General features: G+C 41.3%; 8 protein-coding genes across 9 annotated transcripts in view; 5 read left to right on the top strand and 3 right to left on the bottom strand.

Annotated features, from left to right (window-relative positions):
- The window catches only part of mark4a (MAP/microtubule affinity-regulating kinase 4a), a 31,328-nt gene extending 11,444 nt beyond the window's left edge, over positions 1–19,884 (top strand). Inside the window, exons 6-18 of one of the 2 annotated variants that reach the window (XM_078266492.1) lie at positions 2,843–2,913; positions 3,013–3,069; positions 3,867–4,103; positions 8,550–8,669; positions 8,757–8,856; positions 10,250–10,359; positions 12,426–12,612; positions 13,207–13,418; positions 14,725–14,828; positions 15,474–15,758; positions 16,867–16,949; positions 19,163–19,207; positions 19,360–19,525. In XM_078266492.1, the coding sequence (XP_078122618.1) occupies positions 2,843–2,913; positions 3,013–3,069; positions 3,867–4,103; positions 8,550–8,669; positions 8,757–8,856; positions 10,250–10,359; positions 12,426–12,612; positions 13,207–13,418; positions 14,725–14,828; positions 15,474–15,758; positions 16,867–16,949; positions 19,163–19,207; positions 19,360–19,424 (1,676 nt within the window). In that variant the 3' untranslated portion in view covers positions 19,425–19,525. Of the gene's footprint in view, positions 1–2,842; positions 2,914–3,012; positions 3,070–3,866; positions 4,104–8,549; positions 8,670–8,756; positions 8,857–10,249; positions 10,360–12,425; positions 12,613–13,206; positions 13,419–14,724; positions 14,829–15,473; positions 15,759–16,866; positions 16,950–19,162; positions 19,208–19,359 lie in introns of both variants that reach the window. The other variant, XM_078266491.1, reaches the window with a different exon arrangement.
- A 3,884-nt stretch (positions 19,885–23,768) lies between these two features.
- ckma (creatine kinase, muscle a) lies at positions 23,769–27,885 on the bottom strand. Its single transcript, XM_078265762.1, has 7 exons — positions 27,693–27,885; positions 27,348–27,502; positions 27,017–27,149; positions 25,926–26,097; positions 25,607–25,730; positions 24,966–25,155; positions 23,769–24,046 (listed from the first exon to the last, which is right to left on the bottom strand). Exons 1-7 carry the CDS (start codon positions 27,883–27,885, stop codon positions 23,868–23,870), a joined length of 1,146 nt encoding a protein of 381 aa, XP_078121888.1. The 3' UTR covers positions 23,769–23,867.
- Positions 27,886–50,718: 22,833 nt separating this feature from the next.
- On the top strand, positions 50,719–58,383 carry nccrp1 (P1, F-box associated domain containing). Its single transcript, XM_078266169.1, has 6 exons — positions 50,719–50,935; positions 52,087–52,167; positions 52,624–52,720; positions 53,256–53,351; positions 55,671–55,809; positions 58,131–58,383. Exons 1-6 carry the CDS (start codon positions 50,794–50,796, stop codon positions 58,275–58,277), a joined length of 702 nt encoding a protein of 233 aa, XP_078122295.1. The 5' UTR covers positions 50,719–50,793; the 3' UTR covers positions 58,278–58,383.
- A 2,979-nt stretch (positions 58,384–61,362) lies between these two features.
- slc8a2a (solute carrier family 8 member 2a) lies at positions 61,363–96,295 on the top strand. Its single transcript, XM_078266598.1, has 12 exons — positions 61,363–61,494; positions 82,809–83,217; positions 83,580–83,717; positions 84,518–84,745; positions 84,833–85,111; positions 85,795–86,229; positions 86,879–87,240; positions 88,206–88,309; positions 90,637–90,749; positions 92,555–92,654; positions 93,807–94,079; positions 94,268–96,295. Exons 2-12 carry the CDS (start codon positions 82,873–82,875, stop codon positions 94,642–94,644), a joined length of 2,754 nt encoding a protein of 917 aa, XP_078122724.1. The 5' UTR covers positions 61,363–61,494; positions 82,809–82,872; the 3' UTR covers positions 94,645–96,295.
- Positions 96,296–98,788: 2,493 nt separating this feature from the next.
- On the top strand, positions 98,789–109,189 carry hnrnpl (heterogeneous nuclear ribonucleoprotein L). The gene is made up of 14 exons (XM_078266280.1): positions 98,789–98,907; positions 99,418–99,536; positions 99,988–100,225; positions 100,413–100,500; positions 100,650–100,744; positions 100,852–100,924; positions 105,405–105,440; positions 105,722–105,790; positions 105,894–106,144; positions 107,453–107,574; positions 107,681–107,882; positions 107,963–108,020; positions 108,553–108,648; positions 108,800–109,189. Exons 1-14 carry the CDS (start codon positions 98,824–98,826, stop codon positions 108,856–108,858), a joined length of 1,590 nt encoding a protein of 529 aa, XP_078122406.1. The 5' UTR covers positions 98,789–98,823; the 3' UTR covers positions 108,859–109,189.
- A 1,876-nt stretch (positions 109,190–111,065) lies between these two features.
- LOC144527925 (interferon regulatory factor 2-binding protein 1-like) lies at positions 111,066–116,170 on the top strand. Its single transcript, XM_078266279.1, has 2 exons — positions 111,066–113,118; positions 115,302–116,170. The coding sequence occupies exon 1, from the start codon at positions 111,312–111,314 to the stop codon at positions 113,091–113,093; it is 1,782 nt and encodes a 593-aa protein (XP_078122405.1). The 5' UTR covers positions 111,066–111,311; the 3' UTR covers positions 113,094–113,118; positions 115,302–116,170.
- A 56-nt stretch (positions 116,171–116,226) lies between these two features.
- On the bottom strand, positions 116,227–125,220 carry micu2 (mitochondrial calcium uptake 2). Its single transcript, XM_078266281.1, has 12 exons — positions 124,981–125,220; positions 124,098–124,227; positions 123,335–123,366; positions 123,153–123,228; positions 122,830–122,877; positions 122,075–122,157; positions 120,544–120,597; positions 120,315–120,412; positions 118,973–119,144; positions 118,780–118,888; positions 117,590–117,747; positions 116,227–116,779 (listed from the first exon to the last, which is right to left on the bottom strand). Exons 1-12 carry the CDS (start codon positions 125,176–125,178, stop codon positions 116,678–116,680), a joined length of 1,260 nt encoding a protein of 419 aa, XP_078122407.1. The 5' UTR covers positions 125,179–125,220; the 3' UTR covers positions 116,227–116,677.
- Positions 125,221–131,429: 6,209 nt separating this feature from the next.
- On the bottom strand, positions 131,430–142,385 carry LOC144527433 (uncharacterized). The gene is made up of 8 exons (XM_078265441.1): positions 142,274–142,385; positions 141,785–141,996; positions 140,029–141,416; positions 139,815–139,875; positions 139,452–139,720; positions 137,935–138,105; positions 137,663–137,705; positions 131,430–131,770 (listed from the first exon to the last, which is right to left on the bottom strand). Exons 1-8 carry the CDS (start codon positions 142,383–142,385, stop codon positions 131,471–131,473), a joined length of 2,556 nt encoding a protein of 851 aa, XP_078121567.1. The 3' UTR covers positions 131,430–131,470.
- Between the last annotated feature and the right edge of the window lie 1,794 nt (positions 142,386–144,179).

Raw genomic sequence — 144,179 nt, 5'->3', positions numbered from 1 at the left:
TGTGCTTTCACCAGATAATAATTTTACTCGATACCCATCCGAACATATGATGTTCAGGCACTCTGAGATAGTGTAGTCACCGTAAGCTGGCTTTGGACTCTCCCCTAATAGGTGTTGTACGATTCTACATTCAAACTTAATAGAGTATGAAACCACAACATAAATAAGTAAGCAGCCTCTGTACAGTAATGGTGCTTCTCTTTAAACTGACTTTAAACACAATTTCAGGAGTAATGCCAGCACATTGAATCTAATGCTGCTCTCCTTTTTCTTTTGCTTCCATTAGTCTTTTTTATGGTTCTATTTGTGTCAGTTTCTTGTCACCAATCCCGTTTTCCTGAGTTCTGGCCCAAACTGTATCGTTTGCTCACTGTGACCTTGGAGAATGTAACAGACGCAGTTTCCAATGTGGCTTCATTTCAAGCCCAGATTACTTTAAGTTAGATAAAAAAAAAAAGACCATACGGTGGCATTAGGGAGTTGTAGTGGTGCCCAAATGCCTATGAAGACTAAAATGTATTATCTATCTTCATATTCAGTATATTTAACAACAGTTCGCTCTGTTAATCTAAATCTAGCAGCCTCTCAAACACAGTGGTATTTAAACAACATCTAAGGGACTGTACAAAATGATTGTGAGAAGCTGGTGGGTCAGAAAGGGAGCAGGGTTATGTAGTTGTTGCTTTTTTAAAGGAAAGAAAGGGAGGGCCTTTCATCTCTTTGTCATCCCAGATTCATATTTTATTTAATTCTTCTCTTTTTTTAATAAGATGTTTTCAAAAACAAATCCCAAACAAATACATTCTTATTATTTAGAATTGAGGGTGGGGCAAATACATCACACTGTTTAAAACCAAGCAGCCTGAACATAACCATTCAGATTAGAGAGAGGTACTAATACCATATATCCATTATTTTGAGACATTGTGGGTAGTTTATTGCGGTTTCTTTTTCTGGAGGGTCAAATGAAACTATTAAGAACATAGGAGATGGATTTGCTTTCAAAGTGAAATATTAACCCCCCTCACCCCACCTCAGTCACCTGGGCCTATTATGCCCAAGCATGGGCCACGTAGAGGTGTGTCTTAAAGTGGTAGCCACATCAACTGCCCCAGTGGGTCAGTCCCCTGTACATATGGAATATGTTACTCTGTGGAGATACGATAGAGAACAGTGGAGATGGATTTGCTTATTTCTAAAATAAAAATATAACGCTCAATGATGTTTTAAGCCCCCCACGTCGACTTCAAGGCAGCGCTGCCACCGTTGACTTCAAGGCACCTAACCCTAAGCTTAACCCTAACCATTGCCTAATCCTGGTGCCTTCCAGGCAGAGCTGCCTGGAAGACGGCATTGGGGGCTTAAAACACCAAACACCAAATATAACATGTAACCCTACCCACCCCACCTCAGTCATTTTGTACAGTCCCTAAGGCATTCTTCTTCTTCTTCTTCTTCTTCTTCTTCTTCTTCTTCTTCTTCTTCTTCTTCTTCTTCCTCTTCAGAAAAGCTTTTCAGTCATTGGAAAGATGTATTTCTATCTATTTCGTCGTCTGCGAAAGCCTGTGTGGTAGTGATGAAAAAGATGGTGTGAATAATCAATCTCAATCTAAGGCCGATGCCATATTTGTGTAAGCTGATTAATGCTATACTGTATGGGAGTTTAACAGTAGTGCATACACATACTCACATTTGGTGTAGTCAGAAGTTTTGGTTTCAAATCGATACAGCATAGTATCGCGATACAGCATAGTATCGCGATACTTTCGTGGCAATACTGTATCGAAACACAGACGGCAAGCATTGATCTAATATTTATTATATATGTGTTGGTCAGTTTGTCTGCTTGACAATCCCATTTTGCAGCAACACAATTGAAGTGAGATAAACAAACAGAGAAATGTATCTTTTTAGATAAAACAGATGTTGACAAAGTTTCCTTTTGGGGACATCATTTGAAATTGGGAACAATATGAAGTAGGAAAAAAGCCAATAAATTGCAATATATCGCAGAATATTGCAATATGTTTAAAACCGCAATAATATCGTATCGTGACATAAGTATTGTGATGATATGGTATCATGAGGCCTCTGGTGATTCCCACCCAGTATTTGTCTGATATGTTTTTTGTGTTTTTCTACAGTTCAACATTTTGGGAAATACAGTTATTCGCTTTTGCAATATTTATACCACTGTTGTGGTTAGGTTAGCTTAGCATTAACACTGGAAATGTTTGTTTTTTTCTTTCTTGGTGGTCATACCAGACCAAGTACAACTGTAGCAGCACAACCCCATGTTGAGCAAGGCTGCATTTTATTGCTCCGTGAATTCAACGAGGAAGTTTCATTTTTAAGAGGAAGAAGGTTATTTCTTCCTTCCAAAGTAACATTGTCTCACCTAAATAAAGCAAAATATAACATGTTAAGTAGAGCTTTAGAGGGGCTTTTAGGTAGTTGGATTTTGAGTCAAGCACTCTGTTTCCCCCCTGTTTCCAGTCTTTATGCTAAAATAAGATAACCAGCTGCAGTTTAACATTGAATCGGCAGTTATGAGAATGCTATTGATTTTTTCATTAAGCGAATAAGCGCGTTTCCCCCAAAAGTCAAAGTGTTCCTTTAAGTCTGTGTGCATTCTCTGTTTCCCGTAGCTACGCGGGAAATTCCCCCCCCCCGAGGACAATAAAGTTGAAGTTGACGTCTTGAGAGCACTTATAAATATTAATTAAACTGAATTGACGTGATTGAAATGGATTGTGTACATCAGCAGTATATAATCAAATTAAAGTATGGCTATAGTGCTCCTGGCTTTATGAGCTGACGGATGTGTTTCTGCTGCTCTCAGGTGAAGTGTTCGACTACCTCGTGTCTCATGGGAGAATGAAGGAGGTGGAAGCCAGAGCCAAATTCCGACAGGTACTGTAGGAATACATCGCCCTCTCGATGCCCACATTGTGCCAATCCTCACATGTAATGGTCAGTGCTTGAGCTGTGTCTGTCTCCCTGTGTCCACAGATTGTTTCCGCTGTCCACTACTGCCACACAAAGAACATTGTCCACAGAGATTTGAAGGTGAGAAGATGTTTTGGGCTGCTTTGAGAGATGGCGGATTAAGGCTAGTCCAAGACTAGGAAAATGTCTTCCATTGACAGATTACACTGAACAGAAAATTCTAATCCGGGACTAGTCTTAATCTGTGTCTGTGAAGAGGGGACCCGAGCATCTTAATCGCACAGTAACGCACTGATGAGTGGAGAAGATGAAGAAGGGTAGAAAGCAGCCAGAGCCTCCTCCTGTTCTAATAGATTATCACATTCCTAAACACACACACAGCGACATACTGTATACACATGACATAGACATGCACAGTAATAGTGCGTTCCATTTGTACTCGGAAGTCCGATTTTCCGAGGTCGGATTTCCCATAACCTCCGGGTACACCGAGCTCAAAATAGTGAAAGCTGTAGTAACAATACAGTCGTACACACAGTCCTGTCTATCTTCTATCTGTAGACATGTTGTTAAGCTGTTTGTATGCACATAAAACAGCGTAATGCGTTGTTATGAACTGGCATTGCTAACAATGGCTAACCTGGCTAGAGCTAATGAAAACAATGAAAATCCGACTTGTAAATGGAACGCATTCAACTCGGATGTGACGTCATCTGTCTCTCCTTCGCGCTGTCTTTTTTTCTTCACCACAACTCCCGTTCTTGTATCCTCCCATTCCTCTTTCTCCTCCCCCATCCCAATATTTTCTCCACTGCTCCCCCAACGTGTCATTCTCTGTCCCTTATTCGGTACTCTCTCCCTCCTTCTGTCCATCCTTGCCTCCCCCTCCGCTGCATCAATACATGGATATGACTCAGGCGGAGAACCTTCTGCTGGATGCCGACGCCAACATCAAGATTGCCGACTTTGGCTTCAGCAATGAGTTCACGCTGGGCAACAAGCTGGACACGTTCTGTGGCTCGCCGCCCTACGCTGCCCCTGAGCTTTTCCAGGGGAAGAAGTATGACGGGCCCGAGGTGGACGTCTGGAGCCTCGGAGTCATCCTCTACACGCTGGTCAGCGGCTCGCTGCCCTTTGATGGGCAGAACCTGAAGGCAAGTGGATGGGAGGGAGGAAGGACTGTCTGTCTGTCTGGGTACATTCAGGGCCAGGAGTTTACTCTGGGGGGTTATGGTAACAGTTGTCTCGCATTGCCAGACCTATCTCTGCAGCGCTGTGGAGTAAGGTCTGGCTAGTCCACACAGCATTCCTGGATAGGAGAATAAACCGTCATTTTTAACAAATACAGTATGAGAGATGCACAAGTTTATAGTATCAAACAAAGTAATTTATTCAACAAAGTAATTAAGTTGCAAAGCATAACAAAGGAACACATACCGTGGGATGTGAATGTCAGTACGATCAACAATGTGGCGTGTGTGCATGTTGCAAAGAAAACCAAGGATAAACTTAGGGCCTTTTCACACCTGAAAGTAAGTGTTGTTGTGACATTGTATACATTTGATCCAGTTAGTTTTGGTTTCACACTGCAGTTATGCAAGCGCAATAAAGAACTATAAATGACAAAACTACGTCCTGTCCTCATCACATACGTGAGCCGCGTCTCCCGATACTTGTAGTTGATTGGTTTGTAGGCAGGCTTCCCTGTCCTCTCGTATCTCTGTCTGAGTTTTTTCAACTGACTGCTGCGGCTCTTTTTTTGGTTTGTTGATCCAAGCCCCCCAAAGATGCCACATCATCAGTGAGGCTGACTGGCGGAGAGTGAGAGGAGAATAAGTAACAGAGCCTAAATGAATAATCTTGGAGTACTGGGCCCTGATAACTAGCCCATCCCACAATCACACAATCACCTAATTTACCACGCTGACACTGCTGACTAATAGCAGCCAGGGTCATCACCCCCTTAAGATGGGCTCCTCACAGGATCACAGGAAACTTAGAAGAAAAAAAATAAGAACTTCCATTTTACCTTACCCACTCTGCCCCCACACCCCAATGTGCGGTTCTTAAAATCTTAAATAAATATCTGCATGAAAAATGTAACCCCAGATACACAGTGCAATGTGCTTTCTGTGTCTGGAATGCCAGTGCACCCCAGAATGAATTTGTGACAAGGGTTGTAATTTGCCGTTTTCAGTATTCCCACTTTTCTCCAGTTTGTGTCAAAAAAACAACAACAAAATGATTGCTGTTTGTAACAGTGTTTACATGTCATATATCACAGTCTGTGATGCTGCTTTGCTATATTTTGTCCTCTATATATGATGAAGATATGGTATTTTATGACTGAGGAACCATTCTATTGTACTGTAGTTTAAAGTGTGCCTTGTTGGGCATCATTTGGGGATGAGTGGTCAGCTTTGCTTTAAATGTTATCTTAGAGTTGAGTTCAGTTTACAGTACAGTACCAGTGGATGATAAAATGTGATAGATCGCCCCAAAGGCTTCCCTGCCCTTTGGGGTTGTTGGATAAAGTCTGAATCAAATCCAGGGATGTAGTGGCATCAGGGTGGAAGCATCAGTGTGTGAGGCGTAGACGTGGCATCTTGGCCTGTAACAATTATTACATAATTGTCTAATTGTCAATTTTTTTTATATAATCGCAGTTTCTTTGTTTAATCGCAATTAATTGCTAACATTTTGTTTAGATATGCCAACTTGTAATGATATAAGTGATTATTGGTCGGACTATATATTTGTATTATTTAAATTGTTAGTTGTTGGCACTTGATCCTATACACAAAAATGGTTTATGATAATAAAGAGGCGTGGTTTACTCCATAGGCTGTGTGTTTGTGTCATTATGTCAGTGATAGATAACCAAAAGATGTTTCCTGGAAGTAATGAATACTTGTTTTTAAATTGGACTGAAAGAAACAGTTATATTGTTAATCGCAGTTATTTCTGAGACATTTAATGGTACGGCAACATTTGGAATTGTTCCAGCACTAGTGACCATCCTGGTATTGAATGTGATCCAGGACCTTCGTCTTTCTCCCAGTCTTCCTTATCTTTCTTCTTCTCTATTGATGTGTGGAACAAAATATGTATTCATATTGGTTGCATATGATGTTCACTGCCTTGATAGTTAGGCTAAAGCTCACCAGAAGTTTTATTTTCTTTTTTAAAAGCTGCACAAATGCAACATTTTTTCTAAAAAAAATATGTTCCTATGAAAAGTGGAATGCCATAGAAAGAAACTATAGCCCGATCAATACTAGATTTTTCCATATGAGGTAGACATGGTGAACATGTTAGCAAACAGTTGCCTGTTTACACACGTGTAGACATGGAACAACATTAAGGGCTCTATCTTGCACCCGGCGCAGCGCAAAGCCCGATGTAAGTGTCTTTGCTAGTTTAAGACCGACACAATTGTCAATTTCCCGTCCAGCGCAGTCATGTGAGTCTGGTATTTCTTTTGAATATACCATAATGATGCCATCTTTGTTGGAATGTAAAGGTTAAAAGAGATGCATTATGGTCAGTTGTTTATCAGCATGCAGTTGGATTTCTGTTGGTCCTTGTGTCCTGTGCTCAAGTCAAAATCAGCCACAGTACAGTTCCAGTATGTTCTGATGGAACATTCTCTGTCTTTCATGGGCCTCAAGGCTTCCGCTTGTATTCATTTGTATTGACATGAGAGAAGAGGACACAGTTAATGTAGCTTCATCCTTTTCATGCAGTTAGTGGACTGTAGCATTGTGGCAACCTTAGAAGACTTTTCACCCTGAACCCTTTCCATTATTCAGAAAGATTCAAGATTTGAAACAAAAAAACATTAGAGCCTGGTTGGTAGAAAAGACAATATTTTGTTTTAAAATTCAATTTAACAGTAATCAGATTTCCATACAGTAATCAGTATTGTTTTATGTGTGTAGAATAAGTTGTTTGCCATCTGAATCTCCTGAAATATACAACAGACGTACAGGGCTAGCTAATATTGACCATTTAGTTTCTATTCCAAATGTAGTGTGTAATAGAACGGGAAAGATTAATCGATTAGTTGTCAACTATTAAATTAATCACCAACTATTTTGATAATTGATTAATCAGTCTCTTAGATGTGAGTAATTTCTAGATTCTTCTCTCCTCTGTGACAGTAAACTGAATATCTTTGAGTTGTGGACAAAACAAGACATTTGAGGACGTCATCTTGGGCTTTGGGAAACACTGATCCACGTTTTTCACCATTTTCTGACATTTTATAGACCAAACAACTGATCGATTAATCAACATGAAAAATAATGGTTGGTTGCAGCCCTAGTGTGGAAGCCTTGTTCTCTGTCTTCTCTGCTGGAGTGTTATTGTACCCTGTAGTATAACCTAGTAGAATAGTATTTTTATCCAAAATCCAGCAGATGGCAATGAATGGCCCCCTGGAGCTCCGCCAGAGGATGGAGACAAATGTGTGTTTAACCCTCCTCTCATATCTGACCGCAGCCCAGCAGGGAGGGGCCTGGGGACTTTGATGCAAAAGACACCATTACATCAGACTGGTCTTATCAGAGAAATTGGTGTTGGATATTTTGTATTTAAAGGTCCTATGACATGCTGCTTTTTGGATGCTTGTATATAGGCCTTACTGGTCCCCTAATACTGTATCTGAAGTCTGTTTTATATAGGCCTTAGTGGCCCCCTAATACTGTATCTGAAGTCTCTTCTATATAGGCCTTACTGGTCCCCTAATACTGTATCTGAAGTCTCTTTTATATAGACCTTAGTGGTCCCCCTAATACTGTATCTGAAGTCTCTTTTATATAGACCTTAGTGGCCCCCTAATACTGTATCTGAAGTCTGTTTTATGTAGGCCTTACTGGTCCCCTAATACTGTATCTGAAGTCTCTTTTATATAGACCTTAGTGGTCCCCTAATACTGTATCTGAAGTCTCTTTTATATAGGCCTTACTGGTCCCCTAATACTGTATCTGAAGTCTCTTTCCCGAAATTCAGCCTTGGTGCAGAATTACAGCCACTAGAGCCAGTCCCACAATGAGCTTTCCTTAGTATGTGCCATTTCTGTGTCTGTAGCTTTAAATGCTACTGAGGAGGAGAGAGGGGGGGCAAGGTGGAGGGTGGGGGTGTGGCCTTGACCAGCTTGCCATGGGCAAAGCAGAGAAAGGGGAGGTAACCTTTCCCCTTATGACGTCATAAAGGGAAGATTCCAGATCGGCCCATCTGAGCTTTCATTTTCTCAAAGGCAGAGCAGGATACCCAGGGCTCGGTTTACACCTATCACCATTTCTAGCTACTGGGGGACCATAGACAGGCTGGGGGAACTCATAGTAATGTTAAAAAAACTTCATAAAGTGACATTTTTATGCCATGGTACCTTTTAAAAGTTCAACATAATCCAAAGTAGTGATTGTGGGGGAGTGTGTAGCGATGCATCGCGCTGTAAGTGTCATAATGCCCCATGAAAAAGTAGCCCCTTCTCACCATGTTTGTATCAAAAATGGGCATATGGAGTAATAAGTGTCTGTTGTCAGAGTATGAATATGAAATGTGCTGTATGTGTAACATGTGGATGTGGCCAACAGGAGCTGAGGGAGCGTGTGCTGAGGGGAAAGTACCGCGTGCCCTTCTATATGTCCACAGACTGTGAGGGGATCCTCCGCCGGTTCCTGGTGCTCAACCCCACCAAACGCTGCACCCTAGACGTGAGAACCTTGCAGCACACATGGTCTGACTTAGCTCATGTGGAATTTAAACATGGCTGAAGCTTTTCTATCTTTCTTTTTCTGCAGCAAGTCATGAAGGACAAGTGGATAAATTCAGGGTATGAGGGCGATGACCTGAAGCCCCACATAGAACCTGTTGAAGACTTCAGTGATCCAGCTCGCATAGGTGAGTCAGCTGGGCCACTGGTACTACTAAGCAGGCATGTGGACTTGAGACTTGAGTCGACCCGAGTCACCGTTTTGATGACTTGCGACTTGACGAAGAAATAAATGACTTAAGACTCGACTTGGACTTGTAAGTTAATGACTCGAGACTTGACTTGACGCATGATGACTCAGATGACTTGTGTGTATTCAGAAGTCTGAATGTTAGGTGTTAAATATAAAATAATATAATTCAATGTTGTTACATTTCTGTCTAACTATCAAGTGGCAGCAGCGCAAACTGTGAATCATGATTGGATGACTCACAAAGCTCCCCCGGTATACGGTTGTCATGATTGGACGACTGGCTGTCAGTCAAAGTCCTCGCTATGGCAACAGGTAGCATCAAAGACCCCTGTTGAAGCCTCATTAGTCCGACCAGACCGCCACAATGGCTGCATCTGTGCCACGAGTAATCCTTTTTGGATTAAAAATTGTCACCCAAGAAGGAAAAAAGCAAAGGTTTTAGGGTTTTTTGGTAAAAAGTGACTTTATTTGGGACTTGACTCACCATAACTAAGGACTCTACTCGACTTGACTTGAAATAACCTGTTACTTGGTTTGACCTGCCCAACAACAACAAAAACTTGAGACTTGCTTGACACTAGGACCTAATGACTTGAGACTAAGGCCTCCTGCACACTGGCTGCGTGGCGTGAGCGTGTCAGCTGTGTGGCGTGTCCGTTTATATTTTGGCTCCCATGGTAACAGATTAGAGCTTGCACACTGCCTGCGTGACACGCATGTGTCAGAAAACGCGTGCATGCTAGAAATAGGACGACGCCTATTTTTCACGCGACACGCAAGCGTGTTGGAAATGTTTCCAGGCAGCATAGAATAGGAAAAGATGTTTATATGTCATTTTGACACAAATACATTTAATAAATGACATTTTGATGTTTGAAAGTCTCTAGGTTTTGACATAAATGCAGATATAAATGTAATTTAAAAAAATAATACATATTTATCGATTTTCAAATATTGCACCTGTCAATACAGAGCCAAATATTCTGTAGCCTATTTTGCCGTCAATACTGCCGACGCTGTCTTTGCTGTAATCAGGTCAGTATATGTTTATGTTTATGGGGCATGTGTACAGACAAGGCTAGCAGCAGCAGCGCCGCGTCACACATGTTTCTGGTGTGTAAAGACATAGAAAACGCCACGCAGCCGCCACGCAACTGACACGCAACAGAAACGCCACGCTCACGCCACTCAGCCAGTGTGCAGGAGCCCTTACTTGTGACTTGGTCACAACACTGCTACTAAGAGGCCCATAACAAACCTGGTCAAGATGTTTCCTATCATCATGTCTGTTGTCGTACTTTCTTTAAGTGGTTGTTTGTGTTCCTCAGAGGTGATGGTGGGGATGGGCTTCACTTCAGAGGAAATCAAGGATTCTCTGCTCAATCAGAAATACAATGAAGTCACCGCCACCTACCTACTACTGGGCCGCAAAGGCGATGTGAGTTATACAGATCAACTCATTACTTATTGATGTATATATGTAAATATGAGGTATTTAGCTGACATACTAACCAGAGCAACTGGAAATACCAGGTTGACCTTTTCTTTGGTCACATTGTAAATGCTAAATTATTTATCATTAGGGCTGGGCATCATTTTAATATGTTTCTGTACCGGTCCCTAATAGTACTTTTTTATACCTTACTATGACAACTATTAACATATATATATACATATATACTCTACTACAGTATGTTAGCGTCATTTAAAATGTTTGTTTAACAACAACAACAAAACTAACAAAGAGACATGGAGCCCTTATATATAATGAGTTATTAACTTGTTATTGACTATATCTTTGACTATAATTGTACAGACATGAAATAAAGAAATTCTCCATTCATCTATATCAATAAAATGGGGAAGAAATATGGAAAAATATCACACCTTCCTCACACACTTGGATTACCAACTGTTACATTTTACATGTGTGTATTGACTTGAAGATTGCAGTGTGTCTTTATTGTAATCGTTGTCATATCAGTCCGGACATATGACGTGGTAATGCCCCACTGTTATATTGTTGGGAGCAGGTTAGTAAAATGATTTCTAAAGGGATTGAATCTCCCTTACGTTAAAACTTTAACTGGCCTTGCCAGCTCTATCTCAACAGCACTGTGGAGTAAGGTCTGGCTACACCACAGATGCATTCTGGGATAGGAGGGAGCAATCCCACCAATCAGTCCCAAAAGGTCCCAGTTAGAGAGGAAATGCCCTAAACATATTCTTTGTAAAGCTTAACAATCATTCCCTGAAAGAACCAAGCAGGCCTGTCTTGTTGCACAGTTGAAATGTTCGTCAATACCTGCCATTTTCAGCGTGTAGCCTTAGCTTGTTAGCTCAGAGGTTGTTCTTGTTGTGATGAGGGCAAAGCCGGACATCCTTCCAGATTGTCAGACTTATCCTGGCAATGGACTTCCGTTGATCCAGACTACCTTGAACTTAACCATTCTCAGAAGAGATTTGGCTATCTGCATGTACTACAGCCTAAAGGTTGCCAGCAAGTAGACACAAACCTCCACCTTCTCTTTTGCTCTGTCAGTGTTCCGGTGCATACAGTATACGTAGGTTTGGCTTAGATCAGTGGACTCATTTAGGAGGTGTTGGTGCCTGGGAGAGAGTACTTGAGGAAGCACAGTCTTTACCTTAAAAGAAATGTGTCTGGTGATATATCATCTGAGTTAACCACCTTGGGGATGAATGGAAGGGTGGTTGGGCGAGAGGGTCGGTCGAGGATTAGAATATGTTAGATATAAAGCATGGAAGGGAAAAAAGGAAATATCTGGTTAGAGAATATGATTAAAAATCTGACCTAGCATCCAATGCCAATTTAGGTTAGCTGCACACTGGCTGAGTGGCGTGAGCGTGGTGTTTCTGTTGCATGTCAGTTGCGTGGCGGCTGCGTGGCGTTTTCTATGTCTTTACACACCAGAAACGTGTCTGACGCGGCGCTGCTGCTGCTGCTGCTAGCCTTGTCTGGACACATGGATGTTTCATCATTCTCGTTCGACATATGGGGAGAGAGTTGTGGAAATGTACTGCACTCAAGCAGTAACATTGACAAAACAAAACACAAATACATGATGACAAAGACATTATTCATCCACCTCTATACTGCATTCCATTTTTATTTTTTAGTCTTCAATAAAAACATTCAACACAAAGGGAACTCCTCTTTACTCTGCTCAAACTGTTCTGGTGCCACTCCTCAAACAAAACAGTCCACCCGAAAACTCTCACATTCTACTCACACATAGAGGACGAGAGCCCGCCTCTCCAGTTCAAACTGGCCAATCAGGTGTGTTACATCATCCAGTAATTAACATTCATTCATTCAAACAAAACTAATCTTTCGTCTTTGTTAATCGATGTAGGAACTTTAAATAAAGAAAATAAAGAAAACCTAGTGAGAGTACATGTCTGTATGTATTAACAAAATAGCAAAATAGTTAGTGAGGAAGTGGATGCTTCTTCACACTGACACCTTTCTATCCAACACCGCAGGAGGGCAGTGAAGCTCGCACAGCCAGTAGCCTGTCCCTGGCGAGGGTACGACCCAGCCCCATCACCAACGGCACCAACAAGCACTCCTCAGCCACGGGATCCTCTTCCTCCTCCACCTCCTCCTCACATAACAAGAGCCAGCGCAGTGCTTCCACCTACCACAGGCAGCGGCGACACAGCGACTTCTGTGAGTCTCTTCTCTAACTTCTTAATTTTTCTTAACTCTAGCTGAGCTGTACATTCATGAAACCTGGAACCTGGCATTTTTATATATTCATGTCTTTTGATACAAAAACAGATGTCTTCACACCTGAAGAGAGACATTTCAAAGGCTTGATCTCATGAGTTGTTAGGACAAACTAAACCAGTGATAATAGGATAAGATAAGATTCCTTTATTGTCGTTGCATTTACATACAATGAGATTCAGATGCACTACCTGAGACGGTGCTCAAAAATATCCTTTAAACAAACATTAAATACATTAAATATACCTATTCAAAACATCTCACGTTCACACACGTGCAACTCATATACACAACATCAACATATGTATGTTAAGTTAAAAAAAAAATCATATTGCACAGTTGTGTCTATATGTCTTTGATTTCAGTGCAGAGTTCAGTGTGGGGATGGGGAACATGCGTGGTATACAAATATCCTCACTTGGAAGGCTAGGCCTTGGGCTGTGACTAGCTGTATGGAGGGGTTCTACTGTATATGCAGAATATTCCTTATACGAGTCTCTGTGTGTCTGCGCTCTGCTGTCCTCCACAACAAAGGCGGGCCCTCCATGCCCGTCATGCACCCCAAACGGAGCCCCACAAGCACAGGCGACCGCGAGCTGCGGGAGGGACGGATGCCTTCACGTAAGGCCAGCTGCAGCGTGATGGGGAGCCACAGCCTCCCTCCCTCCAGCCCAATGGTCAGCAGTGCCAACAACCCCAATAAGTCTGAGATCCCAGACCGCCGCAAAGACATGATCGCAACCACAGTAAGTGACAGATGTCCCCCTCAAGGAGAGAGGAGACACATCCATTTAGAAACTAAAAGGCAGTGCTCCTAATTCCTGATCTTATTTCATAAGCATCACATCCAGACTATTTCTTCAGTATCAAAGTAATGCAGGTGACTGTTGACAGGAACTCACGGTAGCCAAAGCATTTGACTATCTGTCAAAATGTAAACAAAAACACACAGGTGTAGATAGTTTTGACTTTCGGAAATTCAGATTTATTTAGGCTTATCCCAGGCCCCCAGGAAGTCTGCCAGGCTTTCAAGCAAATTGAACATAGCGGCCAAACAGTGGAATTACAACTCCAGGCCTGTCACTTAATGCCTTCTGGCCCAAAAATACTTTTCCCCATAGACTTACATGGCAAAAGAGATGTCTGTAAATCAGTGAATACATGTTTTTGATCAGATCAGTTTTGCAGTGTGGAATAAAGCTTGCCTGATGTCACACGGATTCTTCACCACATGATGGGATCTTTACAGTAGAGCTGAAGTTAGGGGCCGTCTTAAAAGTCTGTGCAAAATGGCTTTCTCATTTTTTCTAATAGGCACTTTATTTTCATCTGGACCTCCTCCCATTGCATACACAACCCCCTTTCAGATATGATGCAATATGGCTCAGTGGCTTTCTCCCTTTAGTACACAAGAAAAATATGAAATTCAGACTTGTATTTTCCCACTGTTAAAACAGCCAGTTCTATTTCTATTATTATTTAATTAACAATTACACAGTGTTTATTTGGACTCAGTTCAGATATATATATATATATATATATATATATATATATATATATATATATATATATATATATATATGTATGTATGTATATATATATATGTATATATGTATGTATGTATATATATGTATATATATATATGTATGTATGTGTATATATATATGTGTATATATATATATATGTATATATATATATGTGTATATATATATATATAATACTTTTTCTTATCTGTCCCTGTCCTGTCTGCACTTGTGCATGAAACGTTTTGTTTTGCTGTCCATCTTGACCAGGATGGTCAATTTGGACCTTTCTGGTTAAATAAAGGATAAATAAATGAAATATATAAGTTATGTTGTATATTTTGTGAGCAGCTTGACTCGATATACCCCATATACACGAGGAGTCGACAGTTTGATGCTAGTGTCACTTTTTAACCTAGTCCTTGTGTATAGTGAATGTGATACTGTAACAGTGTGTAGTGGATTTGGTTCCACTGAATATCAAAGTGACTTTCAATATCTGCCTCTTACCTTGTTCCCCTCTCTGTAGAACAACATCCCTGGTAGTGCCATGACACGCAGGAATACATATGTGTGCACTGACCGCACAGGCGCTGACAGACACTCTCTTCTGCAGAACGGCAAAGACAACAGGTACCGCTTTTCTGTTGGAGGTTTTAATCTTTGTCGTCAGGGTGATCATCGTCTGTTACGTTTGCGGCAGAGTCTGTAGCAGGTGCTTCCATCACGCTGTCACTTATTATGCTTCCCTTCTTTTTTTTCTTTCATTTTTGGCCTATGGTTTTGGCGCTTGGCAACAAACAGGCATTACATCACCAACTGGAACGGAGCGTGCATTATTTTGCAATCGAGGAGCAATGATTCGCCAAACCTGCTGTTTTCAGTCTAACAAATTTCTTGGTAATTTCTCTGGTAGTAGCGAGTAACAAAGATGCTTAGGGGAAATGGATTGGAGTAAAAGTATATATTTTATCAAAGTAAAGGTTTCCAGAAATATAAATAACAAAGTAAAGTACAGAAGTATTTATGCTTTGTTACATTACACACACTGGCTCATTTGTTTTTGTTGTCGTTTTTGAGAGGCTTGACTACTAACCAAAAAATTGTACCGTAATGTTGTAATTTCTTTTCGTAATAATTCATTTCGAAATAAGTATCGTTCAGGAACCAGTATGGAATTCCCGGTATCGGAACCGGCATCAATATTGAACTTTTTTTGAACGATACCCAGCTCTAGGGCTAGCTTAAGACGCTGTCATTCCTATTTGTTGTCTGCAGCTCCCTGGGCCACCGCTTACCTGCAGCGTCTCCCTCCACGCTCAGCATTTCTGGCGCCGGAGCTGCCTCCTCCTCTTCCTCTTCAGACCGATGCCGCCTGACCCGAGGCTCCACCATCCGCAGCACCTTTCACGGGGGACAGCTGAGGGACCGTGGGCCCCCCGTCTACTCAGCCCCCCCCACTTCACCCACCTTGTCCCACCATGACACCAGCCCTCTGCCGCACGCCCGCACCAGGGCAACCTCCAACCTCTTCACCAAGCTGACCTCCAAACTCACTCGCAGGTATATGCATGCATGGCACATGGCACATGTCACCAGAGAAACACCACTCTCAAGTCTGTGCATTAAATATGAAGCTACAGCCTGGAGACTGTTAGCTTAGCTTAGCATAAAGACAGGAAGCATGGGGAAACAGCTAGCCTGGCTCTCTTCAAAGAAGCAAACACAGCCTACCAGCATCTATAAAAGCGCACTACACTGGTTTTTGCAGAGATTAAACAAACGAGATACATAACCGTTAGAAGTGCTGGTAGGCATGTTTTTTAACTCTGGACAGAGCCCTGCTAGCTGTGTCCCCTTGTCTCCAGTCTTTGTGCTAAGCTTAGCTAATAGTCTCGGCGCTAGGTTGATTTTTACCGTACCGACATGAGAGAGTGGTGTCGAAGTTCTCATGTTTTCCAAAATGTCAAACTATTCAGAGAAATGCAGAATTTATAAGCTCAAATACTAATGTTATGGCTGGAATTCAACGGGTTTTTGTTTACACTAGAGCTATTATCTGTCTATATTTAGATGAGATCTTAATTTCTAAAGCTACTGTCATCAGTTGCTACAGTCCTTCCTACCTTGCTCCACTCTGCATAGCTTTTAGTTTTATTCCTGGTTCCCAAATGTTCTTATGTGGTCAGAGGGAAAAGAAAAGGGTACAACAGCCCTTGCTGTGCCATCTCAACTGCTCAAATGTAAAATATGTCTTCAGAAGACAAGATTTCCATTAAATCAAACCAAGAAACCTAAATATGATATGAAATCATGTAGCGTTGTTGTGAAGTTCTTCCTTTCAGCTTGAGCACAGCCTGGATATGGATCCATGCTTATATCACAACACTGTATTCACCCAGGCCTTTTGGCAAGCCTTCTGTGGCCCCGGATTATCCTCTGCTCCCCCAGTCGTCATAATCACACATGTCTAATCTTATCAAACCTCAGCTTTATCCTTGCCAATCAGCTGCTCTGCTGCGCTCTTTTCCACCACTTGCTCTCCTGTGATTGAATTATATTCTCTCTTATCCCCCAACTCCACCCCTCTGCTCTTACACCGTATTCCCTCCCTTTTCTCCGTCTTTATCTTGTTGTGCTTCCCTCCACCCCACCCTTGTCATGGCATCAGGGTCAACCTTGACCCGTCCAAGCGCCAGGGCTCAAACAAATCAGTCTCGGGTTGTACTCTTCCACAAGGATCAAAAACAGTTAGTAAGTTCGCATGTCTCTGGCTTCTTTCTTGTCTGCCTGTGCTGCCCCCGTCTGTCTGCTGACTTCTTCGTACCTCTATCTATGAATTAGTGCTTGTCTGCATGACTTGTTAATCATCTCCATACTGTCAAGGTCCCACACACTTGGTTTCAAGCATGGTTGCAATCAAGGAGACATTCATTTGATTTTAGTTTTTCAACTTTCAGTTCCAGGATGAGTGTCATTGTCAGCACAGACTGCCTTTAATTAGTCAGTGTGCCCTTAGAAATGATGATGTTTTCATTTTGTGTTTGTGGTCGATGGGTCGAAAGTCATTACATGTTTATTCCATCTGTTGTTGGCAAGAATGGATGGTAATGTGTAGTCCCATGAACAGAAGGACTGCATTTACACTTAACTGCATGCTTTAAAACTTGTGAAAAAGGGGAAAAGTGCATATCTGTAGGTCAGGTGTAAGGTGGGACACACTGTTCTGCACATCGTGTGCTTGTTGTTGTTGTTGTTGATGCTTGCTTGGTCTCACTGTATGATATCCACTGCTGAATGCCATCTCATCTGAGAGTTGTGGCTTAGCCAGAAGACTCATTGTTAGAGATGTTCCAATACCATATTTTCCCTCCTGATACCGATTCCGATACCTGAACATGTGTCGATCCGATACCAGTGCATTCATAATAAATATATATATATATATATATATATACACACACACTAACGGTCAAAAGTTTGGGGTCACTTATAAATTTCCATTCCACTCCATTATAGACAGAACACCAGCTGAGATCAGTTGTATTGTTTCTTTAATCAGGGCAGCAGTTTTCAGATGACATTATGTGCTTACATAATTGCAAAAGGGTTCTCTACTGTTGTAGAAAGAAGTCTTCAGTCCTTCCAGAAAAATGCGGAGTTTTTTTGTGATTGTTGCGGGCAAAAATCCTTGATTGTACGGCACGTTTTCTCAAAAAATGCGATGGAATATGCGGCTGTTTATGCAATTTTATGCGATGAAATTGCGGGAACTTGCAAAAACTGCGGTTCCATCGTGGCTTCATCGCGGGGTTCGCAGCTTTTCGATGATGTTCACGTCGCGTAATTACGTCACTTCATAACGTTTCCATGGCAACAGGGGAAAATGGCTGCTCTTGTGTGACGTAAACGCAACATTTTTCAACTTTTTTGGGAAATGGGACTTTTGGGACTTTTTTGCAACTAAAATGCGGGGATTATGAAATCATGCAAGCCCCGCATATTTTGCGCGGAAATCTGCAATTTATGTGGTGAAAATGCGGCGTATTTGAAAAAACATGGCCCTCCGCATAAATATGTGGTTTTTGGCTGATTATGCATTGAATTATGCGATCGCATAATCACGTTTTTCTGGAGGGACTGAAAAGTGGCTGATCTTTAATGCAATATCTACATTGCCCATTATCAGCAGCCATTCATCCAATGTTCCAAAGGCACATTCTGTTCACTAATCTGATATCATTTTAAAAGGATAACTGAGAAAACATTGGAGAACCCTTTTGCAGTTATGTAAGCACATAATGTAATCTGAAAACTGCTGCCCCAAACTTTTGACCGGTAGTGTTTGTATATATGTATGGATATGATATGATTGTTATCATTGTTAAATGGCTTGGCTGGGGTTAAACCCTTTGTAAAACATGAACAATGCGAATGAGATGCCAGGGAATTGGATGGAAGTTTGCATACTGTACACATCACCGTGACACTGGTGCGGACATTTTTGCGGACAGCTCCGGCTAACATTACACTCTGTTATACATCCATGTCCGTTACACTGCTTCGCCATCCTAGGAAACGCAAATTTGCCTCCACGAGCAGACCAAACCGGAAATCAATTCTTCTTTTCTTCTTTGTCGCTCTAAAAACAGTAGCTGCCAGCACAACTTGCTGTGTAGACTGCTGTTTTCAGAGCGACAACGAAACAGTGATTTCCGGTTGGTCTGCCAGCGGAGAGCTAGTGGAGAGTTTTTAGTACAACTACTTTAAAAGTTGATCGATTTCGGGGCTAAATTACTTGGTATCGGATCGGTGCACATCATTGCGTACTTGCTGATATAGATACCTGCATTTTAGGCAGATTTGTTCGATACTTTTTATTTGTTCGATACTACATATTGGTATTGTATGTGAACAACTGTACTCATTGTACTGTAGTGGCCTTACTCTGCTTGTTTGTCCTGTAGGGTCACAAATGAATCTGAGGGAATCAGGAGATTTGCGGTCACAAGGTCAGTACACTTAATAGATAAGTAAGATAAGTGTTTTATTTATGTTTTATTACTTAAAATAGATGGTAGTTCATTTCTGTTTTTATGAGATTAGTAGTAGCAGCCACTGTCCAATGCCTGAACATTTTTCTAATATTCCTCCCTCTCCCTAGTTGCCATCTACCTGGGTATCAAAAAGCGTCCGAGCCCCGGGCCGTCGGACGTGGCTGGGATCTGAGAGGCGGTGTGCGGCGTGACCCTGCGGAGGTGGTTCTGGCTCTGCGGGAGGCGGCGCTGGGATGTGGCTGCCAGGTCCACCATGCCGGCCCCTTTCTGCTCTCCTGCACCCATGGCGTGGCAGGGGGCCGCGTGGCTTTCAAGGCCGAGGTGTGCCAACTTTCCACGGGCACCTCCGAGACTTCTAACGGGGTGCGCTACACGCGACTCTGGGGGACGCCAATAGCTTTTCGGGACATTGCCACCCAAATCTCTAAGGACCTTGAACTTTGAACAGAAGGCTGTGTTTGCGTACGTGTGTGTGTGTGTGTGTGTGTGTGTGTGTGTGTGTGTGTGAGTGAGCGTTGATGTGTGTGTGCGCAAAGGGAGGGTGGGGTGGACATAATTGAAGAAAAAATAGCAGAGAAGGGGGCGAGGGGCTGGACCCGAGAGAATAGACTTCTCCTTCTCTTTTATGACTACCCCCCACACACACACACACACACACACACAGATACACACACACATGACCCGTAAAGTCACACAGACTGAGGCACCCCACCCATTCACCCCACCCAGCTCAGCCAACTTCTTCACTGAGCGACTGCACCCACTGGACCTGGATCAGACGGAATCTAGTTCAATATTTTTTATTGCTACTCTAGCCATAATGACTCTTTATTTTGTTATGTATTGCTCTGATCATTGTTTTTACCCACTGTCACACAAAAAATCATCATCTCCTGTGCACTGGTCGTAATTGACCAGCCAGTCCTTTTTTTACATTTTTTTTTTGAAATTCTTCTTTTATATCTCACCCCTACGTACGCCAGCACACCCCACCCCCCCCACCCTACCTATGGTGTGATCATCTGCCGACTTTTCATCACCTGGGGACAATAACATGCACAAACGTGGATGTGGCAGTGACGACTGCACTGGAATAAGGTCAGTGGGAGCAGGGTTGACAGGGCCTTTGAAAACAGCCAATCAGAGGCTGACCCGGAATCCAAAAAGCCGGCGACATCTCCCGCCTCATGAACTGACAGAGTTGTCGCCTCTCTCAATCACATTAGTTTCTCAGCATGGGACTAGCAAATTAAAATGAAAAAATGTAGATGTTTATTGAGAAACAAACAAACCCCACGGTTAGCTCCATATTTTTTGTGGTGCAGTAATGCCAGGCTCCATTTGAGATTCTTGCTAACATCCCAATTAAATAATTACAGCTGGTTTTTGGTTAAATAAAAAGGTTGTTTAACTTTTATACCATCGCTATAATAAATACTTTTCCTTTGCTAGCTCTCTTAAAAAAAAATGAACAGAGAGGCCTGCAAAGACTATGTGCACACACGCTGCTCTCTGATTGGCTGGATTCATTGTTTGTCAGCGCTGGTCATCGTCAGTAAAACTAGTTCAAAGCATTTGGATTTTCCCAACCTCCCATCCCCGTTTCATCCCTTTTCACGGGCGGCAGAGAATATCTTTCTAACTTTACTAGAAGCCCTCATCTGTTGAGATCTTTCAAGGTGATTAAAGCAAGCAAGAGCGACAAATGTGGATTTATTTTTTTTTTTTTTTGTCGTGCAAACCTTGCCCTTGAAATCTGTCACTCGTCCCACCACAACATAACAGAGATACTGTAAGTTTGGCTTGTTTTTCAGTGCAATGCAATTCTTTGGTTCTATTCTGTGCCATGGGATCTCACCTTAGACATCATCTCCGTAGGTGGATGGGAAACACCATAAGCAGATCAGCCAAGCACCGAAATCTCATTGATCACACACACACACACACACACACACACACACACACGTACAAAGGAACATGCACTTCTAAATGTCCACCCTCTCTTTTTTTGTGGCACAGTCTATAAACTGGTCTGTCCATTACTTGATGACTGTGGGCTGTGGGGATCAGGGTGGGGGGGATGTTCTGAATCTGGAAAAAGGCTTGATGAAGGCAGTGTGCATAGTGTCTTCTCGTTAGTCCAGTTGCCTTTTAAAGTGAACAACCCCCAGCGCCTTCATACAGTGCATATTTAATGTTTCAGAGAGAGAGAGAAAGAGAGAGAGAGAGACGGAAAAAACTTCCTGTCTAAGCTTTCTGTTCTCCCTCCCTGTTTTCAGTGAATGACGTACTGTGATATTTACGTAGGCTACAGAGAACATGTCGTTTGGCTGCTGATTTACTGTTAATACTATCTCTCGGTTGTGGCTTTGCTCATGGTGACCCAACCCCCCTTACCCCACCCCCCATTTCCTTTCCCATCCATCATGAACTCCCCCGACTCCCTACATTTAACAGGGACGCCCCACCTTAGATGTCCACCGCCTTCGTATGTACCACCGACTTTTTTCTATCGTCACAATGAGCGACGTTTGGCTTGCCTCGGCTCTTCGTTTTGAGACCCTGTTTTCTCGCACGGGGGGGAAAACACTCGGCCATCATCCGCACTCTCACAGTGTAGACCCATGTACGAACATCTTCTCAGTCCTGTTTGGCGTGTGCTGTTTCATGGAGCCCAGCAGGGGAGACCGGTGTCCACCTGACCTTCCTCCCCAGGGTGAGAAGCAGACACCAACATGGACACTCGGAGTCTGTCCTTGTCCTCTCCCTGGACGTTTTCTCATTGTGGTGTATATTAGCATTAGGTAATATAGACCTCAATGCACTTTGCTTTGACTTGAATCAGCTCCTTCCAGTGTACCTGTATAGGTAATACCCAGAACTAGCCACTGGAGGGCGCCAATGTCTTAAATGTGAAACACTTCAATTTGTGGATACTTGCACAGGTACTTTATTTATTTTTTAGAATAATATCATTTAAAAAAACAAAAAAAACAAACAGGATTTATATCAGTCAGTCGATGGCTGTATATAAAATATATGAATATAGTATATATCTTAGAGCTCAAGGTTTATTTATAGCTAGAGCAAGGGAAGTAATTCTAGTTTAAAGCAGATTCTGTCAGTGACAATGGGGAACAAAACCAACCTGCAATCCTGCATGACTTAAGAGTTTTGGTTTTGGGGGGGGGGGGAAATTAAACATGATGCACACCTAGGGTTGGAAGCTTTGTGGAATGCAGACACATACAGATCATTTTTAGACATGACTTGATACAGAGAAATGGTGCTAAATGTGGTACCTGGTTCCCCCCCCCCTCCCGTTCACACAAACAAACAGGAAGGCTTTGGTGAAACACAGTGACTCTCCTCCACCTTGTTTGCTATAGAGGATATAGGTTCAGTACACGCGAGAGGGCTTCTGAGTTCTTACAAGTATTTCGACATGCCATGAAATGCACCACAGCGTACAGAGAAATGTTCAGTCGTAGATCCAGCGAGGACACTAACTACTGTACATTTGGGAATAAATTGTGCAGTTTGGTTCTATTTTAACTTGAATTTACACCGATACCCAATAAGTCCCTAACACGTTGAAAGCCCTGGGTTGCATTCAAAGCCATAGAAATGTCACGTCACTGTCTCCCGATTGCAAATATAAATCATGTTGTTAGCGAAGCCTTTTCGGTGGAAATGAAATGAAACGGGCTAAAAAAAAAAAATAAATAAAAAAATAAATAAAAAAAGAAGCAAATAACTTGGTGTAAAACAACTCACTCTTAGTATATGATGGATGAACATTGTCTTAAGGTGGAATCTACTGTGAAACCTTCTTGAAAAGATTTTGTAAAGTAAACGTGTGTACCTGCTCAGAGACGCTTTGTCGCTGGTGTGGTTTAGATGGTGGATGGTACAGTATTAGGACCCCAGGGGGCTCAGCATTTAACATGCACTGTCATTTCAAAACTGATTTTTTGGAAACGGTTGATGTTATATGCAAAAAGAGACTGAAGAAACACACCCAGTTTGACCTGTATGAGTAATTTTACACTGCTCTGCTGTTGAATTCCTCCCCTCAGAAACAAACTGTACACTGAGATGGAGTGGATGTGGTTTATAAAGGGAGAACATGGAGCTGAAGATTAATAAAATTCACTGATGTTGGCATTTTCTTTCCTTCATTTTGGTCACACCATCTGAATATTTGTCGATAGCTTTTTGATCATATCTAAGTGAGCATTAATAAGTGAAGATTATGCTTTGTTCATTGTTATTTCCAGTTTTCCATGCTGCAACACAAAAGATCAGAATGATTCGTTGAGTTGTTTCATGGGGTTTTATTGAGCAGTATGAACAGCTTCAATAATCATTACTTTTTATAAGAAAAAAGTAGGTGGTACCACGTCTGCCAGGCGAGCCCAGCTCAGTGGAGGCTGATCCCAGGATGTTACCAACCAACACAGGAGAACGAGAAAAAAGAAAACCAAAGCTGGAAGGAAGAAATAGGCGAGCAGAGTCAAGAGTCTCTTGGTGGAGCGGCTGTTTCCTCTGCAAGCCCGTCAGCTGGCTCGATTGCACGCGAATGGTCACGAGATAAACACAAGGTTGTCCCTCTTTACTTCTGTGCGGGGATCATGCTGTCGATGGCCTCTCCCTTCTCCAGCTTCTTCTCCATCTCCACCATCAGCTTGACACCATCAACCACCAACTGGACCTGGGACACCTCGGAGGAGCCCAGACGGTCGGCGTTGGAGATGTCGAACACACCACCCACGGAGGCGGTGTCCACACCACCTGAGGAGGATAAGGGATGACAGATTACAGATTACGCATCTCACCTTCCAGGGTCTCAGTAGAGATCTAAATGGACCTGCCAGGCTGATTCAGATACAGGAAACCTTATTGTCTGTCATGACAGAAAATCGTCTCAGATGTAACCTCTACATACAGTGCAAAAACCAAACTCGGACAGTAAACATGCAAGCGCTTATAGGGCTGCACAATATATATATATATATATATATATATATATATATATATATATATATATATTTTATCATCATCACGATATCAACTGGCGGAATACAAACATCGCGAAAGGCTGCGACGTATCGCAATGGACACAAGACTGATTTTTTTTGTGTTAGTTTAAAGAAATGATCAGAACACTGCACATTAAAATGTAACTGTCATTTCTTTTTAGTAGTGTCTTATATTCAACATAATGATCAATTTGCTCAAAAAAAAGGAAAGTTTTAAATGATTTCCTTTTATTTCTTTTTAAATCCAACAAGCAATGTGTTGTATTTTAGCAGAATACTGAAAGCAGCAGAACTGAGTACATTTTAAGATCTGTTTATTTATCGCAAGTGATATCGTTATCGCGATATTTAACAATGTTATCGCATATGCCATATTGTCCTCGTGCAGCCCTAATAGCTTATAAAAAATAATTAACGCAGTATGAAAAAAAATACAATGTGTGTGTGCAAAGTGACATTGTTTGTGTGGGTGTGTGGGTCATTACTTTATATTTAAGATGTTTGATGTTAATGAAGGAGTGTTTGTACGTGTTTTTTCTTGGCTAGAGGGAGTTTATAGCGGCGGCGTGATGGCAGTAACTGGAAAGACTTATGCAGGGGGTGAGTGGACTCTTCCCATTTACTTGATCCGCAGGTGTACAAGCTAAAGAGTGGGTCTGTTTGTACTGTACCTGTGCCACGCTTCTGCAGACGCAGCCTGGTGAGGATCTCGTCGAACTTGGGGTGTGTGCTCAGCTTGGGCAGCTTGACGTGGACGCCACCACGCAGGCCGGTACCCAGGTTGGAGGGGCAGGTCAGGATGTAGCCCAGATGCTCGTTCCACATGAAGCCGTGGTTGTGCTTCTTGAAGATCTCCTCAATCTGGGAGATAAGAAATATAAAAGAAAAGTCAGGAGGAACATCCAGCAGCGATCCACACTGCTTTCACTCTTTGACTCTGCTGGTTTTGACCAGCGGTGGAAGAAGTATTCAGATCCTCTACTTAAGTAAAAGTACTAATACCACACTGTAAAAAAAATACTCTATTACAAGTAAAAGTCCTGCATTGAAAATGTTACTTAAGTAAAAGTATGTATATATCATAAAGGACATGTACTTAAAGTATTAAAAGTGAAAGTACTCAATGCAGAACTCTCCTCCCATTGTAGAAAGTGTAAAGGATCCAACCAGTTGTGTTTAATGGTCTAATCATTTCAGCTGGACTTGTAGGCCATTATATTGTTGGCTAGTTTCATTTATAAGTACAGAACTTGAGTAAATGTACGTAGTTACATTCCACCACTGGTTTTGACCTGGTTTTATTTATGTGTACCTTCTGCAGGCCAACGCAGAAACGCCTGAAGACCTCCCTCATGTTGCCACCCAGCTGCATGGAGATGACACGCAGGTGATCCTCCTCGTTCACCCAGACCAGGAAGGTCTTGTTGTCGTTGTGCCTGGACAGAGATAGATGCAAGGGATCAGCATACAGTAAAAGACACAGGTGATGCAGAAGCATAATGCGAGTCTTTCTTTTCCTTTCAGTATTTTAGTCACAGGGGCTTAATCTCTTAATTTGACACCATCTGTGTAAACCAATAAACTAAACTAAACTTGTGACAAGGTTATTTTCACTTATCGGTCATATTCACCAGATGCCTCTGCCGTCGGGCCAGTCACGGGCCATGCCAGCGCAGGTCAGCAGGGGAGAGACAGGCTTGTCAAACAGGAAGTGATCATTGATCAGCTGCTCCTGCTCAGCATCAGTCATGGACTTCAGGGGGTAGTACTTTCCCTTGAACTCGCCATCCAGGCTGGTCAGAGCTGGAGAGACACATGTACAGTACATTAGGGAGAAATAGTGAGCGGTGGGAGCTATTGTTGAGTGTCATCTGTCACTTAACGTTCCCTGTTACTGCTTTAGCATGAAATGAGCAAGCAGAACCACCCTAACCCTAACCCTCTACTTGTTGGGTCACTGTATTCTACCCGTTACCCTCAAATGATACTTTCCTTTTCTTGTGAACATTGTTTGGGAAAACCCTAACCCACATGTGTCAAACTCAAGGCCCGCGGGCCAAATCTGGCCCCTCGCAAATTCTGATCCGGCCCGCACATCAATCTAGGTTCACAATATATTTTGGCCCATCTAGTTGTGCGCCAAACCAAAAACATGGGAAACTGTTTTTGAACTTGCAATTTCGTGACACTCAAAGCAGAATTTGGCAAATTTGCCGACTTTGAGGCTCAGAAATTCCCCCAGAAGCAGAGAGTTTGCATGTTCCGGCTGTGAAAGAGCTTTTTGTGAGTCAGCTGTGTGGTAGCCTACTTAGAAAATGTAATCATTGTTTTGCTTGATTTGCTAAATTCTAGGATGGCTTTGGAACTTTTTTGCTGACCTTTTCAGGGCTTTATGTGGACCAAACTGTAAGTGAGAAGACTGTATGAGACATGCAATAATTGAGTCAAAGATATTTTACTTTTTCGATGAAATAAAAGCATGTCAATAAACTATACATGTCTGGCCCTTGATGTGATTCAAGGGCCAGGTTACTTTTTTAAAGTAATATAACTCCCGCTGACCATACTGTCCAGTGGTTTCTTCAATCTCTTTATAAACACTTGAATCACGGATGGTCCCCTTGTGCCCGTGCCCCTCGTAGCTCCCATTACGGATGCTAGGTTTTAACCCTAACCCTAACCCTTTGCATACTTATATGACCTCAAACCAATAATAACTTACCCTCAACGGACAGCTTCTCAATGCCTCTGCGCTCCCCACGGCTGCTGTGTGGGGGCAGGGTGAATCCCTTGATGCTGCGGCCAGTACGGACACGGCTGGACAGAACGTAGGCGGGGTCCAGGTCGTCACCACCCTAATGACAAAATGAGAAAGTCTGATTACAAAGTGAAACAGAGGCCAGAAATGTAGGCCACTGTGCATCTTCATGTGCCTATTTGTCTAGCTGAAGGTGTGCAAATCAATGAAATGACCCAGTGTAGTGTTTGGTTTGAGACACTGAAAGTCTAAACCTAACCCTAACCCTACAGTAAAAAAAACTGGGCTACTGCACCTTCAGGTTCTCGAAGTTCAGGTCGGTCTTGTGCTTGTCGGTGGCCTTGTATCCATTATGACGGTCTGAGATGATGGGGTCCAACAGATCCTTGAAGACCTCGTAGGACTCCTCATCACCAGCAACGCAGCCAACGGTCATAATGAAGGGGTGACCTAAATTCAGGGGGCAAAGAGGAAAGAGACAAGCTTATGAGTATTTCATTTTGTGATTTTATTCACAGGTTAAACTAAGAAATGTGCAGTTTTGTTTCAGTGAGTATAGACCTACAGTATGTGTCTGAATGATTTTATGCTGCATAAAAGAGATCTTTGTCTAAATGTAGGTGTGTCTCTCTTGTCTCACCGGGGTTGTCGACTCCAGTCTGGATGACATCATCCAGGGTGAAGCCATTGGGTGTCTGCTTGTCCCTCAACTTGCCATACAGCTCCTTGGTCAGGACCTTGGCCATATGGTTGTTGTGCTTGGACAGATCGGGGTACTCCTCCTCAACTTTGTAGTTGAGTTTGAAGTTGTTGTGGGTGTTACCGAAAGGCATGATTGCTTTCTAACACTGCAAAGAGAGGGAAACACAGGATGAGCAAACTTAAACAGAGGCTCTGGATAATCAAAAAACAGTTCCTCCTAATCTAATCCTAGTCTGTGAAGGTGAACTGAATATCCACGAAACATTTCAGCATTTGGAGATTTGGAATATTCTGCAAGACAGCTGGAGAGTGGGGTCGGCAGAGGAATCCTGGTGACAATTGTCACTCAATTCTCAACTGCTCAAATGTCCAGTTAAAATAGAGTCGGGGGAGGAGCGTGTCGGCTGGATATTTTTAGCATTGGCACACCTGACTTCATACCCTTTCTTCCAAATGTCCTCAGCACATAAGCATACGAGTAGTATTTTAATTATCTGGGCACACGCACAACCTCACTTCTCCAATTTACATTTTGACACATAAATACGCATGGAGAAGTCTTTGCTTTGCTGTTTTACACACGTATCCCCTTTGAAAAACACTCTACACCTTCTTTGTATCACACTTGTATCACCACTCACCCTGCAGGTTCCAACACTTAGTGCAAGTTGTCACTATGCTGACAGAAATCTGTCCCTTCAGGAACCCTCCCCCATGGTCCCCCAGGATCTATTTACTTCTAATCATCTATACATGTTACCTTTTTTATAATTTGTTTCATCTTGCCTTGATAGGCCTATCACATGAATGCAATGACGCACTTCTGACATCACATAACATGCAGCTGCAGTGTGGCATTTTGGTAATAAGCCAAATTGGATTATGAAAGTAGCGTTTTTGATGCACTTTGCTAAGAACTTTTTTTAGGGCCATCTTAAAAAGGTGACTCTTAAATGGCTAAGTCAATCAGTGGACATCCAGTGTCTCCAGGCAGTCTCTTACATGTCTGAAAACTATGAAGCACCTGTCCACATAAATCAGCGCTCAAATGAGAGAACCATTTGCAGAGCGCATAAATATATGTAGTGACACAACTTCATGCAACAGCGTTGCAGCTACCGCTATTCTAAAACATCATGTTCATGCTGTTTGTTTTTTTTTCTCCATTTAATAAAGTCACTGAGAATAATCTGACAAAATTCAATGACCTCTGATACCCAGTAGGCCTCTTTTCCCCCCCCACAATGCATCATATAGATTCAAACATCCCAGAATTGTTGTGCATTTATCCTTTGATTTCATCACAGACTTTGAGTCCAAAGCCCAGAAAAAAAAGCAGCCAAAAAGAGTTATTCTCTCCAGTTCTAAATGTTTGAAAGGTTCTCCGAATCCGCACGTCTCCAAATATCTGCTCCTCCTTCTTTAACTCCACAAAACTAATAATCTCTGGTATCATGCTTTACCTTCACAGCAGACAAGAAACAGAGGTAACAGTCCTTGGGATCAGATCCTGTTCACCGTAGACAAAATAAGGGTCACCCAACTTTGGAGGTCTTTTCTCCCTGTTTATATACCGGGCAGACACTCAGCCATTGGTTTATCCATTTTAGTGCCTGCTGCACCCTCATTGGCCAGATCCTCTGCACTGATACTCTGAACAGTTTATGAAAGGGGACGCATTTACATTTCAGTCATCTAAGATGGGTAGTGCAGCTGTACCCTCACCCCACTTCACCCACCCCTGGCCCATACATAGCACCAGACGGTGGGAGTATCAAAGAGGGGAGGAGGGGTCACAAGGGTGGGTGAGGGGGTGCTGTTGGAGGTAGTTGAAGCAACTGAAAAAAGCTGAGCTTCACTTTTGCCACACATGCGGTGGAGATCAGGGCGTAAAGGTTGGACAGAGTTAGCATTCTTTCACTTATCAAATGGCTGCCATGTAGAAATGCTGTCCAAAGAAACATTGTATCCATCGGAGTTATCTCTGACAGATATGCCAACTATGTTAATTCAAGAGGTTAACATGATAGATACCTCCTTGGTGATGAGTAATGGTCAGTTTTGCACCATGGAAAGTATGGATATGCTATATTCAACAACAGCAGCTTGTTGGGGTAAATTATGTCATGAACTGATGGTTACACTTTACTTGAAGGTATCTACATGAGAGTGACATCAAACTGTCATGAAAAATGACATTGTCATGACATTGTCATGGCACATGAACCCTAACCCTAACTCTAACCCCAACCCCAACCCTAACCATAACCAATAACGTTATGTCATACACGTTTATGACTTGTTTATAATGTTTATGACACCTTCATGACAGTGTCATGTCACTCTTATGTAGATACCTTCAAGTAAAGTGTAACTGATTATTTCAGTAAACTGTTGACCAGTGGTGGAAGAAGTATTCAGATTCAGTAAAAGTACTAATACCACACTGTAGAAATACTCTGTTACAAGTAATCATGCATTGAAAATGTTAGTAAAAGTATCATCAGGAAAATTTACTTAAAGTAGTAAAAGTAAAAATTACTCAATGTCAGTTTAATTTATTATAAAATATTGCACTTTATAAACTACATGTATTCTGTGTGCAAAAATCTTAATGTGTAAAGTAACTAGTAACTAAAGCTGTAACAGATGAATGTAGTGGAGTAAAAAGTACAATATTTCTCTCTGAAATGTAGCGGAGTAGAAGTAGAAAGTAGCATGAAAAGAAAAGACTCAAGTAAAGTACAAGTACCTCAAGATTTATACTTGTACTAGTACAGTACTTGAGTAAATGTACTTAGTTACATTCCACCACTGTCATTGACATACATTAATCAAGGTTATGCAAACAAAAAAGTGGGTGGTGACAACAACAACAACAATATCTATGTGTAGTGAGGAAGTTAATCAGCTGATTGATAGGTGATAGCGGAGGTAAAGTCTGTGTCGGGCCAATACATTTTGAAAGGGCAATGAACCAATGGGGAAACCCCAACACTCACGTCACCACACTCACTCCGACCATTGCTGGAACTTCATCCCTCAGTGACCGAGCGACAGAAGTTACCATCCATAACGCTGGCCCTCGCCCTGCGGGTCGCGGTCCAGCCAAAAACAACTTCCACTCTGCATGGTTTCTTCCTGAAAGCTGAGAAGAAAAGAGACCAATCAAACCAAGCCAAGCAGAGTGGGGAAGCAGGGGTCGCCACAATTGTCACTTTTTTTTAGGAGCTCAGTTTGACATTTTAGGTTCAGACAAATCCAAAATGGAATTTGCTGTCAAATAGACATTTCTTAATAACTGGTATTTGAAATGTAACATTAGTACTGTAATGTACTTTTTTTTTTTTTACATAGAGTCAACAATGCAATGCAATACTTTTTGCAGTATACAATAGTATTGGATAGCATTAGATTGTGCAGATATTGTTGCTGTGTTCATCCTTTCTATGTTGACTCCCAGTGACCTGCAGAGGAATCTACCTCGAAACAGCCATGACTCCGTCCCGCTCTAATTGATATGGCAATTATCAGTCATCCAATCTCTGGAGGGAATACTGACTGAATACTGTCAGTTGAGGATGAAAGAGGATGCCATCTTTGACATTAGCTTCATTAGCCGCCCTTCTAATCTCTCAAATATCTCACACTATTTTACCAATGCTTATGCTCCGCATCTGCTTTGTGCATCACTTCAATACAGTTTATAGAACATAGAACTGCAGTATTGTCAGGGCTTTTTTGTTTAGGCCAATGGCAATGGCTTCAGCAGGTCTATATTTGATATTACAGTTAGTTGATAAACAATCAAAATGCATATTCTTCATTCAGACTAACGTTCTACTTATATAAGTGACTAACTCAAATGTGTATGGTTACGATACTACCTATTGGCCCTGTCATGGTCTTGGACTTTTTCTCTAGTCCAGGGCCCCTTAGCTTGAAGAGAAACGGAGCAGGGCCCCTCTACTACCTAAAATGTAGAAAATATAGTTGCTTACATGTAACAGTATCTGTGAATGGCTACCATAGTGGCTACCTTTAGTAAGCCTGTCATCACTGCTGTGTAAATTAAATTGCGTTGATATATATGTTGCATATCAAACTGGGCAGGATAGATTCAAATGGATGGATGGATATTTATATATTACTTATATGTCATGTTTTAAAGGAGAAATCCGGTGCAAAATGAACCTAGGGGTTAATAACACATGGTTACCAAGTCAACGGTTCTCTGGGATTTGTTTTCATGCTAATCGAATGTGACCAGTTTTATCGTAAACCGCTAATTAGCTTATAATGCTAGTCGTCGGGGCACAGGGTAAAGTAAAAAGAAATCGCTATTTCTATACTACTAACAAGGCTCAAAATAGCACCACACTTTTAAAACTGGTCACATTCGATTAGCATGAAAACATATCCCAGAGAACGGTCGACTCGGTAATCATGTGTTATTAACCCTTAGGTTCATTTTGTGCCGGATTTCTCCTTTAATGTTAAACATACATGTGGAGGGCACAGTGAGTCCTTAAGCTTACATGTAACAGTATCTGTGAATGACTACCATAGTGGCTACCTTTAGTAAGCCTGTCATCACTGTTTCTTTTTCACGAATATACCAATTTATCTTTGCTAATTATATGTTGGATTCATGTTAATGTATATATACAACGGATAGCTTTGGCTATCAAAGAAGATAGCCTACACCCTCTGAATAGGGAATTCCAGTGTCTCCCTTCTGGAGGGAGGCTAAAAGTTCCTGGTTGCAGAACTACAAGATTTAAAAACAGTTTTGTCCCAGCGGCAATCACTCTGTTAAACAAACTGTAAAATTATTTGCACAAAACGCACAAGCACTTTGGTCATGCACTGTTTTCTATTCTTTTTATCCATGTTTTACAACCTGTTTTTATATGTTTTGATGTTTTGTGTGTTGCATGTTATGTGGTGGTCTACAAAGTTTTAAGGATGTCCTGCCTCTTAGACGGTAAACCTAGTTTACCTACGGGTACCAATAAAGTAACCTAACCTAACCTAATTTTTTAGAACATTTTACTTTTTGAAAAAAACTACTTTCAAAAAATTATCAATCAATAATTTGTGAGGCCCTCCTGCAGTTAGTCTTACCCTAGGAAGTCGCAGACCCCCTGTTGAAGCTCTCTGCTTTAGTCTGTTTCCTGTTATATTTTTATATTTAATGTCACTCTCCTTATGTGTCATGTCCTGGTAGCTCATGTCTTGTTTTCATGCCTGTTTACCACCATGCTTGTGTTCATGAGGTTTAGTTTAAAGTTTCTCCGGCCATCTCTCCAACTGCACGTCATCCCCTCAGATTAGTTTGTTTTTAAGTCATGGTTTTGCATTTGCTATACAACACCGGTAATAAAGAGTTGTCTTTAAGTTCCTGTGGTCTGCAGTGTCCTGCGTTTGGGTTCTCCTGCTCCACTCAACCGTGACAGGCCGTATAATATTACACTTAGAACAGCCTTCTCAGAGAAGGTAACAGGGCTCTTTGACCCAGGTTGGTTCCACAGGGATTCATAAATGTTCTAGCAAGCTACACCACCCACACATTTTACAGCAACACAGTTGGCCTACAGCCAAAGTAAAAGTTACTCATCAAATCCAAATCTACACTGGAGGGAAAGTTGGTGATAACACCACTGGTGTTCACTGGTGGAATGCACATTTACTCAAGTACTGTACTAAAGTACAAATTTGAGGTACCTGTACTTTACTTGAGTCTTTTCTTTTCATGTCACTTTCTCCTTCTACTCCGCTACATTTCAGAGAGAAATATTGTACTTTTTACTCCACTACATTCATCTGTTACAGCTTTAGTTACTAGTTACTTTACACATTAAGATTTTTGCACACAAAACACATGTAGTTTATAAAATCTGATGTTTTATTGTAAATCAAACTATCCAACAATATAACGGCTACAAGTCCAGCTGAGATGATTAGACCATTAAACACAACTGTTTGGATCCTTTACACTTTCTACAATGGGAGGAGAGTTCTGCATTGACTACTTTTATTTTTAATACTTTAAGTACATTTTCTTGATGATACTTACATACTTTTAGTTAAGTGACATTTTCACTGCAGGACTTTTACTTGTAAAAAGACTTTACTTTTAAGAGTATTTTTACTTAAGCTGATTTTGTCATACTGTAAAATAAATGCTGAAGTACTAAAGGTGTAGTAACAATTCAAATGGGGGTCCATAGGAGTGTTATCACAGGCACTGTTCCAGGAAGGGGGGGGCATCCCAACAAACAGTTGTGACTGTGGGATGTCCCAGCCCTCTCCTGGACTGGCAGCTGACACCTGCTTCTTCCAGTCCTCAGTATCACTACCACCCCTGCACATAGAACATTCCCCCCTCCCTCCCAAATAGCCAACCCAACCCTGCCACATACTTCAAGCCTACACTTCAGACCTTATGCCGGCACGCATATATGTTCTCTAGCTATATTCCTGTTGTATTTTGTATCTCTTTCCTCTTCTTCTGCCACCAGTGTAGAGCCGACTGGTCACGGTGCCCTGGCCCTGAATTAAAAACTCCATCTCCTGTTACACAGCTGTCTGCTGCCTGTCCGGTCACCAAATTAGTCTCTGTGCAGGTTTCTACTATCACTCCATGCACCAATCTGTCACCTTTCCCTCATATAGCCCACAACACTGGTTTTATCTTATGTGCATGTCATTGTAGCACACTGTAGGTGGCTGGAGTTTGAGACATTGTAGTTAAATGTCTGGTATATGTGTAGGTTTGGCTAACTTTGACCTCCAGAAGGAAGTAGTATCAACTGGAATTGAGACACCAGACAGAGCAGCTAAGTGATGATATTCTACCCAGAGCAACTGAATGATGCCAGTCTAGAACACTTATGCAACAGGGCAGTGACATGATAATGTGCCTTCTGCTCATGTTGGCCAGGAAGCTTCACAAGCTTCACAAAAAGCTGAAATCTCTATCAGGCCACTGAAATGTCCACTCATTACAGCAATGGTGGGTGATGAAATATTCTAAACTGTGTGATAAATAGTTTTGGAGATTGTTATCAGGAATGATTTGGTAGCAGCGTGTATGGTTTCATTACATGTTCTGAAACCTTAGAGTGTTGAACTTCAACAATTTCTGTCTTCTTATCCCACAGAGTGTGTCGGAGGAAGTGAGCATTAGTTCGTAGCCTCGCAGAACATTTTGAAACATATGAAGTTTGACCCTTGGAAAGGAATCTACATCAACTGCACTGACCTGTGTCAGAATAGCACGGGGTCAAGCTGCAGCTGCGTCCAGTGCCACACTCTGAGTGTTAGGTGAGAGCACATTATGTCACATTGGTCAGGAATGGGGCAGACGTATCATTTCAATATCTCTGCCACGTGTAGTGAGACTTGTCAGCAGTTCCATCACATGAAATCAAGATGGTCATCATGAAACATGGCTGGAAAAGTAACATTATGTGCTTGGCAACCAAATACAATGACATAGCAGGCGTCTATAAATAACACCTTTATGGCAGACTATATTTAAAGCTTCTCTCCAACATTAAATTCAACACCTGTCACCTGTGGAGAACTAGCCTGGATATGCAGATCATGCACACAACATAACATTTAAAGCAATATATTTGTTCCTAAAGGAATACTTCACTCTCAAAACCACATGTGACTAACTGATAAACAAATGATCATTTTGAGGGTGAAGTAGTCCTTTAAAGATTAATTTTCAAGATGTATATGTGTTTCAGTTCAAGTAGAATAATACACTTTATCTATAGACTGCCTAAAGCCTAAAAACAACTTTGTTATAATAGTTTTGAATACTGATTATGCAGATTTAAAGGCTGGATATTATGCAAGCTGAACTTTTTTTTTTCAGGCCTGGGGTGGTTTACTTGTTGCAGTCCTATTGGACTGTTGGTGGCTGGTATTCCTCCATTGACATTAACGCGGTCAGGGTCATGTGTACGTAGTGTGGTCAGGGGGAGCTATAATTATACCAGGCTTGCTGGTCCATCTGCACCCTGTCAAACAGGAGCCCCCGCCTACCTAGGACCCAGATTCAATTTCATCGAGTCAGTTCTCTGTCCGTCTCTCTCCTAGCTTTCGCTCCACAAAACCTTTCAAAAAATATTATGAAATTAAGCTGCATGTGTCACCAATGTTGTGGTCAGTGCAGTGCTGTTGTGCTGCAACTAATTCATTCAGATTCAGAGGTCGAATGAGCAAGAACACCAGGAAAACTAAATTTGATACTATTTTTTTGACACAAAATTTGAAAAACTGCCTCATTTTCACACTATTTATTATAATTTGTACTGTGAATATACATTTTAAACCTTTGCCTCAAATGAAAAACACTGGTAAACTCTTCCTTCTATAAAGGAAACAGTGCTTCAAGTGAGATTAGAGATGTGGTATTTGTCCACAAGAGAGTCATGCAGGTGCTGTTGCTATGTAAATAGGTATGGCCCTTCCAATAGGATGAACTGGACCTACACGCATGGACACAATGTGCTCTAGTTGGAGAATGTTCATTTAAGCGTACCAAATCTGTGTCAGTGCATCTGAATGAATAAAGGGCCGGCATTCCAGAGGCTTGGAATGGAGTACAGTATGTGACCATATGGATCATTGCACATGCTGTACTGTGCAATGTAACATGCATCTACGCCCAGCTCAGTGCCACAACCCTGGGGGAAAAATATGTCCATCGTGTAGTTTCACCTTTACAGGTCAGTCCTCAGTTTGTGTTACACAAGGTTGCTTTCACATTTATTCATTATTTTATTGTTTACACGACTGATTCTGCATTGAATGGATGGTTTCATTAAAGTGATAATCAGGTTGGCACTTTTAATTTGTCCTAACATTTAAAGGTGGTATTCCAGCAATTACTTTTAGTTTTGCACTTTCATAAAGTTGGGGGACTTTTGTGGGGGACAGAATTTTTCTTTTCTTTTTTAAATGGTCAAAATCAAAGCAGCAGAGGGCGAGATATCCTGTCTCCTGTATATTAGTCAAACTTAAAAAACGCTGAATTCTACAATTCCCATAATGCAACTCAAAAGCATGTTTCATTAGAGTGGTTTACACACATTTAATAAGACAAGGGCCACTAGTACAAATACATCTTTTTAATAAACTTTGACTAACTGTACATGTCAAGTCGTTAGCAACTGAGGTAAGCTAATGACAGTTAGCAAGCTGGGAGGGCTTCATTTTCCCTCTTCATTAACTTTTTAATTGAGCGAAATGGTGCGTAAAGGTGAACGAAATGCTAGCGGGGAGTAAACAGAACAGTAGAGAGAAAACAGAGAGAATCACCAGGAGCTATTTTCACTAGTCTGGATCAAGTACATTTCCAGGATAAAGCCTGACATCTATATGCCAGGATGTCAGGCTTCAAATCCCTTCACTAAGGGAAACAACAACAAACACGCTGAAATTGTCAAGTTTTGAAGAACATTTGGATCGTGCAACAAGTCAGGCCTGCTTGGTTCTTTCTGGGAATGATTGTAAAGTTTTACAAAGAATATGTTTAGGGCATTTCCTCTCTAACTGGGACGTTTTGGGGCCGATTGGTGGGAATGCTGTAGACGAAGTACACACGGCGATACACTGGTAGGAGCCAATGAGGTTTAACCACGTATCCAGCTAATTTAAATATCTCACGTTACTGTTAGCTTAATTTAATATTGTATGTGGCGTTTTCTTTTGCGGGGTGCAAATGTTCCACCAAAACGAGTTCCTTCCTGAGACTATTTAGCAGATCCACCGTTGCTGCGTCCAGAGCTTAGCATCGCCCAAGACGATTGTGATTGGTTTAAAGTAATTGCAAACAACCCAGGACGTTTTTTCCTCCTATCCCAGAATGTGTGTGTGGTGTAGCCAGACCTTACTCCAAAGCGCTGTGGCGATTTTTTACTAAGTTTAGCGCTAGTTAGCAGTTAGCTTGCCAGCTACAGTAATTCACTGGCCATTTGAGTACGTAGCTTACATGTCACCTTATAGAACCAAATATTACATCCAGAACTAAAGAAGATATACAACTGCTTTCACAGGCTGTGTAGTACTCTTCATTACGAGTAAACTGACCTTTATGTGTAAAATCGTTGACCTGCCCCTCTAACCAGGGTTAAAGCAGTATTAGAGGGGATTCTTCTTCATCCACAAAAAAACAGAGCTAATGTTGCTACTTTAATCAATTAACATTCTCATGAATTATCAAGGAGCCAGAGTTCAAGATGAATTTATTGTCATTGTACAACACAGTGTTGCTATAACGATGCTTTATGCTATATAAGAAAACCAAACTATTTTTTATGGTGGACTGTGGATAGTCAGCAGGCTGTTGCCAACACTGTCCTCTAACACAGGGATCTTCAACAGGGGGTCCGGGACCCCTAGGGGGTCCTCATAGTCAATGCAGTGGGGCCTCCAAATTATTGTTCAAAAATTAAAAGGTCTTAACATGAATCCAAAATATTATTAGCATATATAAATCCCAACTGCTAACTGGCCTATAGGTAAGGTAGTCACTAAGGTAGCCATCCACAGACAGTGTTCATCCTAAGGCCGGCTGCACACTGCCTGTGTGGCGTGAGCGTGTCAGCTGCGTGGCGTGTCCGTTTTTATTTTGGCTCCCATGGTAACAGGTTAGAGCTTGCACACTGCCTGCATGACACGCAGGTGCACGTCTCAGGCGCGGCTCGAGCCGCGCAGAAAACGCGTGCATGCTAGAAATAGGACGACACCTATTATTCATGCGACATGCAAGCGTGTTGGAAGTGTTTCCAGGCAACATAGAATAGGAAAAGATGTTTATATGACATTTTGACACAAAAACATAAATTACATTTTGATGTTTGAAAGTATCTAGGTTTTGACATAAATGCAGATATAAATGTAATTAAAATAAATAATAATAATTATCGATGTTCAAATATTGCACCTGTCAATACAGAACGACATATTCTGTAGCCTATTTTGCCGTCAATACTGCCGACGTTGTCTTTGCTGTAATCAAATCAGCATATGTTTATGTTTAACATGGTATTTCATTTTATCAATGGGAAACATTGTGTACAGACAAGGCTAGCAGCAGCAGCAGCAGCAGCAGCACGTCAGACACGTTTCTGGTGTGCAAAGACATAGGAAACGCCACACAGCCGCCACGCAACTGACATGCAACAGAAACGCCACGCTCACGCCACTCAGCCAGTGTGCAGGAGGCCTAAGGGTTCACTGTGACTCATGTATGTATGAAAACATGATTTAAAAAACCATGCCCACAATTATTTAGCTATTTGAATAGCTTAGTATTCTATGCACTAAAAAGGTATATGTAAAGGCTTTAGGCCACCCTACACGTTATTGTAAGCCCAGTTTATTATGCAACTTAATTTTATACAATATATGTAGTAGGGGGTCCCTGCTCCGTCTCTCTTTCAGTTGAGGGGCCCTTGGTTTAAAAAATGTTGAAGACCCCTGCTCTAACACATTGGTCATTAAACCCACAATGCACAGGGGCACAAGGGTGTGACGACAGGTGTATGACTTTATAGGACATATCCAGGTGGGGAAGTTATCACAGCCTACATGTCTCTGTGTCTACACTAAAGACAAGGCAAGTTTGATTGTATAGCGTTTTTCAGCAAGAAGGCAGTGTGTCATCGGTCTTAATTTAAAAGAACTGAGAGTTGCAGCGGACCTGTAGTTTTCTGGGAGGTTGTTCCAGATATGTGGAGCATAAAAACTGAACACTGCGTCTCCCTGTTTAGTTCTTTAACCCCTGATATATTCTAAAGGTGATAGTAGGCTGACTTTGTAATTGCAGCTGTTGAAATTCAGGTCTGAAGTCCATGACTACACCAAGATTTCTGGCTTTGTCCGTTGTTTTTAACATTGCCGACTGACCGAATCCTTCCTCTTTGGCTCCAAAAACAACCTCCTTAGTTTTGCTTTCATTTAACTGAAGAACATTCTGGCACACCCAATCATTGATTTGTTCAATGCACTTACTCAGTGCTTGTATTGGACCATAGTCGCCTGGTGATATGGTTATGTAAATGTGTGTGTAATCTGTATAATAATGGGAATTTATTTAGTTGTTTTCCATAATCTGAGCCAATGGAAACAGTTATTTTAAGTTATTTTTTTACCCAAGCAATGGTGTTACTATGTTTTTATCAAATACAAAATTGGTTAGTCTTCATACATAGGTTACTTGAAGTACAACTCCTCTGAACTGTATGTGAATGACTTTGAGCTATAAAGACATTACAAATGGACTCTGCTACCTAGCCTGAGTTAGACTGTACAGGGTTTAAGAAGTCAACAATACCTTATGATGTCTTACTGTATTAATACCTGTCCATGCGGTTACACATGTCTAACAATTGGCAGCTGTGATCGTATTACTGAATGTCTGTAACATAATCTTACAGTATGTTTTGCAGCAGAGCCTATGGCCTCAGTCAAAGAACAAACAATATCTACAGAGCTTTGGCATTACATTTAATGTATAACACCCACTGGGTTGTACTTAGAGTATGTGTGAATTTGGAACCAGACTACCATACGGTGTGTTGCTCTGCAGCTGTTCACTCTTCAGGCCCAGTGTCTGCTGCCCCCTGTTGCTTCTCTGGCTCTCTGCCAACCATAATCCCCACTGGCTCTGGGCCCTTCTCATTCATTGGCAGTTGGGGGGAAAATCGCACCCAATTGGCCCCATGTTCCGCAAAAAAAAAAAAAAACTGCAGCGAAAATGCCCTCTTGGATGCCCCTATGATAAGAAAAAATAAGATAAGATAGATTTTATTGTCCTGAAGGAAATCCGTCTTGGACAATCAAACAATATCTGCTGTTTAAAGAATTCAACACAACATAGTGCATACATACATACATACATACACACATCCATAAAGTACACAGACACAGACTGCTGCATCACTCTGCATGGACATGCTCATGTTGCATGCAGAGACTGCCACTAGCCAACAAAATTGCATATTAGAATATCCATGCAGTTGACTTAAATTCAATTAGCTGCAAGTAACACTGTACCTGAACAAAATGTCAAGGGCAAATCAAGAGCACATGAGAAGTGTGAAGTGAAGTATTTCACTCTTAGTGCATAATAGTATGTACATTGTACTGTATGTAGGCAGTTCAAGTTAAGTTTACTGTGCACTGTTAAACCTGCTGCTAAAATCCACAAGGTGGAGACATTTGTAAAGTATTTGTATTTGTATTTGTATGCTGATGCTGCCCTTCACTGTCAACTAAAAGGTTGCTGTAGATGTGGTTATTTATGAGACACCCCGTTTCCAACTCAACAGTCAAATCGATTCAGATCACAAACATACAATACAGGCACGATGCTGTATGTACTATCCTCAGAAAGACAAAGCATCACCAGGTAATGATACAGCTGAACGAGGCTGTCCAACAACTTTACAATCCTGAAAGGGAACTATTATTCACTGAATAAGACAGGACTCACTGAATACATGGGCCGGATTTTCTACAGCTATAATAATAAACAGATGTCTAAAACGTAGGGTAAACGTACCCATTAAGCCCACCAAAATCTGAGTTCAGTTATTTTTCATAAATACTGACATAGTTTATTAATATAATCATGTGTTGAAATGTAAGATTAATCTCTCATTTGAAAATAAATGCATTTATTTGTGTATATTTTATCATATAAAATAAAGATATTTTATGAATAAAGTCAAAAGTCTGGCATGGGCTTAATTGGTACCGTGGCACCATTTACGCCCACATGTGTTCCAAATAAGCCCACAATAAAAATGACTGACGAAATATAAAAAAATATATTATTTTAAAGTTAGCGAAAATACCAAATATGTATTCAATAATATGTCTTACATTAACAAGTATCTAAAAAAAAAACATTTCATTTTATGTTTGGCTTGCTTTAGCCAATTTGTCACCTGAACCAATAATGACCATCATCAAACCACAAACATGACTTGAGGAGCAGCTTGTGAACAAGAGATAAGACTACAATTATTATTCTGATAAGCTACATTCATAGGTTTTAGTTCGTTTTAATATTGATAATATAACAATTTTTAAAGTAGTAAAAACACTGACACTGAAACAGTCATTAACCTGTCTTACATTAACATTTATGTTACATTATATTAAGTATTTTAAAAAAAGTTTGTTGGCATGCTTTTGCCAACTCATCACCTGCACTAATAATGTTTTTAACATCAGATATCAAACATGACTTGCAAAACAGCTCATAAAGAACAGGCTAGCCTACTTTCGTTGCTTTTAGTTTTTTTGTACAGCATTTTGATTTCTTGGTTTGCCAGGTGAAAAGGGCCAGCACCCTGCAGGTTAGCCTGGCAAAGGATGAACCTCCGTTCAATATTTTCAACCTCAGTAGGCGACATGCCTCATGATTTTAGGACTGCTGTAATTCTTTTTTCTTTTTGTTGTCATTTTTCTCACTCATAAATGATTATGCAAATTAGGTTACATAAAAATACTTCTGGCCTGTGTGTGATCTGTGATATACTCTTGTTAATGAAGTCCGTAAGGTAAAATAACATCAAAGTCACAGGATTACAGTAGAAATGGCAAAATAACACATCTTTACATCAAAAATTCCTATCAAACTCATAATTTCAGGAATTTCCTATTGAAACACATGAGGTGGGCTTAAATGGAACATCCATCCATCCATCTTCATCCGCTTATCCGGGGTCGGGTCGCGGGGATAGCAGCTCCAGCAGGGGACCCCAAACTTCCCTTTCCCGGGCCACATTAACCAGCTCCGACTGGGGGATCCCGAGGCATTCCCAGGCCAGGTTAGAGATATAATCCCTCCACCTAGTCCTGGGTCTCCCCCGAGGCCTCCTCCCAGCTGGATGTGCCTGGAACACCTCCCTAGGGAGGCGCCCAGGGGGCATCCTTACCAGATGCCCGAACCACCTCAACTGGCTCCTTTCGACGCAAAGGAGCAGCGGCTCTACTCCGAGCTCCTCACGGATAACTGAGCTTCTCACCCTATCTCCAAGGGAGACACCAGCTACCCTCCTGAGGAAACCCATTTCGGCCGCTTGTACCCTGAATCTTGTTCTTTCGGTCATGACCCAGCCTTCATGACCATAGGTGAGGGTAGGAACAAAAACTGACCGGTAGATTGAGAGCTTTGCCTTCTGGCTCAGCTCTCTTTTCGTCACAACGGTGCGATAAATTGAATGTAATACCGCACCTGCTGTGCCGATTCTCCGACCAATCTCCCGCTCCATTGTCCCCTCACTCGCGAACAAGACCCCAAGGTACTTGAACTCCTTCACTTGGGGTAAGGACTCATTCCCTACCTGGAGAAGGCACTCCATCGGTTTCCTGCTGAGAACCATGGCCGGGGCGTATTAGTCGGATTTAGGAGTTCCTCAAAGTGCTCCTTCCACTGCCCTATTACCTCCTCAGTTGAGGTCAACAGCGTCCCATCCTTACTGTACACAGCTTGGATGGTTCCCCGCTTCCCCCTCCTGTGGTGGCGAACAGTTTTCCAGAAGTACCTTGGTGCCGACCGAAAGTCCTTCTCCATGTCTTCTCCGAACTTCTCCCACACACGCTGCTTTGCCTCTTTCACGGCAGAGGCTGCAGCCCTTCGGGCCCTTCGGTACCTTGCAACTGCCTCCGGAGTCGTCTGGGATAACATATCCCGGAAAGACTCCTTCTTCAGTCAGACGGCTTCCCTGACCACCGGTGTCCACCACGGTGTTCGTGGGTTACCGCCCCTTGAGGCACCTAAGACCCTAAGACCACAGCTCCTCACCGCAGCTTCAGCAATGGAAACTTTGAACATTGTCCACTCGGGTTCAATGCCCCCAGCCTCCACAGGGATGCACGAAAAGCTCCGCCGGAGGTGTGAGTTGAAAGTCTGTCGGACAGGGGCCTCCTCCAGACGTTCCCAATTTACCCGCACTACCCGTTTGGGCTTACCAGGTCTGTCCAGAGTCTTCCCCCACCCCCTGACTCAACTCACCACCAGATGGTGATCGGTTGACAGCCCCGCCCCTCTCTTCACCCGAGTGTCCAAAACATACGGCCTCAGATCAGATGAAACGATTATAAAATCGATCATTGACCTTTGGCCTAGGGTGCTCTGGTACCAAGTACACTTATGAGCATCCCTATGTTCGAACATGGTGTTCGTTATAGACAATCCATGACTAGCACAGAAGTCCAACAACAAACAACCACTCTGGTTTAGATCAGGGAGGCCGTTCCTCCCAATCACGCCTCTCCATGTGTCTCCATCATTACCCACGTGCGCGTTGAAGTCCCCCAGCAGAACTATGGAGTCCCCGACTGGAGCCCCATGCAGGACTCCACTCAAGGTCTCCAAGAAGGCCGAATACTCCGAACTCTTGTTTGATGCATATACACAAACAACAGTCAGAGTTTTCCCCCCCCCACAACCCGCAGGCGTAGGGAGGCGACCCTCTCGTCCACCGGGTTAAACTCCAACGTAGCGGCACTCAGCCGGGGGCTTGTGAGGGGGCTTGTGGTCCCTCACCTGAGACCACTTTGCCTTGGGAGACCCTACCAGGAGCACAAAGCTCCAGACAACACAGCCCTCAGGTTCATAGGGACACACAAACCTCTCCACCACGATAAGGTGATGGTTCCCGGAGAAGTAAATGGAACATGCTGGGCTTAAATGGTTCTACAGTGACTACCGGGGAAATAAAGATGATATGTTCATACCAAAATGAAATAAATGTATAAAGCTATGCCTGGAGCCTAAATATGTTGTAAACTTCATCATAGTTGTCCCTCTGTTGCCAAACTTTCAGAATTATCAAGGTATTTTCATTCAAAGTTGGCTTGCGCTAGCTGCTTTTTAGCTCACTGTACCATGTAAGCCCACCTTGGAAAAAAAGGCAGTTTAAAAAAAATATTTAGCCCACCCAAACCATTTATTGTGTCTTTAATTTGTAGATTGATGTAAAATGAATCAGAAAACATTTAGTGTACGTATTTAACATTTTTAATCCTTCGGCAGTGTATCTATCAGCATGGCTGTATATTGACCTTGTGATTAGCTCGCTACGCTAACTAGCAAAACCCATCTTTCCAAATGAAATCAAATAGTACAAATTGACAAAAAACTTCTTGATAATACACAACAATCAAATCATTAATCTCTCAATTTAGATAATATGGATGTACTTCAAATTAGTGGTTGTAAATTGTTGAAAATAGATTCCTTCTGAGGGGTCCCAAAACACTAAAGTTTTGAGGCGACTTTATGTGAGCCTCCTTGAGACTGCACCAAAGCCCGTCTACAGAAAGCCGTTCCACTCCCTATTCAGCCCCATTGTACCGAATCTGGTTGCAGTTCCACCAGAGTTCCACTGGGCGTGATCACGGTCCAGTGCTAAATGAATGGGACTCTATGGAGCTAGACGGCTACATTTGTCTCTTTCGCCTGATTGTCGTTGAGAAATCTCAGATTTGATTGTAGTTTTTGCAAGTTCAACATGGATTATAGGTCGAAAGTTGAATGAACGAGTACTTGTGTCCTTTCGATTTCTTACAGGTTGAGTCGTTGTTGCCCATAACACGCTAGCATTCTGCTAATGAATGCTGATTGGTCAGTGAAGGACTGATTACAATAGGAGATCCCGCTTGACGGCATCCAAACCAGAACCAGAATGTCAGAGTGAATATTTTGGCGTGGTCTTTAAAACATTAGCAAACCTCTTTCTAGCATGTGTATTAACAGGGAGAGTCTAACCTGTCCGCTGTGTTGTATTAACAGGGAGAGGCTAACCTGTCAGCTGTGTTGTATTAACAGGGAGAGGCTAACCTGTCAGCTGTGTTGTATTAACAGGGAGAGCCTAACCTGTCAGCTGTGTTGTATTAACAGGGAGAGCCTAACCTGTCAGCTGTGTTGTATTAACAGGGAGAGGCTAACCTGTCAGCTGTGTTGTATTAACAGGGAGAGCCTAACCTGTCAGCTGTGTTGTATTAACAGGGAGAGGCTAACCTGTCAGCTGTGTTGTATTAACAGGGAGAGGCTAACCTGTCAGCTGTGTTGTATTAACAGAGAGAGTCTAACCTGTCAGCTGTGTTGTATTAACAGAGAGAGTCTAACCTGTGTATGACCTCATTGACATTTTAAAAGGCTTTTTAGAACAAAAAAGCCACTTTAAAAAAATCCACCCGGCAGTGTGTATTTTCTTAGCCTCCCCTTTCGAATGCAACATTCAAATTACTAGACAAAAAATGATATCCTGAGAAAAGTGGATTTTGAGGGGTATAGCTCCATAGAGTCCCATTCATTCTGCACTGGCCTGTGAGCGCCCCCTATATGGAACTCTGGTTCCTGCAACCAGTTCAGAAGCCGGAAGTAACGAGAGAGTGGAACTTCTTCCCTTATTAGAAATTCTTTGACTGCACTGATGTAGGCTGGCATAACTCAACATTGACAAATGTGATTGGTTCTCAACAAAAACTGACGTGTAACTAAGAACTTGTTAGATTGGATAAAATAATGAGTAGCAGAAGACAGCCTCCTCTTTTTTTTTTAAATTGATTTCAAAGTTGCAAGTGGGCTTAAATGGTGCCTGGGCTTAATGGGTACGTTTACCCTACATATTTAGCAAAAGAAGGCCATTTGTTATACGTAAAAAGAAATACAAGTATTTGAGATGAATCCATCCTGTGTAATCCCATATTATTACTCAAATCTGGCTAAAACATGAATTTTTATATGTAGCCTATATAATGTTAAACAATATAAAACTGACAATGGACAATGGACTGTCAATTTAGGTATGTAAATGTAAAACTATCTCTTGCTTATCTTGACCTCTGACCTTTTAAACTGACAGAAAAAAGAAGAGTTGAAAGAATCTTCCCTGGCAGGAATCAAAATATTGTTACATTATTATTATTTTGAATTTTAATTACTATTATTATTTAAAATTTCTGGACAGCCGAAGAAGCTGGACATATCCTGAACATTTTATTATCACTGCTCTACAGCATACAGTGGGCCATACCTTCTTAAAGACAGGGTTGGTAATGTTGAAAAGCTAGCAAGATTTTATAGTAGCATCTTCTCGGGGCTCCTTGAATCGGAAGGCAGGCAGTCGGACTCAATGACCAATCTGATTGGTGGAGCACCAACCTGGAAATGAGGAGCGGGATGAGTGTGACAAACGGCTCTCAAAATCAGACAAAAATCTTTTAAACTGACCTTTGTCAATCGGAAATGAAGACTGCAACTGCATGGCCTATTTCTCTCTTCAAATGTTTTCAGAAACACGTTTCGGTGAACTATTTTCGTAAAATATGAGATCGTATTCTGAACAAGCCGCCATTATGCCCGGTTGTAAAATCCGGGAGCAGCCAGACCCACGTGACGCGTTCGTCCAATCAGCTGCCGGTTTTCATTTTTTGAGTGACAATACAGCTTAGCGCCGCCTGCTGTTATGGAGACGTATTACACGCTCAAGTCAGCGTCGCTTCGGTGTGTTCTGAGGCACTTTTTGGACCTCGGGGAGCTGACTGATCAGTCCGAATGCCTTTTCTGCCAACGGTTGGCCGTCGGGTTGGTATGTCAGAGCCTTAACCCCTGCACTCTGGGCTCCGTCTTACCCGTCCCCCTGCCCTCGGGGCTTCATCTAACCCCTCCCCTTGCCCTTGGGGCTCCGTCTAACCCCTCCCCCTGCCCTCAGGGCTCTGTCTAACTGCTCCCCCTGCTCTCGGGGCTCTGTCTAATTCCTCCCCCTGCCCTTGGGGCTCTGCCCACACACAGACCTTCACGAGACATTTCCTGAAAACTTACCTGTCCAAAAGAAAGACGGCAACCATGGCGGCAGTGGCAACTTTTGCTGAGTTTTCGCCTCCATTCTCCAGTAGACCTGCAGTAACTCTGCCGGCGACAACATGCACTGAGCTCAGGCTCATACACGGGCGGGGGTTAAGGCCTGTTTACAGTCGCCGTTCCTGACCTGTCGCGCAACAATGTGATGTCAAAATGACGTAGATCTCGCTGGTGAGCCAGGATTTAAAGTGTTGACCAGGGATCAAGCACTACTCTATTTCATGACAAAGCGGAAACAGGAAGCGTAGATGAGTTCGAGGGCAACTGGATGCCAGGACTCTCAGAGTGACTGCAAGTCTCTCTTGTAAACTTATTGGGTTAAGATGAGTTCTTTTATGGGGAATGAAAGGCTTGATCTGACGAAGTAGATCATCGAATCGTTGTGCAGACATTCTGAAGTATTCAAAGTGCTTCTCTTCGTCTATCATCCTCATTTGTTTAACGAGGATATTGAACTCACCATATTTATGTCTGGCGTTATTCAAAGGATGAACATTCCACCTTCTTTTTCTTCATTTCTTTGCAAGCAGGCTCAAAAGCAGCTGTTTTTCCTCATCCATTGACTCCAATATCATCTTAGCCACTGTTGACATTGACGTCAATGCTGCTGCTGCCAGTTCTGCCATTGTTTACCTTTTTCTTCTTCTTCTAGTCCGTAGAAATAGCAAAGTCGGCAGCCTTTAGTGTCGCAACCACCACGCGTGAGTATAAATAATTACGGCGCTCCCATGACGTCATACTGTCGCACGACAGGTCGGGAATGGCGAGTATACTGAACGTTTGAGAGTACGCTCAGCGGGGCAAGGTGGCATTTTATTGGTTCGTTCCAAGCGGAGCGCGAGGCACTGATTGGTGGGTGTTTTTACAGGATTACAGATAGAGATGTTACGATACCAGTATCAGAAAAGCCTCGGATACCGCCTTAAATGCTGGTATCGGTATCAGAAAGTACTGGAGTTTATGCACCGATCCGATACCACCTAATTTATCCCCGAAGAAAATCTACTTTAAAGACATTTATTTATGTTCTTTTTCCGGAATGACTCACAGTCAAACTAGATAATAAAAGATGGCATTTGTTCATGTTTCACAAAGAGTTTAACCTGAGCCAGGCCGTACAACCAAGATTGAAATCATATCACATCCATACATCGAGAGTAGTATACAGCTGTTAAAACATAATAAAATATATGTATTTTTTAACACACTGGTATCGGATCGGTACCTGGTTTCGGCCGATACATAAGTCCAGGTATTGGGAAGCAAAAATTGGTATCGGACCATCTCTAATTACAGCAGCTACTGATGACAGATCTTTTTTGCTTCTTTTTCAGAGCCCATGAGAGACCAATTTTAACAATATATAAAAAAGTGTATATTTAAAATACTTACCAACTCTGCCTGTAATATCTGTATATGGTTACAAGGTAACCAGCTGAAGTACAAACATACAGTAGCCTAGTAAATATATATAGCCAAGCAGGTTGGGTTTGTACATGTCAAATATTTACATTTCAATACATAAAGCTTGCATTTCAATCCATATCAGTGCACTTCAATCCATCCCTGCCTAGTAAACGTACAGTACATGCATCACAGTGCAAAGGTCAGGGCTGTAGTCTCTACAACAATCTAGTAACCATGGAGAGATCATATAGGGCCAAAGTGCTCGGGGCTGGAAGACAGACTGCCACTACTGACTGATATCTCTGAAGTATATACGTGACTGATTGTTCAAAGGTGTGTTCTGTGGAGTCTGCAACTGAAATACTTAGACCATTTTTACAGAGGTTGATTTGACTTCATTCATTGATGCCAGTAAATACAATTTACACATTGATTACTTTCACTTAAATTTAAATGAGACTAAAAAATTACATAAAAGATATTTTCAAAAGAGAGTAATGTGCCAATTAATATATGTATTTCATTTTCTGGCTTCAGATTATGACAAGAAATCAATCAAAATACTTTGTCCAATCATGTTCCATCTCACTGATCATTTTTCTCCTGCTTCTAATACAGTCTCTGTTTTGTGGTCACTTTCATCTAAACTATCCAAACTGTGAAAGATTATCAGTTTTGTACTTTTCCTGTAACTTCCACTCAATTATTATTTTTTTTTTTTCCTTAGATAAAAAATAAAATGATACATCGGGTGGCTGGCTAGCACAGTTGGTAGAGCAGGCGCACATATTGAGTTATTCCTCGATGCAGAAGGTCCAGGGTTCCAGTCTGACCTGTGACAGTTTTCCTGCATGTCTTCCCCCTCTCTCTCCCCTTCCATGTCTGAGCTGTCCTATCACTAAAGGCGGAGAAGCCCATAAAAAATCTTACAAAAAAAAAAAAAATTTGATTGGTGATAGGCCTACTTAAGTATAAAGCTTTATATTTGTTTTTACACAAACACAATTTGACCATTTTAATTATTTATCTAATGTTATAATGTATTGTTGTATTCAGTTATGTTTTTGACTCGTCTAATAACCTTTTACTACGATTTATTCCATTTTGGGGCTCCATAATCACTGTCATTAGACACCCGTCCTATCTCCAGGACCTTTTATTATTATTGATAAGCAGTGGCTGTTCTAGGTGGGGGGGGGTCCAAGGGTGGCCAGTGCCCCCCTAATATTAAGCCTCCACCCCCCCCCTCTGGCCTCCCTAACTGTTGCAAATATTTTCATACATTTTGAACCCCATCTTTATCCCCAAATAGGGGACATTATTCATGTGCAGTGATAAATAAAATGTAGGTTAACACTGAATGAGTATTCTTGTGTTTATTGTTATATGTGTTCCGTTAGTCTTTTGTAAAACCAAACCAATGGAGGGTTGGTGGTATGTAACATTTGTGCTTAATCTATTTAGTAAACCCTAAAATTGCATGCGGGCCCAGCCTGGCCCCTCCATTTGAAATGGTCTAAAACCACCGCTGTTGATAAGTTGCTGATATGTTACATTACACTATTAAGGTAGGCTACTGTGACTTTAAGAGGCCAGGGAGCATCGTTCATTACGTTGCTTCCATTGCAACACTGGGGTGTGGCGAAAACTACAGGCTGTTAATAAAGATCCTCGCACAGACTTCCTGGATGTGTCAGACTATTCCACAGCATTCGGCCCCGTCATGTCTGCCGCTGAATGGAAGAAGAGATGTGAGGCTGAGTGGGGCCTGCAGGGCGCACCGATGCCCGACAACCTGGACTGGAAGTCCGTGTGTGACGCCAAGCCGTTCGGGAGGAACTTGCTGAGGAACCCTGCGCCTCACGGTACCACAACACAAACATGACTCACGTGCCGTTCTCCTGTTCACTATTGAGCCACAGAGTTTATGTTCACAGTGCTGATCCACAGGAGGGATCAGAGTTGTCATACCTGTTTGTGTAGCCTATATATGGTACATAGTAGCCTATTACAGTAACTTGAATATGAATGTTTGTTTCAAAGTCATTTCAAAAAGCTTCAAAGTTCCGTTATAATTCCTAAGCTCATCCTGAAAATGGTTTCAGTGTTAACTTATCATTAGTGCAGTTGTAGTTCATCTTCAGAAACAATTAAGCCAACAGGGCGCAGACTTCCTCATGTCATTGTTTTTCTAAATCTTTATCATTCTGACTAATAATGTAGTAATGACACACTCTCTTCTTGGTTTGGTTTTGATTTTCAGTATTTCTTCTGTGGGGTCTAAACAGTGGTGTGCACTTATCTTTGTAGACTCAATGATTTCCTTAATGCCTTATCTGTTGAAATAAACCATAGTGCTCACTGCTTACCCACACTAAAAGGGAACATCAGCCAACGGTCTGTCTGTGGTATTACCAATATATCCACAGGAATAGGCACAGTGGCAACCCAAATTGTGTCATAAAATTACAGGAAAACATCAATTAACTCTTATTTATACAATTAAGTTGCATAATGTGCCATCAAGTTTGGTTATCTCTATTCCTCAATTCAAAAGGTGAGTTATTTCAGTTTAGAGGACCAATTGATCCAGATCACAAGACATAGTTGATTTGGGTTTTGAGATCTCCACTGGAGACCCAATACACTGGAGGCAAATGGAAGAAGTGTGTGTGTGTGTGTGTGTGTGTGTGTGTGTGTGTGTGTGTGTGTGTGTGTGTGTGTGTGTGTGTGTGTGTGTGTCTGTGGTGTCAGAAGCATCCAAAAAAGAGCAATGTTTTTTAGGATCCGTGGGAGATATTTCAGGGATGACGTCAAACACTGGAAGTTTATGCAGCCGTGTGGTTTCTGAGCTGCTGACTAATCCTTAAAATGTTTGTTTTCACACAGAGGTCCCACCCAGTTACCTGTCAGAAAGATACATTCTTTGGCTTTGTGATGACTAAAGTGAGATTACAGTGGCTTCAGTAGGCGTGGTGCTATTCACAGTTGCTCCTTTGTCTTATTTCCCACACAGGATTGAGTAAGGACACCCCTCCACCTGAGCCTGACCTGCCTGAAGTGCCAACACGGGGTCCTCCACGCTTTCAACCTGAGGGTGAGCGACAGGGGTGATCAGCATCAGAGGCTGCACAATATATCAATTTGTTATCGTCATCGCCATATCAACTGGCGCAATAAACGTATCGCGAAAGACACTCAGAGATTTTTTTGTGTTGAAAATATCAGTAGAACTACACTGTATAATGGAACTGTCATTCTTTTTTAAGTGGTGCCATTTTTATATTCAATCCAAAGTTTAATTTGTTCAATAAAAGAATGTTGGAAATGATTTCCTTTCATTCATTTGTTGTATTTTAGCAGAATACTGAAAGCAGCAGAAACTGAGCACACTTTGATATCTGTTTATTTATTAGTAATATCGTTATCACCATATTCAACAACGTTATCGCATTGTGCATGTTTTTCTCATATCGTGCATCACTAATCAGCATGTTTGGCTGCAAATGACAACAAAGGTAAACGTTTTTTATTTTTTTATTTTAATTCCTAGGTGACTTCAGTGGCTGGACCACGAGCACGGAAGTTCTCCCCTATGATAGCAGTGGCATCCCAGCAGGTGCTGTGATATGTGCACTGCCTCAATACAGGTGTGTGTTTACCATGCAGCTGGATATTAGTGAGCATATATACTTCACCTACGATTAGGCCTGTAACAATTAGTACATCATTCTTTTACATAATCGCCGTTACTTTGTTTAATCGCAATTAATTGCTAACATTAGTCCTAAGGTGTCCAACTGATGGTAATTGTCAATTTTATGTTCATTTAATCAAAGAGTACAATGTTTTATACTCATAAAGGCGTGTATACTTGTGATATTACATAATCTGGGTCACATTACGGTGATATATAACCAAAAGATGTTTCCTGCGATTCATTCAACACTTTATTTGTTTGAAAAAAATAATACATAAATAAATCATTTTTAAATTGGACTGAAAGACACAATTATATTCTTAATTGCAATTATTTCTGAGACAATTAATCGTACAGTAAAATTTGGAATTGTTACAGCTCTACCTACAATAGATAAAACTGGCCCATATATAAGAAAAACCTGTGTATTGCAAATAATGAGCGGATGTGGTGAATGTGACTGGTGTGTGTTCTCTGGTCCTCAGCTGGTTCTCCATGGAGCAGGTTGTGGACCTGAAGGCAGAAGGACTGTGGGAGGAGCTGCTGGATGATTTTCAGCCTGAAATAGTCATCCAAGATTGGTGAGGTTAATGAGCACCCCCGCCCGCCTATCTCACCCATGTGTGATTACATATCACTGTGTGGTCTTATCAGCTTGGTTGGTACACATGGAGATGACACTGTGAACAATAGGTGTTTCACAGTTTGTCAATTATTCATATAGCCCAATGTTATAAATCACAATGTTGCCTCAGGGGGCTTTAAAATCTGTACAGCATACAACTCCCTCTGTCCTTTTCGACCCTCGCTTCAGATAAGGAAAAAACGCCCATAAAGAAACCATTTAACTAATTAGTCTATATCCACGACGTTCCACTTCCGGGATTGCTCTGGTGCCACTGAAAATTCCACTGGATGTCCCTCTTTTTTGGCCGGATGTCCATTACCTTCCTCTTTCTTTGTGTTGGCGTTCTAACCCTCCGGTGGATTTCTGAGGACTAAGGTTAACTGCTCCTCAGATCTCTGCAGGGTAAATCCAGACAGCTAGCTAGACTATCTGTCCAATCCGAGTCTTCTGTTGCACGACTAAAACAACTTTTGAACATACACATGTTCCACCAAAACAAGTTCCTTTCCGAGGCTATTTTGCAGAGGCACCGTGGCTCCATCCGGCGCTTAGCAGCGCCCAAGACAATTGTGATTGGTTTAAAGAAATGCCAATAAACCACAGCATGTTTTTCTCCCATCCCAGAATGCTGTGTGGAGACCCTCCTCCACAGCGCTGTGGAGGAAGGTCTGGCAATGCGAGACTATTGACTAACTAACCAAAATGAGCTTGACCAAAAGGAGAGGGATCTCTCTCCCAGGGCGGACAGACATGCAATAGATGTCATGTATACATAATAGGCCAACATAAAAGAATTACAATATAGACAATCCATATGAAAAAAATGATAAATAGAATGTGAACATATATGAAAAAGATGGATCCAGGAGGATGTCAAGCAGCTTCCAGGTGTCGCCAAACAGCTAGACACGGAGCCACACACCCTCCTCTCCACCATGGAACCTGGAAAGAGGACAGGCTGGAGGCTGGAGGACGGAGAGGCTTTGCGTCTGGACTGTTCATGCGTCATTTAGGTTCATCTCGTAAAATGTTTGAATACTTTGGGCATGGATGGGTGTGTTTGAGACGATATTAGGGCTGCACGATATTAGAAAAATATCTAATTGCTTATATAATAATTATTTTGACTGATATTGCAATTGTGATATGATTCACGATATTGGAGGGAATGATCATTTTTGTATTATTATTATTATTCTCATTTTCATTGAAAATTACTAAAATATATGTTTTTTAAATGATTATAGTGTGATTTTTGCGAGGATCTGTACCAAACAAAGATTTTTTTTCTTTACTCTGTAGGATAGGATGTGTAGGCCGCGATGTCTCTGCAGCACCACAATACTTAATTTTAGAATGGTTTGACACATATTTTGCCATTAACAAATATTGCGCCCCACTGCGATTTGCATATTGCACTAGTCCATATTGCGATTCCGATAAAAATGCGATTAATTGTGCAGCCCTAGAAGATATTATCCAGAAAACAGTGTTAGGATTTGGAATTGCTTGCGGAAAATGAACTTGACTTTGACTAATTTATCTAGTTTAGTGTAGCATCAAAGTTTCAATCCTTTTTGACAGTACATTAAGATAATTGATAAAATAAATAATCCTTATAAGTAATAAAGCATTAAAGTATACATTCTAACAGGACTGTAATTACGTTTGTATCTTTCTTCTGTGGTACAAAGGTTGACTTTTTCATGAATTATTTAAAAAATACATATTCTTATCCATATCTATCCACTGTTTGATAAGGCTTTATTTTACAGGTCCAAATATTTCCCCAAAAATGTCATACTAATTTTCTAGGAAATGGCTTTGCTATTTGGTACTGTACTAATTCTAAGGAAAATAGGAATTTCCTTCAAAGAAAGGCTCTAATTTCAACCCAATAATGATAAGAGAATTACCTTGTTAACCTTGCCTTATTATTGGAAACTTAATTATACATATATTTTGATTTGAATTGTGTGCTTGATTGTACACAAAATCGTACAATTCTGCATGTTCAGCTGACTAAAATAATCTCTGGAATTAAACAATGTGAAGTGTACCAATTGAACGCTGCCTCTATTTTCCATCATATAAATACCAAAGAAAACATCTTGGAAGTTAATAGGAAATAAATTGGAAGTTGCAGACCTGTAAAAAGAAGTTGTTTTACACTTCTTCATTTCTTCTGTTTGGTAGCATTCAATGTCCGAACTGCATTTTATTATGGTTTCTGGGTTCACCATAAATGTTTCATAATGTGTCATTCTGTCAGGTATGAGGAGAGCCAGCTGCATGATTCCATCTACCAGCTGAATGTGAAGTTACTGGGTGCAGACAAAAGCACAGTGCTCTCAGAGCACACGGTCAGTCCCACCGAGGACCGCAGTGCCTACTCCCACACCTGGAAGGAGGTGAGTGACTCCGTCCCCTCCATGGATGGATTATATTAACTCGATAAAAAAATAGGACTGGACGCGCTCAACTCACGTAGATACTTAAAAAGCTTTGAAGGCTGGCTTCAGGGTCCTAAAAGGCACCGTGTTTCGGTACCCAACCCTATCTGCAACTGACTAGCTAGCTGTACTTACTGTGCATGTGCGACTCACATGCACAGCTAAAACACTGTCACTCTGTAGCTAAAACAGAGAGCTCAACACACAGGGTGAAAAGAGGAGCTGCAGCAATGTGCAGTACAACAAAAATAGTCCAAAGAGAAAACGAAGCGAGATCAAATTAAAAATATTATTATTTTATTACGCTACTAGGAAAAATCATGCCATAATTGAATTTAAAAAAGAAAAAAGAAACTAAAAAAGCAAAGTTGAAATGTAAAATGTTTTATCTTTGAATTTTCAATTTCGATTTAACATTTGGCTTTTCAATTTTGTTTTAAGATTTGGCTTTTCAATTTCGATTTAACATTAGGCTTTTTGATATAACATTTGGCTTTTCCCATTTCGATTTAACATTTGGCTTTTCCACTGACAGATGTCAAAAGTGGAGGCATGGCCCAAAGTCTGGTGGGAGGGTCTGAAACGAAAGGGGTGCAGAGTCACCTTATGGACAGCAGGGGGAGCTGACTGCTGGGAAGCACTGTTGAGGAGCATCTGGCTGCAGCTTTGTTACCAGGCTGGCTTGGCCTCTTGTTTCACATTAGATGATATAAACTGATGCTGTAGGCTAAACACAAACAACATTTCATGCAACAACAGTTACGTTTTCATGTAGTTACTGTAATTGGGCCGTGTTAGTGAGGACTAGATTAGGACTGTATTTAAAACAGATTGTGGTTTCCACTTAGCCCCAGGTGTGTCTGTTTAAAACACGGACAGAGACAACTATTCTCTTTTGATGTTTTATTTAATTAAGCAACAGTACAAACATGGGCGTGGGTAGCTCTGCCATGGCTGTGTGTTTGTGTGTGGTTAGATCTCGAGGACGCACACACATAATCTCAATCTCCTCCGAACTGCGATCGTCTCATTTTTGTCAAGCCCGTGTACTTTTTCGTTCATTTGAGTTCCGATTTTGAAACGATATCCAAATTGAGAAATGGGTCATTTTAAACCTTGTTAATATTGATGACAATGTGTTCAAGCCGAAAACAAGCCATATTTCAGGAAATAAACTTGGTCATGATTCTATTAAGAGACTTCCAGCTGACAGCGGGGTCTGTGAGCATCACTGGCCGGCTGGCATGGAGGTGATCCCGGCCGCCGCCAGCTGGCTGTCATGTCAGACTGGAGCTTCTGACAACATCGGAGAAAATGTGCAATTGGCCATCAATTTTTGTAAAACTGCCCATATTCAAACTCTACATAGTTAATTTTGCGCATAAAAAAGTCTCAGAAGTGAATTTAATGGTGAAATGGCAGACAAAAATTGTAAAAAAGCAATTGATTATATAATCTAGATTGGCAGTTTGCCGTAGTAGTGCTGCTACTACAACAACTGGATACTTTTTACAATTTTAGCAGTTTTACAAAAATTGATGGCCAATGATGTTGACTCAAGAAGCTCCAGTCTGACGTGACAGGCAGCTGGTGGCAGCCAGGATCGCTTGCTCGCCAGCCAGTCGGTGATGCTCACACACCCCGCTGTCAGCTGTAAGTCTCTCAGTAGAATAAATGAACACATTTATTTCCTTAAATATGGCTCGTTTTCCATTTGAACACCTTGTCATCAATATTAATAAGGTTTAAAATCAGAAAAAAAATAAAATAAAAATACGCAGGCCCAATTACAGTAACTACATGAAAACGTAACTGTTGTTGCATGAAATGTTGTTTGTGTTTAGCCGACAGCATCAGTTTCTATCATCTAATGTGAAACAAGAGGCCAAGCCAGCCTGGTAACAAAGCTGCAGACCCTCCCACCAGCCTTTGGGCCACGCCTCCACTTTTGACATCTGTCAGTGGAAAAGCCAAATGTTAAATCGAAATTGAAAAGCCAAATGTTAAATCAAAATTGAAAATTCAAAAGATAAATCATTTTACATTTCAACTTTGCTTTTTCAGTTCCCTATTTCTTTTATAAATTAAATTATGGCATGATTTTTCCTAGAAGCATAGTCAAATAATAATATTTTTAATTTGATCTTGCTTCATTTTCTCTTTGGACTTTCAATTTGGATTATGAATAAATATATCCTCCATAGTGAAAGAGGTAATAGACAAGTAGTTATCTGCATGTACTGGAGGTTTTCATTGTATGTCTCTCTGCTGGCCTGCAGGTGTCACACGTGTTCTCTGGCTATGGACCTGGGGTGAGATATGTCCACTTCCTGCACCGACTGAAGAACAGTTTCCTGAACGAGTTCTTCCCCACGCTGTTCACTGGCAGCTCAGTGATGGTCAGACCAACCAGAACCAGCTCCTAGGCTGAATCCTACTGATACTGCAATGTAACTAACCAGATGAACACATTTGCTTTTAGAATAATTGATATAGGTTTGATTTTAATCCAAATAAAAGCATTACAAAGTGTGCAATCATCAGTCATTTGATTTTCTTTGTATGCTGATTGTTGGGGTAGATGTTGACAGATGTGTTTTAATTTGACATTTGCTTTTAAGGTTTTTTCAAAATAAAGGGGGGAAAGGAATTTAGTTGTTCTTTAAGAAACTAGACACTGTTTGCACTAATAAAACACAATTTACTTATTTCACTGTTCATTTTCTTACTAGCAGTGAAACCTGTGTCTCAAAACAACAATCTGCATGAAACAGACATATAGTAAACTTCAAATACTATGACTCTTATTTACAGATTTCTGTATATTTTGTCTAATGTAAATGGTGGGTTCTTAACAGATTGACATTTTATGGTACTGTAGGGAATGATCCTGTCCTGAATGACCGAGAAATAGTAAAATAATATTATTAGGAGGTAGTTTATTTTTCATTTAGACTATGTATAAATAATATATACACTACCGGTCAAAAGTTTGGGGTCACTTAGAAATGTCCATTCCACTCCATTACAGACAGAATACCAGCTGAGATTGGTTGCTTTGTTTTTATAATTGGGGCAGCAGTTTTCAGATTACATTATGTGCTTTCATAATTGCAAAAGGGTTCTCCAATGTTTTCTCAGTTAGCCTTTTAAAATTACATCAGATTAGTAAACAGAATGTGCCTTTGGAACATTGGATGAATGGCTGCTGATAATGGGCAATGTAGATATTGCATTAAAGATCATCCACTTCTTTCTACAACAGTAGAGAACCCTTTTGCAATTATGTAAGCACATAATGTCATCTGAAAACTGCTGCCCTGATTAAAGAAACAATGCAACTGATCTCAGCTGGTATTCTGTCTATAATGGAGTGGAATGGAAATTTATAAGTGAGCCCAAACTTTTGACCGGTAGTGTACAACATATTCAATTCAATTCAATTTTATTTATAGCATCAAATCATAACAAGAGTTAGCTCGAGACACTTTACAGATAGAGTAGGTCTAGACCACACTCTATAATTTATAAAGTCCCAGCAATTCTAGTAATTCCCCCAAGAGCAAGCATTTAGTGCGACAGTGGCGAGGAAAAACTTCCTTTTAGGGAGAAACCTGGGACAGACCCAGGCTCTTGGTAGGCGGTGTCTGACGGTGCCGGTTGGGGATGTGATGAACAGTGGCAATAATAGTCATAATAAAGATAATGGAACAGTGACTACAAATTCATGTCATAGCAGGGCACTGCAGGGCATTACAGTATGTAGCGTGGCACAGCAGGGCAGGGCTGGATGTAGCAGGTTCGGCAGGACGCAGCAGGGCACCGTAGAGGGGTGTAGTGAAGCAGGACCATGGCGACAGCTGCAACCGAGATCTTGGTGCCATCCTAATCCAACGAAATATGCTGGGAAAAAGAAACATAAGGACTCCGGGGAGTAAACTCCCCAGAGCTAGGTTAGTAACAAGCATTTCTGGATCTCCTCACTCCCTAACTATAAGCTTTATTAAAGAGGAGGGTTTTCAGTTTATTCTTAAATATGGTGATGGTGTCTGCCCCCCAAACCCAGACTGGGAGCTGGTTCCACAGGAGAGGAGCCTGGTAGCTGAAGGCTCTGTCTCCCATCCTATTTTTAGAGACTCTAGGAACCACAAGAAGCTCTGAATTCCGGGAGCGTAGTGCTCTAGTGGGACAATAAGGTACTATGAGTTCTTCTAGATATGATGGTGCTTGACCATTTAGAGCTTTGTAGGTCAGGAGAAGCATTTTAAATTCAATCCTGGAATATAACATACATATAACGTAGTGGCATCAAATCAGAATATGTAAAGAGGAAGGTGAATGGGCCAAATCAAGCAAACAAAAGAAGAAAATAAATAAATAGAAAAACAATAATATAAGAGGTAGTTTTAGTGAAAATCCATTTCATAAACTAATCTTATTTGACTGCGAAACTGGGTTAGAATTGTGTAGTCTATGTAAGGTTCTTCCATGTATTATTTCTTTTCTAATATATTCTCTGGGTCAGTAGGCTAGATGTCTAATGTGTTATATGACACAACTTTCTTATGAGGCACGCTTTATAAAGGGGCTGGGAGTTATGGCTTGATTAAATAATTTACTAAATGCTTTATAGATCGGTTATAAGCCATTGATAGAACAACTTTTGGGTTTTCCAGGTTGTGAAAACTCCCTTTGGCTGCATTACTTTTTTGAATATTAATGGACTACCAACATTCATAACTGGGGAAACTCCAAATAAAATATGTTCTTACTAACATACTCTACATCTAGCATTCAAGGATTCAGTCTTAACCATTAATAAAGTGGGATGAATATGCTACTTATAAATGTCATTTCCCACATTCAGGAAAAAAAAATATGTCAGTGCTCATTGTAACAAAAAAGATAATGTTGTGCACATCCAGTTGCTGGTGCAGGACAAAAAGAATATGTTAAAAGAAAGTGAGTGAAGTCCGCACAACAGCTGAATTGTGCAAATTTCAGCCGGCAATTTGGCCTTCCTCAGGTGTATTTGATTACAGTGTCACTTTGTTTGAGCGCTCTCACTGTCTGTAACCTATCGTCAGTCGAAATACGGCCCAAAAAAGCAAGTATAGGCTATATAAATAAAATAAAATAACTGAGCAGCTAAACGCAGATTTGACAGCGACCGAACGAGGCAATCTATCAGCTTTGCAGCTGCGCACTTTCCCCTTGCGTGTGCGGCGTTCAAGTGCTCCCGAAAACAACTCGGAATAGAAGATCATGTAATAAAATACACCATCATACGCCATTCATGCAGCATCTTTCTGCTGAAACAAAAGCTAGCAGTTTAACGCTTAATTTCACTGAATACTCAATGGCCACCGAATACACATTTCTGTTAAACTTTCCGAGCACAAATACTTAAATCAGCCTCAATAAGTCGCTTTTACAACTTCGGAGGAGACAATGAACGCAGCATGTTATCCGCGTGTGCTCGCAGCATCATCACCGTTAGTTAAACGCCAATGTGAGTTAACGGGAAAGTTCAGTCTGTGAGTTGAGCTGTGTGTGGAGACGGGGATAGTTTTACCGGGCGTGTGTTTCCAGACTTTCAGAAGCAATGCCAACCTTTGGTGGAGCTGTGCCATAAACCCGAAGGTAAGAGCCGAAGGGAAGTGTAGAGGAACAGGTGCGGGGACACTACTAAAGGCTACGCCCTGACCCATCTGTAGTTTTGATTGATAACATAACGTTAGTGATATTAAATAGGTATACGACCCCTTTAGCTACAGTATATCCTACGAAATACTGACTTAAATGACTAGACTAGAGCAGCGGGTTATTTTAAGTTTTCCCCACAAAGACAGAGTTAAATTTGGCTAGCCCTCTCAAACTCATAAGATAGCTAGTTAGTGTCTCAATAAATCCTATCGTACATTTCTTACTCAGCACAGAAATGCATACCGTAATATAAGAGGTAGCTAACTTATGAGGTCAGTAAAACAAGTGACAAAAATACAAAATAAGAGTGGCTAAACTAATCTTTAAGAATGGAAATATCAGTGAGTAGAAACTAGGGCTGCATATTAGGAAAATATCTAATTGCGATTATTGATATTGCGATGGCGATATGATTCACGGTATTTTTTTAATCATTATTCTAATTTTCATTGACAATTATTAACATTGAAAGAAGTGATTATAGTGTGATTTTTGCGAGGATCTGTACCAAACAAAGGTTTTTTCTTTAGTCTGTAGGATATGATTTGTAGGCCGGGGTTTTTGCAGCACCACAATATTTTATTTTAGAATGGTTTGACACATATTTTGCCATTAACAAATATTGCCCCCCCTTGTGATTTGGATATTGCACTAGTTCAAATTGCGACCAGTTTCTTCTGGTTGAAGAAATACATTTAATAAATTAAATTAAAACTGGATTGCCACTTTGAAGTCAAGTGTGTATTGATGTTTGTGTGTTCCTGCTGGACACTTAGAAAGTCCCATTGATTTTGACTCGGAAAGATCACTTTGCTTTCTCCCTGACATTTTCTGATAAGGGCTGAACTTCAGCGCCGACATTTATAAAAGCATAATTCATTTAGCAGTTTGTCTGCCACATACAGAGTTGCTGATGTGTGAGACAGCAGGCGTTGACTGCAGCTACACCCCCCAGTGCCAAGCCATTATATTTGATTACCCAGATGATATCGCTTATATCACTTTTCAGATAAGCATCCGAAAAGGCTCTTTTTCGATTTAGCATTCTCTTTCACTCATGCATGCCTTTTGTGGCTGCTCTCTTGGTATGTTATACTTAATATGCATGCAGTGTTTACGAATGGATACAAATAAACTAACGTTGGGTGATTTCAGCACCACACAACAGCTTATTAACACATACATTTCAGATAATTCATTAGGGATGTAACGTTGCACTCAACTCACAACTCGATATGATTTTCTCAACAGAATGAGCTGCAGACAAATGACTGAAAATGATTCCTTTATTTATTCCCTATAAACTGTGCAAAACAACAGCTGTGTCCTCTCATCGGAAGTGCAACTGAAATTGTATCTTATCTTAAAAAAACAAACATTAAATAAACAAATAATGATTAGATTATTCAAAGAAATCCCACATCAAAATAACGAAATAAATAGAAACAAATCTCTTTAAATAAATAAATAAACTAAGGAGACGTAGTGACGTCTGAAGTCAAACAAGTGAAATCTAACGTACAGCATGTTTACGCCCTAGGCTGTTTAAAAATTGTGTCGCGATTCATTTTTCATCTCAACCGGTTGTAATCTTTACACATTTTAACTGATTCACTATGCATCGTTACATCCCTATAATTCAACATAATAGTGGCAAAAGCAATAGACTGTGTGATATTACAGCAAATTTAAAGATTATTTCTTGGGCTTTTCAGCCTTTACTTTGATAGGACAGCTAGGTGAGAGTGGGAAGACATGCAGGAAATTGTCACAGGTCAAATTCAAACCCTGGAGCTCTGTGTCGAGGCATAAACCTCTCAATATATGTGCGCCTGCTCTACCCACTGTCCCAACCCGGCCACGTAATGACAGCAAAGTTAAAAGATAGTTTTTGTTATATTAATACGGAACTTATTTTGTTGGCTGTGAGTAGATTTATACATAGAGCTGAAATGATTAGTGGACTGATAATCAGCAACTATTTTTTTTTTGTAATTGATTCATTTTCACTTTTCAAGCAAAAAAGCCAAAGATTTGCCTGTGACCAGCTTCCTGAATGTGAGTGTTTTCTCTTTTCTCCTCTTTGTTCTTAAGTCATTGTATGTTGGATGTCTTTAGATGTTAGACTGTGGACGTTGTTGTAAATGTGTCCTTGCGGCCTGGGATGAAATTGGGGTAGGAATTTTTCACAACTCTTTGACATTTTATAGACCGAATGATTAATCAAGAAAATAATCTGCAGATTTATCCATAATAAAATAAGCGTTAGTTGCAGCCTCGTTTACAAGTCGTCTGTCAGTATGCAGAATTTGTCTTAGGACCTTCTTGTCTTTCGTCAAATCTGGAAGACAATATGTGTTGGGGTTTTAGACTCTCAATACAAACAATCCACCACCAAAGCTCCCCTGCCCTCGTATGTGACGGCTCAAGTAAACCAATGCTGCGGCATTGTATACAGGAAAAGATACAGGATGCGTGCCATCGCAGGTGCCACAGGACAAATGGCTATACAAGACCTCACATCTCCTCCACGATCAATCAGTCAAACTGTATATTTGACTTGTTATCCACTTGATTTTGGGAAGTGAAAACCTGTGTATGGGTCTCTTTGACCCTGAGTGAATTAGATTACTGTACCTCATTTAGTTATTGATGCAATGATACTATAATGAGGCCAAAAGCTCCTGCCACATACATTAGGATCAGAGAAATAATGTAGTAGCTTGAGGTTACAGCAGTGTACATGCTGTAATGGATAGTATTTACCAGCCTGTGTGTGTGTGTGTGTGTGTGTGTGTGTGTGTGTGTGTGAGCAAGTGAACGAGTGGGAGAGGAGAGTTAGTGCCTGTTGTGGGGGTCTGTTTTGTTTTCATTGACTCCTATTGTGTGTTCAGGCCTGCTGGCTGCCTCTGCACATTTTGTTGTCATTTTGTTGGTCTAAACTATATTGTTGCCCTGAATTGAAGCGGACGTGGTGAGGACTAAAAGGCACCACAAATGGTTTCAAACGGAAATATAAGTTTGTGGTTTACTGACATTTTCTGTTTTAATTTCGATTGCTCAACCATGTACATTATAAGCAATATGTTACCTTTAGACTGGGTAATAAGTGGAGGTGTTCTCCTTATGAGTTACATCGGGTGGAAAAAATTCCATTTCAAAGATTAGTGATTGCTCACGGAGGTCCAGTAGTGATAGTCCAATGTGCAAGCAGCAGTGTTTGTGTAGTCGACACCATCACATTGTCATATCACTCGTCACAGCCAGCAGTATGGGTTTGTATATTTGGTTTGTTAAGGGCCGTCCACACCAAGAACCATAACTATAACGATAACTATAAATATATAGTTTTAAAAATTGTTCTAACTCAAGTGGATGGCAAAGTTCACGTCACAACTATGACGCCAATAACAGTGGCGAACGATATCGTTGGGATCACTTTAAGAGCGATTTGATGAACGATAGGAACACTGGCAGCCAATCAGATTCCATCGGAGTTTAGAACATGAGACAGCGGAGAGACACGCGGCGGAGAGATTTGTTTCACACAGGTGGTCAGTGGCGTGTCGTGAGTTGTCCCCTTGGTGGGGCTACGATCCTTTAGCTCTGTGTATTTTTGTAATTTTTAAATTTTTTTTTACTTTGAAAGTATTTCTCATATCACAGTAACCACTGAGAGTGAATCTTGTGTTTTGGATGTTATTATTATATTGCTGTCAGTGTTTTTGGCTCTGCACAGATCTGACACGTCCGCTCTCATCCCCGGCTCTCTGGCGCTCTGTGCGTCCGCTGTGGCCTGGAGAAGGCAGCGGTGTCGCTGTTTTTGTGCTGATCCGAAAAATTGAACTGATCCGTGACTCCAAACCGTGATCCGAACTGTGAGTTTGGTGATTCGTTGCACCCCTACATCGTTATAGTTCTGGTTATAGTTATTGTTCTTGGTGTGTGGACGGCCCTTTATTGATGTTTCTGACAGTAATTGGAATATTGCCCTGTCTGGGTTCATACTGAAGTTGAAAGTGCTGTTCCTTCTAAGGTGACAGGGCTGCCAGTGGCTGGGCAGGGTGTCTCAGGTAATGGAAACCACCGGAGCTGCTGTCTGCTGGCTGTCAGCTGTTTGTCTACCGAACCCCTTTCTGTCCACCTTACCTCCGGCCCCATGCGGCCTCTCTCTGTCCGCCTGCCTCTTTCTTTTACAGTGCGCCGGCCTGAGGCACACGTGCAGGAGAAATCTGGAGAAAAGGAAGTGTAACGTTTTATAGCAGAGGCCGAATGACTCGAGGGGGAGAAACGAGAGCTGAGAATGGTTTAGAGATACCAAATGGATTATTTATCTCAGAGTCAAAGTGATAAGAGAAGAGGGACGTTGAACTCTCTAACTACCCCCCATATCTCAAGGGCCCTCCTCTGAAATCTCACAGTATGTAATTCATGCTTAACCTGAAATCCCCCTTGGATATACAGTAGGGGTGTCACGATACCAAAAATTCAGTAGTAGGTGCTAATACCAGTAAAATAACACGATTCTCGATGCCGATTTCGATAAAAAAAAACATTTTCTAAGATTCCATGTACTTTATCTTGAAACATGGACTTCTTTATTAAAATATTTGAAAAATATCAAAATGTCATAACAATACATACAAAACGTGTATGTGTGTAGAGCATAGAATAACATAATAAAGTGCAATGAATGGTCATAGTGCAACTACTGTCCCCAGACACATTCCAGACTTCCAGGCATATTTTCAAAAGGTACTGTGCAAAAACAACAACAGTGTTTCTAACAGTTGCGTGACCAGAGACATTACAAACCCTGGGTAAATATTGGCAGCTTAGAGTCCAAAAGGATGCCAAGTTGGCTAATTTCCTCCTGAACAGGTGGCTAAGCATTAGCTTCAGGCTAATTTATCACGACTACAAGGGACGGGCATTTTATGTCATTTCAACATTTGTGTACTCACATTGAATTATATAGCTAGAGTACCCGAGTTGGTTACTCGCAAAAACAATTGAGACACAGCCAGTGAAGTGATCCCGACTGGTCCTGGCTAACCGTGGCTAACGCCACCATGCTAACCCTGCTAACGGCTAACGTTACCGGAGGAGCATGCAAGCGAGCCACGGCTGTTTACAACGTGTTCAGTGGCCGTAGCCGACAACGGTGAATTATTTGAAGCCAAGAGAGGGGGGCTGTAGCTAAATCAGAAAGAGTGGACCGTGAGTTTGCAGTGAGCATGCCGTTTTTTAGGTCGGGTAGAGTTGACTCTCGTATGTACCGGAAGTAGAAGGACGTGACTTCGGCCACTTCTTTGTGACCTCCTTTTTCTGAATGTATCGACTGGAACACTCTGAAGCGTTATACTGCCCCCATCAGTTCCAGAAGAGGCGCAGCCCCGATGCTGCTAACTGACATCGTCGCTAACGGTGCCTACGGTGCTTCAAAAAAATGAGCATCGTCGGTGTTTTGTCATTTTAGAACCGGAAGGTATCGGTAGTATCGGTTCTCGTGACATCCCTAATATACAGTAGTAGCATGGTCATATGATATAATATTATGCCATACTGTAGTAATAAATCAAATAAAACAAATGTATTTGTCACATCATTATTAGAATACAATGTGTATATAAATGATCTAAACAATATAATACGTATTTGCATGAAAACAAAAGCTATTAAAAACAATGAGAATATTATACACACACACACACACACTCAGTAGCCATGCTATTAGGTACACCTGTAACATCTACATTCTTCCTAAGTTACAAAAATGATAATAGTAGGTATCAAGGTATAAATAGGAGTTATTCATTGAACTATATGTTTTTCATTGAACTATACTAGGTGTTTAGTCCACCCCATTTACAAACATGAGAGGGGAAGAATATTAGAAACATATTATAATACAATATAATGTAACAACACCATGGCTACTGCAACTTTGACTTCAGTAACAAACAACCAGAACAGGCCATTATAAGCTTAGTACAATGAAGAACAAACCCCTAATATAGTACATAATAAAAGACCTATAATACCTCTTGTGGTCTAGGTCATCATGGTCAAATCATTGAGCAGTTTTATGGCAGTGTCCAAAAATGAGATTGCATGTTAGGGTATGAGCCATTTAGTGGGCTATAAAGTGTGTAGACAAAGACCTATTACAGATCAGAACAGTCTGTGATGCCTTTCAAACATGTAAATCTCTATCAAAGCCCCAGTGAGTAGAGCCAATCGGTAATGGTCTTACTGTTAGAGCTAAGAAACAAAATTGAGTTTTGGAATGGGGTGATTTTTATTTTATTTTTTTTTCTGATTATTTTGTGGTATGTGATCTTCAAACTCTGACAGTGCTAACAGTTATTAGGGGAGTGCTCTTCCATCCACAGAGAATGATTCTGTGTACTGTCACAGTCATATTTTTCAGTTTTTGACATCACGGGTTGGCCACAGGGCAAGAAGACAGTTTCCCACAAGATAGATGTCAGTCAAAGTAAAATTCTTTTAAGATTATTGTTGTAGACATTGAAAGTGTCACCATCGGACTGTACATAAAGCAGTGAGAGTTGAACTGTGGTGACTGAAAGTAGATCACCATACCTGAGGAAGTGAGGAGCATGGCAGCGTGCCCGCCGTACTGTAAACTAAGCCTCGTGCTCAGCCGAGCTTGCACTGCTGCTGTCCAGATTGATAGTAATTTCGACCCAGTGGACACAGACGGAGCAGAGACTGTGCATGACTGGGGTTATCTTTCGTCTGCATGGACTTCTCAAAAAGCAATTAGGTCCACTGGGGTACTGATTGAGCCAGTGTAGTTAATGTATGCACTGAGTGACTTCACACAGCGCAGAGACATGGTAAAGCACTCTGATACCCTTTTTCCACCAAGATTTGCATGTATGTATTGTTTTAAAAAAAAAAAGGGGGGCTAAACCAGAGGTAGCCAACACGGTGGCCACGAGCACCTGGTCGCACGCAGGGACCAAATGAGTTGCCCGCAGAGAATGTTGAATTAATCTAGAAATTGAGTTTAACAAGGTTAAAGGAACGCGCCCAAGTAGCAGTGCTTCGGCTGTGCTTCGCCCCAATATAGTCCCAAGTCAATATCTGCCTAGGAAATCACCTAGTCTTAATCTGCATTGCTATTTGTACTCGTTGTGATTACGCAGGCCACAAGAAGTAATTAGGTTTTTTGTTGTTGTTGTTGGCTCACTTTTACTCACGACATGCTATCCGGCAACAAAGGCTTCCATTCACTACGCTAAGCTAAACTAGCAAATGTACTGAAAGGTACAATGATGGTAATTGCAAACACCGTGCTCAAAGACAAGAAGAATGTACACTAGTGCTGAAAATGGCCGACTGGCTCATTTCCCATTGCTGGTACACGAGTATGCCTGCCTGTTTTTTTTTCTTCTGTGTGTCACGTTCAACACCACAAACACGTTGGAAAGTGCTAACTTTTCCTGCTACAGCTTTCCGACACTGCAAACTCTGCTGTACAGTCTTACTTACTTGATATCTTTGCTAATAAACTAAAACTAAAAACTAAACCAAAGTCAAACAGTAGAAAGCAGCAAGGAGGCAAGTTAAAATGTTACAGTGGTTACTTTCTCATGTCGCGTATTCAGTCCCTCTGTCAAACTCGGTGGCGACTAATTTGATGTTCGAGCGCTGCTTGGGGTGGAGACGGACTCGTGCCTGAAATGACAGAAGTCACTGACGGAGCCGAAGCGCATCACAGCAGAGCGCCCAGAAAAGGGCCGAAAATTAACGTATCCACCCGGGTGTCCTGTTTCCATTACTGCCGGTCAGCGTTGGAGCCAAATATCTACGAAATGCTAAGTAGTTTGCACTTTGTCTAAAACATTGCTAAATCTAAAGTGAGCGAATCAAGGGGCCTTTATTTTAAATTGCACAATAAACTGCAATAAACTAAATATATTACAAAATATATTCACATCTGCTTTTATAGACCTAGTGTCTGTTACTGCTGTAAAGATGTGGTTGTCATCATCCACGTGACTAAAGCCCTATGCAGACAGGCACCCCTTTTACATTAATCCGATGGCAATTTAACCTATAAGTAGGTTGGTTGCATATTATGTTTGTTAATGCCCACTGCATGGATGAATATCTAGCAAACATACAGCATGAGAGCAAACCAGAGTCATCCTGTCAATTTTACAGCCCTTCGTCTTTGCTATCATAATCATCATACAGTAATAATCATCATGTCTCTCTCTCTCTCTCTCTCTCTCTCTCTCTCTCTCTCGTGCTCCAGCTGCCAAATATCACACGAGCATGCAGTTCTCCCTGCATGCAGTCTGAATGAGGTAACATTAAAGTAAAAGACCAAAAGATAGATGAAGCCTATGATAAACCAACCTGGGTAGAGCAAGGAATCGTTCTAGGAAAGCCACAGAAAGGTAACTAAAGGGAACAGGATGTTCACAAACTAGCAGTAATTAGATTCAGACATTCCATCTTACTTTTTTATGCTCACCAAACATGGGGTTACTGTATCTGAAGTCGTAGTTACACTGATCAATGACAAATGGTAATAATCCAACTCGTTTCTGTTGTTTTGATGTTGTAATAACATAGTCATGAAAATTCCTGTGTGGATCAAGGGGGATGAAGGTGTGATCTGACACTCTGTCAACATTTAAGTGCATTTTTACATTCAGTCCTGTATCCAGAGACTAACATAACCTGTGTGTGTGTGTGTGTGAGACATGTTTTAAACTTGTTTAAACATTTGCAGAGTGGAAAGACTCAGCGGTTAACGGGATAACTCTTTAACAAACCCTAGGCTGCTTTGCGTTGGATCTCTTTATAGGACCCAGATTTAGGGCATGCATGTGTAAAACTCTTCAAAATGTTGTATTACTTCTAGAGCTGCAAAGATGTATTGATCAATCGATTAGTTGTCAACTATTAAATTAATGGCCAACTATTTTGATAATCGATTATTGGGTTTGAGACATTTCTTATGGAAAAAAACCCATTCCAGCTTGTTAAATGTGAATGTTGTTCTAGTTTCTTCTCTCCTCTGTGACAGTAAACTGAATATCTTTGAGTTGTGGACAAAACAAGACATCTGAGGACGTCATCTTGGGCTTTTGGGAAACACTGATTGACTGATTAATTTCACAATTTTCTGACATTTTATAGAACAATCAACCAATCGATTAATTGAGAAAATAATCAGATTAATCGACAACGCAAATAACCGTTAGTTGCAGCCCTAATTACATCATTTAAAAAGACGTCTGGTTGACACACAAACAAAAAATGAAGTCAAGATTGGTTACAGTGCACCCCCGAGGAACCATTTTGAGTTCATCTGAGTGACAATGACACAATGCAGCATTTGGTGGTAAAAGTAAGAAATGTTGAATGTACACTAAACCATGTTTGTTTACAATGTAAACCTCCACAAGAGACCTTTAATGCCACATTAGTAGTTTGACCCAATCTGTATCTGTATCTGTCTGTGTGTCTGTGTAGGCCGGTGGATTATCTTACACTCGGATACATCGGATACATTGATAGGCCCATTGCCGTAAGCCAAAGCCTGTGTTACTTATTAAAGGGATGGATCTCTTTCCTTTCTTTGCTTTAAGTGCAAACAGAGAGAAAGTCGGAAACAGAGACTAGATCTAACTGCCTTGATTTGTGTGTAACTTGAACAGACATCACAGTGTTTTCCCTTAGCTTTGTGGAAGACTTAGATACGCGTACTTGGCGGGGGGTTTAGGCGTCCTTCCTCAAGAAAATTTTACGTTTTTCATAGAAAAAAAATGCTATTTGCCCATAGATTTTGTGTCTCTGTAGTCGTGTTGTGTCTCTTTTTGGTCATTTCTGTTTTCTTTGGGGTTGTTTTGGTCTCTGTGGTCATTTGGCGTCTCTTTGTAGTCGGTTTGTGTCCCTTTGTGGTAGTTTTGCGTCTCTTTTTCACATCAATTTGACCATTATTATTTCCATATCTGTGTCTAAAACATTGGAAAAGCTAGAGCAGGTGATAAATAAATAACCCTTAAAAGGCTTAAAGACAAAACTCGCTAAAGAAGTCCGACTCCAATCATTAGATCTGAGAAAATTCTTTTAGTTACGTTAGTCCAGCTTAGGTGCTGCACCTAAAGGCTGTTGTATGCTTCTGCGTCAACTCCACGCTGTAGCTACACCGTCGCTCGTACGGCGTCGTGACCCTTTCGGAGTCTGCCAGCCAGTTTATGTTATGTTAGCAAGCTAACTTTAGCACAACTGCCCACAAAGTACTGCTTGCTGGCAAAGTGCTAATTTCCAAACGTTACTGACATATAGACGCTTTATAAACGGATAACCCCGTCACTGTAACCAAAATATGTCTGAGTTTATTTGCAAAGCTGATGTCAGTGAACTAGCATGTTGCTACTCCCAACAGTAGGCTGCTTGAAACACCCACTATCAACACACAGGACCAGTTGACCAATCACAGTCCTTGCGGTCTGCATCGCCTCGACGCAAAGTTACAAATTTTAGGAGGTGCACGTCGAGCTACGGAGGGCTCGGAGAGGGGTTTGCGTCGACGCAGAGGGGTCTGAGGGGGTACACCGTCGATTTGATGCAGAAGCATAAATCAGCCTTAAACCTTAAAATGGCAGGGAAAACCATGCATCATTATGCTGTAATTGGATGTGTTTTATTCTGTATTGCTCAAATCAAAGACTGAATCTCCTGTAGGGAAAATTGCTTGAGTTCATTTTCTCAAATATACTGTATGTAAGAGCCTTTCAATCTGACCATCCAAACACTACCAAAACAACTAGTAGCATCTTAGCTGTGCGCCAACATCGAACACTTCAGATACACAGAAACAAATGGGGAACAAACTGTTTCAGAACAAACAGTGATAGAAACAGAAGAACTAGTTAACATGAACAACAATAACCAACATAGATAAATAGTCAAAGACAGGGCATCACTTACGAAACCTAGACTTTATCATCAGAAAACCCATGAAAGAACTGCCTACTCCGTGAAGGACAGATAATCTGAGAAGTGCAGTGCAAAATTAAGTAGCACTAACAATTTAGCACCACAAAAATGACTCTCCCCTACATTCCCTAACTTTTCTGATGAAACAGCAGATCAATCATTTGGTGCAACTCTTTTGTGCCACAAAACAGCTTTTAATAACAATATAAAACCTCCTCTCAGGATCTATATTTGCCCTGATTTCACAAAAAGGAACTTAAGCTAAACTAGTTTGATAAAACCAGTAGAATATAACTAGTTGGCCAGACTCATCATCAATCCGTCTTGATTGCACATTCAGTATTGTAAATGAAAATACAGCATCCACATACATTTTTGTAATAAGGACTAAGATATGCTGCTTGAAAATATCATGTTCTGTATAGGGCTGTCAATCGATTAAAAAAATGAATCTAATTAATTACCTAACTTATCGGAATTAATTGCATACATAATTTTTGCCCGGTGCCTTAACCGATACTTTTTAAGAAAGTTAAAAAAGAAGGGTACTAAACAACAGTCGGCAACATTAAAGAACAGCTTGTTTATTGCTAAGGCCATATGGTCAAAATTAAATGATTTAATAATAATGTAATAACTATAACAATAACTTATTTCACTAGTAAATTGCTGTTGAATGAGAAAAACAACCACCAGATGGGAAAAGGGTCTTTAACATCAACTTTGAATGCACCACGAGGCTGTAGGTTACCAGTTTTATTGAATGCACCGTCTGTATTTTTCCAACAACAGCATCTGCAGATTGTTACATCCTGGTGTTGAATCCTCTACAGTAAAACACAGTCACACTTTACACCGTTTAGTGTTAGCTGTCAGCATTGTAACCGTGTTTAATCCCGCTACTAGCTAGCGGTAGGCTAACGTTTGCTGCCGTTGAGTGTAGTGTTAACTAGCGTCACATGCAGCGATGTTTCTGTTGCCTGTAACGTCCGTTTTCAGACCATCAGAGAGCAGCGCAGACATATCAGTGGCGCCAAAATGAGGATCCGAAATCCGCGTTGCTATTCGGTCTGGTAGATACAGGTTGTGAAGGCACCTGTGCCGTATTAGCACCGGATTTCGGTACCCAACCCTATTCAGGAAGAAGATTTTTATAAGTAAATGTTCCAATTAATGATCCAGGCAGCACATTCTCGTCTCCCTCCTTCATTTTACAGTCAAATGGTGGCTAGAACGGCTCCGGGTCAAAGTTCAATATGGAATGGATTAATCTGCGTTATTTTTTTTAACTCGTTATTTTTTCTTTGATTAATTAATGGAAATGAACGTGTCATTTTGACAGCCCTAGTTTTGTATTATTATTTCCTTGACAGAGTATTTTCTTGTCCAAGAGGAATTAGCAGTTTAAAGTAAATAAAGGCTAGGGTAATGCCTGGTTAGCCCCAAATGTCTCCCTAGCAGGATTATTTAAAGCTACTATAATCAATATTTTAAATGGTTCAAATGATGAACCCACAGAGAGAATTATCAGTGTATTAGTATTTTTTTTTATCTAATTGTTTTGGTTTGACAGCTGCTTTCCACAACCTGCAGGCAGCTGTTTTCAGTGAAAAAGATCCCATAAACCCAGTGGACACTACCTGACCAGCACCAAACTACAGGCAGATAAAGATGTTTCCCTTGGCAGTTAATGAAAACCATAAACGGAGCTTAAAGGAGAGTGAAATTGGAGATGGCCCGAAATACAACTCCAAATGAATGCTAGTGTTGCTCTGTGTCAGCTGGATGTGTACACAGGCTTTTGGCACATTGTTTGAAATGATCTAATGTCTCGTTACAAGGTTCCCTTTGTATTTTTTGGTCATTTATATGTTTTATATATATTGCTGACTTTGGGTTATAGCATCTGAAGTCACTTAACCCATGAATGAGACGCCTTGATTCTTTAGGATACATTAGGTATTTTCTTGTGGTAGCAGCCAGCAGAAAAGGCTTTGACAAGGCTGTGGATGGCAGTGGTCACTGACTCAAGTGATGTATCCATTAACGTTGTTGTTTGCAGAGAGCAAACAACAAGTGACTGTTCAAGAATAAATACAAACAGGCTTTGATTGGCTGTCTGTGAAATTAATACATGGAATGTTTCTTGAAAGATGATCTTTGTCAGTGGTAATGTTGAAGCCGCTCGGTTGAGGCAGTTTCTTCCTGTCTGTATTGAATTGGTGATTGAGAACGGCTGTGTGTGTGTGTGTGTGTGTGTGTGTGTGTTACACAGACGTGTTAGGTCCCTGTTTCTGAATGCACTGTCCAACTGGACCAAATTCATCAACTGATTTTTTCTTTTTTGCAAAAAACAATGCTCTTTTTTTTTTTTTTTTTTTTTTTTTTACATATGTCACTAAAACTGAAACCAAGTGGAATAAATCACAAGATGACTTAACTGTGTGTCCAGATTACACACATTTTATAGCTAACACTATCCAATAAAGCAGAAATGCCTAAATATTTTAAAAAAATCTGACAGAGTCTGACAGTTAGGCTCAAAGCCATATTAGCCACTGGTTCATTGGCTCTGAAGTGGGATTACGAGTAGTCTCGCATTGCCAGACCTTCCTCCACAGCGCCGCAGAGGAAGGTCTGGCTAGTCTATACAGCATTCCGGGATGGGAGAAAAACGTGCTCTGGTTTATTGGCATTTAAACCAATCACAATCGTCTTGGGCGGTGCTAAGTGCCGGACGGAGCCACGGTGCCTCTGCTAAATAGCTTCGGAAGGAACTTGTTTTGGTGGAACGTGTACGTTCAAAAGTAGTTTTAGTCGTGCAACAGAAGACTCAGATTGGACAGATAGTCTAGCTAGCTGTCTGGATTTACCCTGCAGAGATCTGAGGAGCAGTTAACCATAGTCCTCACAAATCCACAAGAGTTTAGAACGCCAACACAAAGAAAGAGGAAGGTAACGGACATCTGGCTGAAAAGAGTGAAATCCGGCAGAATTTCCGGGCAATCCTGGAAGTGGAACGTCGTGGATATAGACTAGATTACCAGTGGTGAGGATAAATCACTAAGTAAATCCGTATTACATTGACCCTTTGCACGTGACGTCACGTTCCACTCGCGCGAATTATGAATGCCATGACGGACGGCGGAAGAGCTATGCTGTAGATGGATGGCAAGCTAAACTCGTACGTTTTCGTTCGTGTTTGTGTTCTCACATTCACAATCTGCAGAGTAATCCTCACCAACACAAGCATGTGTATGTATTGCCTTCCTGTTTTAAATGAGTGATAAATAAAATGATCCTCAACCAGCTAGCTGCCGTGCTAACCAGCTGTCCTGCTAACAGGTCCAACCCGATGATGACCCACATAACTAGCTAACATCGGTTATTCACTGACCTAGCTTCATATCCAAAAAAGAAAGCTGTTCTCTTGATCATTTAACTTAACACACATACAAAAAATATTGGTTAAATTAAAGATGACATGGCACGGAAACTAGCTTCAAAAACGAGTTAAATGCGGGTCTAACCCTAGCACAGCTAGCGAGCAGTCCAAAGCTAGCTGCAGCTAGCTTTGGACTGCTCGCTAGCTGCTGCCCATCGCGTCGTAATATCCACTGGTCAAATCTAAACATAGGCTACACAGCGAATATAATCACAGATAAGAAGATGGCTAGATGTTACAATTATGTGTGGTTACTACTTATCATATACTGATCATTATCTTTGCATTATGAGGTACCTCCCCCCGCCATTAGCGTAGCATCGCGTACCTGTAACCCAGCCAGCTACAAAGAACTGGTAAGCATCCAGACTTTTAAAAGCTTTGAGCTCAGCACCAGTATATGGGGATACCCCGTTTACCACATAGTGGTACAGATCGTGTGGACTGAAGTCGGGCAGAGTCGGTGATTTAATGAGGTCCGTGAAAACGGAGGGAGAATGAATTAAGGGTCGGTATGCAATCCTGCTATCTCCAACTTCTCCAAATACTGCTCTTTGTGAGCACCTACCAGATGCCCTACCTCGACCGATAACGGCACGACAACTTGTTGTTCAATAGAATAAGCCATCTAAAGCCATAAATACAGTTTATTTAGTGTTATGTATTTCAAACTGATTGAAACTATGAAACTTTCCGCTCATCTACTACCGTTTAGCCTGTGCTTCCGCCGTCCGTCATGGCGCCGTGACGTGGTCGTGTGACGTGTTTGCAAAGGGTCAATATCAAGTATTCTTACAGTAGTAGTTAAACATGTGGAGCAGCATTTGTCAAGTTTCAATAAGAGTACCTTTATTATTTTCCCGTTGATGTTTGGATAAATCCTCTCTGCCTGCACCCCACACCTGACAGGTACAGGAAATATGACACTGTTAAAGGTGCTAACTCCCTTTTTTGCTGTCACTCCTATCAGTGTAAGATAACCCCAGGCAATCACTTATCGATGGTGGTGACAGATAGTGGACGTGTTGGGCAGTAAGGGGAGATGAGCTGTCACCCAGCTCACTGTTCCTGTGTGCTAAGGAGACAAGGAGAACACTGGCCCCTTTTCCCAGGCATAAGAAAGGCTTGTAAGAATAGAGTTTTTTCCCCCTAACCCTAACAGTTAGACAGTTATGTGCCCAGTAACATTGTTCCTGGAGCAAAACCAAATAAGGCTGACTGGAATCAGTGTCAACGCAGAGAAAAGCTCTGATCCATTTAGGTGAGGGCAGGGGGTGGCAGTAATCTGCCCATTTATCTCGCTATTTACTTATCTCTCTTAAATTGAAAGACCAAAAAGGACTCCCTTTTCTTGTCTTCTGAATTATGTTTGTAGGTGACATGAAAGGCAGCTATATTTAGATGAATGCATCAATCAATAATGCATCCAGCTCTTCCAGCACTGGCTCCTTGATTATCTAGCACTCATAAATTGCCCTCGGTGGCCTATCTGCGAGGAAAATGCACCACTAACCCTTATGAAACAAATCTGCTCTTGGATCTTAAGAATAGAGGTCGACCGATTAATCGGCCGATTTTTGGCATTTTTTAACATAATCGGCATCGGCCAATATCCCAGTATATCAAGCCGATTAATAGGCAGGCGCATCTGCGGGCAGCCTAGTGTTAAAAACATGAATAGGCGACATTTTTTACAGCGCATCCAGACCAGCTGCCTCCAGCCCCTCCCCTCGTGAAGTCTTGCCGTGTGTCTCGCGCAGTCACTTCAGGCTCAGACGCTACCGTTAGCAGTAGCATGTTGCTGTGTTCTTGCCTTGGGGTTAACTGTACTAATAAACCGTACAAAACACCGCGGCCACACCGCTGTGGAAGCTCCCCGAATGTCATTTATCAGTCTGGTTGTTACCCCTGTCTGTGGCAGTCTCATCCACTCCTATAACGGAGCTAACTGGAGCTAACCGCTGACGGAGCTAATTGTTGCTAACAGAGCCTTCAGTTCTCCGTGCCTGTATCCATTAACTGCATCTATGGACTCGAGCACGAATAAAACCCTTAATTTTATTAAATTGGCTGGACGAGTTTTAAATTCCAACTAAGAGTTGTTTGAATGACAGAAATCTGCTCAGATGAGATCCTAATGAGGACAGGACATGTAACAGTAGGATCCCCAAAACACAGATAGAACACTTCAACAAATGAACAATGATCTAACAAACAAGGTGAACAAGAACTGACTTCAGAGAGCCCTAGTCTGATGTGATTCAACAGGAGTTAGGAGGAAAGTGTTGAGATTAATAAATAACATGTCACTTTCTGTGAAGCTTGCAGATTTGTATTCTCAGAAGTTTAATAAATGCTGCTAAGTGCACTAAACTTTATTTTTTCATTGAAAAGTTTATTTGACAAAGTTTATTCTTTGTTACCTCTATTTGTTATTTCTATCTTACCTGTTTCGTTTATTTAATATATTTTTCATACATTATTTATACAATATACAGTATTTTTTAAATTATAAATTTTTAATTGAAGTATACAAGTGTAGATTGGTGAAGTGTTCAATAAATGTTTTTGTTGAGAAATTCTGTGTATATTAGTGTTACATTTTATCTTTCAAATAGAGGTTTAAAAACAAGCACATATCGGCCAAATATCGGCCAAAATAAATCGGCAGCATTTATCGGCTGACCCTGATTTCTAAAGATCGGCATTGACATCGGCCAGAGAAAACCCATATCGGTCGACCTCTACTTAAGAATGCCGCACACGCGTACGTAGACTCAAAAGACAGGGTGTTATGAAAAGTGTATTTTGTGTAGCCCAGGTTGTATAACCAGGAAAATGTTAAAGTATTTGTTAACACACTTTATGCTTAGGTGGTGTGAGTACAAATTGCTGGTTTTATGTGAAAATGTTGGCTGTTATGGTAAAAACAAAGCTAATACTCTCGTCACAGCCCAGCAGTATTATAATATTTCACTGGGGCCATCATATCATATAAGAATTGATTTAACAGGAAGATCTATATTTCTATTACTAATCCCCCTGCCTTGTGCCACGTTGCTCTGTTACTTGTGCACTATTGTTGTCCAAAATATGAACATTAAGGAAGTTAACCCCCTGGTGTAAGGTGGCCCTCTGTCTGAGGTCGCGGTAACCATAGCAGTCCTTGGAAAGTGAAATGCGATGCGACAGGCCCTCTGGGCTGTGTTTCTGAATCACAACTCCATAATGAGCTGGCAGAGCTCAGGCTGCATCAAAGATGCAGCACCCCAGTATCTGTTTCAACTCTCGTTGCACAATAGTACAGTGTCACCTGTGCAGGGAAAGTGGAGGGGGTGGGCCCAGGAGCAGCACTGAGAGACTGAAAGCTTTCTACCACCCTGCTGTACTCACACCCATACATCCTCAGACAAGCTCAGGCTGTAAACTGCCTGCTACCCTTTAACACTGCTCCGCCGACGTCTGTACTTTGACATTATTAAGCCTTCCTTTAATCAAAAACATGCATTAGAAATGTTCTAAAAGAACACATTTTTCAAAAGTAAAATGAAACTTAATAATCTGTATGTAATAAATAATAAATGTATTGGGCTGTCAAAATGAATGCGATAATAACGAGTTAACACAAATTCCTTTAAACGCCACTATTTTCTTACCGAACACACATCCTGTGAGTTTCAAAGCCCTTCCAGAGGGCTCTCTCCACAAGACTAAAGTTATTTCATGTACTGTAGCTGTGTCGATGTTACCACCCGAGTACATCCAGTCTCAAATACCACTTGCTGGCCGAGCATACGGCTGATGCATTCAGGTCAAAATGCCCATCTGTTGTGTTCAGTTTGCCAATGTTATTTCAGCATTTATTTTGGAGCATGCAATACCTTTGAGGTTATTCTAGACAGTATTTGTAATTGTTTTGAATTGTTGCAATAATAACAAACATTTGCATAAAGAAAACATATTTGTCTGCTCCTTTGTTAATAAGAGCTTTAAAAACTTGATAAAAAAATCCCTTTTAAAGTACATTTTGAACAGATAAAAATGTGCTATTAATTTGCGATTAATCGCAAAATAACTAGGACAGTCATACTATTAATCGCGATTAAATATTTGAATTGATCGACAGGCCTTAAATTTAAGCATCAACACTTGCTTTGTTTAGGTCATATATTACACTGTTAGTGTCTTGACTGTGGTTAGTGATTACAATTTTTTTCTGTATCACAGTATGAAATGATGTAAAAAAAAAAAAAAACAGGGAACAATGTCATTAAGACGCATACATCACGACTCAGGGATTAGTAATGATCTGTAATGGCCAATAAATAAATAGCACACACAAAGATTACTCATGCAACTGACCAGTGATGGGTGTCAATGAGGACAGTGGCAGATTAAAGGGGACCTTTTATATAGTCCATACTTGTATTTTGTGTTTCTACTAAGACAAGTTTAGGGGTGGGACGAGACACCTAGCTCACGAGACGAGACACGAAATTGTGTTCATGAGATCGAGACGAGACAAGATTTTAACACTATTTTACAGAAAACTTCAATGAAGAAATAAGAAAATAGTTTATTCAATCGAAAGTCACAAAATGAAAAACAAGCACTGAAAGGTTTTGCCACAAACTCAAATGACTGGCTTCTCTCCTGTATAACTAACAGTTACACTGTTACTTATTCCACCAAGGTCACAACATTACTTATTCCATATGTACGGTGGGGAGAGAGTCTCTTCGCTCAGAGAACCAAGGTTACAACGTAACTTATTCCATATGTACGGTGGGGAGAGACTCTCTTCACTCAGAGAACCAAGGTTACAACGTAACCATATGTACAGTGGGGAGAGAGTCTCTTCACTCAGAGAACCAAGGTTACAACATAACTTATTCCATATTTACGGTGGGAAGAGAGTCTCTTCACTCAGAGAACCAAGGTTACAACGTAACTTATTCCATATGTACGGTTGGGAGAGACTCTCTTCGCTCAGAGAACCAAGGTTACAACATAACCAAGCGTTTTCTGGCACTTGAGACCAAATTAATTTGTCATTGTACAGTAGACAAAGAGAAATGAAGCTTATTTTACTATTGTTTCACAGTGATTATGTTCTACACAAATAAATTACCATCAAACCGTCAAACACAACAGATAATTTTGTGATGCTTTTTTCTCCTCCTCTGCATTTTATTAATTGCAGCAATAAACAAGGAAGTAGGCTGCTCTAGCAACGATTTATGACCATTATAATAACTTATAGTATTATATCAATAATGAATGATTGAAATTGCATTCTTTAAAGGGGCATTAGTTGTTGCATTAGAATATTTATCGAATGCATTTCTCTTTTTCATCTTCAGATGCCATTTATTATCATATGTTGTGATATTAGCTGACCATCTGGCTCAGCTGGTTTTCAAGAGACTTTTCAGAAGTTTACCTAAAATTAGCTTTCAAGTAGCATTCACACAGAGATGTTGACATTCTCACCATCAGGGTTCAGTGATTAGTGCTAGAGAATGATAACCACAGGAGCCTTAACAACCTGGCTTCAGTTTCTCAGAGGTCATTTTGATATACTGTTTACTCTTCTCAATTACGTCGGCTCAGTTTACTTTTAATTGCTATTAAGACGCCTTTGTGTTGGTGGCTATGGTAAAAAAAACACTGCTTCCTGGCCAACTGTGCAGCACAGTCCCCAAAAGACATCCCTGAAACAATATGCATGGGTGTGTGCATTAGTGGCTAATCATCACCTGCTGGGTATTACATGAGATTATCATACAGGAAGGAAAATAATGTTTTGGCAAGTGTTAGTAATGCACAGTTTGTACTCAAATTACTCACAAAACTGATACTATGCAGTCGGCTCAGGTTTCACTTTTACAGGTTGAAGAGCTGGTGCTTTGATTAGGAAATGCTGAGGTGTTTTACAGCCACTGTTACGTTTTTGGTCTATTTTCACACAAAAAGCTGAGGTGGCGCAAATTAAAAAATAGATCCATTAGGGCAGTGTTAGATCTCACATTGGTGCTTGAAAAAGCTTCACTTAAATGGTTCTTATAAGTAAATGGCACTTCTACAGTAGCTCTTGTTAGAAATGAGAAACAAGCAACCCTTACATGTGAGATTATGTAATGCCTTCATGTATGTACTGCATGTAAATGTTGTTTTATGTAATCATACAGATGTTTTTTATCACATGAAACTATTTTTACATATAACATTCAACAACAAAGTGGAATTTAGCAAGACTAAAGGGCCGTCCACACCAACAACAGTTACTAGAACGATAACTATATCTTTTTCAAAAATGTTTCTAACTATTAGTAGGTTAGTTAGGTATTGGACTTTTTCTCTTCAGTCTGGGCCAAAGTGGTGGACCGTCCAGCCGGCAGACAGACAGACAGACAGACAGACAGACAGACACACAGACACACACACAGACGGAAAGACAGACAGACACACAGACAGACACACACACAGACGGAAAGACAGACAGACAGACAAACTACAGACAGACAAACTACAGACAGACAGACAGGCAGACAGGCAGACAGACAGACAGACAGACAGACAGACAGACAGGCAGACAGTTTGCAACCAGTATCACAACTGATCAAACAGCTAATTGTACTGTAAAGATTTTTGTGATTTCTTTTGGCTTTTGTTTTCTTTTAGAAACCTTACCCCTGCATAAAATTAAATTATTCTTTCTTTAGACAAAAGCAAGGTAAACAAACATGTACTGTAAGTCTGTTACACCCCATTTTATCTCTTTCTTAGAACCATGTGCCTTCCTCTGTTCTCCCAGGAGCGTCCTCTGACCCAGCGCATCCCCCAGTGACCCCCAGGCCCCCATCTCACTCAGGAATATCATGGGAGCCCCCCCAGTTCACCTTTCCCCACTCCTCCTCCTCCTCTCCTTCCTCCTCCTGGCCCAGCCCTGCACCTCCATCAGGCCCCAGGTCGTGGAGCGAGCGTCTGCCTCTGAGCAGCCTCAGTCCCTCGCTAACTCTACAGGGTCTGGCAAGCGGATATGCCCGGGCGTCGTGGTGTGTAGACCCGGTATCCTGCTGCCGGTCTGGTTGCCACTCAACCCTCCACTGGGGGAGCAGACAGGGAGGGCTCTTGTCTACTTCATCTGTCTCATGTACATCTTCATGGGTATATCCATCATCGCAGATCGCTTCATGGCATCCATAGAAGTCATCACCTCTCAGGTATTGTTGAACTTCATATTTGTAAGTACAGTTTTGGTCAAAGTTCTTACTCAGTTTTGTTTCTCTCTGTTCAAGACTGGGAAAAAATGAGACACTGATGAAACAGAATGAATCGCTTATCCTCTGTGTCCTTTCAGATATATCATATATGTAGACAAAATAGTCACTACAATATATATGCCCCACAAGTTCCTAATTCTCCACATGTTGCATGCTCTCTTGAATGCAGCCAATAGGTTGTTGATATCAAATGCTCTAAGTACAAATTGAAATTGATTGCAATAACTGGAACTTGGAACGTGTGCATGGGTTCAGAAGGAACAGCATTTCTTTGACATTTTCACAAACTTGTGTCCTTGCAGGAGAAAGAGGTGACCATCACTAAACCCAACGGGGAAACAACAGTAACGACAGTAAGAGTCTGGAATGAGACTGTGTCCAACCTCACGCTCATGGCCCTGGGCTCCTCGGCGCCTGAGATCCTGCTCTCTGTTATTGAGGTACACAAGGCATTTCACATCCTTCTAACATACTAGTGTAGTTTGGAACGGGCTGATTATTTTTTTTCCCACAACTTTATTGTATAACTCCTCACAAACATGTGACACAAAATGCAGTTATAAAAGGCTTGGTTCCCAGTATTGCTTGTTACACCTTTCCTGTTTCAGGCTACCAGACCGTGGTCAGGAAGCACAATACTATAAAGTAAAGTGAAGGGTATTACCCCCGAAAGAGTATTGGCCCTTGAGGGAACATCTCCCCTGAGCCTGAAACAGGAAAGGTGCAACAAGTAATACTGGCAACCAAGCGTTTAATAACTGCATTTTGTGTCACACGTTTTTTGTGAGAATTTACACGCAAAAAAATACTGGGAACCAAGCAATCGGCCCGTTCCGAACAGGCACGTGCTCCAAACGGGCACTGCACTAGTGCTTAGAATGACACAAAAAGTATGACTTGCAGTTGTTTATGTTACATGAATAAATGGACTTATACATAAATGAATTAACACCGTAACTTAATAAAGATTAGGGTACACTCTGGGCACCACTTGATGTTAATTGTAAGGCATGGCAACCACCAATGTGAACATAGATTATACATAGATTTATTTCAGTTATATATTCATTGATATTTCATATTTGAGTGTCCCCCACTCAAAAGTACAAACATATTCTAATAGATTTGTGTTATTTTGGTTATTACCATGGGTCTTAAATTCAGTTCCAGTTAGCTTTATGAAAGGTCTTTGATTTTTGTGTGTAACATTTGTCTTTTTTTGTCCCTTAAATGTCGACAGGTGTGTGGGCACAACTTTGATGCAGGGGAGCTGGGCCCCAGCACCATAGTGGGCAGCGCAGCCTACAATATGTTTGTGATAATTGGTCTGTGTGTGTGGGTGATCCCAAACGATGAGTCTCGCCATATCAAACACCTGAGAGTGTTTTTTATAACGGCTTTCTGGAGTATTTTTGCCTACATTTGGCTCTACCTCATACTGGCTGTCATCTCACCTGGGATTGTAGAGGTGTGTTTCCCACTGACTGCATATAAATGTGTTTCTAACAAATCAAGTGAATAAATGATGTAATGCTCATATTGCCTGTATTGCCAGGTGTGGGAGGCCATAGTGACACTGCTTTATTTCCCGGTGTGTGTGATCTTGGCTTGGATCGCTGACCGTCGCCTACTCTTCTACAAATACATGCACAAGCGTTACCGTGCTGACAAGAGGCACGGCATTGTGGTCGAAATGGAAGGTGACCTCGAGGCCAAAGGCATTGACGTGATCATGGATGGAAAGTTGTCAGACGCCAGTTCGTGCCCTGGAAACTCCTCCAGTGTGACAGTCTCCGTGCAGACAGGCAATGAACTAGACCAGAACAACGACGAGGTAAGACAAGTGGCTCAGGGAGAAATGCTGCTGTAGACACACATTGCAAGACTGAAGATTAAATGGTGTGAAATCATAGCTTATTTTTTCTTTAATGTCAATGTCAATTTCCTGTCTATCTGCACCATCCAATAAAAATGCATTTAAAAAAATAAAAAAGGCAGAAGGAACGCAAGAAAGCTACTAGCAGGGGAACAGGCCCACTGGTGGATGATGTTTTTCTAACTTTTAAGCTACTTAATGGAAATTTAAGGGCAATATTAGGTTTCCTGGAGCTATTAGGATTCAATCCCAGCAGGAGTCTGAATGGCAGGAGTGCAGACAGCAGGAGTCTTTAACAGCAGGAAGTTGATCAGTAGGAGGCTGAGCATTAGGACTATCCAAAGTTTTTCTTTATAAAGATCCCTGCATTAGTCTGCAAGTCGCACTTCAGAAAAGTTTTGTCCCAAGTAAGACCAATACTTTTGTCATTATAAACTAAGCCATGTCTTCTCATTCTGCCGCCGAATCCCACCAAACCCTCTACAGGACCACACTGCACACCCAGGCTGTGTAGTCGCAACCTAAAACGTCTTGGCACTGGAGCAGTTTGTGTTTTCAAGAGCATTTTTTACGGAACATTTTGTTGTACATATTTATGAATATGGTATGTTATTTTACAACCGGTTTCCTTTCTTGGATAGGTGGTCCGCATCCTGAAAGACCTGAAGGAGAAACACCCAGACAAAGACCTGGATCAGCTGATCGACATGGCCAACTACTCTTCCCTGGTCCACCAGAAGAAGAGCCGCGCCTTCTACCGTGTCCAGGCGACACGCATGCTGATCGGTGCCGGCAACATATTGAAGAAACATGCTGCTGGTCACTCACGTCGCACAGCAGGCCAGGACGCTGACAAGGCCACGTGCTCGCACATTTGTTTTGAAAGTGCCCAGTACCAGTGCACAGAGAACTGTGGCTCTCTGAGCCTCGGGGTGATCCTCGAGGGGGGCACAGGCCAGAACACTTTCTATGTGGACTACTGTACAGAAAATGGCTCTGCCAATGCTGGGGCAGACTATGAATTCAGTAAGGGGACCCTGGTGTTTAAGCCAGGGGAGAACCACAAAGAGATCAAGGTGAGCAAGGGGAAAAGAGGACTGTGTATGTATGTATGTATGTATATATATATACAGTCCTCTTTTTTTATACAAACTCTAAAATAGTAGCGGTCTTTCCAACTAATGTTTCAGGGTATTATATCAATGGTTGTGTTATAGAGAGAGAGCGCATTTACACAGCAGTGAATGTGTCACCACACAGCAGCTCTTAGGCATTTTTCTGTTGTTTGCTATCAGACGGAATAGACGAGGACCAAACCTTCACACAATACAAGTCAATGGAGAGCGGAGAGTTGTTTCCCCTCTGGTGGCCGTGGCTTTCAGAGTGTGACGCAGGGCGCTCTGTCTCTATAGACCTTTTTCACGGCAGACATGTTGACATGTCATAGTAGGAAAAGCACAGGTGTATTCAAAACCATTAATGATGGCAGCATTCCACTTAGGAGAGGCCCTGGTATTGTGCATGCTGACTCACTGATATAGCTTACTGGGACACTTGATGGAATTGAGCCATCGTTCAGGTTATCAGTTTCAGCTGTGCTTTTCCTACTATGACAAGTCAAAATGTCTGCTGTGAAAAAGGTCAATAGTGTGTGTCTGCATTCACACTGTTATGGCTTTATGCTTGCATGAGGAGAGTGACCTTACAATACTCTGTGCTCTCCAGGTGGGCATCTTGGATGATGACGTCTTTGAGGAGGACGAGCACTTCTTTGTGCGTCTTCAGAACCTGAGGTTAGAAGAAGGTGGCAATGAAGGGGCAGGAACTCCCCCAAAGGGTCGGCTAGTGGAGCCACTGGTAGCCACCATCACTATCTTGGACGATGACCATGCTGGCATCTTCACTTTTGGCCAGCGTGTGCTGCGGGTGAGTGAGAGCACAGGCACGCTGACGGTGACAGTGGTGAGGAACTCGGGCTCCAGGGGCACCGTCGCCGTGCCCTACCATACTGAGGATGGAAGTGCAAAGGCTGGGGTGGACTACGAGGAGGCCAGAGGGGAGCTGGAATTCACCAATGAAAAGACTAGGTGAGGCCCAGTCAGCAACCAGAGGCAATGACTGCAAGAGCCACAGAGTCTAATGGGTGTATTTCCATTTGAACATCAATCTATTCTTTCCCGGGAAGGAGGCAGCGCCAGACATTGCGACTAATGAGGTCGCATCTTCCTACTCTTCAACATACTATACATTAAAACATGGCATTTTGCATTACCTAGAACCCTCAAACAAATCGTTTTTTAAAGATAAGGCTGGCGATATTCTATATTTTTGTCAACAAAGTCCATGAAGGCCAAAACCAACAATGTTAGTTGGTCTCTCAAAACCTCTACTCAAGGCTTCCCTTCTCTGTATTCACACTATTTATGCTACTTTGGCCCATTAGTGTTTAGGGAAAAAGGCGTCTGACCCTCACTGAAAGATAAGCAGGTGGAGAAAGTCCAATTAGACAGAATGACGAGGCGACTTGACACCTGAAGATTATCCCGAACCCGATCAGGTGTGGGAACCTCCAGTCACCCCATTTAAACTGACAGATCCTTTTCCCATTAACTTTTCAGATTATATAAACTGTGTTTGCACATAGACTAATTGTACACTTAGTGAAGGACTCTGCTGTGACATGGCTCATCAATAGATGCTGCACAGTAAAGGGTAAAACTATTTGTAGATGATAGTTAATGGAGAGGTGTAAGGGTGTGTGGCCTTATTACAGTATTTATTTTTCCTGCTGCAACCATTATGCCATTTTTACATGTATACTCTTCTTCCAAGTTGTCAAGAATTAATCAAAATATTCCACAAATTAACCACGCCGATATTGATTAACCAGGGTGTTGTTGTTATGCTTCAAGTCATTTAGTGTAGCGTTATTTCTTTGTCCCGCCGAGGAGCAAAAGCACACTGTTTGTTGTAGATATAAAACTGTGTGTGTGTGTGTGTGTGTGTGTGTGTGTGTGTGTGTGTGTGTGTGTGTGTGTGTCTCCATCTCCAGTCAGACCTTTAAGGTGTGCATTATAAATGTGGAGGAGTACGAGAAGCAGGAAAACTTCTTCATTGTGCTAGAGGACCCCAAATGGCTGAAGAGAGGAATCTCGGGTAAGTGTGTAAGCATTTGAAATGTCACCATTAATGTCTAAGTGACATGTGGCTGAATGGTTATGGTAATGAGGTAACTAGGGCTGTGAAATGAATCAAATTGTAATCGCTTTGGCTTCGAATTGGCTTCCAACGGCCACAAAAACACTATCATCGTGAAAAACAAAAAAATGCATGTTACGTTTTGCAGGTACTTATTTTGTCTCGTGTTCGGAATGAAAAAAAAGAAGCTCAACGGGAAAAGTATGAAGGGAAATTTCACAGTTCAAGGTGTTTTCACTGTTGATTTGATTAACTGTTTCACTTTCATTTTAAGTTGAGTAAATGCAACATTTTCCCAAAAGTCGATGAGCAATCGTGTTAAATAATCATGATTTCAAAATTGCCCAAAATAATCGTGATCAGGATTTTTTCCATAATCGAGCAGCCCTAGAAGTAAAGCTGTATGAGGTGATAGATAAAGAAGAATTGTCCGTTTACACTAGCATAAGATGGTACACTCAGTAGATGGCAGCAATATAGCAGTACGATCTAGTATCAAAACAACAGCAGCAGCAACATGCTGGGCACCTGCGTCAGAGCCAGTAACTGAAGATTACACACTGCCATTCACTGCTGTCTCTGTTTCACTGTGGAACAGGCGCCACGGCCAACTGTAAAATGCAGTATCCTTTAGTTGCCTGTTCCCTGTCAATGTGTCAACAGAACGGTGCAGGAACTGGATATGTGTTTGTTAGTGGAGGTCAAAAGAAGCAGTTTGTAATGCGCAGTTATTTATATCATCAACAAAGTATACAGAGTTTTTTTGTTCCTGTTGCATTTTTTAGATTCTCTCAAGCCACTCTACTGTATTAGGCCCTGACAATAGTGTTGTTATATTGTTTTGAATCACTTTCTGTCTTTCTTCACAGCACTGCTGCTAAACCAGGGTAAGATAGTGTGGATTTTTAAAGGTGCAATGTGCAGCATATTTATATACCGCCACTAGGGATGCACCGAATGTTCGGCAACTGAAATTATTCGGCTGAAAATAGCAAATAAAGTACTTTCGGTTTTTGGCCGAATAAGTGATAAAGGCTGAATACATTTTACCGAACAATTAAGTTTTTGATGACGCGATCAAATAGCAACCAGCGTAGAGTGAGAGGCGCGCACGCTTTATAAATGCAGCATGTTGGCAGTGTGGAAGCACTGTAAAACTGTCCAAAAAAAGGCAATATTTAACGATTCCGATCGTAGGTACTCGTCTGCTCCATGCACAAGCAGCGGCATGTCATGGCCCAGACCGGGGTCGGGATGCAGCAGTATTAAGAACAGATGAAGCCCCCGTGCCTTGAGAAGCCTACTCTACTCTCAATCCTCGTCCCCACACACCATGTCCACACACTCACTGACATCACCCAGGCAAAGCACTTTGCCATTCTAGCTCTAACTTACGCTACTCTCGTAATGAGGATGACTTTCATGTGAGAAAGCAGAGAAGCTACTTTTCATAAAGAAGAACCTGCCACTTTTCCTGAAGAAGTAGGCTTATGTCACGATTATTCATTTGTTGTGGGTCCATCCACTTTTTGGCACTCTTTTCAATGCACTTTTTGTTGTAGGCGTACAGAGTAGCATTCAGTTTCAGTTTCAGCACGTAGTTGTAGGCCTAATATAGTATATTCAAGAAGAGGGACTCAAAGATGGCCAAACATTTTCATTTTACTAATTTATTTATTGTAAGTTATATAGTGCTATGTCTGCTGCAATGTTAAAAAAATGTTCAGTGTTAAATACATATTTTTAAATTGTAGTTTTGTAATTGATTTTTTTCTGTGAAAAGCAAGACAAAATAGTAAAAATAAATGGAAAAAAACACGTTTGGTTATCGGCTTCAGCCTAAATTTTATTCGGCTTCGGCCAAGAATTGTCATTTCAGTGCATCCCTAACCAACACATTATTGTGAAATTTGAAATCTGCTGAGGCCATAAATGAGACTAAGGCTTCCAATTGTCTCATTTATGGCCTCAGTAAGATTTCAAATTTCACAATAATGACACCAAATATCTAATTGAATTAGGTAAAAACCTTTTCCTTGAGATTAGTGGATCTCTTTCCTTTTACACTCCCTGGCCTAGTGCATGTCTGTTTAAAAGAGGAGCATCCTGTCTCAACAGGAAATACATGAACTCCTGTGTTTGACAGTGTGGAGTGTTGTTTTTTTCTTCTTTATGCGTCAGGTTTGGGCCTGTACCCTTGCTTGCCGAGGTTTAGTTCTGTGTGTTTTGTGAATGACACAATAGATATAAATACATAGACATGATAATGAAATGCTCCCTGACAGGCAACCCCACCCCTGAGGAGGAAGAGGCCAGGAGGATCGCTGAGATGGGCAAACCCATTCTAGGAGAGCACAGCAGGCTAGAAGTTATCATAGAGGAGTCCTGTGAGTTTAAGGTGTGTGAGTGGCTGATAGAAGGCATTACACCTACTGTCTTTGTGCAAATAGATCACTTTTTAGGTTTTAGGTTAAGTCCATTAGGAAATATGAACCAGAGCTCATTAGTTTGTTTTTGTTTTGGAAAATTTGAGTGAACATATGCAGCTTAAAGCAACACTAAAGCACTTTTCCCGCTACGGTCCCCCTACAGGTTGGAAGCGGAATTGTCCATAACCGCTGTTGTAATGTCTCATTATGTCTCATTCGAACTACATCCGCTACTCGATCTGGCAAACAATTCCGCTTCCAACCTGTAGGGGGACTGCAGCGGGAAAAGTGCTTTAGTGTTGCTTTAAAGGCAGGTTTTAACGTATAATTACGTCTGCGTGTTTCATGACTAAATCTTTGTAGAATAAGCTACTATCTGCTTCAGGCAGAAGTTTGTCTAACGCCAGAAACACCATGAAGCTCCGTGAAGCGCCACAAATAGCCACGAAGCACGGTGAAGCGGAGCTATTTTCATTTCGGCACCCATGTTATTCAATCTGAATTGAATAACATGGCAGACGCATATGGCCCCCCTTTTAATCTTGTGAAGAGATAAATCCTTTGATGGACCTGGCCTGACTCTGTTGAAAGTGCCAGAGCCAGAGCGGCTGCGCGCTGCAGCGATCGTTTCGGCGTCTACTCTATTTCTTCCGCGAGCCGCGACCGATTGTGTCAAGCCAGGCAGGTAATCACATACAGGAAGGCCACAGGGAAGCCGGGTACTTTACAAAAATAAAACAAATTTCAAAATAAAACACCCAGTTTATGGTGATTTTGGCTGTATTGACTTCTCAGCTGTGTCTACAGCAAGACTCACGATTAGGCACATGGAGAGAGACCGACGGACGAACAGACAGACAGAGTGACACATCTCACACACACACACACACACACACACACACACACACACACACACACACTGGGAGAGAGAGAGAGAGAGAGAGAGAGAGAGACATTTAGTAGAGTGGAGAGGAGAACTGCGCGTCAGCCAGGTGCGCGATCAGGCACAAATCTACTCTTCGCGGTGTTCCTGGCGTAAATTCACATCATGGTGGCACACAAGTTTACTAACAATCCGTTCTTAATTTAAAGCTTTAACAAATATAAGCACCTCAGGGGTTGGGGTTGTTGCAGACATAAACATGTGATATTTAAGTAATTGTGTTTTAGTTCATTAACCACCTCACACCCTCTTACTCATCAGACTCCCAATGGAGTACTAGACCAGGTACACTTTCTGCCAGCATTCTGTGTGTGATGGTACTGATTACATTTTTCTCATCTCATTTCCTCATGAAAAGCTCATTATACTCATTACAAAAACATTATATATTCATATCTACCCTTTCTCCATTCTCAACTTGTCTCATGCATTGCATGCATTCTGATTTGAGATGTGTGTTCATTTGTGTGTGCTGTGTGTGACATTTTGGCTCAGTTCATTCTTAATTAAATTCAAATTCTGCAGCAGAACAGTGAAGCCAGCGGTTTATACTATTAATATGTGCCATGTTCGTATATTTGCCTCATTTGCTTTGGGACCCAGTCTGCATCAACCAGCCTATGAAACAAGCTTACCATAACCAACTTTTTTATTTCATCATGCTGTTAGTCCCGCAAACAAAATTCTCTTCTAATGTAAAGATAGGTTTAAACCTTTTTGAGATGTTTAGAAAAACAATCCAGAAAGGGCGAAGGGACAGAAATGTAAACCCATCTGTTCAGTGTATACTACCTCTGCCTCAGTACTGACTTATTTCATGTGTTGTAACAGAACACAGTGGACAAACTCCTGAAGCACACAAATCTGGCTGTAGTGCTCGGCACTCACTCGTGGAGAGAGCAGTTCATTGAAGCAGTCACAGTCAGTGCAGGTCAGTGGCTCTCTCTCTCTCTATATATATATATATATATATATATATAATTAGTTTTTTGTGTATTTATATTGATTTCTTTTTTTCTTCTTTTTTTCTTCATGTGGATTATGTTTTACATTTACTCAATTGAATAGGTTTGCTTCTTCTGTTTAGTTAGCTGGCCTGAGATGACATGTGGTTCATTCACATCAGTTTGTAAATGTTGAAGTGAGCCGTCAGACCGGACGTGAACAGAACTCATTTTCACACTATGGCTGATGTTACTAACAATGAACAGAGAAGGAATATGATCCTAAGTATTTCTCCCACATTGCAGCTAGCTACGTTAGCTTGACATTCACAAGAAGCATTTTCTTTGCCAATTTCAAAGAATAGTTTTGGGAAAATACCCTCATTCTTTTTCATGTTTGGTTGTGTGCCGAACTAAGTCTTGGCTGTGTCCAAAATGTTGAACTATTCCTTTTAAAGGAAGGTGTTAGGAGGTTGTTAGTCTAAATCAACGGAAGTACATTTCCAGGATAATTGCCTGACATCGCGCCAGATGTCCCTCACCTTCCTCTCTCTGTGTGTTGCCGTTCTCAAACTCTGTTCTCTTCTGGAAACAACAAACTTCGAGCTACTACACGCTGAAAAGTGAGATGTCTCACTCTGTAGCTAAAACAGACACAACACACAGGGTGAAAAGAGGAGCTGCAGCAATGTGCAGTACAACAAAAATATGGTGTTCTCTGAAAATTAAACCATGTAAACCTATTCTGGTACAACCTCTAAATACAATTATGAACCTGAAAATGAGCACATTATGAGCACTTTAAATAGCTCGCGTTACTGTATTGTGTCAACAGTTAACTTCATTTAATATTGTATGTGGAGTTTTCTTTTGCTGAGTGCAAATGTTCCACCAAAACAAGTTCCTTCCCGAGACTATTTAGCAGAGCCACCGTCGCTGCATCCAGAGCTTAGCGCCGCCCAAGACGATTGTGATTGGTTTAAAGAAATGTAAACAACCCAGAACATTTTTTTCTCCTATCCCAGAATGTGTGTCTGGTGTAGCCAGACCTTACTCCACAGCGCTGTGGAGATAGGTCTGGCAATGCGAGACTAGGAGGGTGTGCTTTGATTTATCTTCACTGTGTCTCCTTAAAACAGGTAATGGAGATGAGGAGGAGGGACAGGAGCAGCGAATGCCGAACTGCTTCGACTACTTTATGCACATAACGTGCATTTTCTGGAAGATTCTGTTTGCTTTCGTCCCACCCACAGAGTACTGGAATGGCTGGGCGTGCTTCATGGTGTCAATCTCTGTCATTGGTTTCTTAACAGCCATTGTTGGAGACCTAGCTTCCCATTTTGGCTGCACCGTCGGCCTGAGAGACACTGTCACTGCGGTGGTCTTTGTAGCACTGGGGACTTCACTACCTGGTAAGTGGTACTAATGAATCTCAAGTATGCAGTGAATCTCTAACTGGGAGGTGCACAGAGTAATGTCAGTGTTTAAGTCAGTGCATGTAATACAGTAGTTTTAGGGTTATAAGTACTGAAAGGATTTTGTGTTGGATTAAACTATTGAACTACTGACTATTGTTTTTCTTTTTTTTACTTTTTTACAGATACCTTTGCCAGTAAAGTGGCTGCCACTCAGGACCAGTATGCGGATGCATGTGTGGGAAATGTGACCGGAAGCAACGCAGTTAATGTGTTTTTGGGCATTGGGGTGGCCTGGTCCGTGGCTGCCGTATATTGGCAAGTCAAAGGTAAGGTGTTCCGTGTTGACCCCGGCTCGCTGGCCTTCTCCGTCACACTCTTCACCATTTTTGCCTTCATCGCCATGGGAGTGCTGATGGTACGCCGGAGGCCGTCCATAGGCGGCGAACTGGGTGGCCCGCGGATCCCCAGAGTCCTCACTTCACTGTTTCTCTGTGGACTCTGGTTCCTCTACATCCTCTTCTCCAGCTTGGAGGCCTATTGCCATATACAGGGCTTCTGAGGGAGCACAGCTGGGGAGAGTAACGACTGCACTAACAAACAAACACACATAACCTGGGACCGTTCACCTGTGCAGTTCTGTTCCAGTAACTACCACTAGGAAGACATATCATCACTTCACAACTGCTGCCATGGTTCATAAAAAAAAAATGTATACACACGTACGTCGCACATGCAAACCTGTTTGTCACATCCACTGCAGGACAGTTCCAGTCAGCCCAATTTATTGTGACAGCACTGATTCATTTTCACTTAAGTGGACTAAATAACAACAAAACAGCAAAGCAGGAAAGCATGTACTCTGTGAAGTCACTGGATTTTCCTTGATACTGGCTTAATGCCTGATGGCTCATAAACTGGATTTCAAGTTTGGTCTTATTTCTCCTCAAGCTTGTAGAGGCTGGGTCAGATTAGACTGCCTCAGCTAGTAATGAAATGATAAAAACAATGACAGCTGCTTTTACACAGATTTTGCGATGTAGGGAGACCTCTGAGTATTTCATCACACTTATACCATGGCCGCTTGTCCCAGGCAAAAACAGAAGCTGTGTTGAAACTTTCATCCAAGTTTGTTGTCAGTAAGCATTACCCCATAATTATAGTCCTTCCAGAAAAATGTGGAGTTTTTTTGTGATTGTCGCGGGCAAAAATCCTTGATTATGCGGCACGTTTTCTTAAAAAATGCGATGGAATATGCGGGATATTTATGCAATTTTATGCGATGAAATTGCAGGAACTTGCAAAAACTGCGGTTCCATCGTGGCTTCATCGCGGGGTTCGCAGCTTTTAGATGATGTTCACGTCGCGTAATTACGTCACTTCATAACGTTCCCATGGCAACAGGGGAAAATGGCTGCTCTTGTGTGAAGTAAACGCAACATTTTTCAACTTTCTGCTAAGATATATGGGACTTTTTTGCAACGAAAATGCGGGGATTATGAAATCATGCAAGCCCCGCGTATTTTTGCGCGGAAATCGGCAATTTATGCAGCTATAGTGCGGCGTATTTGACTTTGGCTCATTATGCATCACGTTTTTCTGGAGGGACTGATAATTAGGTCTGTTTGACCAGTTAGAGTCCTGTAACGTAGCTCAAAGCAAAAGTGATATTGCTATGGTTACCTCCAGTTTTTTTGCGCACAGATTTAGAACAATAGTAATAAAACTGTTGACTGGAAGTGTTTGAGTTGTCTTGGTGTACAATTTTGGATGGAATTGCCAGCCAGTTAGAGGTGTTTTCTGCAGCCGTGGTATAAAGAACGGAGCACGGCTGGGTTCCAGTCTACAGTTTGGGAGATAAGCCGCTGTAGTATCTCACACTGATGAATTGTGTTTCTCTGTTAAATTATGTGACACAAGAAAGTGTGTAGCGAAATGTAATTGACCTGCTGAATTCAGTCGCACTATAAGTATTGATAATAGTATTGAAATGTATAATTGACCAAGAAGTACACAGGCAATGAATTTCTAATAAGCCGTGGAATGAAAAAAACAAAGTACCTAGTATCTGCCACTGAGTGTGATTGTGTAGAAGTGATGATTTATTCACCCCTGAAGTCTTATCTGTTTATTTATTAATGATGTAATTTAATGTCTTTGTAATTTAATGTATTCGAGCTGATATGAACAAAGATATATTGTAATTTCTTGTAAGCTGTAATAATTACATTGAAATTTTAACTGAGTGTGTCTCAATTGGATCAGCCACACTGGTTGTTAAAGTATTACTTGTCTCTGGATTTGAAGACGGTAATATCAAGATTTTTGTAAGGCAATTGGATTTGTCATTAAGGGCATTTGTTATGGTTTGACGCACACTGACTAAAATACATGTTCTGCTCTTCAATTCTGTTTCATGCTATAAAAGATGTATTTTAGGATTGCGCATCCAAAAAAAGAAGATAGCGGATTCAGGAGTCTTAAAAGGATAGAAATCTTAAAGTGTGTTACCATGAAAAAAGAGAGTAAAAAACATGGACTCAACACAGACCTCTGAGATACAATCAAAGTTATTTTTGTGGAGGGAGACCATGGCAACGCAGCAACACCTATCATGCAGGTAAGATATAAGATAGTAATAAAATACAGGCAGGCAGATGTTTATTTTTAAAGGCCAGTTATTTCATGGATCCAGGATACTATGATCCTGATAAAGTTCCCTTGGCCTTTGGAATTAAAATAGCCCCCCCACATCATCACATCCCCTTCACCATACCTAGAGATTGGCATGGGGTACTTTCCATAAGATCATCTCTCAATGTAAATCAAACCAGCTATTAGGCTAACTGAAATAAAACCATGCCAACCTCTAGGTATGGTGAAGGAGATGTGATGATGTGGGGGGCTATTTTAATTCCAAAGGCCAAGGGAACTTTATCAGGATCATAGTATCCTGGATCCATGAAATAACTGGCCTTTAAAAATAAACATCTGCCTGCCTCTATGGGAGTTTAACATAGGGGTGTACTGACTTATGCCCCCTGTATTTTAAGGAAGAACATTTATTTATTTACGATACATTATTCATTCACAAAGAAAATTGGTGTCCTTAAAGGTTGGATTTTTCCTCCTTTTTTAACTAAGACATTAAGACCAATTTCCTAAAGATTATTTTTTTATTCCACTTTTTAGTCAACTTTAGCATGGGTGTCCTAATTTGTTCACATATATATATATATATATATATATATATTTTATTTTTTTTTACCAACAATGTGTTGGATTTTACAGTCCAATGAGTTACTCAGGCTATTGTATTGGGAAAGAAGAGAGGTCAAAGGGAAAGCTATCAGTACCATGGATAGTGCTCAAAGTGCTGAAATGTGAAAACAAGCATCTGTTTATATAACAAATGGCATCGTTTTTAATTTAACATATATTTTTCTTTGAACACAGGCGTATTTCCGAGGTGGCAATCTGAATCACTCACAAGGGCCCCTTCTTTGCCCAATACATTGTTGGAAGGCCTGCTCTCTCTATGCCCCAGTGCAGCCGTGCTGCCTGCACTGACTATATTTACGCCCCTGCACAGGTCAACTACACTAGAGGTGGAACAGTGGGTGAAACATTTAGTTTTCTCCCTATAAAGGACCAACATTTAGCAGGGATATTGTGCTGAAATGGTCAGAGAGGTTCATAGAAATATGAAAAACACAAGGAAAAGGGTGAATAAGCATTAATGATGCAAATCTGTGACAAATAGATTTTTTTGGGGTCACTTTTGTATGCATGAAACATTTCTTTCCTGGTTTTCTGAGCAGTTGGCACTGTGTTGACATGTTGGGAAACATCCTACCAGGTTATGTAGCTTCCAGCAGGGGGTTTTGGTTAAAAAGCAATGAGTTAAGTAAAAGTAGTGCGGTTTATGGTAGTGTTTTCATAGTTTTCATGAGTGACAGGCTATTGACATGTTGGCAGTGTTCCTATGTGCTTGGATTGTTCAAAATGTGTAACCTATGATTTACCCCACCTCCTCTCCTGGAAGACACAATAATGATTGACAGGGTAAAGTGATCGATTGTATGTGTGTGTAAGGGAAATAAAACATTAGCACCATGGTCTAAATCAAAGATCTTCAACAGGGGGTCCGGGACCCCTAGGGGGTCCTCAGAGTTACTGCAGGGGGCCGCAAAATTGTCTGATAATTTTTCATAAAGTTTTATTTTTTTATTGAAGTGTCTGAAAATATACATTAGCATAGATAAATCAGCCTATTTGTGAAAAACCAACAACATTGGTCTATAGGTAAGCTAGCCACTAATACAGTTAAGCTTAAGGATTCACTGTGCCACATCACATGCATGTTTAACATTAAAACATGATGTATGAATTTGTCGCAATTATTTAAATAGCTTACTCCCTGCTCCGTTTCTTTTTTAGCTGAGGGGTCCTTAGCCTAAAAGACGTTGAAGACCCCTGGTCTAAATAAGTCACAATGGGTCGCAAATTCAGAAGAAAAAGCAAAGTAAACTGTTGCTGGGATCCCAATGAATGCGTCTCCCAAAGGAAACGCATTCATGTGTGGACATTTGTTCCACCTTCAGATTGAAATGTGAACTCCAGTTGAAAACACACAACGGACAATGGAAAATCGAGTCGTTGCTTTCAGCTGTACAAACAGTTATCCGTTTTCCCACACATCTTGAATGCAGCATTAGCCCGGCACAGGGGACAGGACAACATGGCTGCTGCTGCGGGCCGATATTTCGGAGAAGGCGGCAGAGCAACGAAAAGACAGAAAACCGAGGAGGGAGGAATGACAACGGTGAGGCTTTCCAACTGGCATTGATAGTTAGTGTTTTATTATGCTAAAATGTGCTAGGTTTTGTTTTTCTAAGTGATGGAATTAGCTTGACAAAGTAGTGCTTATATAGCAGCTAGCTAAAATGAACAAGCTAACTTAAGTAGCGTTCACGTTAACGCTAGCTCGGTCAGGTTTAGCTAGAACAACGTTAAAGCGGTCACGGAGTTAGTTTAATTATTAACGTTAGCGCTAGCTATTCGACAGCACATAAATAACATTTTCTGTACTGAGGAAAACGTGTTAGTTAACTATAAGTTGTGCAAATCAGACCAGCGGTAAACGTCCATGCCAACGTTCCTTTAGTTAATGTTAGTAACGTTAATGTTAGTCTCCCTTGCAATAACTGTTATTTTATCTGACTCACTGACTTTGGCTGCTCAACCTAACCGGTCAGCTGCTCCATTCCCTTTCCACCAGCGGTGGGAGTATGTAATGAGCCTAAAAACAAAATGTTGTGTGTTCTGTTTTCAGGAGGGCTACGATGACCCTCATAAACCGCTCCCCTCCCCGGTGGTGCACATCAGGGGCTTGGTGGACGGTATCATGGAAGCTGACCTGGTGGAGGCCCTGCAGGAGTTTGGGGCCGTCAGGTAATAACTGAGCACCAAAGACCTCGTTTGTCTGAAGCGTGATTTATGATTCCGCGTTAAAAATGAACTTGCTCACTGCATTCTTTGGCGGTGTGATTCTCATTTGGAACAGTACATTGTCTACAAAATCCTTATTTTTCGCTAGTGGATGCAATTCTCGGCAGGCATGCAAAACTCGGCACAACACCTGTTTCATGGAACCTGATGTGTGAACATTCTTAATAACCTCATAAAGCCACTCACAGAAAACACAGTCCTCACCCACTGTCAACTTATCCAGCTGCTATGGCAGCTTTGCTAAACAATGAGCTAAAACTAAAAAAAGCTAACTCTTTCATATTACTGGGAATCCTTTGTGTTAATATGAAGCTATAAGCTTTTATTAATGAAACATGGTTCAGTAATACCAACTACGGATGCTATAATTTTCTGCTAAAATATTTATTTACAGTTTTGTGGTTATGATGCCCAAGAAGCGCCAGGCCCTTGTGGAGTATGAGGACATGATTGGCTCCTGCAATGCTGTTACATATGCAGCAGAGAACCAGGTTTACATTGCAGGCCACCCTGCCTTCATCAATTACTCAACTAGCCAAAAGATCTCCCGGCCCGGAGACTCGGACGACACCCGGACTGTCAACAATGTGCTGCTGCTCACGATCATAAACCCCATCTATCCTATCACCACGGTAACTTGGTTACAAAAACTAACCCTGTGTGCAGTGACAGTGTCACATTATGATTTATGTAGTAGTGTGTTGAACTGGATACATTACTATATGATTACAAATTCAGACAGAATCATTCATTAGATCACCTGTTTAAAGTGTGCTTACTGTAAGAGTACTGTATGAACGTATCTGTGTGCCTCTGCAGGATGTGCTCTACACCGTTTGTAACAACTGTGGTCCTGTACAGAGGATCGTCATCTTCAGAAAAAATGGTGTTCAGGCCATGGTGGAATATCCTTTTCTATAATTGCCTTTTTTATTGGCAATGTTCTTTTACATTTGGACACACTATAATTGAGAACATGTGTTGATGTTCAAATATATTTGGGCCCTCAGAAATGTTGATATAATCAGACCTCACCTTAACTCATTGCTGCCACATTTGATTCGGTCCAAAGTGCTCAAAGGGCCAAAGCCTCTCTGAATGGGGCAGACATCTATTCTGGCTGCTGCACTCTAAAGATTGAGTATGCCAAGGTAAATGTATAGCCATGTCTAATCAACCGTTGTTGCCTGTTGATTGAGCTAAACATCTTAGTGAGAGAAAACTAGTTTTAATTTTTGTAATGCAATCCTATTCACAGCCAGCACGCCTTAATGTCTTCAAGAACGATCAGGACACGTGGGACTATACAAACCCCAACCTCAGTGGCCAAGGTAACATGCAGTCCCCCACCCTTACCTCCACCTTTTTCTTCCTCTTTTTCTCTCATTCCAATGTATGGGATGGTTAGGGTTCTCTGCCTCCGGGGGTATTGCCTTTGATCACAGATGAATGGTTTCCTCCACCATTCACCATGCTACTCAACTCAGTGTTCAGAGGCAGTATCCCTGCGATGCCTTCACGAACTTCATGCATTTTTCTCGCCACACAGCAGGCTCAAAGTAAGGGCATGAGGAGCAACCTCAAGGGCAGCCAACTTCAATTACAGGCTCATGCATGTGAAATGCCTAACGCACCCGTCACAGTAGCATATGTAGGCGCACCATTCTTCACATAGGTTCACATTCCCCATAGAGCATGTCACAGCTACACAACCTCACATCCCTGCCTACTCTACACTACAGAGACTATCACACCTGTAAGCATTCCTTCAAACATAGTGGAGATTTTATCATAGGTTATTTTAGACATAGCCAGCTGAGTTGAATTGTGAGACCACTCGGCACACCTCTGGTTAAAGGTCCCATGAAACGACTCCTGAGATCTTAAACATTTCCCCGATTTTGATGTACTGAAAAAGTATTTTGGGATGTGGGTAGGATTTAATAATGGGAGGGCCTGGATACCTGGTGGGTAGAGTATAAACGGAATGATCACTGTCAGCGACACCATGTTGTTGAGGACTAACGCCCAACTGTGTTGCTGCAGTGTTGTTGGACGTATGATTTAGCATACCTTCCAAGTACATGAGTTATTTAAAAAAATGACACGTGTGTGGTGTTTTTTTTTTTTTTGTTTTTTTTTCTATAATTATGAGTTACATTTTTTGGTATGTTTTGCATGTAACCATTGATGGTAGAACAACAGATCCAGGACACAAGAACATTCTACATTTCATGGGACCTTTTAATGTAAAATGTGTATAAGAAACACACATGATAGTGCCATCTACATTGTTAATGTTAGTGTCAACAAATTTGTATTGTTTTAAGACTCACTGATGAAAGACCAGATAATGTGGACATAGGTTTTTAAAGGTAGATATTACATCATTTGTAATTGGAGATATGTGATTTATTGATATAATGCCACAACAATAATGTTTTAAAAATCAGAACTTAAAAAACCTCCATGAAAGAAACTTAACCAGCCAATTGGCATGTTGTGATGGCAGAGATTCTTCTCAGCCACTTCAATGATCACAATGCAGGGTAAAATACAGAATACAAGTTACAGGATAAATGCAAGTTGCATTGCTGTAAGTTAATCAGAGGGTATGGGATGGAGAAGATGATACTGCAATTCATATTTGCCTTAGATTCGGTGTGGTCAGCGATAGGGTTTGCTGTGATTTCAAACCTGATTACAGACTAATACTTAAGTGTATTTGTATTGAGGACTTTTTTTTTTGCTATCACTGTAAAATGATGTAGTTTTTTCTTTTCTTGTATACAACCAGGACCACAACATGTACACTTCAAGTTCTATACAGGTGTTTGAAAACTTTCTTGATATATTCTATAGTTTGTGCTGCCTTACGAACCAGAGGTACTCCTTGTGTCCTCACTGTGCAAACTCATACAGGCTTACCTCAACTTCTAAGCAGACACAGCGGCTTCTACAGCTACAGTATACCAGCACCTACAGCCACAACTAATGTATATCTGCTCAGTGGCATACATCGGACACAGTGGGGCAACAAATAACGGAACACAACCTCAACTCAGTACTTCCTTATTCCAAGTCCATCATCACCCCAATCTCCACCACCTGACATGGGAGTCCATTTTATTTTTGGTGGTGGACAGTAGCCACCATTTCAGTTTGAGGGACAGAAATACTCCCAAGGCCACGCAAACAGACACTTTGCATATCCACCACAGACTGATGTTGATAGATTGATAACCATCTACCACCACCTCTTTACCAGTACAGCACATCTCATCTGCAGAGCCCTGAGGAGTCACCACTTTTGACACAACACATTGATGATGAGGGTGGGAGGCAGGTGTGTGGTCGTTGTGGCCACGCCTCCTAGCCTTGGGATGTGCCTGCCATAGCACAACCACAGGGAGCAACAGAGGAGTTTTCAGACATACTCAGCCCGACCAGGGAACAGATGATACCACACACTGGGGCAGTAAAAAAAAAAAAAAAAAAGCGGCCATTCTTTTTTCTCAGACGCTAATACCGCTCGACTCTACCTTCCTGTGCTGAACACAACATGACAACACAACGAGCTGAATATCCACGGCAACACACAGCTGAACCACCATGACAGCACATCGTCACGCAGATATTCCAGATGATTTATTGTCAAGCACTAGATGCCTTTTCACTTTGCAAGTGGCTGACAGCTATTAAACCAAATAAGCAAGCATCATGTGAGCGTCCATTTTTACATGAGAAGAAATATCCACGGGGGGGCCTATGAAGACACAAGCATCAAACACCTATCAAGCATACAAGCACAGAGGCAAACAGATTAAAACTCCTTTCCTAAAGCTATCTCCATTTATGGACTCTGGTGTTCTGCTTTTTCCCCCTGTACCTTCTTCCCCATTTCCCTCCTTCTGTCTTTGCTGTTCTTGTGTTGTTTCTGCGTTGTTTCATTTTCCCTTTTTTTGCACTGGCCCATAGTGATGCCTTTAACGCCTCCCGTGTGATGCAGGTTTGGCTCAGTTGTCTGTGGACAGACAGCCCATTCTCAAACGGTGCAAATGTCCTGCTTTGTGGTCAGAGCACGGTAAGCTGGAAATGAGCCTCAAATAGCAACTTTCAAAACAAACCAGCAGCAAGTCAAAACCAAGCATGGATGTGTGGATGTACTTTTCTCTCTGGTGGTGGGGATGCAAGGAAGGGAAGAAGGAAGGAAGGAGGAAAAGACTGAAGAGGGAGAATGAGTTGAGGCTGGAGTCAAGAGGTTGGCGGGTAGCGTCCTTGCTGAAGACTGCCCCCTACCTGCCCACTGTGTCCCATGGTCCATGTGTGGTGCTGTAAGTACTTGACAGAAATGAATTAATAATCTGACTTGATGGTTAAAAGTTGAATGTTATTGTCAGACTAAAACAACATGACTGTTGTTAATTTTTGTTAAGCCATTATGTTAATACTGCAACATGATGTTGATGGCCCAAAGTAACACCAGCAAACAGATTTCAGTATGTCATGGACAAACTGGCTCTGAATTCTTGCTAACTTTCTATTATTTCAATTTTGTATTCTTATTCTGAGAATTTGCTACATTTACAGCTGTCTCATTATACTGCCTTATGTTGGGTTACCAAGCACCTTAGTAACCAAGGGAATGAGTGGGGTCAGTCATTAGTTGACCATTGTTAATTTTTATTAAGGGAGTGTTGGATTTGGATTTTACTGTCTTGTAGCACTAGTAGCTAAATGATCAGTTATACAGATGTGGATTTGGGTATTAGTCCTTGTTGTTTTTATTTGGTTTTAGCACTATTGTGAGGTTGCTGTCATACCCGGTGGTGATACATTACAGGAGGTTGTGCTTGCTCAAGTAAGGGTGTAATGAAACTAAGATATATTAGTTTTTGTTTTTTTATTTCTGTTCACTTTGTGTTTGAACAAATTAGAATTTGTTATATTCAGATTGAATGTATCATGCAAAATGGGTCGTGGAAGTGGCGCTTGTAATTAAGGTCCCCATATTTGGTGACTACTCCCCTAACCCTACTCTGCTCCAGTATTGCCTATTGGCGTGTAGCTTTAGTGGCAAATTCAATTAGCAATCTTCAATTTAGGAAACGTTATAAGCAGCCACTGATTTAGTGTAAGTAACTGACCATCTGTTTCAGTAATATTCATTGCACTATCTATGCCGTTAAATAAAACATTTTTCCAAATGTTCGTATTACAGTGTACCTGTCGTGCAGTATCCATATTTCAGTTACAGATGTGAAACAGATTTGATGTCATAGACTAACCAAAACAGGTGGGAAATATGTTTGATGACAGGCCACTGTAGCCTTAACCTGCTGGAATGGTAGTGTGGATCTCTCCTTGAAACCACATTACTTAATGGGGCTTGACTTGATATACAGCACATTAATACGATCTGTGAGAGCTGTGTGGAGGCAATCCCAGCCCACTGTTTGTTTGTTTTTTTGAAGTATTTTGAGTTCTTTTTTGTTGTTGATTTTAAGCGTAGTCTACAAGTCGGGTGTCATTTTTTTCCCTTCCACAATGTAGTCTAGTCAACATGCTTGATGTCCCTTCATTTCTGATGTTATACATCTGTCCTATCCTGGTTTGTTATAACTGTATAGTTCTCATAGTTTCAATAAAACATGCTTAGACTGCAGGTGCTGCTCATAGCACTGATGCATGTTTTACTCTGATCTTCTACCTGAATGTTTCTATTCCGTAGGATAAAACAGGATGTTTATACAGTGTTGGCAAATTTATACTTTATTTGGATTTGACGTGTGTATATGTGTACCTGCACAGATGCTGATGGTGAAGGCAATTGGAACAATTCACAAGGTGTGTGTGTGCGTGCGTGTGTTTTGAACTAGGATGGCTGATATAGGGGGTCTTTATAAAAAAAAAAAAAAATAATAATAATTTTATAAGCTCTTTTTCAAAATCACTCTTTAAAAATCTCCATTATGTCACGTATTAAAATGTAACACTTAAGATGTCAGACCCCTCTGTTGCATGTCATTCACAACCTTGTCCCTTAGTACATTGTAGGTATGATTACCTGTTTGATACATTTTGGCAAAAAAGCTTTTTGATAGGCAACTTTTATTTTCCCATTTTAGATCCCAATGCCAATCCCAACAAACGCCAGAGGCAGCCTGCTCTTCTGGGAGACCACCCACCTGATTATGGTAAATATCCGATAAAGAAATTGGTCCGACATTTATTAGAATGGAACACACTCTGTATCTGTACCTCAAATGTTGATTTTTTTTTCTTTTTCTCCCACTTAAGGTGGCCCTCAGGGAGGTTACCATGGCTACAATGAGGACAGCTATGGTCCCCCTCCTCCCCACCGCATCGGACCAGGTATGGGTGGGCGTGGCCGTGGTAGCCAGCGCTATGGCCCAAGTTATGGACCACCACCCCCTGAGTATGGTCCTCACGCTGACTCCCCGGTTCTTATGGTTTATGGCCTTGAGCCCTCTAAGGTCAACGCCGACAAGGTCTTCAACATCTTCTGCCTCTATGGAAATGTAGAGAGGGTGAGTGAAAGGATGCTAACCAAACACCCATCTTTGACTGTATTATTCCATGTCTCATATAGTCTTCTTACTTACAGTTTGGTCCACATAAAGCCCTTAAAAAGGCAGCAAATAGTTCCTTAGAAATCTTAGAATTTAGCAAATCAAGCAAAACAAAGATTACATTTTAAAAGTCGACTTGCAGCAACCGGTTTCCCAGCTTTAATTTCGGAAACTCTACCAAATTCTGCTCCAAGTGTGGTGTAGTTGCCGTTTGAAAAACTGTTTCCTGTCTTTTTGTTTTGGTGCACAACTAGGCGGGCCAACATTTATTGTGAACCTAAATTGATATGCGGGCCGGATCAAAACCTGCCAGGGGCCGGGTTCGGCCTGCGGGCCTCGAGTTTGACACGTGTTCTAGACTGTTAAATGTCAAAAAAACATTCACAACAGCAGAGGGCGCCAAACAGCGAGCCTCTTGGCAGCCAGGATGACGTTCTATGGGAGGAGCTGCTGGTACCAGAACATGGGATTGACGAGAGTGAGAGTGAACTGCGGCTCCGACTGCATATTTCTGTCTGAACGGGAGAGTAGTAACCGAGGCCAACCAGAACGCACCAGGCATTCTGTTTTTTACGTCTGAACCCAACCCGACACAGTCAATGTAAAGTGAAACACAAATACACCTATATCTGTCTGTGTGTCTGTCTGGGGACGCCGCTGAAGCTGTGCAAGGGCCGCCAGAAACCAACAGACACTACATTTTCACTAAAAAGACCTTGAACATGGTTGTTCTTTCACTATGAGATCAATGGCCTAATTGGTATTAGATATAGGCCTACCAATACTACAGTTTATTAAAATTTGTAAATTTTACAAATGTGATTATATTTTATTTAAATGTGACAATTTAATCTAAAAGATATTGAGAACATGATTTTATTTAAAAGATGTTAACAACGGCCTACTTTGGTTTATTCAACATGAATGTGTGTTTCTAATCATTATTTCTAAATACAATTATTTTCTTTATAAAAACAAGATTAGGTCTTCAAAAAGTCTTTTTCCAAAAAGGCAGAGTCCTGAAAAAGAGGGCAGCGTCTTATATTTGGGCCAATGCGGTAGTAAATTGAACAATTTGAAGACCTCTGAGATATTGTGAATGACATTTTTTCACTATTTTTTTTAACCGTTCATAGACTAAATGATTAATCAATTAAGAAACTAGTTGATAGATGAATTGGTAATGAAAACAATCCTTATTTGCAGCACTAGTTTGATGCTCTTTTTCTTCGTGCGAGTCAGCTGGATATTTTTCTTCCTTTTCAGATTAAGTTCATGAAGAGTAAGCCTGGAGCAGCAATGGTGGAGATGGGAGACTGTTACTCTGTGGACAGGGCCATCACTCACCTCAACAACAACTTCCTTTTTGGCCAGAAACTCAACGTTTGGTAAGAGCAGCTGTCCAAACTATTACAAAACATGACAATAGACGACTGCAAAAGGTGCAGAGCTAGACATACAGATGTACGACCTCTGGCTCTCTTTCCTTGGCAGTGTGTCCAAGCAGCAGGCTATTGTGCCAGGACAGTGCTACCAGTTAGAGGACAACACCAGCAGCTTCAAAGATTTCCATGGATCCCGCAACAACCGCTTCACCTCCCCAGAGCAGGCGGCAAAGAACCGAATCCAGCACCCCAGCAACGTCCTACACTTCTTTAACGCACAGCCCGACATCTCTGTAGAGATCTTCAACCAGGTACGAAAAGCTAACAGGGGCTGTGAAGTGTACATTTTCCACAACCTAAAATGTCCACTGAAACTGGTCTTTCCGTCCAGGTCTGCGAAGAACTGGAAATTAAGAGCCCCACAAGTGTGAAACTATTCACCGGAAAGAGTGAGTAATATGGATTACAGCCTGACCAACAGTATAAATTGGTTTTGTTGAAGTGTGCTTTGATTAATCTATTTAAAAAAAAAAAAAAAAAAGCACAAAAAGCCCTTAAAGCAAAACATTGCTACACACTAAACCCCAGCTCTTCTTCTAAATGCAGTTTTATTTGCTAACTAGATCAAAATGAATTGCTCCCGTGTATAAAACTTGAATTTGGGAGACGGAGACAAATGTTTTATATGTTTTAGCAGCATACATATTATTTACTGTGTTACTAAGCGAAGACCAAATCAGCGTTTAGACAATGGGTTGTGATTCTCTATTTAGTTAAATATACTCAAGTTCAAATTGCATTACATCCTCTCCAGCTGGTTTTGAATATGGATATGTTGGCTGTGCTGCATCTGTCACGTGGCTTCTTCCGCTATATTAGTGATCTTAAAACCTATACAGAGCTTTAGTTTAACGCGTTAACACACAATTAAGTATTCTCTATTGTGGTAATGTAATCATGTCATCTTGTGTGGCACAAAAGGTGAGCGAAGTTCATCTGGCCTTCTGGAGTGGGAATCCATCAATGATGCCATGGAAGCCCTAGCACTGATCAACCATTTCCAGATGAAAAACCCTAGTAAGTTTTCATCTCGTTACATTAACATACCAACGTGGTTTTTCAAACGCTGGCCATGTAGTTTTACAATATACTGTACATTTGAAAGCCTTTTATATCGTCTTTACCTTTTGTCTTTAAAATGTGTTATTTATTTATTTTTCTCATACAGGTGGGCCTTACCCTTACACACTGAAGCTGTGTTTCTCAACCACACACAATGCCAACTAAATCCTCTCCCCTCAAACCATTTTTAATGTTTTGTGTCTTTGCATAGAGTATACTGCAGTTCTGTTGTTACATCCTACTAAAACATTTAATCAGTATTGACAAAAACCAGAACTGATGTGCTATAGAACATGTTACTTAAACTGTGATTTTGTATGATTTACTTTTGTTTTTCAATCAGCTGTTTATTTTCTACGTTTACAACACTATTTGATTTGAATAACCCCCCCCCCCCCACTACCCTGAAATAACTATTCAATGCGTACCTGTTTTTGGTTTTTAAATCAAGTGAACAGTAATGTGAATACATATAAAGCTAGTGTTCACATCTTCACAGATTGTTTGTTTGTATTGCATCTTTCATAATTTCTTCACTCTTGACAGGGAAACATCCATGTCCATTTATGAGGTAGTAAGAATACATTGATTGGCAAGGTCTTACAAAGAGAAGCAGCTGTAGTTTCCTGGAGGAAAAGTCCCTCTGACTGTACTGAAGTGGTTAGGGTGCCTTCCATATGTTGATACCTGGACTAAAGAGGATGGCAGACATGAAGGAGATGGTTATCTGTTCAGGGAGTTTATTTTTTTTAGTAAACAATACTGTGAATATAACTTTGGCTGGAATTACTCGATTAACTAAAAGTTAATTGTTTCACTTTCCACATACCTGAACTGGGCAGAACCCCCATCTATACACACGGGTTGTGAAGCCTAATCTGTAGTGATTATGTGTACTCAGATCTGCACTGCATTATTTTCAGTATTACGGTTTGTATTCACAAAGTGCTAGATTAATTAAAGCAGTTTAAAGACAAATTGCCCATAATTGGCCTTTTTGCTTAGATATTCACCTAAATGTTTTTAAATAATTTCGTGTTAAGCATGTTCTTAGCAGCACATCCAAAATACATAACTGTAAATAAGTTCTTATTTTTTACCTAGGGACCACAGTATATTTTGTGCTGTTTTGCTATTTTTTGGATTCTTTGTTTGCTGCATGCATTTGTGGTGTACTTGTAACATTACCCTTCTCCATATTCAGTAAAAAAATAAAATAAATGTAACTTAGTTTTCTCAAGAATACTGTAAGTTGTATGTTGCACACATACATAAAGCAATTTGTTAAAGACGTTGAAGGATCAAGAAAACCAACTCCAGGTACAGTAGTAGATTTTCTCTGGAGCTTCAAAGACTGACATCTGTCTACACTACAGGTACACTATCTTCTGAAGAAGGCCATGAGATGAAGCTGAAAGCTTCAGCAGTCTAATAAGTGGACCTTTTTTTGTTTCAGCGAAGAGTTCATAGTCCCAGAATCCACCAAATTCCATTTTCATCTGTTCTCATCTTTGTTCTGGCCTTCAGTGGGATCGTGTATCTAGAGGCGTTTCCTCCTCATAACATAGTAAAACAGCCTACCACATCATTTTGACTAGTCCGAGGACAATCTTTATTATGTTAAAAGTAATGAAGGTAAGCTGACAACGTGTTAAGAATCACAACCTTCCGGAAAATATGCAGGTGGCTATTTGCATTAGAACACTTCCTTCCCTGCTCTCTCAATCAACCGTTTAAATCAAGTACACAAACGGGTTTCTTGGTCTATACAGGTAGTTAACCATTTTTATTAACCATTATTTCTATGTAGCTATAACTCATAAGACTATCATTCCAGCATCTCCAATAGTTACGTTATCATAACCGCCAGTAGCTATACATTAATTTTTCCTCAATCGCTTTAGCACATTTACTTAAACAAACGTACGTACAATACTCACACCACGTGGTACATTCAGCACGTCACTATATGACCTGCAAAAGGGGATTACTCAAAGTAACTCCTGGAGGGAAAATCTTTTGATCTGCCAGGCTTACTCGATGCTTTTTGTACCAAAGCAATGAAAAATGACTAGTCATGTGAACAACTGACCTAATGTTCATGTCATATCATTTTAAAGAAAGTTAATAGTCATTTGACGATTGTGTCAAAGCGATTGAGAAAAGCTGTAAGTGTTCAACATCCTTTAAATCTCTCGTTTATTTACTGACCTGTGATATTTACCTGTTCTGTGAACCTTCGATCCCTAATTGTTCGTACAGTTACGTTAACTATAATATTCACAATACTAGAGAAAAGGAAAAAGAAGGTGCCGTAAGAAAAAAAAACTACAGTTCCCATAGTGCCTTGCGCCTCAGTCGCGTAGGTGTTTCCGGTGTCTTATAACATTTTACTTCCTTCCACACAGACCGACACGAACAAATCGAGAAAGAAGACGTCGCTAACTTTTAAATGCTGTCTTCAACAGTCGCGTTGTGAGTTTATTTTTCGTTTAATTTCCATCGTAAAATGCGCGGCATGTGGCGAGTGGTGTCTTGAGAATTAAAGAATTGCTGAAAAACGTAGACCGTAACGTGTAGGCCTCCGAAGAAAGTTTGGTCGAGGGCCTGTAAACAACATGTCCTCCGCCTCGCAGTCTTCCTCTAGACGGCAATGGTGCTACCTCTGCGATCTGCCCAAGATGCCCTGGGCCATGCTGTGGGAGTTCAGCGAGGCTGTGTGCCGGGGATGTGTCAACTACGACGGGGCAGACAGAATAGAGCTCCTCATTGAAACTGCCCGGCAGCTGAAGAGCACGCACGGAGTTTTAGACGGCAGGTCCCCCGGTCCACAGCAGAGCAAACCCAGCTCGGCTGGGCCCCTTGAAGCAGGGCGGCAGCATGGAGAGCGTCTTGATAGGGGGAGGGGTGAGTATGGGGTGTCTTCTCGCCTCCCCAATGGCCTGCACAGAGCCGAAGATGTGTCATTGTCAGAGGGCAGCAGACAGAGTCCAAACACTCGTCGGGCTATAGTTGGGGCAGTTCCTAGTCTTCATGGCACTATATCCCATGCCTTGATAGCTCAGGGGTTAGTAGCAGCCCCTCATGGGCTTTTAGCCCCCTTATCAGGCTCCAGGGCTGGGGCCACACCAATTGCAGTCTCAGCTGGCCCCATAATGGGTGAAGCTGGCAGAAGGCAGGTTGTGTCATTGGGTGTGGGAGCAAGCACCTCTGCTCTGGTGGGTATAGATTCTGCAGTGTGGAGGAACAATGAAGTGATGGCAGAACTGAACGAGGTGACGCGTAGCAGGGTTGAAGGCTGGCCAAACCGTCCCAAAGCAGTCCGGGATGTGCTTGTGGGCCTTAGCAGCTGCGTCCCCTTTAATGTGCGTTTCAGGAAAGACCATAATCTGATGGGTCGTGTTCTGGCCTTTGATGCCAGCACTACTCCAGACTTTGAGCTGAAGGTGTTTGTGGAGTATCCTGTTGGCACTGGAATGATCTACTCAGGAGTTCCAGACCTGGTCAGGCAGATGTTCCGCGACTCAGCCAAAGATGCAGGTAAAGCGGTGAACTCTGGGTTACGCTATGTGGAATACGAGAAGCGGCAAGGCACTGGAGACTGGCGTGGGCTGTCTGAGCTGCTGAATGATGGTGTGCGTATGTTTAAAGAGCCCCCAATTCCAGAGGTTCTGCCACAGTCAGATGCAGGTTTGCCTATGGCAGCAGCCGGACGCCCCATACCGGCAAAGGGCACAGCTCGGCGCCGCAAGGCTTCTCCGGGCTCTGAGAATGGAGAGAGCGAAGGGAGGCCTGATCATCCAACGAGAGAGCCCTGGCCCAGAGGTGCTTACTCAGGCATGGAACCTCTTCCTGGCATGGCCACGGCTCAAGAGGGCCCACCCCGTTTACACAGCCAGCCCTCACCCATCTCAGCGCTCATGGGAGTCGCAGACAGCCTGAGCTCTAGCCAGATGGCCAGGGATAGCCCCAGCATGTCCACAGCCCACTCCTCGTCAGCTGGGCGCCCCACCAGCAGCAGCCCCTCCACTGCCTCCACCTCAGTCTCCCAGGCAGCCTTGGGACAGGGTTTAAGTGCGGTGGGGCAGAGCAGCAACGCCAGTGCCGGGGAGTCTACGAGCAGTGCTCAGGGCACTCTGCTCTGCTGCACCCTCTGCCGAGAGCGCTTGGAGGACACTCATTTTGTCCAGTGTCCCTCTGTCCCGCACCACAAGTTCTGCTTCCCCTGTACCCGAGGATTCATCCGCAGCCAAGGCCAAGGCGGGGAGGTGTACTGCCCCAGTGGAGAGCGCTGTCCCCTGGCTGGATCCTCTGTGCCTTGGGCCTTCATGCAGGGAGAGATCTCCACCATCCTGGCCGGAGACGGAGATGTGACAGTAAAGAAGGAGAGCGACCCTTGACGTCTCCCTCCTGTTGTGGTGAATGGTAAGAGGATGAGAAAATGTGCTTTTTCTTGTACTTGGTCAAGCATCTTTCTTCTCAGTGAACACGAGGGATGCAGCTGTCCAGAGAGGGGTGGTAAGGCCCATATGTAATCAGTTTTAACAATGCCCTTTAAAGATGACATTAAAAGCAGATTGAATGTATCAACCATGACCTAAAGTCAATAAGAAATGTCTCAAAAATGTGGAGTTGCAAATGAGAAACACTACCAAAAGTTACCAAAAGTGATGTTTCCTAAATAGGGTTTTCTTTATTGAGCTGTGAATGCTTAGCTCTTTATGTCAGCATTACTAATATAAGTGATGCTATCCTCCAAACTATACAACAGGATATACAAAGGTGAAAGTCTTAAACCATTGGCAGGAGAGGGGTCTAAGAGGGATCTACTATCAGAAGAATCTGTCAATTTTATGAGACACAGAAAGACGACTTGACAATAATACAGCTAAATAACAATTCCAACGTCCTCTCACAATGCTAAGCATTATACAAAATACACTGTGACCTCCCCAGGCTCCTGTAGGCTAAACGTCTTTTGGTGGCAGCACATTGTTGAATAAGGGAGGCTCAATGTTACAATGGCCGGAGAGCCAAATTACATAAGACGATTGGCATTGTAAATAAGATGCTTTGTGTACCATAAAGAAACACGATCTATACTAACTTGAGCTCATCGTTCTGAGAAATCCTTTGTGTTTACAGTGCATGTTAAAACACCAACCACAGTGAAACACGGACTTTGTAGCCCCACATAAACAGAATAGTCATTTTTCTCAGTGTGTAAATCTATAAAAAAACATTACACTTTGTTACTTTCTATAAAATATAGAATCCATGGGTTTTGCACATGATCAGCCCTTTCGTTAAGGCCACACACTGCAAGCAAAAAAAAGCTATACTAATGTATGGAAATTTTTTTTTTTTTTTTTTTTGTACTCAGACAGAAATCTCCACTTCAGTACACCTAACATAACCTTTTATTCCTAAAAACATGTAGAAAATACAAAAAATGTTATGACTATTTTCTGATTTATGGAGTGATAAAAACATTCCCTCTGCAAAAACCTTTGGCTCTAATATGTCAACAAAATTAAACCCATTTGCAAATTAGCACACATTTATTTGGTAATGCCTTGTTTGCATATTTAATTGTAACATTTCAGAAAACGTGGAATACAAACAGTAATTGTCTCAATGTCAGTAATCAACTGGCAGCGTTCCATGGTGCTATCTATTAGTTACTCCGTTCACCTGTAGTGGCCCCGCCTTAAGCAAACAACACAAAGGTGTAGTCTGTTAGTAGTCTGATGCTAATTTAGGCGGAACAATTCACCAGCTGCGTTGGAAGGGAAAAAAAAGACTCCGGATAAAGTAAACATTGTTGTGTCATGTTCACCATCTTGCAGCTCACTCCCACTGTCCATCTTGTGTAACAGCCTCGCATTCTCAGCTTTGATTGTTCTGGTAGTACAGTGTCATCAACTGGACTGGATGTAGCACTCACTTCCCTAATATCAGACCTAGGGTTTCCCACATTTAAAATGGAAGACTTTTTAGGAATTGATTGGCATTTTTATCACACTTTTGTACTTCCCCAGCTGTACACAATACTTTCTAGTTATCCTTTAATGTTACCTGGACCCGGATGAGTGGCAGGCAATTGACGGATGGATTAACCATTCAATTTCTTTTAGCTAAAACAAACCTGTTTGAAGCGATGAATTTCCTAGATAGTGCAGCTAGCAGCAGTGACCGTGTTTGCTACCGGTCTGACGGAAACTCCTGAGTGCACAATCCACTGTAGCACCAGTCATTTATAGATTCATAACTGCTCCCGACAGCCACATACAAAAACATGGGCTAACTGTTACCATGGCAACCAAGAAAAAAATGTAAGATGAGGTGAACTGTATTCTATGTTTTTGTGACTTTTCAAGATAATCCCAAATAAGATCCCATCTGCAATCAAATGTGACCGAGCTTGTACGGTTGTTCTCATATTTCAATAAAAGCATAATTTGCAATCAGGACTACGTTATGTCTACGGGTAATGCTCTCCAGGCAACTAAACCTGGTGGATACAACAAAAATGTACCCTAAAAAAAAATATCACTGCTCTGTCCCCCCCCTCTAAATCCTGACATTTTTCTTTTCTTTTTCTACAGTGGGTCAAACACTTTGAAAGCACTTCCCCTATTATCTCGAGCAGAGGTCCACGTTGGCTGCCGTTCATCATGTGTGCCTCTGAGAAGAGACTAACTCTGAACCCCAGGAGAACAGCTATACACACACACCTTCAACTAAAGACACAACAAGACTCACTTTTGAGAGGAGGGACACGTCTGCTGCCGGGGCTCGGCTCACCTGTGAAGGCTGGGCTGCCGCGTCACAGACCGAAACGTTGAGTCCGACCAAATGTCTCTCTCCTTTGTCCAGTGCAGCAGAGGCCCTCTTGTCAGGATAGAAAGCACACGCTTGTTTTAGAATGACAATCTATTTTTGTCTTTCATTTGTGTATTTTTTTTGTTCTACATGTTGCATATTGTTCTATACAGACGGATTACCGGCTCATGCAATTCTTCGAAAACAAAAAATGAATGTTCAAAATGTGGCAAAACCATTGGGTCCTTAAAGCCAAGTATTGACAAACAAATGTAATCCCACAATACATCTCTTAGGTATTCTCCTTATATTGTATGTCAAAAATGTGAATTTACTTTCAATATGGCTATGTAATTTCTATTTTTGATACAATACAAATTTATATGTATTTGTTTATAGTGATACGAAGACCAAAGATGGCTTCATGCTCAATGTCATTTTATTGTATTGTAGCTGTGTATGCTGTATCCACTGATAACCTTTGCATCAGTCACTAATTTGTTCATCTATCACAGAGGTAAACTTGTTTTTGTCTATTTACTTTTTGAATTCTATGTATGGTAAGATAATTAGCAATCTTCAATGGTTAACCCACATACTTATGTGATCTTTACAGGTTCTACAATAAATTACCAAATAGTTATTCGTCATAGCTGGATTCTTTTTCTTTTTTAACCTCAGATGTGCAGCACATTGTTGAGACTTAGCCATTTTTATGAAACTTTATTTGATAAATATTTTGACAAAAACATGAAAAACCCACACCAGCCCTTGAAAATGCATCAATATCCACTGAATTAGCATATATCCCTTAAAGCACAGTTAACCAGCTTTCTAAAACACACTGAGCAAAAGTGCCAAAGTAATTTAAAAGTGATCTGCTGTTCTGAATATAAAATCCATGGCTTGATTGAGCACAAAGGCCAGAACACTGCACCAAAAAAATATATATCTATCTCTCTCTCTCAACCAGACCCACAGTATGGCAGACGATTGATGTGTAAACATATCATTTGTAGACAAGATAGTGGTGTAAATCCTTTAGTTTCTTGAAGTGGTTACATTTCTAATCTTGTTCGCACCACTTGTTTTGATTATACAATACCAAGGTGAGCAGTGGTATGAGTCTATCAGACGTGTCCTGGAACATCGCAGTGGTTCAGATGGGGGACGCGGTCTCCCCCAGGGCCTCCTTAGCTCCTTTCAGGGTCTCTTGCTTCACACATTTCCAGTAGCCAGAGAAGCCGTTGTGATGCTGCACCTGAGGACAGGGCAGCGTTCAGCACATCTCACACAACTGCAACCCGAGGGCAATCTAGAACATATCTACCCGTTAAAAACCATAGCAGCGTTAAAGGACTTTTATCTTTGCTAATAGTTTGCTATGCTAAAATAAAAAGTAACGTGTAAATGTTCACTGTTAACTGCATAAATGAAAAGTCAACGTCAAACAGTACAACCAAAAAGGGATAAGAATTAGGGCACTACAGAGCTTTTTTCTCTAATTTCATCAGACGTCAATTTTAAAACTCTTTTTATGAAATGACTTGTTAGAAGAACGGTGAGCTTTTGAGGTGCAGGTAGGCAGAGTCCCCCCCCCCCTTTTGGACAGGGCCAGGCTAGCCGCTCCCTGTTTACCATCTTGAGGGGTTTCCCTGCATAGAGGAATTTTTGGAGGTTTTAGCCAGCCCCGAAGGAAAATCACCAGCACCAAAATGATGGGAATTTAGAATTAGAAATAACAATTCAAATCCTCTCTAAGTGTGTTTAAGAGCAATTTACCAAACAAGCAGAACATCAACTTGAACGTGAGAGCTGATCTCAGTTTTATCTCCAGAGTCAGCCTGTACCAGACTCTCCTGGACTCTCCTTTATGTCAATATTAATATCATCTTTTTAACCACTTTAGTTAATTGGGGTTTCATTAACTCAAGCATAGTATACATTCTGGTTTATCAAATTGTCAGAAAGAACAGGTAAATGCATAGACTATATATATATATATATATATATATATATCATATATATATATATATATATATATATATATAAATATAATGGATAGACTCACCCTGAGGCCTCGCAGTACTCTGTCTTTCATCACACCCATGAATTCCTTATGGCTCAGGCAGTTGTCCCCGTCCATGTCAAAGAGTTTGAACACAGTGTCCAGCACATTCTCAGAAAGATGGTGGCCTGTGGCGATCCTCACAGCTCGTTTGAAGTGGGCTGCAATGAGAGGAAGGAAAACCATCTACTGCAGGGGTCTTCGACTGTTTAAGCCAATGACCACTTAACTGAGAGTGAGATGGAGCAGGGACCCCCTACTACATATATTCTATAAAATGTAGTTGCATATTAAATTGGGCTTACAATAACGTCTAGGGTGGCCTAAAGCCTTTATATATAGATACCTTTTTTGGCCATAGAATACTAAGCTAATAAAATATTATTTTGTTGCCATTACCGTATTTTGTAAATCATGTTATGATGTTAAACATACATGTGGCCCAGTGAATCCTCAGGAGAAACTGGATCTGTGGATGGCTACCTTATGGCAGTTACCCACTGCTAGTACCTCTACTCAAGCGTGGCTGGTCGTCATAGCGACGCCGCAGGAAACTGTCGTGACCTAATGCGACACACACACACAGAACGTGGAAGGTGTGTTTTTTTTTTTTATTCTCGGCATGTGGCTGTTTGCCAGGAGACACATTTAGTTTCTAAAAAAGAAAAAAAAACACACCAGGCTAAACTATTTAAAAATGTTGGGTTTGTTCAGGACACCCCCCCGTCTATCGCTAGCAGTGATGACGCAGTGATTAGTGACGATTCTCTCCGACCAATCAGGAGTCTGCAGGTTTTCACGTCACCTTTTATATTTAGGTGATACTAAAAAAAAGTACCTGTTAGCAGGTACCAGGGACCGTTTATCAGAATGGAAAACCAAAAAAGGCGAGTAGAGTCGAGGCGAGTCGAGCAGGTACCATGTAATGGAAAAACGCCATAAGAGACTACGTTACCCATCACAAAAAGGCAGAATTATTTTTGCTAATAATATGTTGGATTTATGTTGACATTTTAATTACTGGAAGAAAAAAAAACATTCAAAACATTAACAATAATTTGGAGCCCCCCCCCCCCTGCAGTAACTCTAAGAACCCCCCTTGGGGTCCCGGACCCCCTGTTGAAGACCCCTGATCTACCGTATGCAGTGTTTAGAGTAAACTATCCACATTCTAATCCATAGAGAGGCGTTACCCATTCCAACAGGACGGTTGGCTCCAGTGAGCATTTTCAGTGAAAAGGCAAAATCCTCCAGGTTGTTGGTGAAGAGACAGAAGGCCTTGAACTCATCGAACGTGATACTCTGCAAGACAATATTTCAGTTCACTCAAACGCTACACTCAATGGCGTTTTCACAGCATTTTTTTGTGAGGGGAAGTGCTTTGACCTGGCCGGCGGGGATCCTCTTTCTCATGTTTTCCCAGTAGATTTCGTTGTCTTCTTCGTTGGTGTAGTGTAGCAGCCACTCTGCAAAGTCCTCTCTACGCATGGTGTCCATCCCTTTGGAGAACTGCAGGAACTCCATCTCCTGGACTTCAGCCTGCAGGTCCTCCATGAACCTGAACAACCACGAGTCACAACACCACCACTTATGTCACTTAAAAGAGAGCATAACAAAGACTTCTGATAATAAATCCATTCTTTACATCCAATTTCTTTCTATATAGATAATGTAGTCCAGAGTCTGACTTTACAGTCAATTCTAAATTCATATAAAAGGGTTGTATAAAAGGATTTGACTGCCCTGCACTGCATTAGTTCACAGTTTGTGTTCTGTATGGACCAGGGGCGATTCCAGGATTTTTTGATGTGGGGTGACAATAATCAGTAACTTAAAAAGTTGTTTAAAAAAAAACAATTCCAGTGCTGGTTCCATGGTATCAGAATTTTGGATAGTCACCATGGAAGGGGGGTAATGTAGCCTATACACCAGACTAGCATACACTAAAGTGCTGCAAGCCATTTTCATCCCAGTTCATTCCTCACTAAATGTGGTTTCCTTCCTTTCTTGAATATAGGCTACCATAGCCTACTTTATGAAGTTAAATAAACCATATTTTGCATCATTTTTCCTTCTGGCACAGATGTGGAAAACCTGATGGTTTAATTGTGATCCTAATACATTTTCAGTCCTGTGAGCTTCCTTCCCATAGGCCAGGTCTATCTATTCTAATTTTTATATTCCTCAACAGCTGTCTGCCAGCCATTGGACTGTTTACAGGGCACTTGTCAAAGTAAAGCGGTGTGTGTGTGTGTGTCTGTGTCTGTGTGTGTGTGTGTGTGTTACAATAGTGTACAGTAAGTTCACCGTTTTGGACATAAAGATCAAATTCAGCAAACCGTGCACGATTCTGACCTTTACATCTGGGATGTAGACTGATCCACACTATATGTGATCAGTGGAATGGAAGGATCCCTGACAGCAGCAGCAGCAGAGTGTGTGACTAGATTCAAGATTCAAAATCCTTTATTAATCCCACAATGGGGGAATTCACACTGTCGCAGCAGCAAGGGATAAGAGGAAAAGTAGAAGACACACAATAATAAATATAATTTAAGAGAATACATATTAAAATAGTCAAATGTATTTACAGTATTGCAGTCAAATTTTTTATTGCATGTTTTGTCCTGATGTGTGTGTGTTTGTCCATGCGGTCTACTGGGAGCAGTGCTGACTGTAAAGTCTGACAGCAGCAGGCAGGAAAGTGACGCACAGGACATTTCCTTACCTGCAGAACTCCTGATACTGCAGCTTGTTTTCTCCTCTCTTCCCAAAGAAGTAGGCCTGCAGAGTTGTGTTCACACTTTCCCCTTCTTCCACTGGTTTCTGTAAACATACAGGGAATGTACAATACCATGTTAAAACTCAACTGGTAGATATTACTCTGTATTTAAATAGTGATGTTGAAATATCCAAATCAAGCCAAGCGTTCCTTTTAAGGGAACGTGAATACCCACCTCTGTGCTGTCCCTGGGAGCTCTCTTTTTAATTGTTGCAATGATTTTCTTCAGCTTCAGAAAAAGAATGAAAAATTCAAAATAAAGTTAAGCATTCAACCAGAGAAATGATGTCAAAATGTAAGCATACATCCCCTCTTCTTTGAGCTATCATAAAAAATGATGAAAAAGACTACTGATCAAACCATAGATATAACATCCATCTAAGGCACACACAACAGACACTGGAGCAGATGACAATCCATGCACCTCTTCTCTTTGACTGGAAAACTTTAGGCTTGTGCACCGAGTCACAACATGAAAATACGAAACAAGGCGCATAGCGTGCCAACATGCAGTCTAATAGCCTAGACCCGATCTAGACTAAGCACATAGAGGTCTTCTCTCAACATCGCAGAGGCTCAGTCCAGTTAGAACAGAGACACAAATGACTTGAAATATATGGACTAAACTGAGGGGCTGACTCAAATCAGGATTTATGGTTCTGTGGGGGCTCTACGCAGAGCTTTCGCCGTAGCTTACGTAAGAGGCCAAAGGTTTATACTTGTGCGCTGGTGTCTGCGTCGTTCTAGCGTATCGTATAGAATAGCAGGGCTGGCATGTGTGGGGTAGAGCGAGTGAGAGAGTGATGGTGATTATCTTCACAGCGAGTAGTGACTCTAGAGTCATAGTGAGAGAAACAAAGTGTCTCCCTGTTCTTTCTGACCACGGTGGGAAATCTGGAGCAGGAAATGTTAATTAATATTGTTAATGGAGAAGGAGAACCAGGAAATGAGTCGGGGGGAAATGCAACGCTACAAAGCCACGGCCATGCAGACCAATCACAGTTGTTGCGACGTGTAGTTACATTTTTTGAGGGGAGCACGACAGGCTACGGAGTAGCGTCCATATCTACACGTACCTAGGCAAGTATCTACGGCTTTGATTTAACGTAGGTAGATATAAACTAGGCTTCAGGGTGCAGAGATGCAAACACGTGACGGATGGAAAACAGACTAGTAGAGTAGCTAGCAGTGCATCTCTCCCTCACCGTCACATGGGGCCATGGTCCATACTTACAACTGTGGCAGCATCAGTGCTTGAGGCAGCATTAAAGGTGACAATATTTTTGAAATTTAAATGCACACAATAAGAATAAGAATCACAATTATCTCTGTGCAATGCCCCCCCATGATTACAGTGCTTACATTATGACTAGAGATGGCCCGATACCATTTTTTGCTTACCGAATACAACCAATCCAAACAACACTCCAAACAAACAATGAACGCCCCAGAACTTTCTTTTATTATGCAGTTTGACAGTCAGTTATAACGGAAAAACAACATAAATACACTACTTTCACGTAGATATTCTTTAGGGCTTTATTACATGGTATCGGATCGGTGCATAAACTGCAGTACTTCCCGATACCAGCGTTTTAGGCAGTATCAGAACATCTCTAATTATGACACAATCTGTGTTATGTTCACTACAACATTGTTCAAATCTCGCCAAACAAAAACATCATGAAATGTATCAGAGGTCTTACCTTGAGAAATTCTTTTTGGTCCACCTGCTCATTGCCGTCTACATCCAGCATCTTGAAAGCTATATGAAATCCTGTACGCGGCTCTGCAACAGTAATTCACTGTCAGTCATCTGAATATTATATAAGAGCTCACATGACTCACTGCACTTGGTTAGTAGGGCAAAGTAACATTTTGTCAACACAGCCTGTAAAACAGTGCTGAGAAAGAACATGAAAATAAATCAGGTCAACTGCTGCGGCGCTGAAATGTGCAGGTGTGCAAAGCTCGGACAGAACGACTGGGGGGGAAAAGCAATATTCTTACGGAAGAGAAGAAAATGCAAAGTCACAAAATCACAGGCAAATCCATTCAGCACAATATCACTGAGAGTGGGGGAAGACCTTGGAAGGCCCAGAAATTCATGCAAAGATTGGGAATCTACTAGTCTGGATCAACGGAAGTACATTTCCAGGAGAATTGCCTATCCGCTTCTGCTCTGTACATTACTGTATTGTGTCAACAGTTAACTTCATTTAATATTGTATGTGGAGTTTTCTTTTGCGAGGTGCAAATGTTTCACCAAAACAAGTTCCTTCCTGAGACTATTTAGCAGAGCCACCGTCGCTGCGTCCGGAGCTTAGCGCCTCCCAAGACGATTGTGATTGGTTTAAAGAAATGCAAACAACCCAGAATGATTTTTTTCCCATCCAAGAATGTATGTGTGGTGTAGCCAGACCGTACTCCACAGCGCTGTGAAGAATAGGAATCTACTTACTGGTCAGGATAGTCAGCAGGAACAGATACTCTGTGTAGGATATCAAACCTGCAAGACACAAAGAAATGTACACTGAATTATATTTAGGAAATAAGATAACCAACAAATATATTAATAGACTTTAAAAACAAATAATCTGCAAACATACTGATGTGTTTTTCCTGTTAAGGTCACAAAGGTCTAATTAAACAAGATCCCACAGGTTGTCATTCTGATGCCAAGTTTGAACTGCAGTCAGTAACACCGGAATCTAGACACAGCGTGATCAGATCTGGATAGTCTGAAGCTCCTGTGTGTTTGCTCTACTCTGTTGACAGACTTACCATTGTCTCCTATGGTTCTGAACAGCTCACTACCAGCCCGAGCTTTAGAGGCAGCCCCCAACATTTGGTTAACTTCCTGCAAAGGCACAAATAAGAAACAGATAACGGCCAAAACTGATGACTATCCTCTACATGTGCAGTTTGAAACCATTTATTTACACAATGTGATGATGTGAACATACTTTTGTTGTTAAATGTCTCTTCTGCAGCTTTCCTACATGACAAGAAACAAAGATCTGTTAATATAACAATAAAAAACTTAATAAATAACAGCATAAGGCAGGCATTACATGCAATTTCTTTTTGATGCATCTTGGTTTTATACATCTGAATGTCTGAGGGTTTCCACCCCCTGCAGTTCAGTGAACATGATGTGTGCACCACAGCTGCATTTTATAGTTTATCCGTGACTACAGAGGGTTTGTGCACAAGCTTTGCACCTGAGACTTCCTATGATAGCTAATACTGTAAAGACCAATGAACACCCAACAGCTGGTGACATAGACTGAAGAATAGACACCACCATGATGACTTTTTATTTTATTACTTTTTATTTTTTAAGTTACATTTGAAAGTGACATTTCATGAACCTCTGAGCAAATTGCAACTCCCACCCAAACCATGTTATATGTAGGATTTTATCATGTAATGCTAGTCTAATGGTGTTAAAATGAACTAATATGCTTTCCAATTGAGCATTTTCCCATTACCACTCACAACTTTCAGGATACTGCAGGCAACCTTATTTTAAATCACCCAGATATATATCTAACCCTAACTGGTGACTGTGATGGCTATGACATCATTTTTTTCACACTCATCAATTCCTTTAATGAGACCTCATGACCTGTATTGAAGTATCTGCATTATTCATGTTTTTCCTTTTAATTTTTCACCCATCTTCTGTAGTATCACCTAGACTAAGTGGATGTAAGTGGAGCTTACTATCAACATTTTCCAGCATCACAGAGTACAGGAAGTCTCGCGGGGTCATGTAGGGTTCCTGTTCATAGACCACGGAGGCAAACTGGATGAAACGCATCTTCCTGGCAGACAGTTGGGGTGCTGAAGGTTCCTGAAACAGCATAAGCGTCACAAATATCACTGCACACTACTGCACCGCGGGAGTACTCACTGTTGGCCATTATTGGCCTGATAAAAAAAAAAAAAACACATTTAGCATTTCACTGTGTGAGTGTGAGTGACAGCTGAGGGGCGTTAACGTTAGTTGTTAGTACAAACTCAGGCTGGCTATTTAGAATACGCCCTTTCTGTAGTGTAGGAGCCACACATTGTATGTTTTTTATGGTCTCATTTAAATTATTCATTGATTATTATACTGTGAACTTATATTCTAGGTGGTGGGCGTTTTCATCGCGGTTTGAGCAGAAGTGTTAACTTGTTTGCTTCACCTGGGTTTTTTGGGCTTTAACAGAGAGAGGGGGTGAGCCTGGGAGCCAACACTTTCTGTTGACCGCCGCACTAACGCACTTATTCGACTCACAAAGTAACTTTATATTTGGTAACTGCAGTGTTAGTTGTATTTTACGTGTGGAGGAATAAATCATTGCAATACAATCTCGAGTGCGTCACAGTGTGTTTAGCTATGCATCTCTCGGCGTTTAGCTAGTCCCTCGCGGCAGCACTTTGTTGGACTGCTTACAGCCGCAACATGTAGGCTAAATATTCATATGTGCTGCTGTAACACGTATTTAGCAGCATATTTAAACAGACAGACATAAGATACAGGGGTCACACCGTGCGTCTGTTTGCGACCAGCTTCGACCTCGACGACAGAAACTTTTATTATGCGTGTAAAGTTACTCACTTTTGGTTCCTCAGCATGAACGGCGAAGGGCAGAGTCCTGCTGTTGGCATGATATTGGTAATAACAGATAACCCCAGTTCCGATAACAGACCCTAAAATACCAGGTCCGACAGCACGGCGCAGTGATAAAGTTTTCAGAGACCGAGGACTCCTCAAAACATTCCTCAACACGGCGGCAACCCTTCCCCAGCTGGCCATTTTTTTTAGGAAGCTAGCTGTTAAAAAAACTCCAAGGCTAGGCTTCCGTAGCTGCGTACTGTATGTGGGCAGAGCCACGCCCCCAGGTATGATGTGACGTCTTCAGTTCCGGAAAGACCATACGTGTCCATGTAAATCCATAGACTAGATAATAAAGATTAAAGACATGCTGACACAATCTATGACAATGAGAACTACGTAATCCAAACTAAACTTCAGGACAGAGCGGATTAATGTAATTTGGGTTTTAAGTTTCGTCATCACATCCTGCCAGTTACCTATAGAATACCATATTTGGTTATTTTCATGAACAGTGTCCCAAATATGATCTGTTTGCATCCAAAGGCCCTACAGTACATGTAAAGGCAAATAGGAAATCTCCTACTGACTCAGGAAAAAAAACAAAGTAATGAAGCACAGGGAGGAGAGCAGTGCAGGATGAAGTCCAAACCCATCTAGCTTAGACAATCATTCTGAGTCAACAATGTTTTTACATTTAATGCCATTGCAGAGGGGCTGTTCTCCAGTAATATTAGACTGCCCTAAAATAAAATTCGGTAATTAAGAAAAATATGTTTTAATCCATGACTGACTTTTGAGATAGATAAACCTTGTCCTCAGATCCTGAACATTTCTCTGCAGTATGACACAATACATCATGTAAATCTGCTTTGGAAAGAGTTCACTGCTTTCTGACCATGTGTAATGATCACTTTCACATCGATTGTGTAATGTTTATTTTCAGACTCCTCTATTACAAGGTAACATTGGGGTTTTCCCCTCAAGGTTGGGTTTTTATTATTATTATTATTATTATTATTATTAATATATACATATACATATATTAATTACAACTAAACCTGGTGGAGGACAGTGTGAAAGCATTGTGATGTTACTATAGTGACAGAGCATGCACACAAAGTGTTAACTGTAAATTCTACTTTTGATCTGAGCCCACATTTATGTGCCTCAGAGCAGAAAATCAGTCCTATTAACCCACGTTTCACAGAGAAATGCATTTCACATTTAACTTTGGATTTTGACTAATGTTAGACACAAGTAAAAACATTTTATCACATTTCTTAAAGCTTTAGTACGTAACTTTTTGATATTAATGAACGTCCGTTACATTCAAGCCATTGCCAAATGAGTTGATAGAAAGCTAATTAAGACTATCAGCTCTCAGCTCTCAGCTCTCTCTGTATTTCTCAGTATGGCTGTATTCAGAAAGATAATGACCTCCTCTGAAGAGTCCATCATGTTATTTTTAATCCTCCATGTCCTCCTTGGCTACTAGCAACTGCATAGAGGAGGGGTGGGGGCACGTGCGTGATCACGGAAGGCTTGTGTCATGTGGACGTGCCGACAGTTTTGTTGTCATTACTTAATTCGTAATTCCTCATGGGAGGGCAGAAACGACGCACTATAGCTTTAAACTAGCAGAAAAGTGGTTCAGGTTTTAGGGGAGCTGTGGAGATCTGCATGTCATATACTACTTGGTCTTAATGTTTCATGGCACGGCTATAGATATAGCACCCCTTTGGGTAATAGGCCTACTGTATACAATATTATTGAAAATGTCAGAATACAGTGGCAAGATATATCAACATTTATCTTGGTCAAATAACAATGCATCTTAGGATTCCTCTCAGTTTTCAAAAGATATTTTACGTACTTAGAATGAGTGTAACATTACAAAGTGTCCGTCACTGGCCATGCTACAGACCTACGGGGGGGGGAGACAATGGCAAAGTTAAGGGATGAACAGCTTTTATGAGACAATACCGTATTTCATATTTCCACAGACAGACATTGGCAAATGTTATTCAATTCAACAAACCCATCATAATTCAAATGTACATTCTTAAATACATACATCAAGTTGTGCAGAATTTGTGCAACACTGTATACATGTATGTATGTTTTTGTGTTTTATTATAGAATAAACCCTGCATCACCACTACTGTCTAACACTGTGCACAGGGGCTTTGCTTCAGTGCAAAACAAAAGTTGCATGAACCCCTTTAATTTTACTCAGATAAATTATTCACATGTCCACTCACACTTTATTTAAAACTGCACGTACATAGCTCGGATGAGATTCTGAAATTTCATTGGTCGCTATGAGAAAGCCATAAATAGAGCATAGAAAAAATGTTTGCGTCGTACCACTTTCTTGTGTACATGTTCAGAAGCCGGCGGGGCGAATCTGAAGCATATAGATACCCACTTGACATGGACACAGTTTGGAAAATAACAGGCCTTCAAATGATTTCCACCAATGATTCAGTTCTGCACTAGTGTCAGTGTGAAGGCTATTTCAGCACTAACTCCAGGGGGCGCTTCTATCAACATACACTTTCTCTGATGTTTTCTTTAAAAAAAAGCTCAGTTGAGTATCAGTTGAGTGTGTTTACATTTCAATGTCATACTTTACTGTATGTTTCTATTATATCTGGCCTCCCACATTTCTTCCATATGGTTGGAACCACCAAGGCTTTATCATAGTGTATGGAGTTGATGTACCGTCAATGCTAATCAACGCTGCTGCCTCTCCATGATGATAATGCTGTGTCTTTTAAACTGGAATCTTCACCTTCACAGATACTGAGAAACAGGGGCAGAGCCAGATGTTGTAAACATTGGGGGCTCAGCCCAAAGGTAAGGGGGTCCAGGGGCATGCTTCCTCGGGCGAGATTTTCCCCATTTACAGCAGCTATATGCACTTCTTTTCAAGCCATTTAAAAAAAAACAAAAAAAACAGACTGCCTAAAAATCATTTGGGAAAAACATGATAGTTGCCAAGGAAAAGATTCATCCTGTACATCCTGACTGACATCCTGTTTTATACCTAACTGTTCTCCAACTGAAACCAGAACACAACAAATGAGGATTTTCACTCCTGCCACCTAAAAAAAATACAAAAACTGTCTGATGTATTTATTTATAAGTTAGGCTACACAACATACAGTCGATAGGGTAGGAATTTGGCGTGAACAGCATTACTAATCTTGAAAACTATTTTTAAGAGAGTTTACAGAATGAATGGCGATATTTCCCCAGTAATGCAACTTTTGCTTCATTGATTTGCCGGCCCAGTCAAAGAGAATGAGGGTTATTTAAGTTATTTTAAAACCCTCAGAGAATGGGGGCTTTTGAGAAAACATTCAGGGCTGGAGCCCCAGAAGCACCCCGCCCCGCTCTGCCCCTGCTGATAGAGCTGAAGCAAAAGTTGATTATCAGTTTCAAGAATGAGCAATTGAGTAGAGAAGCGCTCAGCTTGTAGTTGAAACCAATGTGAGGAACAATCAGGTGTATCAGATGAGTGTGTGTGTGTGTGTGTGTGTGTGTGTGTGTGTGTGTGTGTGTGTGTGTGTGTGTGTGTGTGTGACCAGCATGTGTGTCCACATCAATTGCACATCAAGTTTGCATCAGCAGGTTTGGAGGTTTATTTAATGTCATAGCAGCAAGTTGTAATGTAAAGTAACAATGACATACACACTTGTAAGACCATCAATGAAGGAAACAAAGTTTGCACAATATATTTTTTTTCAGTCACGGTTTATGCTGCCTATTTAATTTTGACTGTTCTGTTATAACATAGTGGGGGGAAAAAAATCCCCCGTGGGTATCATAAAAGTGATGGGAAGCAAACACGTAAAAAAAACACACATGGTGATGCGGGCTAAATATCTGCCATGAGCAAGGAATCAGAACAATTACAGCCACACGAAAATACTATAGCTCCTATTTCAATGATAAAAAATATGTATTGCAAGTAACCAATGGTTTTCTCTTCTGAACCTCTGTTTCAGCAAACTGCATGACATGGCACTTATGTAAAAAACAAACAGTGACTGACAAATGAAGATAACATTCACACCACACAGTTTATCTATTCTCATTCAACTCATTTGAAGGCTGCAGTGATACAGAGAGATACAGCGCACTGTCACTACAATCCTCAAGTCAGTGGATTCAAATACTGCTGCATCTGAGATATACTTTTGGTGTTTTTGTAGAAAGAAAAACACACATTTAAGGTGCACTTTGACAGGATGGAAAATGGAAAAACACTGTAAGAAAGTCTGAGCTGCTGCCTGTGTTTGACTGCACCCTGCATGTGCATTTCCTCCTTTGTCTTTAATGTGAGTACAATGTGTCAAGACGGCTACATTTTACTGACATTAATGAAACCTTTAATTGTATTTGTATATGTAAAAGATAACTGACATACATGACAATCAATATGTGGACTAATGCCTGTTCATCTCTGTGATCACAGCATACTGTACTTGAGTTTAGTCACCAATAATTTGATTATTCAGAGCAGCATGTACTGAACTACCCAGGCTAGTTGGTTGGTTGGTTGAGATATATATATATATATATATATATATATATATATATATATATATATATATATATATATATATAAATTTAGCACACCTCTCACAGACACACTGACTACTCAATCAGCTATTAATACACGTTCTTATTGGGGCTGCGGGGCAACTTCTGAATCTGATATGAATACATATTGGCATATAAAAAATACAACAAGCATACCTACAGTATGTCCTGCTGCTCTTCCCTGGTAAAAGGTGTTTCATACAACTACATACTGGTACACTATGATATTTAATAGTGGCTCCTAATTTGCATATTTGTCGTTTAAATGTCGTAAACATTAATATATTTGAGTGACGATTGTTTTTATTTGTGGATTAATACAAATGTTTTAATTTTACCCATTTCAGTTCAGAGTATTGTTTTATTAGAGCACAGGATTTATTGGTATACATACAAAGATAGGTATATACAATTCATGACTTGAACCATGACAGTTTTACATTTAACTTGCCTTAGATGGAGAGATTCCAATCAGTTTGAACTTCAAATGAAAGACACGGTACAGAGAGGCTTTACTCCCAGTGAACTGCTTCAGGGTTTTACAATTTTGGGCACCACAAACTCTGTAGTGATTGAACATTTCACAGCTGAAATCAATACATTCTGTGGAAAATAAATTGCAGTAATACAGTACAAACAGCAGAGGGGCCATTTGGCTTCTTAATTCATGTTACAGATCAAGGAGTAGTCACTTCTCAGGTATATACCCCCCTCCCCCCCCAAAAAAAACAAAAAAACAAAAACATCTCTTTCTTCTCATGCTTACTGACAAACCTACTTTGTCAAACTTACCTATGGATTTTCCGAAGTGGACCATCATAGTAAAATACATTTTTTTTCCCACCACTCACATTAAATTATTGCAATTCCAATATTGCCCAACTTATTTCAAGAACATCAAAATAAAGGCAAGTTTAACAGGTGCACTAATAGACTTTTTCATGCAATGTTCAGATTTTTGTCATGTATACAAAGGCATTGTGTCACATAGGCTTAGTATTACTTTGAGCATTGCCACTTTGAACACACCTTGGATTAGAATTTGATGGAAAGCTTTTTTTTTGTGACATGGATCATTGTGGACAAAAAAATAACAATAATAAGAAAAAGAAAAAGAAAAGAGGAAACTAAACCGTAGAACTGTGTATTCATTGACACCAATGAAGTCAGGTGGGTAACACCAGCATTCCATTATATTAACATGATTCAAAGCTAGCCATGTGATGGGATTAAATGTCATTATGATTAGTATACAGATGTGTCAAGTGTCTAAGGTGCACAACTGCCCGGAGTACGCTTACGTGAATGTGACAAATCATAGAGTTCACATTTGCAATTATTTCTAGTTTCCTTTTCCCCCTTTTCTCTCTTTAACAAAGAGAAGAAATAAAAAAGTATATTGCTTCAAAAAACTTTTTTTTCCTTTTTTTTTTTTTTTTTGATATTGTGAAACATTTCATTCACCTCTTCTCGGGTTTGTCTAGCTAGACAAGAGCATTACATTATCAGTCAAAGATACATACAGAAAGATGCTGTGAATCCAAGAGATTAAACGATCAACAATGGGGACGTGACAGTGACTAATTCCTGGGACCACTTGTTGGGAGTCTGTCTGTCTGGGGCAACCTCCTATCTACCAGCAGGTGGGCACAATGCAAGCACTGATGTATTGCCTGGGTGAAGGGGAGGGGCTGAGAGATTAGTCTGTCACAGTAACAATAGTCAGTCCAAGGACCATGGACCTCAGTGTGTTCCAGCTCTGTGACTGAGGATCAGCAAAACTTAGCTGCACATGCTCTCCATCCATCCCTCCCTCCCACCCACCGCCTACTACGCCTTTTGTCAGTGAGTAATGTTGAAAAACACAAAAGGGGGCTCCTCATTTGCTCTTTCCAGACGTGCTGGAGCCCCCTGCCCCGCCCTCCATTTTGTCGGCAATTTCGGACGTGTCTAACTTCTCCGAGCCATCCCCTTTCTCTGACCTCTCCTTCTCAGACCTCTCCTCCCCTTCGGCGAGCTCGGACCTCTCGGACCTGGCGTCTGCGTCCCCCTCCGACTTCTCCTTCCTCTCCGAGTGGTCGGGGTCCATGGACGAGGTTCCCGGCTTGTCCCACGTGCCCATGGCCTCATGCTCAGCTATACAGGTGGTGATGTTTGAAGTCCAAGCCTTCAGGTCCTCCTACAGAGACCAGCAAATGACACACGTCAAGGAGTCTCTTTGTTATGTAATCTTTCTCTTTTGCATGTTTTTCATATTGGGTTTTGGAACTTTTAAACCATTTCATCATACAGACACAAAATGTAGCCTGCAATAGAGAAGAGAAACCAATTCCAACTGTTGAAATTCCACTTATTAGAAAAAACTGATTTCAGGAGTCAGTACAAATTGGTGGGCGGACAGAGATGGGACATGTTTCCAGAACACAAAAAGCCAAAATGTACTATGACCATGAAAGAGTGTTGTACCTTTCCTTGATTACATCAGCCATTTGTGTTTTGGGGCTGCTCTCTCAGTGTCTTATAGTTTACTTTCATAAATCAACCCCACCAGTTACTAAATGAGAGGATTCCCCAACCTAGGGGTCAGGAACCATCTGAGATAAATCTGATGACTACTGGGGCAGGAACCAAACAAAAGTTCTGCAACAAATCTAAATTTTTTGACTTTTTTCTAAACTTTGAACTGAATTAACATAATTTTAAATCTTTGGGCCTCTAAACTATCATTAAAATGACACCATCTGAGAAGTCATAAGGGACATGTCTTTTTGGTGGAACTGCTAACAACTCATAGACATAGTATTCTAAAAGTCCAACATATGTTTTTTTTAAACTTAAAATCCTAATCTAAACGATAACTCGGAGCTATCTGTAAAATAAGGAGTAACGTCTGATTTTAACCCAAACCATGATCTTTTTCTTAACAGCCACATGCGTAAACGGAAGTGAACTAATGTCTAATTTTACCCTCAGGACCCGCAGCTGGATTGTTCATACCCCAAGGTCTCCTGACACTCACAGTCAGACAAAGTAATGCAGTACTTTCTATATAGTATTTCTATAGTATTCTTTTTTTTTCATTTTTCACCATACGTTTACTCGTATAGACTATTTTCTGGCTCTTTGTCTGCATGTAAACACAATGCTATCATGCTATCTGACCATGCTCTAGTCCCACGAACATCTATTTTAATAATTCCATTAGCGTGCAAGCTCTGTGGCATCTGAACATGCGCTTGCTCACAAATGAGGACTGTATGGGCTTAGTCTTATAGCAAATTGACCTTTCTGTGAGTCTAAACAGGGCTTTGGATGTTGCCGCCTCTCTCCTGTGGGAGACGTTGTTGGCTATATTAGAGGATAAATAATTTTATACACATGCTATGAGAATAAACTTAGGAAGGAAAAGCTAAACCAAGCTGGCACAACAAATATCTCAACTTGATAATATGTATGCTGCCTCTCAATGCCCTGATGTATTCAAAGAGCAGTTGTCGCTACAGGCAGAGTTTGATGTTCTTACAACACATCCCTCTACTGAGCTCCGGCTTCAGGCAAGATCAAAGCTTCTTGAACACATCAATAAGGCCAGGAAACTACTGGCGCACAAGTCACTTCAGGCATCATCTTCCCATGAAATTCCCCAGATTCAAACTAGTTAAGGTATAATGACAGATCCTTTGGAAATGAATTAGGTATTTAAAGGAAGCTAACATGTCTCTTTACTCATCTTATCCTAATTCTATCCCTCCCAACTTCAACTTAGTTTTTTTGATGGAGTAGATATCCCTTCTATTGAACAAACTGTAGCTAAAATTAGAGAAAACAATCACTATTGAAGAACTAAATGCTGCTATGGCATCTCTACAAAGTGGGAAGAGGCCAGGACCAGATGGTAATCTGTCTGAGTTCTATAAGAAAGTTAGCCATTAGCTGACCCCCCTACTACTGGACTACTACTGTTCAACGAATCATTTAATTCTGATTGCCTTTCCCAAACTCTTACTAAAGCTCTTAATGAAAAAAAGAAATCTTTAGCCTGTACCTCTTACTGGCCAATAAGTTTGCTTAATGTTAAGCTGACATTATTGTCAAAACTGGTGGCTTTATGGCTGGAATCTATCATCCCATCTATTATTTCACCAGATGCAGAAAAACCTTATGACAGAGTAGAATGGGACTACCTCTTTTACACAGAAATGTGGCTTTAAGAAGACTTATTTCATGGGTTAAGCTGCTCTATCACTGCAAGCTTCAATTAGCACAAACAATATTCACTCTGAATATTTTTGTCTTTATTACTTCACTAGACATGGTTGCCCTTTGAGTCCCCTACTATTTGCAATTGCCACTGAACCCTTGTCAATCTAACCCTCATATTGAAGAACAGAACTGAAGGTCTCTCTTTATGCAGATGACTAGGTTTTATACACTTCCAACTTGCACGTTTCTGTTCCATCTGCCCTTGCCACTCTTCAATCATTTGGTCAAATATCAGAGTTATAAATGGAATTTCAAATAAAAGTTTCCCCATCAATATAGCTGCAGTAAACTATCCTTCACAGAACCTACCCTTTAAGGTCGCCCAGCATAGCTTTACATATCTCGGAGTTCAGGTCACTCACAAGCATGCAGACCTTAACAAGACTAATGCTTCATTTATCCCCAACTGCACAAGTCAATTAGATTAAAATTAAAATCCTTCGACGCTTCTCCTATCTTTTTCAATGCATCATAATTTTCATGCCTCAGATCTTCTTTCATAAATTAGATGGAATAAGACTTTGTCAACTACATTTGCAGACCTATGCCACTCGGACAGATGGCTTTACCAAACGTCAGGTTTTATTATTGGGCAAACATCAGGTTTTATTATTGGGCTAGCAACATCAGGATTTTAACTGTATGAGGCCTTTGATCCCCCTGCCCCAATGTGGCTGGCACTAGAGGCCAACTCCTCCAAGTCGGAGTCACTGAAGGCTCTAGTACATGCTCCTATTCACTCGTTTATTTTTCCCTGTACCAAGACATGTTGGTTAACAACTCAAGTTCTGAGGGGGGAGTTTAAGCGACACTTTGGCCTCCAGTCATTTTATACAGTATCTATGCCCCGCTATTTGCTAATCATGTTTTTCCTTTATCCCTCGTAAACAATAACTTCTTGGTATGCTCAAATTTGGGGGTCAAGACCTTTAGAGATTTGTATCTTGATAATGTCTTTGCATCCTTTCAGCAGGTCTCAAATAAGTTTTCATTTCCTAAACAGTTTTTTAGATATTTACAGGTTCGCAGCTGAGTATAGATTCTCTGCCTTAACCTCATTGGAACTTGAACATTTAATACTACTCCCTACCATTGGCTTGCTAATATTGACCACCTGGAAATCCGCAACAGCTCTATTTCGTGAGCGTTGGATAAGATATTTCTTATCAGATTGGAAAATATTCAGCTTCAATTAGTGGTTTATCCAATAAAAGTAATGACATTTGGGGTCCTTTTTTCCATGTCAAAAGGTTAAAATCCCCTCATAGTGAGCTAGTTTGGGATGTGGGGGTTGTGGTACTACAGAGGCCTGTACGACGAAGCAAGATTTGGTGTTAACGAGGTAACTCCAGGTTCAACCCAGGGTTTTGTGTATCACGACGGTGGATGACTTGTTACCGGGTTACATCGCCATGGTAACTTATGCTGAACACCTAACCTGGTCGGGAGCAGGTTATATTGGAGATTAGAGATCAACCGGTGTAAAACTGCCTTCTGACCAATCAATAATCAATTAATAACGGCGTCACCGTTCTTAGAAGATCAGGTGGAGCTCGGTGCGCAGAGAGAGAGAGGTGCGCTCAGAAAAGTTAAAACATTTAGAGACCGACAACAACCCCGTTAACATTCCCTGATGGGTATTTTTATGAAAGATATATATGCCATATGTTGCCAATGCGCACATCGGTTTTTGTTTTTATATTTTTTATTTGCTCTCACGATCGCTTACCACTGCCAGGGCTGCAACTGATAATATAATAGGCTAAAGCAACGACAGTTTATGGAAAGCAAAAGTCTAATTATTGTCAGATCTTGTGCCTGACTGATGGTGAAGTGATATTGATAAGCGTTGTGATTTACGCATTAACAGCGTCGGCTTTTTATGCCAGCTTTCCTTCCTGCGTTTTGCCTGTAAAACCGTGTCTGTGTTCTTCATATTTATGTAGTATAATAGTTTGCTCATCTTATGTAAAATATGCGGCTCTGGTAGATGTTTGCGATTGGTCATGCTGTGCAAACACCGCCTCTTTTATGTGAACGCATGCGTCGCTGGATTGGGAAACCCTGGGTTGATTGAACTAGTTGTTAACCACCATCGTAACACAGCTTATGCGGGACTGGGTTTGTTAGGTTAGGTGAAGACGGGTAACTGAAAGAAATTCAGGGCATGTTGATCTGGATTTGTAGTGTAATGGCAAAAATTACATTTAAGCACTGTTCTTTTTAATTCTTATGCCTTTTCTCTGCATTACTGAAAGACAGTTTATCCTATTTTATCATGTTGATTCGATCCTGCTTAACTGCTGAGACAGAGAGTCTGGAAGACGAAGCGTAGGTTCTTTGTTTGAACTGATCAACTACAAGGCCACTGTAAACCATCTTCCTTCCCAGATCCGTTCCTCCCTTGTCAGTTTCGATGTACGGGGAATGTGACCCCAGATGTGAAAGTGGGGGACAGGAGATTAGATGAAGTGGTTTTATGATGCTTTCTGCAATTTAGAAAAGTATCTGGCAGGATCTGTATCTTTATGTGCGTGTTTGGCTTTAATCTTCTGACCTTATCTCTATGCTGCCTGTGAGAAAATGTAAAGTCCTGTTTCAAACAGATCATGTGTGAATTGTCACTCCCTTTTCCCCAATGTGCATTTAAGCTCAGTGTTCCCTTCACTCATTTGAAGAATCTGTACTCACTGAGCTGTTTGTGCTTTTTGTGAATCTGTTATTCTTCCCATATTTGCAAATATATCTTAATAAAATACAAAACCCTAACTTGGTTTAGTTCTCGGACTGTCTTATTTGTTTCATTCACTAAACTTTGAAACCTCTACCCCTGCTGCAGCAGAAACTTCCACAACAGTAGTACAGGCCTCAGGTCTTTATATGTCTACAATACAATGTCTGATGTTGTCCATTTTCCTGGGTTCTTGATATGTATTTTGCATAATTCTTTTCCTCCATTTTGGTTTGTACTGTTTGTGGTTATGTATGAATGATCCTGTTTTTGTCTGTATTTTTATAAAATGCTACTCTACAAGAACTTTAACTGGGACACAATATTCAGTTTGTGTTTGTGTTTTGAATGTCAAAGAAATGAACTGTCACTTGAGGAACGGGCTATTCGGCACCGAAGCTAGGGACACGGCAAGCCGATGAACGCCAGGTAGGCCTCAAACCCTTAACTTCAGTTCGGCGGCTAAGCATTTAGCTTTCCTTAGTATCATATGTGCGAGAAAAACCAAGCTCTGTTATAATCCCTAGACGTAACAAGAGTAATCACGTTCCCAGGGTTGGTTATTCCGTGACGTGTATATTTGTATGCTCCTCCGTCATTGAATATGAGTCTGTTGAAAAGTCCCAATAAACAAAATTGGAATATAAATAAATAAACGGCAGTGTGTGTGTGTGTGTGTGTGTGTGTGTGTGTCTGTCTGTGTGTGTGTCTGTGTGTCTTCATGGTAATGAAGAAACATATCACACAGTGCACCAGTGGAGCTGACAGACAATGGAGCTCTATAGCACAGAGGATTAAGATATATCAGGCTTTGGATACACACACAATACTTTTAACTTTTAATAGGATTTGTTGACAAAATCACCAGACTTTTCCTTTGACATTACAAAATATGTGTCTGCAGCAAACCTAAATCATCCGTATATTTCTTAATGTGTAGACATCTCTTATTTGCCCTTAGAGGTGTAGTCTTTCATGGACCGCTTATTTGGCACACAGAAGGTCTAAAGTAAGGGAAGTGGATTATGTCCTAATGTCTGCTCGTTTTTAACATGCCTCAAATATGAATGTTCTTACCTCATCTTTTGCATGGAATGCAAAGTTGATTCCATCGTTTATTCTGTTGCGGGAAAAAAATCAACAGTGATTGTCAGTTTCTCATGCACTGCAATGCCTTTTATATGTCTAATGAATAATAATATTGCACGTGTTTAATATTCTGTGCTTTGAAATCTGATAAAATAGGGAATAATATCTTTTTTAAATGTAAAACAACATTACACTTGAAAATCCCTCAGTAAAATCACAATTTCTGCCGTTAATATTTGCCGAAATAGAAAAGCTCTTACTGAAGAATGAAGACATTCTTCTTCTTCTTGTATCCCATTGAAGGATCGAATGTGCAGTTACTAAGGTCTACAGGAGGCTCTTCATTGTATGTCGTGGCGTGGTTCCGAGCATCCTTGTAGAAGGTCAGCTGTCCCTCTTTCAGCACACAATATACGTTCACCCAGGACTTGCTGTAAAATTAAAATGATGAAGCAGATCTTAACACATTAAGATTGAATACATGTCTGGACATAACTTGGGCCAGTTGGAGGAGACCTATTTTACTCGTTTTCAGGTTCATACTTGTATTTTGTGTTTTTACTAAGACATGTTTACATGTTTTAATGTTTAAAAGAACAATTAGTTTTTTCTGGCCATGGCTGCTGCACCTGTATTTACCGTCTGTCTGAGATGCTCTGTTCCTAGATTGGAGAAAAATTAACAACATTTGCAACAAAGATTTTAGGTTTCCTTGATGTCAGCATGTAGCTACAGTGTATGTAATGTAAACACTGCGATAGTGTGCCTGCCTGGAGCAGATAATCATAAAACCGGCCCATATGACGTCATTCCCAGCCGAGAGTAGAAACAACTGTGTGTTCAGAACATTATAAAATCTGATGGTGTAGGGATTTATTTTGAATCCATTTACTTCATTATTTAAAGCTTTGGCCACATTTAATATGAACATCTGACATTGTACATTGTAACATTATAGATATGACATAAAATACGGAGAAGCAAATAGGTCTCCTTTAAAGATGGACACAACACCTAACAATACAATTTAATTTTTGTGTCCAGTTGACTCGTTTAAAATCATCATCTTGTAGAAGGGGTCTTAAATATGCACTTGGTCGCTACATACATGATATTGTGCTGGAAGCTACTATTATGGGGAAAAAGTCAGCAACCCCACCAGTTGATGATCCATGTAATGGACATGTAAGTAAACAGCATTGCTCTTGTGTTGCAGTGTAGAGCTAGTAAGCCAGAATCAAATAAAAATCAGGAAAGAGCTTCTAATGTCAGCCTGCACTCTGACAGCTTCCAGAGTCCACTTCCACACAGTGGGGGAATACAACACGTGGTTGTGCTAGTTGTGACCAGAGCTCTTATTAACCTAACTCCACAAATTACTCTAGTTCATAATGCACTCCTTGGCCTTGAAAGTAAAGACTGGCTACTACTGTAGGTTGTAAACTAGTTAACACTTACTTGCACATGCTAACCCTTGCATCTTATGTTAGAGCAGATAAATACACTGTTTTATCCATTCCTTACACGGTTGCTCTTGTTTTTTTTGGAAAGGTTTAAAAAGACACCACTAAACTTTTTAAATAGCGAGTATCACTCTTGTTGGAGCCCAATGGACACTGCTTCAGCACGTGGAGAAATCCAAAGCTTGACACGCCTATTTACGGTTGGTAAGCTATGATTGGACAATCACTGTTAAAGGGGTTTAGGGTTAGGGGATAGGGTTACGATGAATTGTAAGCTATGTCTTTTGTATGATTTTTATCAGTAGTGGTTGTACCTGTTTGGGCTTCTCTGCTGAGCTTCAAGGTCAGATGTGGTGGCCTTTTTGCGGTAGAGGAAGCCTTCGTTTTGGGCAGTGTGTGAAGGCGGCTGAGGTGTCGTTGGGGCACCAGTAGCTGGAGCTGAGCGAGAACGTCGTGTCTCCTCAGGCTCCTTTGGACGGGGCCTCCTCCTTGGTTTGGGGCGGTCTCGGGCACGAGGGCGTCCGTCAAAACGAGTCACAGGTGCTGAGAGGCTGCTTCCAGGGCGATAAGGCTCTCCTCGTGCCTGAGAAAGGAGAATAAAGAGAATGTGACACCAAGTCACACAAGAATGAACATACACAACACCGTTGTGATATACTGTATGTAATCTAACTCACATTTGCTGCCTCTCTCTCCTGGACCTGTTCTACAATCTCTGCCATGGTAGATCTCTTCTCCCTGCAGTGACAACAGACATGAGTCACCCAAACAGAAAACACAATCATTATGTGACCTTAAAATTGATTAGGATCACGCTGGACAGTGCTGATTAGGCACATTTTGTAAAGATCATTTGAATTTCACTGTCACAAGCACAGCTCATTCACATACCCTGAGCGTTTGTCAGATCCCTCTTTCACAGAGCCCTCCAGGTCACTCGAGTCCTGTCTCTGCAGCCTCTGCTTGCTGCTCCCCTCCTGTTCGCTGGACGACTGCCTCTCCAGGCGCCTCCGGTAGCGCTCCTGACGCACAATCAGTGGCAGTTCGTTCAGCCTGGCCTGGATCTCTTGTTCGCTGGAGGTCTGTCTACCCAGCTTGTACTCCCTCTCTCGCCTGAGATGGTCCATCTGAGGATCAGAGCGACTTCCACGGGGATCCCTCTGCAGACGGCCATGGAGGAGCTCCAGCCCTGACTCTGGCCCCACCATGTCTGCCATTGGGATGTCCCCAAACTGTTCCCGCTGCACTCTGCTGGCCTCTAGAAGGGGGTTTACAGCCTTGTGGATGTGGTTGATCCTGGGTTGCATAAAGTCAGCTTTCAGGTGCTGCCATGCATATGCCATTTTAGGGTCCATGATGCCACCACTCTGCACCAGGTATCCAGAACTGCCCAGACTTCCACTGCTGTAATGATTTTGTGCCAGAAGACCTGAGCTACCCAATCCCCCACTGCTCTGATAATTCTGCGCTAGGTATCCAGAACTCACCACATTAGGCTGTTGTGCTAAATACCCAGTGCTCCCCATATTAGGCTGTTGTGCCAAATACCCAGTGCTCCCCATATTAGGCTGTTGTGCCAAATACCCAGTGCTCCCCATATTAGGCTGTTGTGCCAAATACCCAGTGCTTCCCATATTAGGCTGTTGTGCCAAATATCCTGTACTTCCTAAATTAGGCTGATGTCCCAAGTATCCAGAACTGCCCATATTTTGTTGAGGCAGAAAGCCAGGACTTCCCATACCTCCACTGCTTGGCTGCTGAGCTATGTTACCTGAACTTCCTAACCTGCCACTGCCTAGATGGTTTTGCGTACCACCCACACAACCAGTAGTCAGTCCAAAGTACCCAGAGCTCTCTGCACTGCTAGCAGTTTGATGGTTTATCCCAAGGTAAGTAGAAGTGTCTGCTCCACCACTCTGGGAGGTCAGCGCCGAGAAACCGGAATCACTTCCACCTCCGGCCGCCTGGTGGTTCATCCCAAGGTACGAGGAGCTCACCAGCTTCCCACTGCAATGCTGTTCCAGTCCTTGGTAGCCTGATCCATTTATAACTGGCTTGTAGCTGGCTAGAGTGGAGGACAACCTCTGGGTTGAAGGGGTGGCACCCAGATCCAGCCTGGTCTGTAAGGGTTTGGGTTCTATATGCGCCTGTACCGTCTGCCTCAAGAAAGATGAGGTAGCACTTGTTGCGGGAACACTGGGAGTCAGACATGATAATGGGAACATCCTTCGGCTGGAGAGTGGGGTTGTCTTTTTCTCCTCCTCTTTTTTCTTCTCAGCCTAAAGAGAGAGTTAACTAAATAATTAATAGCACTACTTAAACCCAAATAAAACCAGAAATCAAAGATGGGTCCAATAAAATGGGGGTACAACAAGTTATCAGGAATTATTTGCTCATTTCAAAACAGTCTGTTATTGCCTACTAAGCAATGTAGCATGAAAGGCAGATGGGGTGCAGTGAATAAGGGTACACAACATGCAGTAAACGTCATGAGACAGATTCGAGCCCATAACGGTGCAACCTCATGGCATGCGCCCATGCCTGCTAAGCAAACACAACATCCCAAGGTCACGTTTTTTTTTCCTGTAGCAGCATTAAATTGCGACTCCACCAAACTGATTAAACATTTATCTACAGTCAAGCTTACTGCGGAAAGCTGGCGGAGAGAGCTGAAGCGTTCTTTCCAGGTTACAGCAGCCTTGCGGAAGGCCTCGTGGCGAAGGATGAGTTGCTCAACCTCATCTGTTTGCGCCCGGGCCCCTCCTCCCTCTGGCTCCTTGGAGGTGATCAGCGGCTCCTTGGCCTTCAGCCAGGCTTCCGCCTTTACCGTCTCCTGGGTAAACTGGAAATGTTCCTGCTCTGGAGGTGACAGCAAACCAACAACATGGTTACACCAATGCACACTCCAGTAGAAATCCATTACATGCTTGTGTACATTATGGTGATATTTATGTGAGAGATCATAGCGGATGTGTATTATATCATTTCAGTCATGTTCAGAGTGAGTGTGTAATATTAGCGCAAACAATAAGATTCATTCATGATTCATGATAAAAGGACAAAGTGGAAAAACATAACATAGTGTTATGTTAAGAGCTGCTTCTGCTCTGATATAGTCATCTACTGAGCTACTCACTGCGCTGTAACCTTTCCTGGTGTCTGTCCCATTTTTCAACAAGATCCCTCTGCTTAGCCAGAAGACTGTCCAGCTTCTCTTTTATCTGTGGGGACAGACAGATTGCAGTCATGACCACAACAACCCAACAACATATAGCTGAATCAAGTCATTTTATGGTTATAAATTATTTTGTGACATAGAGACAGAGCGCAGTCCCGCCCCCTCCGGAGTGGAAAACAACTCTCCGCTCTCCATTGACTTGTATTGCGTGACTGTGCTTCCTCGTCGATTCTGTCTGCTAGCAAACAACAGAAAAATGCCTAAAAGCTGCTGCGATGTGATATGCACATAGACTGCACTCCCAACAATGTAAATAGTCCATAATACAAGTTTTTATAAGCTGTCGAACCAAAAACTGAGCTTTTATGAAGACAAAAGTGGATACAGACGTGAAAAATAAGCAAGACGAATAAGAAGACTGTGGGATTCTTCTCACACTAAGCTAATGTTAGGCGTTACGTGTGCACTGTGCAGCAAGCATTTTGTTACCAAGTCAAATATCCAAATGTCAGTTTTAGGCTAATTATATTTCTGTAAGTAAAACTAAAGCATTTTTGTACACAGTATGCAACTTTTGTTATAGGGGAATGTGGGAAAAATCAGAATGCTATAGTATTAAGTTTGCAAGTGCCTTAATTAGCTTGCTAATAGCTAACATTAGCTTACTAACAGCTAACTTGCCCTCTCTGGTAGACATAGGTTGCTAAAATAATCATTTGACATGTTTGAATCAGATGTTTTTGGCTAGCTACAGGCACTTTAGTGTTTCAGTTGTATATTAGTTGCATACTGTGGCGGCCATTGTTTAAGCCTCCGGTGGGCGTGGCTTTCAGAGTATATGACAAGATGTGCTGTGTTGGACTTTGTTAGCCTGACCTCCTCTGATGCGGGGTTGCCTGCAGCTATAAGGATCTTGCCCAGATCTGCACACTGCTGTATGGTCTTGCTGCGCCCGTCTACTTTGGCTTTCAGATCCTGATGTTGTTTCATCATCACTTCCAGAGCCGTCAAATCCCTGAGGAGGAATAGATCAGATTATTCAGGTTAAATGAAGCAAAACAGTGGATCCTCATACCTGCAGAGTGTAACATGTTAGCTTTGTGCTTCACAAGTATACAAGTTGACATACTGTAATACAGTACTAGTGCTAATACGATGAATGAGGTATAAAAGGATGAATAATAATGACTTTGGTGATACCCTGACTTTTCCTGTAGCACCAGCAGTTGAACCATCTTACACCATCCTCACACAAAGACAATGTAATACTTGCATGTACACAACATGATAAAACATTCTGATAGGCTTTTTAAAAGATTATTTTTGGGGCATTTCACCTTTATCTCTGATAAAGTACAGTGGAGACATTGACAGGAAGTGTGGGGAAAGATAGATGGGGATGACATGCAGTAAAGGCTGGATTTGAACTGGGAACGTTATGCTTACATGGTATGCATCTTAAATCAATGTTAGGGCACTGTAATGGCCTATTGCCAGAAAATGAATGGACAATAATTTTGATATTCAATGAATCATTTAAGCCATTTATTAAGCAAAAATGCCAAACATTTATTGGTTCCAGCTTCACAAATGTGAGTTAACTCAATTTTATTTAGCCTTAAATCACATTTGCCGCAAAGTGTTATACAATCTCCACAGCACCTTCTATCCTCAGATAAATCTTTAGACCCTTGGTGTTTGCTTTTCTCTGATTTTTGTTTTATTGTAAATCGATCATCTTTGTGTTTAGGAATGTTGATTGGACAAAACAAGCAATTTAAAGACACCATTTTTTACTGGGCTTTTTTCTTTCTTTCTTTTTTACTTTATCTGACATTGTAAAACCTAAACCACTGGTTCCCAA

The sequence above is a fragment of the Sander vitreus genome, chromosome 13 (assembly GCF_031162955.1).
Source record: "Sander vitreus isolate 19-12246 chromosome 13, sanVit1, whole genome shotgun sequence".
In the NCBI taxonomy this organism is placed as follows: domain Eukaryota; kingdom Metazoa; phylum Chordata; class Actinopteri; order Perciformes; family Percidae; genus Sander; species Sander vitreus.
This window is presented reverse-complemented; position numbering and strand designations above follow the sequence as displayed.

Excerpts from the sequence above, each read along its gene's own strand:
- ckma (XM_078265762.1), bottom strand. The coding sequence starts at position 27,885 with ATGCCTTTCGGTAACACCCACAACAACTTCAAACTCAACTACAAAGTT. Across the intron at positions 26,098-27,016 it reads TGAGAAGCTGTCCGTTGAGG|CTCTGACCAGCCTGGATGGC; the intron begins GTAAGTTATTAT and ends GTGTCTCTCCAG. Across the intron at positions 25,731-25,925 it reads CCCGACGGCAGAGGCATCTG|GCACAACGACAACAAGACCT; the intron begins GTGAATATGACC and ends ATCTCTGTCCAG.
- hnrnpl (XM_078266280.1), top strand. The coding sequence starts at position 98,824 with ATGGCTGCTGCTGCGGGCCGATATTTCGGAGAAGGCGGCAGAGCAACG. Across the intron at positions 100,226-100,412 it reads CCATCTATCCTATCACCACG|GATGTGCTCTACACCGTTTG; the intron begins GTAACTTGGTTA and ends GTGCCTCTGCAG. Across the intron at positions 108,021-108,552 it reads GAAACTATTCACCGGAAAGA|GTGAGCGAAGTTCATCTGGC; the intron begins GTGAGTAATATG and ends GTGGCACAAAAG.
- LOC144527433 (XM_078265441.1), bottom strand. The coding sequence starts at position 142,385 with ATGACTGCAATCTGTCTGTCCCCACAGATAAAAGAGAAGCTGGACAGT. Across the intron at positions 138,106-139,451 it reads CAGCAGAGAAGCCCAAACAG|CAAGTCCTGGGTGAACGTAT; the intron begins GTACAACCACTA and ends TTAATTTTACAG. Across the intron at positions 131,771-137,662 it reads CATTCCATGCAAAAGATGAG|GAGGACCTGAAGGCTTGGAC; the intron begins GTAAGAACATTC and ends TGGTCTCTGTAG.
- slc8a2a (XM_078266598.1), top strand. The coding sequence starts at position 82,873 with ATGGGAGCCCCCCCAGTTCACCTTTCCCCACTCCTCCTCCTCCTCTCC. Across the intron at positions 83,718-84,517 it reads TCCTGCTCTCTGTTATTGAG|GTGTGTGGGCACAACTTTGA; the intron begins GTACACAAGGCA and ends AAATGTCGACAG. Across the intron at positions 85,112-85,794 it reads TAGACCAGAACAACGACGAG|GTGGTCCGCATCCTGAAAGA; the intron begins GTAAGACAAGTG and ends TTTCTTGGATAG.
- micu2 (XM_078266281.1), bottom strand. The coding sequence starts at position 125,178 with ATGGCCAGCTGGGGAAGGGTTGCCGCCGTGTTGAGGAATGTTTTGAGG. Across the intron at positions 122,158-122,829 it reads CCTGCTGACTATCCTGACCA|AGCCGCGTACAGGATTTCAT; the intron begins GTAAGTAGATTC and ends TTACTGTTGCAG. Across the intron at positions 120,598-122,074 it reads ACCAAAAAGAATTTCTCAAG|CTGAAGAAAATCATTGCAAC; the intron begins GTAAGACCTCTG and ends CTTTTTCTGAAG.
- LOC144527925 (XM_078266279.1), top strand. The coding sequence starts at position 111,312 with ATGTCCTCCGCCTCGCAGTCTTCCTCTAGACGGCAATGGTGCTACCTC.
- nccrp1 (XM_078266169.1), top strand. The coding sequence starts at position 50,794 with ATGTCTGCCGCTGAATGGAAGAAGAGATGTGAGGCTGAGTGGGGCCTG. Across the intron at positions 52,721-53,255 it reads TGTGCACTGCCTCAATACAG|CTGGTTCTCCATGGAGCAGG; the intron begins GTGTGTGTTTAC and ends TCTGGTCCTCAG. Across the intron at positions 55,810-58,130 it reads ACTCCCACACCTGGAAGGAG|GTGTCACACGTGTTCTCTGG; the intron begins GTGAGTGACTCC and ends GCTGGCCTGCAG.